General features: G+C 40.2%; 1 protein-coding gene across 1 annotated transcript; it reads left to right on the top strand.

Annotated features, from left to right (window-relative positions):
• The first annotated feature begins 58,367 nt into the window (after positions 1 to 58,367).
• Positions 58,368 to 125,515, top strand: TMC1 (transmembrane channel like 1). Its single transcript, XM_063321167.1, has 20 exons — positions 58,368 to 58,407; positions 65,097 to 65,162; positions 65,291 to 65,663; positions 70,514 to 70,654; positions 82,487 to 82,577; positions 83,839 to 83,920; positions 87,640 to 87,746; positions 88,867 to 88,965; positions 93,192 to 93,334; positions 105,348 to 105,492; positions 107,556 to 107,750; positions 110,807 to 110,986; positions 111,223 to 111,375; positions 112,592 to 112,720; positions 116,565 to 116,632; positions 119,358 to 119,597; positions 122,212 to 122,337; positions 124,003 to 124,081; positions 124,180 to 124,309; positions 125,250 to 125,515. The coding sequence occupies exons 1-20, from the start codon at positions 58,368 to 58,370 to the stop codon at positions 125,513 to 125,515; spliced, it is 2,853 nt and encodes a 950-aa protein (XP_063177237.1).
• Positions 125,516 to 144,179: the final 18,664 nt, after the last annotated feature.

The following is a 144,179-nucleotide window of genomic DNA, read 5'->3' as shown; positions in this document are numbered from 1 at the left end:
AGGAACCATTTGAGATCAAAAGTGCTTTCCTAATGTCAGTGGAAAAGCGCAACCTTTGACAAAAAAAAGGTGAAAGTGCTGCCATGTGGGATGGGCTGTCCATGGGGAAGGGAGATGGGACAGGGAACCTGGGCACCCCTGTGCTACTGAGGCAGTGCAGTGCATGCAGGCAGACTGAGAGCCTGCCAGTTAATCCACTAATTAAACATGTCTACTTGCCTAAACACCAGCCAACAGGTCATATCTGACACTTTCTGTTTTCTTCCCCAGGGCTACTCACCAGGTACAAACTGGAATGATGCACTGAGATCCGGGCTTCAGTTTGGGGGCCCACTTCACTTGAGGCACGAAGTGCATAGCCCAGTTAGTTGAGCTGTATATTCATCAATATTGGAGCTGTAATGAGGAAAGTGGAATTGAAGCCAAGTATTGATAGGATCAAAGCTGGGTGGGTGGTAAGGGGTGCACTTAGGAAATTGGCTGAGTCATTCAAAGAACAAAGAGGAACCTAAATATGATTGCCATCAGTCTCAAAATGATGACCCCAAAGTCATTAAAAGGATGTAACTGAGATTAAGAAATAATTATAAAAGATGACAGCTGATGGAGGAGTACAATTTGGGCTGGTATGTTATCACATATGTAACTTGGCTCCTTTTGTAAATGATGGTGAAACTCTCACTGACTGTAGCGGAGCAAAACATAAACAATACTGAGCATTGCATGCTTCCAATTAGGACAACAGAAAAGGGCCAAAGACTGATAAACGCAGCATTTACTGAGCCTAACCCGAATGCTGTGGAAACACCTGTGGGCAGAAGTTACCAAATACCAGCTGTTCTCTTTCGGGGAGGCTGATTTTGTAGCTAACAGATAATGAAGATAAGTACTTCTTCCAAAGGAAGGTACTGAGGATGCAAAGATGCCAAAGCATAGAAAATTACATTAACAGTCTCAGGGCATCTGAACCAGGAAGAGATTATAATCTGCGTTTTGTCATTCTCTGCTTCTGTTTGCTATACTCTGGGAAAAATACCAGTGTTTTGTTATTAAAGAAAACAGTATGTTTACCCTCTAAACTTGAGGCTGTCTATCCCAGAACATTTTGAAGATTTTTAAAGTGTAGCAAGAATTAAGGTCATTACTGATAAAATTATAAAAGAATATAAACTAATGAAATGAAAATACAAAATCTAAAGAAATTTTACGTACACATTTTCTTAGTGTAACTCTTGCTTGTAGTCTCAGCCTCTCAGAGCAACTCCCATGGGAAAGAACAGATTTCGGTCATAATATCTCACCTTGCCTTTCCAACAGACGCTTAGAAAGTTTTGTGGCTGAGTATTGGGCATCAATCACTCACTTCCCTCTGCACAGCAAAGTTAACCCCAGAGCTGTGTGGAGTTACGTTGGTTTCTTCTGCTATAAAGTCAGGTTCTGGGACTCTGCCCTTTGGCAAAAAGACAGGAGAGAGTGGCCAGACCTTTCCTCCTGTGCAGGTACACCCTGCTGCTAGCCAGGGCACAAGCAGGGGATTGCCCACGGCTGGTTGAGGCCATGAGCGAGTCAATTCAGCAAGATGGTATTATAGGAGCAAGAGGGAAGGTCCTGCCTCAGCAGCTCTTCCTATGTGTTTGCTCAACGACACAACGGGAAAATCCTCCTGGTGTTTGCTTACCCACAGCCTAACCAGTTTAGCTGCCTTTATTTCAGTTTAGGCTTGAGCGGTCTCTCTAAGGTGCTAAAATCTATTATAAATCCTTTCTTAGGTTTCTAGCCTGGGTCTAGATTTGACGAGTCTGGTGCATGGGAAATAGGGATGAGGTAAGTTGAGGCAGGTTTCAGATATGATACCAGTGATATTTCTGTGGAGATCGTGAGAATGGCCCAAGTGACTTGGGACCTCTCTGTTTGGGAGTATACCAGAAGCATTTTGTTGATGCTAAATATGGAGATTTTCTAAGATGTTTCTCCTGTGAACCTCTGCTGAGAATAGGTTCATGGAAAGGCAGTGGCAAGGTGAAGTACGGCTCTGTTTTCTGCCTTCTCCTGTTGGCTGTGGCCTGCCCAGGATTTGTGGCCTGCCCACTTGCATGTGCTGTCCCGAGCGTTACTTCCCCATCTGCTTCTTTCCTCCTCTTCTCACAGTGAAGCAATCCTCCATAGTAGAGGGTCACAATAAATCCGTCCATGTCCCCCTCCTGTGATACAGAAATCACAACAAACATGACAATTAACCCACACATTCAATGGATTTGTTGCCCTTCGTACTAGTAAGAGGGCTCCCTACTTGGGCTTTAGAGTATCCCTGCAGCCATTAGCAGAAATACTGTAAAATTAAAAACCAGCTGCACCAAATGAAAATGTTGTAGCTTATGACTTAGAAACTCAGCATGCTTAATTGATTTACTTTACCATTCCCTTTATAAAGAGGGACCGAGCGCACATTCAAGCCCATCACTGATTTTCAGTTTTCTCTAATTGCCTGGGTGCTGCTATTAAATAGCCAGGAATTAGCGAGTGCTTCTGCCCTGACTCCTGCCCGGGCAGATGAATGTGAATGCGCTGAGTCCCCTTCCAGCTTGCAGCTGTTTTGTAGCCTCGCTGGTGTGTGCTCTAGGAACAAAAGCAGACAAAGAGTTGGCTTGTCTGCACGCTGCCGCCTTTTCTTGTGTCCGGATTTGGGCAGGAGGGTGGTGGACGGCTTTCCACACTTCTGGCTCCTGTCTCCCCTTTGTGCAAGGGCTCTGCTCATTCCAACTGTAAAATTAGTCATGCTCATAAGTGCTTGTGCCAAGCCAGTGGGTGAGTGACTTTGGGGAGGTTACAGTCACGAACCATGGCTTTTGTTAAAGGAAATGAACAGGCTGCTGGCTGGTTACAGGCTCGAAACTGCGGAGAAGAGATATGCAGAGCCCACTGCACTGTGTTTGCCTTTGTGTGGCATTTTACCTGGTGCCAGTCTCTGGATACTCTGCTTGCCCCTCTCCCTCTAATCAAAATGTCAGTGTAGGCAGTGGATTTTATATGACATATTGCTTTATTTCTCCTCCCTGCCTTTTATCTGCTGTTATAATTTGGAGAAAAGATACAACTCCTTATTACTCTCACTTCTGAAATGCCTTCTGGGAAGATCATGCTCCCTTCTTTTCCAGCTTTTAGCCCTGGACATCAAGCCCCATCCCTATGCCACTGTATATCTAACTGTTCCTTCCTTTAATTGTGGAGTGTAAAAATGCCTCTCTCTTTGCCTTTTTGTGTTCATAATAGTGTTAAATTGCATCACACTAACAGGGCATCAGAGTGTGTAGGTGGAGCACAGGGGAAGCCAACCTATTGCACGGTAACGCAAAGATGGCAAAAGGGCCCTGCCAATTGAAGGAGTTATCTGGCAGCTCAGAGGGGCTGGTGGCAGAAATAATCTTTCTAGAAACGACAATATTATTAAAATGTGAATTTAACTGAGTCCCAAAGGAGTCAAATGATAAGAACAAGCCAGCTACAAAGTTTTATATTCATCTTTGATGTGCAGCCTATTTGCAAAGTCTCCGTTTCTGTTTACATGTCTGTAATTACTGTGAGTCACTGTATATCTGATATGCAATGCAAATTACTAGGCCAGATTAAATTTTGGAGTATATAAAACTGCAGATTTTAATGTGTTGATTTTCACATACATCACCACAGACGACAACCTTTTTTTTTTTTTTTAATATTCATGATTTTCAGTATACAGTGCTGCTTGTATTACTGAAATGAAAAACTTTGGTGAAGCCCTACAGCATATTATAATTTTGGGGATCACGACACCATTAATCCACACATTGATTCATGTCTGATATAAGATGAAATCGTACTGGATGGGGGAATGGACAGGAGCTGTATGTTACTATTTATCTCCCACTGAAGAGTCTTAGCATCCACTAGTAACAATTTTGATTTTTCTGAAAATTATCTGTGTACCGTCTTCATCAGTTTCTCTTGGCTCAGGAGCCCTAGTGTTTCACTAAAAATTATTTCATCTGCTTTTCCTAAGGTTACACGAACGCTTTCTAATTTTCATGCTTTTTCAGTTCCTGGTGACCCTAATTTTTTTCTAACTGGGAAATTTGGATTTGGGATTGTATTTGAAAGCAAAATAGATACATCCTGGAGTTATTTTTCTGAATTTTGCTGCCATTAAAACAATACAAAATTCAGTCTTCTGTATAAAACTAGCACGTTAGAGGAAAAAGTTGTCACTCATTAGAGAAGCTTGCAGCTTGATCTGGTTATTGAAAGTCTGCTTTTCTGTTTTGTTTTAAGCTGCTTTATACTGCAAGAAATCAAGCTCATGAGATTAAAAGGTTATCCTGAAGAAGTCACATTACGTGCGTGAAATCACCCAGCTGTTACAACAAGCCTTTCCAAACCAGTGACAAGTGACAAAATACTGTAGTTAACACTCAGGCATGCTGACCTTGCAAACTTTGGTCTTGCACTTGTTTTAGAAGCTGTCAAAGTATTTCAGGAAGACCTGTTTTTTTAAGATCCATCAGTGGTGGCAATGTCCAGTTTGTGAGTCATCCAGTTCTCTCTTTTCGCTGAGTAACTTAATGGGAAATATTGTCATTATGTATTAATAGGACCTCTGCATTACCAACAACCAGCCTAGCAAATCTCAAAGATGGGAACAAGGATTGTTAAGCAAACTTCCTGATTTTGGGAGTAGTAGGAACCAAGGAGCTGGAGATTTGCCTGTGAATCTGTGTTAGATGTGCATCCCAGAGAATCACCCGTCTTTAGTTTAGCAGACTCCCTTTGCTGAATTGCTGACCCTCATGCATGCGCACCTCTGCAGAAAGGAGAGCAGTTGCTGGTACATTTGCGAGGAGCTTCTGGTGTTGTTTAGCAATAGTGGTTTCCTTCATCAGCTCAGCAAAATTTTGCTAAATAAGATAAGGGCTTACAGGAGAATTTCTCATGCTGGAAATGCCACGGCTCCCAGGTATCGGCCACCAGACTACGTTTTTAGCATAAGAACTGGCAGTTATGATGTATGTTTTCTGGGAAGAAGGTTTTGTGGTTATTTTATGAAATTAAAAAGTGAGTGCTAATCAGTGTACCTTTTCATGGTTGCTGTAACCACATTACTTTCCTTGACTTTAAGAACATGCAGACTTCATAGAACTTGAAACTTTGCAAATTAATGTAAGTTGCTACTTTCTTTTTTCCATACAAAAAATAATTAGAGTATGTTAAAAATCCATGTTTTTCAAGGTTGTCTTTGAAGTCATGTTTTTAAAAAAATGATGTTTTCCATACAGCCACAAGCAAAGCTGACAGTGGATACATCACAGTCCAGAAACCTCTGAGAGAGAAACATGAACATTGTGAAATCTAGTATTTAAAAATTGGAGTTGCTGGGGCAGCCTTAGTTCAAGCCCTTTGAGGTTATGCATTATGCTACCAACTTTAATTATATTGTTGCATACATTTTTTTCTACCCAAAATTTTGCCTACCATTATGCTAACATTTATGAACCTTTCAGTGTTTGACTTTGCATTGTTAAACTTTTCTCTTGCATCAGGGTTTTCTTATGGTGCAGAGGAAGCTGGAAAGGTGAGGATGTAATTTCCTGGGATTTTTAAAAAGGAAGTAACCTCTTAAGCTGAAGAAGTTGTCTTCTTGAGCTCTACTGACTACCTTTCATATGGATCCTTAGCAGAGAGAAGGAATCCTAATACTTTTCTCATCTATTTGAACTAAAGGAGTGACTGCTAGCAGTAGAAGCCCAAGAGACTTAAGTTTCCTAAAATGCTAAACAGCAAAACCAGAGATGTGTAAAGCAGCCTGGGCTACTGGCCTTTCTTCCTGGATGACATAAAACACTCTCCCTTTTCCTCTCCTTTTCCAATCTGGGAGGCTCAATATAAATGTGAAGATTCTCCAAGAGGAATCAAAGTTCCAGGCCCATAATGCTGGATTAGTTTCAATTAGTTCTGCTAGTGAACACAGCCTTTGTTCTCATGGCAGCTATTCATAAGCTTTTCAGTTGGACGGGAATTGCATTCAGCCTTTTCCCAGTTCCCTCTTAGTGCTCTTCGAGGGATGTTGTCTTGAGCCTCCCCTACGAGGAGCTAAGCACTCCCACTTTTCACGAGCTGCTGAACTTCTCAGCGGACCCAGACCATGTAGTAAATAACAAAGTATTTTTCTAATGGAAAGAATATGTTGGAGGAGAAAATAAATTAATATTTAAACAAAGCCCTTGAGACAGCCTAAAACACTGCTCTTAAAGAATGACAGGCATTTGAAAAGACTCAGAGGAACAATAAGAACATATTTTTAAAATCAAAATCTCATGGAAGAAGATCTTTGGGGTTGAGAGGATGGAATACAGATTTCAGCTCCACCAGCTGTAATTAAAACCGTAAGCTTCTGTTTGGATCCTATTAAAAAATAATTCGGGAATACTTATGGAAATCATTATTCGACCTCTTGGTGCACCACTGAGAGAGGGAAGAAAGCCCCAGTGTCACAAGTTGCTCCACATGGGAAAACTTCTTTACCCACCACTCGCTCTACTGATTCTACTAATTATTAGGTTAATATCTTAAAGGGAGATAACCGGCAGCTTTCGGGAACCTCATTGCTTGGACTTGTCTCTGCTTTATAGTTCTATCAACACAGACTTATGTTGGCTGGGGATGTTTTATGAGGACCATGCTGTGGCATGAAGAGGACTCTGTGCAGCCTGGTGTTTGCACAGTGCCACTGTGGTGCATCTTACTGGGGCATCACTGCACTAAACACATACGCCATGCAACAGGGCCCTGCTGGCCTTCCCACGCGTGCATGGAGGTGAGGAGTGCTGGCTTATCTCCTGAAACCTGTGCTCCACTGTGGCAGGGTCCTGCACCCACATCAGCCCATCCGTGGTCCCCACCATGGGCACAGGCACCTGTCCAGCTGCAGCCCCTTGCAGCGGGGAGACCTCATAGCACACAAGGAGAGACGGTCTCAAACCACGAGTGCCTGTGGAGATCCTCCAGCACTTACAAGTGGGTGCCTGCTTATGATTGATAAGGAACTAGCTCTTTGAATGTTGAAACTGTATAGGTAAGAGATCTGCTATGAAAAGGGTGTCCTCTTGGACTGTTATAACTTTAATAATCTCTTCTTTAGCCTTCCCTTTTTTGAAAATGCGTAGGCAGCCGTTGTCTCAGGAAAATAGAGAGACCAAGAGCAAAAGAGGTCCAGTGAAAGGGTTTTTATTTTCTTTTTCTTGCCATGAAAGGGTTCATTGTTCCACCTCCACAGTCTGTTGCTGGCTGTGGAGAAAGGAGCAAATTACTGAGTGCAGGCAGAGGAGAAGGACGGTATTGAACTGGGTTGAACAGGGGTTTTCATCAGTACAAGAACTGGCCAGATAAGAAATCAGTTGATTTGTGTCAGAAGTCTGTGATTATATTTTAATATTCCAGTAGTGACCATGCTATCTCTGATGCCTTTTGGAATGGTTTGTACTTTGATTCAATCTGAAATTAGAGCTTTCAAACAGATTCAGTAAACCCCTGGGGGGAACAGTTACTTGTCAGCTGTGATTACATTTAATTACATTTTCCCCCCTCAACCGTAGCTCACCAAGCTCTACTGAGTCTTTTTGGAGGTCTGTGTTGCCTTTTGATTCTCTGGGTTCTGAGTTACATTATACTACCATATGCTTGGTATGAAGTTTTATAGCAATTACTGTTGACACAGAAAAAGATATAATGCCAGACAACGTAAAAAATTCTCCCTTCTGCATTATATAGAGAAAAAAATTATTTTCCTTCCTCTATATACAAAAATAGCAGTGAAGAAACGTGGCTGAGCAAATGAAGGCGAAGTGGTATTGTTTCTTCTCGTAATTTTGACAGCACTTTCTAGATGGGAATTTTTACTAGTAGAACTCTATTGATCTAATTATAGTGCTATAGTTATGCTGGAATAAATCCCCACGTGAGCAGTGTTATCCAGGAAAGAGAGTGTTCATGCAAGGATTTATGCTAATATAGCTCTAGTGAGATAATTATACCAACATTGTTTGACCCATAAATTTCTCCATGTAGATAAAATGCTTAGCACAAATGCCTAGCTGAGACACCCACAACAGGACTTGGAGTTATCTGCAACAGGGCTCTGGAGAGTGTCTCAACTACCCACCTTTTTGTTCCACATATCTGTCAGTTCCTGTGCTGAACTATTAAAGCTTCTCATCATCATCTGGGAAGGCTCTTCATCAGTGAAACAATATAGATTCTTTATGGTATGTTGTCCAATACAGTTTATTTTTCCCTCACAATATATGGCATTCACTGAGCAAAAATTAATTGGGGGACATCTGTAGCTAATTTTAGTCTGGAAGAGAGGACTGGAATTTTCAGGGATGTCTGTAGGCCAGGGACATTAACAATGACACGATCAATGTGTATTTGGTGTGAATTGGTTAAAAATCTGTGGGTGGTGCTCTGTGTGCTGGATAGCTACTATGACAGTATGTGCAAATACTGTGATGGCTGATTTATGTGCAAAGTCATGATTAATTTCAAGTGGGTTAGTAGGTCTGCATTTATATTTGACCTCATTTTCTATTTCACAAGAATAGTCTTGTGATAGAATTTCATCTTCATTAGCTCTTAAGAAATACTTTCAGTTGAATTCAGTGTTGCGTGACCAGGTCCTAGCAGCATGGACAGCACAACAAGGAAAGATTAAGTTTGTGGATCAATATTGATGGTACCTGGGGACTTTTGTGCACGTTGAATTTACTTAGTAGCAAATCAGGCTTCATTGATATAAAAAGATTTGCATACAGGCAGCATGGTTGCCTAGTTTAACATAATGCGTGTTGTTATATTGCTGTTTTTTTTGTGTTTGGCTTTGCTATCATAAAATCTGAATGATGACCAGCAGAAAATTTACATTCAAAGTGCACCAGAGCTTTCCTGGAACACTGTTGCTAAACACTGCACATGTGCAAACAAATGTTGGGTAACCTATGTAAGCACAATGAAATGAAGGAGAGAGGATTGCGTTTGGAGGGTTTACATATGGAGGACAATCAAAACGGCAACAGGGAAAGGAGGCAAAAGCTAGGAATTGCTGAAGAAGGAAAACTGCTGTACTCGGGGAACTGGAAAAGCATTGCAGAAGCAGATCTTGTGGATAAATGAGCTAACAAAGCGTGCTTTCTTATTGCTTTTCTACTTCTTCCTCTTTGGTGTCTGACTGCCTTTACACTAGCCTGAAGTCCCATCATCAGCAGGCTCTGAAATCCTGTGTGTAAGGAACAGCTGCCCATAAGAACCCACGACACTCAAACTCCAATAATAGCTGGGAAAAAGAAGAGGCATTGTCAAGCAAAGCACCAGGTTTTTCCTATCTATATTAACAATTTATTACGTGTGAGCACTTTAGGCAGCTGATCCTGCTCCAGAGCATACAAGCTCAGTGGTAAGTGTATTGGATTTCCCATCTAGATGCAAAGACTACGGAGTGGACAGTCTGGGTGGAAGAGGCACCATTCTGAGCTGAGGACACTACACAGGAGACAATGTAATGAAGGTTATGTTTAACCTGCAGAGCAAATGTCCTTTGGGGTGTACCTCCCAGGTTCTGACCCTATGATCATCTAGATCACTGGAGCTCTTGGGCAGCGCTGTGATTTCATTCTGGCCTCCCTTGTGGGGAGGCCTGCAGGAAACCCTGCTTGGGTTTCCCTTGTGTGGAAAGCAGGACACAGGGAATGCTGTGGGCTGTATTTCATCCTGACGTGGCTCCTTCATCCTGGGTGTTCACCTAGGCTCCTGCGAAGGATCCAGAGCCCCATGACAGTCATAACATGTACAAACCCTTCTTCCTGCTGTGACATCTAGGCCTGGCTGACAGATTATAGGCAAAGAGTACTAAAGCAGCTAAAAAATATCCCTGTTGCTAAATACGAATCAGGTTTGCATCTGCATTTTCTTTAATTAGAAATATTTATCTTGTACAATGACATCGTTCCACTAAATGAACTTTCCTTCTTTATAGCAATAAAAGTGAGAAAGTGGAAGCAATGAGAAAGTGGAAAAACAAAGTGAATCAGGGTGAAGCTATATGGTGCAATGCTTCAAAGAAAATAGCAAATCAGAGCTGTATCCAGGTAGTGTTCGTGGACCTGGACACTGGGAATTGTTCAGCAAGCGTGGGGGCTGGCAAGTTATTTCCTACTGCTCTGCAAAGGGTCCATACAAGGGCTGGCGTTGCAGGGCAGTGAATTTTGGTGAGGATTTCCCTTTGACAGGCATGAATGACTCCGCCTCCTGCAAGGAACGTACCTTGAAGTGTCATAATCCTTCAGCTAGCAATTCCTTCTGTAATGAAAACAGTGGCCCATGGAAGCTGAGTTGCTTTCATTCCTCTGGAGGTGAAGCTGGTGCTTCATGAACTCCTTCAGCCTTTGGGGTTCTTGAGGGAGCGCCAAGAGACAACAAGGAACCTTGAATTCTGAGATTAAAGTTTCCAAACTGAGACCTCTCTGATCCTACAGTTCAAACCCCCACTGTTTGCATAGCATGTAAGCAGTTGCAGTTTAAGGAAGACAGAGATATTGTTTGTTCAAATGTGATTTGATTTCCTCTTTTCACCCATTAAACCAAATGCTCCTGTCCAGAGAGACCTCTTCTTCCATTAAGAAAATACCATTTTACAGAGCATTTGAGGAGATATTCCACAGAGAGTAGCCACTGTTTCTTTGAGCCAATAGGACAAAATGCTTAAAAAGATCACACAGGAAAGGTATGCTTATCACCTTCTTGTCAGTAAGTGTATCTCATATCACTGTACCTTCAATAACACATGCTGCAGGTGCAGCAAAAGCATGGGCCCAGGAGACCATGGGCCTTGGACAGTGGTGTCATACCCGATGAGCTAGGACAAGCAACCCAGTATGTTGGTCAAAGCCTCTTTTGCCAAACAAATGTCTACGTGTCTATGTGAGACATCCCTGATACTGTACCCTCGCCAATTCTCCCTTAGGAGGTGGCATCTCCTAGTGCGCTTAGACTGCCTGGAAAAATAGTGTCTTTCTCTCTCTGCAATGCTTCCTATACTTCTCCAGACAATATTGCTGCCAACACATCAGAATTGGATTCTGAAGTTGATATCGCACCCCAGGGATCACTGTTTCCCAAAGGCATGCTCTGTGGTTACCGTGCAGCTGCTTTGGTGACTGTTAGATAGTTCCTGGTGTAAGAAACCTTTGTCAGCTGTGGCAGCTGGAAAAAACAGTAAGACTCAAAAGAAGACAGAAAAACACACAGTAACGTCTGTGCATCTGAACAGTCAGTAGCAATCCAGAGGACTGCTGAGGGCAAGGCAGTGGCAACATCTGTAATTCAAGGGATGCGCCCACCTACATCAACACAACTCCGCCTGTCAGGCTGTCAGCACTCTCCTTGTTAGCACCTGCAGGCAGCAATGGAGCATCACGAACTTCCAGGTCCTCTAGGTGCTTACAGGAGGTCTCCTGTGTCTAAGTTCCTGTTGCAGAAGCACACAGATCTTTGTCTTCTCCAGCCACGGGTAGGTCTGGGTCTGCAGCACCAACTGCTTCTCTCTGACAATGCCTCTTTATTGCTCCCAGGACAACAATGTACTAAAGGAAGCTATTCTGTGTTGTCCTCGCTGAAGCAGCTACCCAGGCTTCTTCTCTTTCCTTGGCCTCATGCTTGTGCTCTTCCCTGGGCAGCTGCAGATGAGACAGAGGAACCTATGATTGTGGCCACTAAAGCCACTGTCACAGTTGTTGGCTAGCACAGTGCGTGGCTTGCAGCCAGCTTGCAGCAGGCAGCATCACGTCAAAGATACACCCACATCAGACTGAAGCACCTGTTGCCTCTGCGGTGGTGGTGGCTCCTCACTGGAGCTGGCTGTTCAAAAGAGTCAGATCACGAGATGGCAGGAGGACTTCCCAGGTTATCTTCTTGTCTGATCCTGAGGTAGGGCACAGCAATTATTAGTTGTTTTATGGCCCATGTCCAGCTGCCAGAAAAATGTGACTGAGAATGGAGGTCAGCACTGTTCTAAGCAAGTGAAGTCGCCAGAGAAAACCTTCCTTGTCTGAAAGCACTAACTCACTGTAAAATGAAAGCTATTAGGATGCTGCCACTGCATGCCCGCTCAGATGATGTGCTTAAAATGAAGTACATCATCTTGATGTAACCCAAAGAAAGCAGACAAACTTTAAGTCTCTTTCCGTATTGGGCTGACTTGGGTTGATACTACTGAAATAAAGGGGCTTGCACAAGTGAGCTGTATTTATTCATTGCAGCTGCGCTAGACTGCTTTTTAGAGAGGTGTTGACTTGTTTGATGTGATCCCAAAGCTAGAATAATTCTGGCCATGACACTAGAATTTAGCTTCTCTTTGGCAAGTAAAATTATATAGGCATTCGACAGTCTGAGGGTACTTCTGCCTTTTTGCACCAAGGCTCCAGCGATAAGCTGGTGAAGTCTAACACCGTTATTTAAATATCTGGGGAAAAGCTACTTAGAATTAGCTACTAATCCCAGACTAATTATGAATTAAAATTGTGTTGTCTTCCCAGTTCTGTTCCAAGTTATGGCCTAACTACAGAATGCCAAATTTTGTGTATTGCCATAAAATGCCACAAACCAGAGTTACAACCATGTCAGGTTACAGAGGCTCCTGATGCCGCTGAATGCCACCACACTACTCAGAGATGCTGCTGGGCCAAGAGACTGCAAATTCCCTTAACACTAATTCAGAAAGCGTGTGAGCAAATGGCTGGAAAATGGAGGACATTTATCTCACTACTTCATTATTGCTGCACAAATGTCACAATTCTTTTTCCTCAGCAGCTCTAGAAGAAAATGATAATTTAAGTGCATGAAAATAAAACCAGGCTGCCGCTCTGAACGCTGGTAGAGCCAGTGCTGAGACGAGAGTAACAACTGGGAACAAACTCCTTTCTTCTGCTCACAATTTTCTTGTCTTCATTTCATTGTCCAGCTTTCTTTGTAATGAAAACCAAAATTTAATAAAGACAAGCCACATTTGCTAAGTTTGACTATTGTGAGATAGAATTACTTTTTGTCTTACAGTTAGCTGCTGCTTACTTATTTGCTACACATTACGTAGGGCCACAATTTCAGTCCACTCCCAAACTGCATGAAAGAAGTCTACATGTGTGTGCATGTGTGTGTTCAAACTGTCTTTTCTCTGTGTGTGGTGAGAGCATACCAAGCACATTGTCATCATTACCAAAACACAAATGAGTAAAAATAACACAATATGCAATAATCTATTTTACATGTGCATGGGGTGTGCATGCAGATTGTATTGGTGCAGCTTAGCAGCCCAAGCTTTAAAGCTTTGTTCTGCAGTGTCTTGACGCAAAGCTTTCTGTAAGCTATGTTGTATTCTGATGCCTTGTTATTTAATTTTGCAAAATATAAAGACACCATATATCTTCCCCATGTATCTCCGTGGGTAAGAGGGAGCACGTATAACAATTAGGATCTTGCAGTAGTGAGTGGCTCCATTGTAGGGGTGGAGATAAATACAGCAATTAGAAACTTGCAGCATCTGCTTAGTATTCAATCTTAGCCCTAGTTCTGAAAATACTTATTAATTTCTTTAAATCTGAACACATTTTCAAAGTTCAGGGCCCTTCACTTGAACTGACAACATGAGAAAAAAAAACCCTGGGCAATTTTCTTTCTTCAAGCCTACTATACCCTCTGTCTGCTCTCTCAGGATCATATGATTTCCTTGGACTTTTTAAAAAATAATATCGTAAGTATAAACAGTTAAAGGCGGAGCCTAACCTACCACATCAGCACGGTTTGTGCTAATGCTGAACTTTTCTTATGGCTGATAGTGCAGTTCTTCTGTGAACCGTAGCAGTTGTCACAGTCCCCTGGGGAATTGTCACTAAAATGTATGCGTTGCTTAATACTTAGAACCGTGATAAGTCTCCGTGGAACTATAAAATTACAGGCAGTTTTGCACAAGTGTCTTTTAAATGGCAGCAGAGCATCTCTCTTTCTTCCATTCAGAATTGATTAGAAACTTCCTCCCACACTTCCTCCCTGCTTTTAAACCGGAACACGATGGGTTTTCTCTATTCTGAATAAAATTTATTTTAAGGAGGTGTGCGCAACAAGTTTATGCATATGCTGAATTTGAAAATATTCATACTTATATTCAGAACATGCTGGAGTTCACTCAGGGGCATACACTATATGTACTTTGGTATACATGAAAGGAACAAAATAGGAATTTATTTAACATATATCTAGACTGGCATTTACTGTGACTGAACAAAACAAAAATAAAATGTGTGAGACTACATTTCTGACAAGCTTTCTGTTTGAAACTGCACAGTAGAAGTATGTAAATATGAAAATTCCGAAGAAATCAAGCCTATTTTGCTGGCTGGAATTTATCTTAAAAAAAGTTTACAGGAAAATGTTTGAGCCATATGAGTATTTCCCAATCAATATTTAAGCTGAAAATCTACAGTGTTTAATAAATGACTTTTCATTTTAAGTATGTGTACAATATACCTCATAATATATATATAATGCAATGTAACAGTTGAAAATTTGACATTAAAACACGATTATTTTAAAATATTTTGACCATTCCAACACTTCCCTTTTCTCCCCAGGTCCTGGAATTTCCTTTCTGACGAATGTTGAAATTTTGTGTTGTTGGCCATACAAAGGGATAAAAAGTTAAAATCCTTCATAAAACTTAATTCCTGGCAGTACTAGGTGATGACTTCTGTATTGACAGAGCTTTGGTGGTGATAATAGACTGGATATAACACCTCAAAGAAAGTGGAAGAAACTGATTTGAGACAGCCACAGCCCAGAAAACATGTTTTAGGGAACAAGCTAACACAAGACTAGATGAACTAAAATGGGTTTCCTATCTTTTACTTCTCTGATTCTTTGACCCTATACTATGTGCTGCTAACCCATTAAAATAAGTTTTGAGAGCTCCCCATCCATTTCCAGCCTCACAGTCAGTAACAGCAAAACGAGGTGTATTGCTCATGCTCAGACTGCTGCCTGGCACTAGTGGGTGTGCTGCGGTCTGACACTGCCAGAAGATGATAAGGCACCATTCTGAGCCTTCCCCCCAAGGCCACCACGTAATTTAGGAGATAACTACTAGAGTAGTAAGATTTTCTTTTTCTCATCTTCCTGTGTGCCAGGTAGGGCAACATTTTCCACGAAGAAAGAGGGTGGAGGCAAGTGAAGATTTCGGGTAAATCAAATGCTGAATCACCTCAGGGCAAATGATAAGCCACACAAGTGCTTCTAATTTCTATGACATTATCACCTTTGTAGTGGGAGGAAAGGAATGCAGGTAGGAAGCTAGTGAATACAAGTACGCTGCCTGGAGTCTGGTCTTTTAAACTGGGCTTCTGCCATACTGAGCAACTGGCATGTTCTGAAATGGGATATTTATTGCAGGACCTGCAACTTCGGTCTGAAGAATATATAGAAATCGTAATAGGAAATACATTATACAGAAAGGCTACATCAGGAAGCTACCCGTGTATTTGTAACCAACATGTACAATTATACGTGGATGAATGTGACATTTTAAGCACGCAGAAAAACTGCCTAGCTAGAGAAATCTGTCAGTTTCCATTACAGGAAGCTTTAAACAGCAAGCAGAAACCTCAAATGTTGACTTGCAGTATTTTCTTTGTAGATTCTTGTTAGTGTTTCATAAACAGACTGCATGAGATGTAGCAACACTCAGGAAAGCCTTTTGTTCCTCCCTAACGGTTCAGTCATGCCTCCACTAGCAGAAGTCTGTCCCTGTACTTCTGTGTAATTCTGCCTTTGCTTTTAATAGCTGCTCACCATCCACCCCAGCAGCCACGCTGTTCTATGTAGAGCTGCTTTGAATATTTTTGAGGATACTAAAAACTGCCACCTTTACGAATCTGCTCCTTTGTTGTGGCATTTGACAGGAATGATGTGGCCGAAGTGGAAACAAGAGGAAGGAGACTTAAACATATAGAGAAGTTGCCAGGGGCATGGCAAGGAGGTAATGCCATGAAATTAGGCAAAAGCTACACATTAAGAAAGGTTTTCTAATTTGGGAGCCCTTAGGCTTGTGCATTGCCAAAGAATTGATACAAGTCCCTGTGCAACTTTTATAAAAGGACTTGCAAGCATTGCGGAATATATAAGAGGGAATAAGACTGGCCTGGCAGTAGAAGGACAGATGAGCTAATAGATCTTTTCTGTCTTTAATTCTCATGATTCATATTCCATGAGTCAGCACATGGTATAAGGAGGGGAAGCTCGGTGCCTGCCAAATTGGTGCAGTTTTACAGATGGAGTTGTTTTCAGCAGTTGGTTCACGTCTGCCAAGAACCACTTGCATAAAGTCCTTAACCCGTCAAACAAGGGGACATCTCAGCATGCAGGGCCTCATTTATCAATGGAGGAAAGAACAATCCACCTTTTCAAGAACTTGTCATTCTCCTTCCTGAAGGGTGGTGCTGCTCTTTGTAAGCAAGGTGATTGTACCAGTCCTGTAGTGTTGACTCCATGCACTGCAAAATCATGGGACCTCTAAGCAGTTGCGCAACTGTAACATACTTTGTCTTTTTGGAATGTTCATTCTAGTTTTAAACTTTCAGTGTTCACAGTAGTATTATTATTTTCTTCTTCAGGAACAACAAAGGCTAAACTCTTTTATCAGTAGCAACGATCCCCATAATAAATGCATACCCCGGGAACCAAATATCCATTGTAAAATCGGACATGGTTCTGGGTGTATGATTCACGTACCTGCATGCACAAAAGTGATACATAGAGACCAAACTAAGCCCTGGTGTAGAATCTTACATGATTTGGAAATGCAGAATAAGAGCTGTACTTTTGAGCATGGACTGCTTGGCAAGCACTTCAGTCCCTGTATTTTAAGCTGTTCTGATGGCAAGGGACAGCGTTATTCTGGGTCGCTGAAACCAATAAGGGGATGGGGAAGAAAAAATTAAGTCATAGGATGGGATGAGAGTCTGTGGGGGTGTGCAGAGTTGGTTGGCATTTGCACATCTGGCACCTACACTTCAAAGAAGAGAAGCGTTGTCACCCTACAGTATGATGCCTTGTGGGACTGGGAGTGTAACCACAACTCACAAACGACCTGTTAGAAAGAGTCCTCAGGGCCAGGGGGTGTGCGGTCCTGTTGTAATAGGCACTGCCCGACATGGCTTGGATAGTGTCTGCCTGGGTGTCTAAATCCTGTCCCGAGCATCAACAGCTTGTTTTTCAGTCTGTTAGCATGAGATGCCAGCCAGCCAGGTAGTGCTGTGTCTTTTGAGACAAAAGAAGACATGCGCAAGTGCGTTATAATAATTTATTGTCTCCTGTGAGATGCTGCTCACTCATGTCCAAAAGTTCCGGTCTTTTAATATTCAGGAAATGTGCATGTTTGAGCAGTGTTGTATGTCCAAAGTTCCACTACTGCAAAATAATCTTGCAATGACAAGGTGTTTAAATTGACAAATAGCAGGCAAGGAAGTAAGCAAAACCATCTGGATCACTAAGGTGGAGATGACTCCTGTCCTACCCTTCTATCGAGCTGCCAGTTTTTCAGGTTTTGAAATAAATTTGTTTACCAATTCTTCTGAAAGCCCCAATGTCCGGGGATTATGTCTTCAATTAATCTTGGAGCAGGTACATGTGTCAAAATTTTCCAGTTTCCTGCGCATACTTACTCCAGGCTGAACTGGTCTGGATGTTAGGTATACCTTCCAGGCATTTAAAATGTAATCTCATCATTAAATAAATCTGGAGAAAGACGTTAATAGGAAATAATCACACAAGGAAACTTTACTACGCAGGGGACAAAACATCTCATTGAATCACTAGCTAAGATCTCTCTTAATTTAGTTCTGTTTTTGCAAGGAAGTGGATTTTTTTTTTCTCCCCCTTATATCCTTCTTCTGTGTAAGGCTGTCCTTCTGCATGTTACAGTCCTGGATATACTTTGTCCACAGAGCGGTAGGCCAAATCTTTAAGCCCAGCTCTCCTTGTGGAACATAGAGGGCACATTATTCATTAATAATTTATTTCTCCCTTGATAGCTATTTCTAACACAAACTCTGAAAACATTTGAGAATATAGATCAACCTAGAAAACAAGTTGTCCCATCGAAATTAATGGGATAACTCGCATGAATAAAGCAGGCTCATGATACTGTCTACAGACCGTGCTGTATGGCATGGGTTTTGCAGAGATGCAGTCTGAAGTCCTGCTCTGAACAGGTTCTGGTTAGAACAAAGCAAAACCCAATTTAATTACAATAAAACTTCAGCTGTATCCCTTTGAGGTTTGAAAATTGGACAGAGGTTTTTTTGATTTTTCCTGACCTTTACTGGGCCCTGACATAATAGCATGTGGAAAAGAAAAACATTAGGTCAGCAATCATTTTTTTTGTAAAATTTTGCCTACATTGAAAAGGATTATAAAATTTGCAAGAAAACCTCTTCTTTGGAACCCTTATTTTGTAATACATCCACAACAAAATCTTGTGTTTTCAGAGGTCATTTTCAAGCAATGTAAGTACACCTTAAAGTCCTAAATATTTTGGAAGTCTGCTCAAATCCAAAGCTTTTCTATTGAAATTAAAAGCAAGGTTGTACCCCTTTAAAACAACTTTGTGAACCATCAACAGAGCTCACTGCTTGGTAGCAACTATTTGCCACCTTCAGGTAGTTAGACCGTCAGTTTTCCTATTTAAATAGATGTAGCGAAAGTGATGAACTAGATTGTAGGCTGACCATGTGTGCAGGTGGTCTAAGGGCTGGGAACCCCAAGGCACCCGACAGCTGTTTCCTGGGATGTGCCTCTGGAGTCAGGACACCTCAGCTTCTTGCCCTGCCTTGCCTCAGCCAAGTGCATGGCATCACTGGCAGGAAGGGAAATACTTTTCCTGAAACCTGATTCTGGCAGCCCTTTGGACTTAGAAACTCTTTGTGGGAGAAGTGGAATCCCTTAGAATGGTGTTTTTAGCTGAGCCCTCAGACTCTTGGCTTGCAGGTATAAATTTGAGGCTCTCAAAACTTTTAGATTCATCCATAGCTACCAGTATTTTTAAAAATCTGGCTCTCAGGGTGTCAGGATTTAGGAAAGGCAAGAGACTCTGGCACCCACAAGTGTGAGGATCCTGAGGGTTGCTACCTTCAATTTGTGCCCAATTCCTCTAAACAAAGTATTCCAGTTGTTTTGAAAGAATATTATAGAAATGTGGATGTTTTCCCTGACACAGGAAATATAAAAACGACCTACCTGCTGTGGTTCCTCACACTGTTAGTAGAAGATGAATGGAAAGCATTTTTAAAATTGTGTTATGGTCTGCATCCAGTTGTAGCTCCTGACTGATAATGGTGCAAGGCAAGGAATTAGATCTGGCCTATCACCAAGGTAGGAATGGGGGGAGCAGGGTGGTGCTGCATGTGAGTCTTAGGTTTAGCTTAGTGACTGCGGCAGAGGATGACACAGGCTACACAATGAGCAAGGGCGAGCACAGCCACATGACATCACTTGACCTCTGTGGGATAAACACCAGCAAGTGTGAATGGAGGAACTATTCTGGGCTCAGAGAGCTGTCAAGGCCATTTGTTCTGTGGACTTTGCACAAAGGGCAGTGGGGAGAAACTCAGCAGTCCTGTGGTATAATGCTGGGCTAGTACTAGCTAAATTGTGGACGTGGTTTTCTAGCTCATGGTCTAGCTTCTTAAGATGGTGACGTTACTGTAACACAAGGGAACAGAAGATGATTAAAAAAACCCAATCAGAATTCATTCACGGAGCTGCAATATTTGAATCACCAGTGCCCTACATGACAATATTCTCCATCTAATCCATTAGGATGCACTGATTAGATTGGTACATACACTTAACAGTAAGTACTTTCAGTCTGTCTGCAAACGGAGATGAGTAATCAGTATTGCAGATATGACACACTCATAACACTTCATAAGAGTATCTCCATCCAACGCACACACAATCAAATTAACCTAGTTAATAATTAGTCAAAACTTGTTTATGCCTTATCATACTCCTCCTGCCCATTGATTTACACATTATGGATATTAACCTGTTATTTCTCTAACGCTCATATCATCCCTTGAAATAACAATAACAAAGTTCCAGTCTTGTGATGAATGTTAATTTGTAATCAATGTTGTTGAAGAACTAGTTCACTGTCCAAACATCTTCTTTTTTCATAGTTGGCTTTATTGCTTTTGCTGTACTGAATCTCCCGTGAGTTGCTATTCGGATATACTCAAATGACATTTGAGTATAAAAATAGTAATATATAATATATATATATATATAAAAATATATAATATATATATGTAATATATATAATAGTAATAGTAATAATATAAAACAAAATAGCAGTTAGAACAGAATAATGTCATTTTGTCATTTCTTCGGGAAAAATCAGGAGTTAATATTTTTATTTAGAAAAAATAGCATTTTAATTTAATTTGCATACTTAATCAGGAAGGTTTTCAGCAGGAAATTTGGACAAGCTGTAAAAATAACAAAATTTTTATTTTTCTCCTTCCCTTCCAGTAAGGAATGGGGATCAGGGAGCATTTATTCCCTTCCAGTGATATATGTACTATGAGAGTAAAGGAAAGAAAGCAGTACGATAGAGATAGGAGCATTTGCATGAAAAGATGGTTTTGCATTGACCTTGCTGTGCACCAAACTAAAAAACTACTCTCACTTCAGCTGGCAATTAGGTACAGCCTTCGTCCTTCTCCTCTTAAAATTTGTGTCGTGATATTGCCTACATGAATAAACATTTCCTCCCTAGTAGTGGAACTGGGATATCTCGAGATGTTCTAGTCTCAGGAAGAGAGATGTGCCTCAGGTAGATGGAATGAAATTCATTGAGCTTTTAACTTGAATTAGCTTCTGAGTTCAGTTGTGAAGTGGGGCAGACATCATCAGACTGATTCTAGGTGACCTGTGCTGCAGCAGGAGCAGACCACGAGGTGGGCTTAGAACACTACAGGGGTTTTAAGTAATTTGACATGTTCATCACAGCTCACCTTCAGTACCGGGAGATGCGGTGTTTATTAATGCTGTGAAATAATTTTCTGCCCGTGCCTACTTCTAGTGTTTCCCTACTTAAAATTCATAATGAAGACATGTTAAAGAGAGATAATATCTCCAGAGGAATGAATCTCATTGGCGAGATGTTTGAATCCCCACTACCCAGCAGTCAACTGACAAAAAAAAAAAGAAAAAAAAAAAATCCTACAGTTTTAGAAACTGTTTAAAGCATTCCTTCCAAGAAGTTTTAACAGGAATTTTTTTTCTGCACTTATGCAGGGCAGTTTCACTGGGCGCAGTGCTAGTTTTTCTGCAGTTTTCACAAAAATACTCTTTTCCAGCAACAAAGACATCAGTGACGAGGTGATAAAGCGACATGGGCAGAGAAGAAAAACGAGGGAGGGAGGAGAGATGCTGAGGGAGATAATCATCCTTCCAATTCCCTTTGTTTCTTTCCCTTTCAGTAACTATCAATTTGCAGGGAATAAGTAAATAAATGAGAAACCCCAAAGTTGCCGGTCTCACCCTCCTGTCCTTGTTTTACTCCTGGGCTGTACCAAATGTCTGGTGCGTAAACGTGACCCGAGGGGGATGTGCAGGCTGTTCTCCAGGACCATTGTCACCTGCCACCCCTGTGTTTCCCGGGGATTAAGGGACTTGTCTCTCTGCTTGACTGTCCCTGTGCTAGCCCCGGGTGGAAAGGTGCGGGACAGCATGTTGTTTGTTGACGGTGGTGACTGGGGAGTAGCCGTTGCCACTTGCATCTGCCTCCAGCTCCAAAACATTTGACCAGTAGAAACCTGTACGGGGTTCGCAGGGTTCAAATAAACAAGTTTCAGCTCATGCACTATATGTTAGTCAGCTGTCTTGAGGGAAGTTATTTACAGCTGGCTATGCCTGCCTCTTGGCCTCTCTAGACTTCTGCCCCTCCTTTCTCAAATTCTTGATTGATTTCCAAGGTATGACTAATGTGTTTCTATAAATGCTTTGGGCTTCACACCCCAATTCTTTTACTTTGATGATTTGTTTCATCATATTCCTGTTTACTAGTGTTTCAGTCAACAAGAGTTGTTTGCTGCCTGGGGGGAACGCAGGAGTAACAATGGCTTAAATTATTCCTAATCAGGTTCTAACTCCTACCTGATGGGAAAGATAAGAGATTTATTATTGTTAATTTAATCCTTGTGAGACATCAGGTGCCTTGGTGATGGGCATCAAGATAGGAGCTCAACTACATAAACAGTGAATGAGATTAAAGAATGGTGGTATTAAGTATTAAAACAGAAGACCCTACCCTTCTGCCAGTGAATGCAAATTGGTTGTCAGAACAGTCACAGACTCTTTCTGTTGTTTCATTTTGACTTGTCTAAGCCAGCATTTATCAAGAGATCTACCACTGTTACAGTTTTGCTACAGTGAGATTCAAGTTTTACAGTGCAGGAGAAATAATGTTATTTAGTCAACCCTAGCCCTGGTTTAAATACCATTAAATCCTGTCTGGTAAACTGGGCAGCAGGCAGTGCAAGAAAGCTACCCTAAAGAGACACAGAAGAGAAGCTGAAAATGGCCAGCTATGTGTCTCCCATCTATGTCCAACAGAAAGGGCAGATGGGGATCTGGCAGGGGTTAATTGCTGGTAGGAGGCATCTGGGGAAATGCAAAGGAGGCCTTGAGCTCCTTCTAATCCTTGGGGAGGTTCCTGTGGGTATGGGGTGATGGGTATGACTTTGAGTGTGATCTAAGCTGGAGTTCAGGATCAGGGTCTGGAAAGGTCACTGGGACACTTTATGTTCTTCTACCTGTACTCCCTTGTACTAGGCTGAAGTGAGAATCTTTCCCCATCCAGTATGTGCATGAATATTTGTATTCTTTCTGCGCTCTGTCACTCCAAAAGACATTCAGATCTTCCTCAGTTGTTCACAGAGACGCAACCATTACCATGATTAATGGTCCACAATGTCATGATCAAACTATTGTGCTGGCAATACAGGCAAACCAAAAACTAGTGGAAAAATTAATTAATTTCAACACAAATGAATAATGTGTTGAAAGCCATCTATCCCACTGAAAAAGCAGGTGGGCATAGTGTACTAACAGGACCTTTGTGTTGCTTCTCTTTAATCTCACAGTATAGGGAGATGCAATACTCTAGGGATGACCCAATGAACACAGGAGAGAAAGCAATTGAGTCTGGAACCTCAGCTGGGAGGAAGGTGTGCCATTGCCCATAGAGCAAGATGGAATAAGAGCCTCACAGCCTAGTGCGTGCGGGCTGGTGATGACAACATGGCAGTTATTTAGGAAGGTACTAAGCCTTTGCTGTATTACCAGGCAAAAATCGGTTTTGTGCAAGAGCTGTTCTCACACAGTTTTCGAAGTTCTAACCTGTTTTAAAAACTACACTAATCTATGTAATTAACAAAAAGCACTTTTTTGCTCCTGCTGAGATCTGGAAAGATCAGAAAGTAGTTACACCAAGAATGTTTACCATTCCACTTCCCTTATTGCAGCTGCTCTTTAATCAATTGTCATTCCCAAATATGAGCAGGTAAATTCCTTCCAGTTTTCACGCTGCAAGCCCTGTTCGGCTAAACTTCTCAGTTGTTGCTTTGCAGACATCACAGAGCTGAGAAGTAAAGAACACTAGTACGAGCAAGCGAAGCTTCAGTTTCTTTCTCGAAAAAAAAAACATATTGAAAGCCAAATAGTGTTTTGCGAAAAAGGAACTATAGTGAAGTCTCTGCCACAGCTAACCTAAATTGTACTTCATATGCTGATAGCAGTGTTATATCCCCTTAAAAAAAAAAAGTAAACTACATACTTTGATTGATATTGATTACGTGACATTTTATATTTGAAAACCTACCCACAGATATTTTCAAACCTGTCCACTGCTTTTGATACTCCTCTGTTTTAGATTAATTTGGAGGTAGCTGTTTTTGTAGCATTTCCTTTGTCAGGGGAAAGAATTTTGCAGCTTGTTTGTGTGTTTCAACTGTCATTTAAAATCTCATCTGTTTTGAAGACTTCCTCCATTAAATTGCACATGCTTAACAGCAAAAGAAGTACATATTCTGCCATGTAATGTGCTAAAGTAAAACTGGTACATGCTGCTGCTGTAGGCCTGTATGGTACTTGGAGAAGGAACAAATTGTTCAGTGAATTTTTGCCTTTTACATTGACAAGCATTGCTTAAAAAAAAAAAAAAAAAGAGGATAAAAAATGACTTAATCAGTCACCTTGGCTTTTTAGGTTCGTGTACCTGCACTGGACTCAGTGTGCTCATCAGTTAGAGCAGGAAATAAATAAATAAATGTGAGACTCCAAAACCCTGTCCCACTCTCCTCTCCTTGTGTTACTCCTGGGCCGTACCAAATGTCCGGTGAGTAAACATGACCTGAGGGGGATGTTCAGGCTGTTCTCCAGGACCGCTGTCACATGCACCCATGTGTTTCTCAGGGGCTAAGGGACAGGTCCTATGGACTTCTCCAGCTCATTCTTCCTCCAATTAGCACACATTTGAACATGGAAAGATGATGTTTTCTTCCTGCAAACAGTTAAAAAATCCCATCAAATATGAGTATGGACAAATTGGAATCATCTGTGAGTAGCCTTTTGCTGAACTCTTGAGTCAATCTTCAGCAGCGTGTGTATGAGGAGTGAGAGACCTCCGGGTAGACAGGGACTTCCCCGTGGGACTCTCGCACAATCCCCTCAGTATTTTCCAACTAAAGTTAAACTATTTGAGCTGCTCAGAAAATAACTCAAAAAATCTAAAAGTCATGATAGGGAGCACAGGGTGGGCATTGTGGTCTGCTCCAGAGCTGCTTTCTGCAAGGAGTCCGGCTTGACCTCTTGCTGAGTACTTGGGGCCATTTCAGTCCAAGAGGTAATAGTTGGGGAACTGGCAGCAGCAGGGGACATGAGCAGTAAAGGGACTCCTATTCTTGTTAGGAGTAAGTTTCTGGGAAGTTGCTCAGCTGGTGAGAAGCACTTACTGGGTTTCTTAAGAAGCTTGATCTGGTTTTAGAGAATGGCAGTGTGTCAGAAGAGAGCATCTGTATTTTGACCAAAGGTTTCTCAAACTGCAGTCCAGTGACCTTTCCCAGAGCTTTACGACATGTTCCTGCGAGGTCACCGCCAGTAGGAGTTTAAGTGAAAAGGGATGAGTGCAGATTTTTTATTGTTTGAGGATTCCCTTTCTCAAAAAGTCTTGTCTTTCCTGGTTAAACTATGTAAGGTATGAGAAGCCAGATGGCTTTCACGGCTGGTTGCAAACGCTCAAAGGGAAAAGCATACTGCACAGATATACCAGGTAAGTGTTAAAGGAGAAGACGCTGCCTGAGCATTCAGACACCATTCAAGCACTGTACTGGCTGCTAGGAAAATTACTAAGAAAATTAGCTCCATTGACATAGCTCAATGACATAGACAGTAGGATCAAGCGCACCTTCAGCAAGTTTGCTGACAACACTAAGCTGAGTGGTGCAGTTGGTGTGCCAGAGGGACAGGATGTCATCCAGAGGGACCTGGATGCTAGGGAGGTGGGCCTGAGCAAACCTCATGAAGTTCAACAAGGCCAAGTGCAAGGTCCTACACTTGGGTTGGGACAATCCTTGTTATCAAAACAGGCTGTGGGACGATGTGATAGGGAGCAGCCCTGCGGAAAAGAGGGGGTACTGGTGGATGAAAAGCTGGACATGAGCCAACAATGTGCATTCAGCCCAGAAGGCTGCATCAAAAGAACTGTGGCCAGCAGATCCAGAGAGGTGATTCTCCCCTTCTGCTCTGCTCTTGTGAGACCGCATCTGGAGTACTGTGTCCAGCTCTGGAGCCCTCAGCACAAGGACATGGACCTGTTGGAGTGGGTCCAGAGGAGGGCCACGAAGATGATCTGAGGGCTGAAGCACCTCTCCTATGAAGACAGGCTGAGAGAGTTGGGGTTGTTCAGCCTGGAGAAGAGAAGGCTCCAGGGAGACCTTATAGCCCCTTCCAGTACCTGAAGGGGGCCTACAGGAAAGCTGGGGAGGGGCTGTTTGCAAGGGCGTGTAGCGATAGGACAAGGGGCAATGGCTTTAAACTAGAGCAGGGTAGGTTTAGATTAGACATTAGGAAGAAGTTCTTTACAATGAGGGTGGTGAGACACTGGAACAGGTTGCCCAGAGAGGTGGTGGAGGCCCCCATCCCTGGAGACATTCAAGGCCAGGCTTGATGAGGCTCTGAGCAACCTGATCTAGTTGAAGAAGTCCCTGCTTACTGCAGGGGGGTTGGACTGGATGACCTTTAAAGGTCTTTTCGAACCCAACACATTCTATGATTCTATGATTGTGGCCTAAAGGCTTCAGCAAATCTAGGTACTCATGCTAAGTAAAGCTAAGCAAACAGCATAAATCACACCATATGATAAGCCTGTGGTGATACTGAAATGCTTATAAATAATCATCTCTTTATAGCTTTTTTCATCAAAGACTTCTGACTCTTAAATGACAGAAGTCATTTATATGCTTATAAATAATCATCTCTTTATAGCTTTTTTCATCAAAGACTTCTGACTCTTAAATGACTGAGTTTCCTTATAAATATACCCTACTCTGGGGAGGACTTTTTCTTTTCTGTAGTGAATTCATTGTTCAGGATTCACAGCCTTGAGGACTGCAACTATTTTATCTCCCACAGAATAACGGATAATGGAAAACAATAGTTGTTAACCCTACCTTCTTGTATTTTTACATTGTTGTATTTTATGGTAGCTCTCTGACCGGATTCGCTTGATAGTGAGTGAGTCTTTGGAGGTGCCTGCGGTAAAATGTCCTCTTAATTTTAAGATGCTTGTTCAAGGACATGGCTAATCTATAAAGATCTGAAAGAAATGGTTTTATATAATTGGGGAGGATCTTTTTTCTCTCAGTGCTTTCTCTTGACATTTGTGGTAGGTAGAGTGCTTTGGCCAACACCTCCTGGGGTCCATCGTCCACAGAAGCTATGGGTCATCTAAAATGGGGACTGACCACTTCTGTATGTTTCTCTGCCAGATGAGGAGGTTTTTGTTACCAGCTTTTGCTATCATCTGCCAAGCAAAGGTTACCATCCAAAGGCTTGTGCCAGTAGAAGGGATCCCATGAACTGTGAGTTATCCACATCAGAAAAAGTCAAGTAGGTCAACTCAAACCACCTGACCGGATAAACCAATTTTGAAATGGACAAGGGAGTGCTCCTGTAATCCCTTTCCCAACACTGGTTACGGCTGGCAGAGGATGGTAACAACCAGTTGTTGACCAGAACACCCATTTTCCAGCTAAGGTCTGTCTAACCGCACAGAATATTTAGTTTATTTGTGTTTTTTTGCTTTCCCTGACAGTTCTGTGAGTCAAGTATACCAAACAAGAGCCTTCCGTATGTGAACTATCCCTATATGCTGTATTTCTGCAGTCTTCATGACAGCTTATTCATACTTAATTGCATTTTCCATATTCAGCCAAGCTGAGAATGAAACCTGAGGTAAAATGCTCAAGTAGCTCATGATGGATTTGGTTACCAACACAATGCATGCATAAATTGAATGCAGGCTAATAATTTGTGTCCTTGAAATCTTAGAAGAATGATGGAAAGAGTGATGTAAGAGCTGAAGTCCACGTGAAGCCAAACATATTTTTATCAAGCACCCACTTACCAAAAGTCCATCATACTCAAGGGTGGGTTTGCTGAGAGTCTGGACATGGCAACAAATAGCAGAAGTGATAGTTTCAGTATGCACCGAAACCAGCCATTCTGAGTTTGACTTGGGGCCTTTTCTATTACCATTGCTTTTCTTGTCAGTGTTAGTAAGCAGATGCGTTGCCCAAGAGCTCTGATAAATAGGCTACCATCAGAAGGAGCGGGTGTCAAAAAGTGAAGACAAGGGAGATAAAGGTGATTCGTCTAGAACAGGAAGGGCAATGTGGCTGGTGACTGTCATGAGTGCACTTCCACTGTACAGCATATTGCTCTGGGCAAAGCATGGCCTTTTGTTACCAATATTAGCCTGTTTCATTCTGCTTCGGCCTGTTGGGATTTTTTTGCTTTGCTGCACATTTTTCTTATGACTTTAAAATATTTCTTAAAACATTGGGAATAAAAAGGTCCCATAATCATAACTGTCACAATCCAGTATGACACAAAGACATTACCTCATGGAGGAGAAAGAGGGATAGTTGTTAGATCTCTCATTGTTCCATGTTAAACTTCTCTCAGAAGTTTGTCTCTCAGAAGCCAATCATGGTTAGAGAGGTTTATCTTGGAAAAACTCTTTATTTGATAACATCTTGGGCAAAAATAGGTGTAAGGCACAAGGACATTTTTAACTGCTGTAGATAATTTCACTGGATGCCAGACAATAGAAATAGAAAAACAATTAATTTACACTGTTACATTTTCTGGGTTATTAGCTATAAGAAGCACCCATTTTCTCTGCCGTATGGCATAAGGTTCAGTTTCTGAACAGTAGATAGACAGTAATTGAGGTCAGACCCTCAATTTCTAGCACCAGTTTGTGTGGCTTTTTTCCTCTTTAAGGTGCTACTCATTGCTTTATTGCTTTTCTGCTGTGATCTTCAACTTTTGTGCTTTAACAGTTCTCTTTCCTGCAGAGTGAATAAATAATAGATCATCTGGAGATTATGTTTTCCCTCTGTGTCCTGTGTGTAATATTTAGAAGAAGCTTAAACATCTCAATAACTTTACAATTTTTTTCAATTTAAAAAATAATCTGGGTTTTCAGAAAGTAGTTTCCTTGAAATCCTTGAGGATATTCATTTTTGACACTTCAAAAAACATGCACAGAAGACATGCAGAACAATTTTCAGTATTGTTGATTGGAATGATTATAATTGCAGCTGTTTTGTGGTATGCAATACATTTCAAGTTTTGTACTGATTTTTTATACTATCAGTTATGGACCCCAGGTAAACAATAGGAAAAATAATGTAGTTCTTCAGCCAGTTGCTCATGACTACATTTGCATAGAAAAAAAACTTTTCATAAATAGTCTTTGGAACGGAAAGAAAAAATATCATTTAATGAAAGGTAATTTTCATAAAGAAATTCAAACTGTGACTTGATGAACATTTCTTTTAGCAGTGGTACTGTTGTTAGAGGCTCTAACCCCCTGCATTTATTCTTATCCTGCTATACTTGAATAACATTAATTCTGACCTTAGTTGTCACAAATGAAATGAATACCCAACCCAAATTCACCTTTATGAATGGGATTAGTTCAAGATAGTTACATACAGTTTCAGTTGTAAAGATACAAACTATTTGTGAGGCCATACAGTGGGTTGGATTAGAGAGCTCATGTGGGACAAAAACTTGAAGAAAGAAAAAAAATATTTTACAGGCAAATCAGCTCTATGAGCTGTAAAAACTGAAGAACTGAAGCAAGGGTGCTTCAAAAGAAATTGTTAAGTTCTTTCAGCAGGTTAATTTCTCTGTGGCTGAATTTTGCCTCCTTAATATTTAGTAAGGGGGTTTAAGTGCATTACTAACGCATTTCATACAATGCTTGGGATAATTTCTGCTTCCCCGTTGAAGTATGGTAAGATTACCCAATGGGTATCACACACCACCTGGAGGATCAACATGCTTCCGTTGGAATAGTAATTGCCAAAGTTTTGACATACATGGCCATGTAATTTCCTTGCCAGCGTTTTGTTTGTCTACCCAGTGAAGGTAGTAGACAACACACACTTAGCAAGATTTCAGCAAACCATTCTGGTGTTAGCAGGAGTGAATGGGACCTTGTCCAAATTCTGTCCCAGAGTGTTCCACTGGCTCCATGCTGTCTTTGAAAGCGATCCTTTGCAGGAGCCCCAGTACTTCTGTGTCCATGAGAACAGGACAGGGAGAGCACAGAGCCCTGCCTGCACAGGAAGCCCCTATTCTTTCCTTTCTCGCAGGTTCGCTTGTGATTTGTGTCCTCCTGAAGCTGATTTAGGCAAAGAAAAATGGCGTTACTCCTCGTTGCCATAAGCATAGGCAAATAGTGTGCCAAACTAGCGTGATGGAGACAGGGATATTATACTGATGTACTTCAATCATTGTAATTTTTTATATATATATCTATATATCCATATCTATCTCAATATACTAATTTTATTTTTTTTTGTGATCCTTGGTTGTAAGATACTAAAGAAATATGGAGAAAATGTATCTATTCTCCATCTATTAATGCAGACTATTGTTGCCAGTTAAATGTTAGCATTCTGCAATGTGTGTCCACAACTCGCTTTTCCCTTTCCAAGGGAAAAAAAAAGCCTAAAAAAGTTGCATCCACTGTAATATATGCTCAGCAAGCTACAAAATGGGACCTGTTCTGACAAAAGTCCTGTAGCACATTCATTCTACCCCGTCCTCTTTGCTGTTTCGGTCTGCAATGTAACATACTAAAAGAACGATTAACATAGCTGAGTAGTGCTGTTGTTGTCTCTGACTTTTTCCCCTTTCCATGACTTAATGCCTCGTTCTAATAAACTTCCGAAGTACCTTTGAAAGTCTGCCAGGAATTCTTCTGTTCCATGATTAGTAAGTCTATTTTGGCAGGCATACGATGTCATGCAGCATTGCATTTAAACTGGGTTTATTCAGATTTGATTGTGAGATCATTGCACATCACAGACACAGTGTACAACTCCTTGAGAAAACCTTTTGCTCATTTTCCTGCATGCTGAGAGAGACACACAAATCTGTATCCATGTTTTTAATCACTGGGATTGCTAAGTGATTCCAGCCATTATAACCAGAAATCATTCTGAGGTCCAGAGAAAGTCTTCAGGGGGTCTACTGAGGGAAGTTGCCTTAAACTGCCATCTGAGAGTCACACCGCATTGGCAGATGGTGAAACCTCCAAACACAGCAGGAACTAAGGATTTACTGAGTAAGACCTCCTAGGTTGAAATGAAAAGCTTCGTACTCTGCTTCCCGTCTGCCTATGCTCTACCCACCATGGCAACACGGCTTTGGACATCAGTTAGCATCTCTGCATCTGCTCAGCACAGGTTTTGAAGGCATTAATTGAGCTCAGAGTCATATTGATTTTCACCTTGACTACTGTACAGAAATTACAGGGAGGAGGATGTGGGGATGAAGTGTTGAACCAGTTTGTAGCTCTGCCTTCAATCTTATAGGAATAACAGAGTCCAGAAAGTTGCGTTCCTACAAGTGGACAGCAATCCCTCCTTTCTGAGCAGGCACTTCAGCGCTGGTGCCCACCTCTTCCCTCAGGTTGCAAATCAGAGTATGGAGTTTCTGTTAGCTAAAAGAGAGACACATAACACATAACTGTTTGCAACTCAGCATGCAAAGTTATTAGAGACAGATTTCCGCCTGGGTTGCAAAGGCATCTCTTCTGTCCCTGGCTTGACTACTCTAGATTTTGGGCAGCATTCACGAAATGTGGGAACTGCCTATACTAAAACCCCCAACCAGATGTCTAGGGGTGAGAAAGGAGTGGTGGGAATCACCAGTGTTTTTGTGGATAAACCCAAACGAACAGGCTTTTGAGAGGATTTGTGGGTTTTTTTGGTAGCTAATATCCAGTCAATATTTAATATTCAGAAGTTGCAACTCTGTCTTGTAATAGTTCACTTGCTTCTGTGGTTTTCTTTCCATGACCTGCTTGGACAATATTTATCAAATATTTCTGTCTACTTTAAATGAGTTTTCCTTCACCTCTCATCAGATGTTCCTTTTTGATGAAAAGAAAATCATCCAGAAATGTGAGGTCCAGTGTTTCCAAACATATAAGTGAGAAAACCTTTTGTAAGATGAAGGTTTGTAAACATCTAGCAATACAAGGGGTACAAGGAGTCTGAATCACAGTCTGTCTCCTCGTTCGGGGAACTGTGAACAGATTCTTAGCCTTACAATTGTGTAGCAATTCTAAAGCCCTCAGAGTAGTTGAAAACCAGTTTGCTGACTGAGTTGATCCCATTCTTGAAACGAAAGCTTTCCAAAGGTGTTATTTCTGTAAGCTATATTCATATATTCATAAAATGGTGTTTCAGATGGCTCTTGGAAGATGGCAAATCTCATCTTCCAATTCACTAGCATACCTTTTTGTTTCTAGCTATTCTCCTCTGCTGGCTTGAAAGAATAGCTGGGTGTATAATCTTCATCCAGCACTGGTTATAATCTGTTCCTTTTTTATTCTGTACAAGTTTCATTTTCTAAGTGCCGTTAAGTGAAATGCATAGTTTTGTGTCCCATCTGATTTGACTGCTTTGGCAATGGGACTATGATACCAATGAGATGAGGTGCTTTGATACTACCTAATCATACTGTGAGGGTGTGAAAGGCTTCCTTGCTTGTGTTGTGCATTTGTTGCACAGTGAGTTGGAATTGTCATGCAGTATTCCTTAAGTGCCCTGTATAGTCAGCTGCGCACCACTTCTCTACTCTGCTAGTGTCCTCACAAAGTGCACCTTCTGTGGATGGCATTATCAAATAGACAAAGCTTTAATGATTACTGTGATTTCAGTGAAATCCACTTTGGGGAAATTTGACAAGTTGTTTGTATGAATATTTTCACACACTGGAGGTTTATGTGAGCTGCAGCTATAACCAGTTTTAAATTAGGCTTACAATTTGGGGATAATTTCTCCTGCATTAACTCAGACTTGGTAAAAACAAGAAAACAAAGAAACAGCTTTTGCCTGTGATATCTCAATTAATGGATGAAGCAATTAAATGGCTTCCAAATCAAAATTGCTAGTCTAAAAAGGTCACACTGAACAGGACACAAGAACGAAAAAATGCATCGTATGACCACAGATGTATTAGCCATATTCAGTGTGAATATTTAAAAAGGAGGGAACCGAAAACAGGATTTTTGCAGTGCAGACTTTTCAGGTACAGCTGTATTGAGACAGACAGCTAGTGCCTGAGCCCTGGTTGCCTGTGGTGTCCTGTCCTGTAGGACAAGGCTTGGTGGAATAAGTGACATATAACTGTACACACAGCATCTTCAGCTCCGGGAAAATGGCACAGTTTTGCTGAATTCAGCCGGACTCATTTTTCAGCTCATCTAAATCTCTCCAAGATTATTGACTTCAGCAGAGCCCTCTACATGTCCATGTCGTGTACAGTGTCTCAGCCTTTCCTCTTATTTCAGCTACTAACCAATTAGCTGTTTTGGAGGGAGCTCTGCATGCGTCATTTAGCTTTTCTTCCCTCTCGTCCCCTGATACAAAGTGGGGAGATCCGGCTGGTGCCTTTGCCTTTCCCTGCCCGGCAGCACTGCCTCCTTTCAATGCTCCCAGAGCGCCGGCAGCAAGCACGAAGTGGTGTAGAGCGGAGAGAATGAAGGATGACAGCGGTCGCCACGCTTTTTCTCAGGTTAATACTGAGCTCAGCTTTTGTGATTTAGAACATGAGAAGACCTATTTTGCTAGCTAAGGCTTAACAGGTAACAAAATAATGCAAATGGCTCATGATTTTAGCACTGTTCATCCCAACCGCAGAGCTGATTTTCTTGTTGAAATGGAGAATCCTTGCATTGCCTCAACTGAAATCAGCAAAAACTACATGGTTGTAAAGCAGGTGTAATGGAAAGGAGAATCAGGCCCACTCTTTAAATAGGTATATAGCTGCTTTTGTGGGGAGCGCTGGCATGTTGCTTTTGCAGTCCTTCATAAATAGGAATACTTTGGCTGTTAGGCAATATATTTAAAGCCAGAGCAGCAGCATGGAAAGTAGACACTTTGAGTGCGCCCTGCCCCGCCATGTTTCCTTAATGTGCAAACTAATTGGGAGCATCATCTGCTACCAGCTCCGGGGAAAGATATTTCCCTTGTTTGAAAATAGGTCAGGAGGAAAACTGAGTTTTCCTTGACTACCCGATTGCTATGCTTGCCAGATCAGGCAGCCTGACTCAAGATATCTTCTAGGAATGAGAAATAAAAAAAAAGTGTCAAAGGGGCTGGGAGTCTTTATTTGGCCAAATTCATTTACCAGTTTCAGCTTTCTGCTCTTTTTTCCCCCAAGAACAAGTGACTCTCAGGCTTTGCATATGCAGTGTTGTAAACATCTGATTAATTTCTTGGGTAATCCAGAGCAGAGAGGGGAAGTCTCTGGTTGGAGAGGACCGTTTGTTACTGGCTGGTGAGATACAGAGAGGTGTGGCTTTGATGACAGCTTCAGGGGTGACTCAGCAGACGCTCCTATTGTTGTTGGGTTGAAAAAGTTGTTCAAAAGCAGCTGGTGCTTCTCTTTCTATTTTTGTTCACTTCATCCAGCTGCACCAGTGAAACACCCTGTAATAACACGAATGAGTCATTTCTTACATTGCTCAATATTTGTTTTGCAATGATGATGCAGATTTGAGCAGCAGGCTGCTCCTTCTTCCATGATGACTTGTTTTTAAAAATAAATGCAGAGTTGTTGAACATTTGGTTTAAGGAGTTACAACAGGCAACAGCTCTGATCAAACAGGAAGACGCTTCTGTGTATTTGAGAGTAGGGTTAGTCTCTGGGACGGCTCAAGGATTTTTTGCGTGTGGTGCAGCATACACTGGAGTGATGCTCTGGCTGGAGTCTCAAAAAGAAGAGTTTTGTGGCCTCCAGGCACACTGAGCTACAGTATTCAGGCATACAAAAGTGCTTTCTTAAAATACTTAGGCATCAGCAAGTGATTTTGGAAGGCTTGCAAAGTTTCAAAACCCAAGTCCCCTGGGCTACCCACCTATCTTCTACATGGCAGAAAAAGGAGCAGAGTTCAACTGACTGTGTGCAAAGGTCATAATGAAAATGGAGCTGCACCCACCTAAAGATGGTTTGAAAGTCCACAGATTAGGGCCAGCCTTTTTCTCTCTCTCTTCTGAGCTTTCTCTGAGCTGACTGCTCCATCTCAGATCATTCCCCTCTCTCTCCCCGCTGCCTGCACTACAAGCAGGTAATACGAGATGACGGATGTGAAAGTCACAGGATGCTAGCAGCTGACTTGTCCAGCTCCGGACAACTCTTGCAGCTGTTTGGCGTCTGTGACATGCTGCCCTGTGAGGACCTGAGGAGTAGGGATCGGGGACAGCTGCCACCAACCTCTTTTCAGTGCTCTGTAGCAAGTCCTGGCAGCCTGAGGGAAGGGGATTAGAGGGAAGGCAGGTGTCCGTGACCATTAATAACACAATAGGGTTTGTTGTGTTGTTAAACTTGCTGGGCCTATTTCTTCCTGCTGGAGGGTGGCTGTTCAGGACAGCTGAGGCAAAGTCTGTGGTTTCCTAAAACTGCCCCTGAAGGGCATGGAGGCTCATGTGGTAATACAGTTTCTACCCTGTCAGCAAAATCTGTCTGATCCCACAAGGAAAAAGTAGTCACCAGTGTGGTTTCACTTGTATTTGAATTGGTACTTTCTAATTACCCCAATCAGTAGCTATAGCTTCCTTTAGGAAGGCAAACCAATCTGGTGCATGCTGCAGCATCGTGAATCATGGGCTTTACTGCTCCAAGCTACACTTATCATGGATGGGTGCATGTGCTTAAAGGACATAGGAACCCTGTTTAAAACTGAGCCATTCTGCTCTCTGCTTGTAGGACTGTGTCTTGAAAGGTTTCATGATCTGCAAACAGAGAGTGATTAAATTTTGTGGAATACAGCCCTGGACTGAAGAATCAAGCCGTCCCATAAGGGCTGCCTAACATGAGTGATTGCAGATGTTCCCTGAGTGCACCGAGCAACTCCAGTGTCTCCTGCCTCTTTCCCCGAGTGGACCTGTGCCTGTTACACAAAAATTGCTGGCCAGGTGAACACAAAAGAGTGACAAAGACTTGCTGGACTTGGAGGAGAGACATGTGCAGATCAGAGCTCTGTGACAGAGGAATCGCTTACTACAACGTAAGAAAAGTACTGAAGAGGGTGTGGTGACCAGGAAAAGGGTAGGTAAAGATTTAGCCGAGTGTACAGGGTAGTTGAAGAAGGGACACAGCCAAGACCAAGTGGAGATACAGAGTGAGGCCATGTTTCAGTGAAAGCACTTGTGTAAGGACATTAATTTCCATCCCCATGCTGCAGCATGCATGGCGTGAGCACTGTTACACCATACTCAGGAGTGTTGGGATACGGCCTGGCAGGGCTGGGACATGCTCGGCCCCATCCCCATCCAACGAGTCTCAGCTGAGGACACCTGTCCAACTCCTTGGAGTCAATGAGACTTCACAAAAGGCCCTTAGCCTTACCCCTGAGCCCTAAAGGCCGTAACAGAGTCTCAGCCAGGGAGACCGCCCAGGGCTGAGAGAGAGGGACAGGAGTGGGACAGGGAGAAACTGCGTGGGACTGCAGACAGAGGGCCCGGCAGCAGCAGCTTTTCCAGCATGCACGCTCCGACTCAGGGTGTTAGATGTGAGCTTTGAAAGATCACATTGCCAGCACACAGGGACGTCACAGTGTGAAGCAGATTGCTTTATTCATTTTTTTGGCATGTAAAAAGCCAAACTCCCCCTCGCCCCTTGCAGAAGAAAAGAACATTGTTCATTAGGCTCAGTAGAAGTTGGGAATTTTTCCTTCTCTTTTTAGTAATCAGTGAAAGAAAATGGCAGCAAGAATGACTACATAAACAAACAAATAAACAAGAGCCAGCCTCTTAATTCCCAGTGGCAACGTGTGGCTTTTACTCTGGGAATCATGCTTGCTTCCGTGCAGAGATCCCAAGGGTCCAAATCGCCCTTGCTCCACTTTTCATTAGGCATTTCTGACTGTAACTCGTGGTGACTTATCCTAGTGAGATCCACAGGATCTCACTGTTACTGCCTCAGGAAAACTAGCAGTAGCTCCTTTCTCCTCATACCATGCCACTATGTTAGTGGTATCAGACCCATCAAAGATCTGTATTCAGAATATTTCTTCTATGGGTATGAAATGATTTTGTTGATCAGTGAATCCAGGACACAAAATTAGCTGAAATTTGATCTTCCAAAAATAAAGTGTTTAATATTTTTTCACATCTATGCTGACAGCTATTATCTATCTCTTACCAGTTCTACATGAAAATTAAATAAGCTGCTTAGAAAATAAAAGACTTTTGGAAAGCTAATGTTTGTGAAGAGGACAGAAAACCACCCTGCCATACCGGTGCTGCTGCTGAACTCCAGGGCAACTTGATGGCAAACCGTCAGCTGGCCCATGCATAGCACGGCACATGGCAGGACTTGGCCACGTCTGAGATACCAGGCCTGCGTGGCTTGTCCTTGGGGATCTGTCAAATCGTGAGTGCAATGCATCAGGCAGGGTCATTCGTTTGCGGCCTCTTCCAGTGTGAGTGCTGAGGAGGGGCCAAAGCAGGGCTGGATTTGGAACGAGCTGAGGCGCTGGCTCATCGGGCTGACAGGGGTCAGGGAGTGGAAGGGAGCAAAAATAACGAAGGGGCTGAGGGGCAGATTCATGGAAGAGAAGTCCCCTGAGAACTAGTTCATGCACAGGAAACACAGCAGGCTTGGGCGGGTCTGTGGACTGAAGAGGGTTAGAGGTTGCGAGGAGGGCACTAGGGGGAAGAGTCAGAGATGCCTGTCTTCCACAGCTTGTGCTTATGGCCACTGTTGCAGGCAGGATGGACCTTTGGTCTGGTCCAGAAAAGCATGACCTTATTTATAAATACACAAAAATGACATAACAAGCCACTAAAAGATGGGAGAGATACTTTGAAATAGGAATATTTTTGAAGCTGACAAAAAAGACAGAAGATCTTGATTTTCCTTATGATACTTAAAAATAATTTTTTCTTCCTCACTCTTCTTAAATATTTCTAAAATGTTCATATGTAGAGGAGGAATAATGACATTGCTGGCAGTGATCTCTCATGAATAAGGATTGACCTTTGTGATGGGGGAATATTTTAACTCAGAATTTTTGTATAGGCTTTTAGCTTAACTCATAAACGTAAAGTCATACATTTTTTAGGAATTCCATGAGTTAGAAGGAAATTACAATACAAAACGTAGGCGGAATGGTTTCCGGAGGCAGTCTTTGTCTTTGCAACAAGCGTTCCCACACACATTTTAGTACCTGTGACTCATCACGGAGGCTGATATTAATTGTTAGTGCCAGTGCTTTCATGAGAACCCACTGATTTAGCGTGGCTCAGTGTTTGGGTGCTCACATGAAGATGTCATCGGGAACTGCCTCTGACTAATTCCCACTAGCTTCAGCCTGTGTTAAGTGCCCAACTACGTTAACATCCTTTGTGAATCTCACTGGCTATTCTGCATTTTAGTGAATATCTTCCTTTGTGCTTTGTGTCCTGTCCCAGGGACAAAGAAAGGTGTCTAGAGGAATTTAGTTGCCCTCTCGCCTGCCTCTGCTGTGGAAGCTGTCCTTAGAAGACCCCCATGACCTTTGCTCACCAAAAATTGATTTAGCTGAGGTCTTTGGGAGGGCATTGATAGTCCAGCACAATGTTTTCTTAGCTCATGAGGCAATGAGTAAGTCATCATCTACAAGAGTGGCACAATTCTCACATGACAGATCAGTGTGATGAAAACCAGGAAGAACTACTTCCATTTTTAAATCATGGGGTACTGTATAAACAGTAGCACACAAGAGCTTTTTATAGCTAGCACTGATCAGTGCAGTTAATTAATATAACTGGCATAATGTCACAAGCTGGTAATTAGCCTGAAACATGTTTTACCACGCTTGTGCTCTTTACATTGACTCATAATAAATCAGCACAAATAATGAGAGATCCATGGCATAAAATTCATATTTTTTGTTGCAACAAAACAAAACTCACTTGCTCGATTGTTTGCTGTCTAAATCATAAGAAACTGGAGGTGGAGCACAAATGATAACTCCTGGTTACACTTTTGTTCGGGGGCTTTCTGCCAATTAGGAAAACATTGCTTTTTCTTAAGCATGCCCGGTATAAAAGCAATGGAGAGTTGGTATAATGTCATCACTGGCAATATTACACTATCTGTGTGCCCTGCACTGTTTTGACTGAGAATAGTGAGTTAGGTGCTCCGAGGTGCACAAAATCCAGGTGCAAACCCTTGCAAACAGTGTGTGTATATGAACAAGTTCTTTTTTAACAGTGTGGTGGTTTGACCATGGCTGGACGCCAGGTGCCCACCAAAGCCACTCTAACACTCCCCTCCTCAGCTGGATGGGGAGAGAAAACATAACAAAAGACTAGTGGGTCAAGATGAGGACAAGGAGATCACTCAGCAGTTACCATCATAGGCAAAACAGACTCGACTTGAGCAAAATTAATTTAATTTATTACCAATCAAATCAGAGTAGAATAACAAGAAATAAAACCAACTCTTAAAAACACCTTCCCCCCACCCCTCCCTTCTTCCTGGGCTCAACTTCACTCTTGATTTCTCTACCTCCTCCCCTCAGGCAGTGCAGGGTGACAGGGAATGGGGGTTGTGGTCAGTTCATCACATGTTGTCTCTGCTGCCCCTTCCTCCTCAGGGGGAGGACTCCTCACACTCTTCCCCTGCTCCAGTGTGGGGTCCTTCCCATGGCAGAGTCCTCCATGAACTTCTCCAACATGGGTCCTTCCCACAGGTTGCAGTTCTTCACAAACTGCATAAGTGCCTTCCATGGGCTGCAGTCGAGAAACAGACTGCTCCAATGTGGGTCCACAGTTAACCTCCATGGGCTGCAGGGGGACAGCCTGCCTCTCAGTGGTCTTCACCACAGGCTACAGGGGAATGTCTGCTCTGGCACTTGGAGCACCTCCTCCCCCTCCTTCAGTGACCTTGGTGTCTGCAGAGTTGTTCCTCTCACATATTCTTACTCTTCTCCTCTGGCTGCTGTTGCAGTTTTTCCCCCTTCTTAAATATGTTATCCCAGAAGTGCTACCACCATCACTGATGGGCTCGGCCTTGGCCAGTGGCGGGTCTGTCTTGGAGCCATCTGGCATTGGCTCTAACAGACATGGGGGAAGCTTCTAGCAGCCTCTCACAGAACCCACCCCTGTAGCCCACCCTGCTACCAAAACCTTCCCATGCAAACCCAATACAAATGATTAGTGTAAAACAAACTAATAGAGAAACCATGACCAATAGTTATACTAAATCTGACCAATTCACAGCACACCAATTAAGTTTCTGCTTATGGAGGACCTTCTCTGTTCTATCTCCTTCAGTAAGAATTTAGGGACATAAACTGATCATGTCAATTCATTAATATGGATACTGAAATTTGAATGAAGTATATACCCATAGTATATAAACAGTGTCATCCACAAAAATGGGATTTTGTATGATTTTTTTTTCTTCTGCATTATAGAGTTATGTCAATGAAATTTTCACTTAAAAATGACATCCAATGAAAAAGTAGCATATTAGTACAAGAGTATCTTTTGTATCAGTCTGGCTCAGTTTAAAATTTTAGCTGTGTAAATAATCTGATATACTGATATTCTTTTTTAGTTATTTGCCTGTCCATGTCCATTGTCCTGGTTGAGCAATTGCAGTAGGCCTTATACATAAAACACAGGACTAAAAATCTGCAAGATTCCCCTATTGCATTTTATGATTGAACAAGTTCTACTGTGCAGCTTCTTCAGATTTTTCAATAACAAAATCTATTCATATTTCATCTTATCAAAAATCAATCTTTTTGGTTGAAAACACAGGATCTGTGTAGTATTGTTTTAAATTAAATCATCTATCTAGATTTTCAAAAAGCATTTGACACTGCTCCCCATAGAATTCTCATGGAAAAACTGGCTGCTCATGGCCTGGATGAGCATACGATCTGCTGGATCAAGCACTGGCTGGCTGGCTGGTCCCAAAGAGTGGTGGTCAATGGAGTTAAATCCAGTTGGCAGCCAGTCACAAGTGGTGTCCCTCAGGGCTCGGTGTTGGGACCATTTCTGTTTAACATCTTTATTAATGATCTTAATAAGGACATAGAGTGTATCATCAGTAAGTTTGCAGATGACATGAAGCTAAGTGGGAGTGTAGATCTACATGAGGATAGGGAGGCTCTACAGAGAGACTTGGATAGATTGGATCGATGGGACAATGCTAATGGTATGACCTTCAACAAGGCCAAGTGCGAGGTCCTGCACTGTGGCTACAACAACCCCATGCATCGCTACAGGCTTGGGGAAGTGTGGCTGGAGAGCTGCCTGGCAGAAAAGGACCTGGGGGTTCTAATTGACAAGCGGCTGAACATGAGCCAGCAGTGTGCCCAGGTGGCCAAGAGGGCCAATGGCATCCTGGCTTGTATTAGAAATACTGTGACCAGCAGAAGTAGGGAGGTGATTGTCCCCCTGGACTCAGCACTGGTGAAGCCACACCTTGAGTATTGTGTCCAGTTCTGGGCACCTCAATACGAGAGAGATATCGAGGTCCTGGAGCGAGTGCAGAGGAGGGCAACGAAGCTGGTGAAGGGCCTGGAGAATAAATCTTATGAGGAGCGATTGAAGGAGCTGGGACTGTTTAGTTTGAGGAGGAGGAGGCTGAGGGGAGACCTCATCAGTCTCTACAACTACTTGAAAGGACATTGTAGAGAGGTTGGTGCTGGTCTCTTCTCACAGGTAATTAGCAATAGAACAAGAGGGAATGGCTTCAAGCTGCAGCAGGGTAGGTTTAGACTGGACATTGGGAAAAAATTCCTCACAGAAAGAGTGGTCAGACACTGGGATGGCTGCCCGGGGAGGTGGTGGAGTCACCATCCCTGAATGTGTTTAAGAGTCGCTTAGATGTGGTGTTGGGGGATATGGTGTAGGGGAGAGCTCTGTAGAGTGGGGTTGATGGTTGGACTCGATGATCCCAAGGGTCTTTTCCAACCTGAATACTTCTATGATTCTATAAAAAGGAGTGAAAACAAAGGGAGCAAAAGAGAGACTGCTCTCTTATAAGAGAATAAGCTGGAAAGAAGGTAAGAGAGAAATTTATATTAGGTTCATCACTAATTCTGAATAAAATGTTAAGATAAGGAAAAAATAATTCCAACAAAAGAGTTGAGATTTTCTCGCTGCTGAATTACATCATTTTTATGGATTTGAAACCAGTTTTCAATGGAATTACATGACTAAAACCAGAATAATGAAATGGTGAATTGCAACAATGCCCTTCCATCTGTGGGAAGACTCCCACAGACCTCCACAGTCTGATTTGGGCACTCTTTGGAGCTTGTTGTTTTGGGCTGATCCCTAGCCACTGACCTTGGAATGACCTGTTCTTCACAAGGGGTCTGCCATTGGCTGCACTGAGAATCAAACACTTAATGCTTATGCCATTTGATAAGTAGGAACAAGATTAGTCACTTAAACATCTAATGGCTAATTGTTTTCCTGTATGAGACTGCTCACGCACTTCAGGATGAGCATGTGCTTCGACGTTCACCTGAACCAGGGTTTCCACTAGCCGTTTGGGCAACCTCTACTGCAGTCTGCTGGCTCTGGATGACAATGGCTCTTTGTAGCCCATGAGAAGGTGGCTACACTTTCTGAAGGTTTGATTTCCTGCTTACAGACTCTCAGGAAAAAAAAAATCACATTACTGTACACTTCAGTTAATTCCTAAAAAAACACTGTGAAATATAAATAGAAGATGCAGAAGCAGAAATAAAAGAAAAAACAAAAGGGTCGCAGTATTTTCTTCCTCACCCTGCACCAGTGTAGCCAGGCTGCAAATACTCTGGAGGAGGAATGCTGACTATAGCTTGTGTACTACAACCTAGTTTGAACAGATGCAGTTTTCTATTGCTAGGTCTCAAGGGGGTGATATCCCCTTTAGCAGATGAGGAAGCAAGAGCACAGAGAGGTGAGATGTTCTGCCTAAAGTCACCCAGCATTTCAATATTAGATTCAAGTTTTCCAAACAGTAGCAGTCCCTTCTCCATGCAGCAGGCTAGAGTGACTCCCAAATACATTCAGGGGTCTGAAGAGACAAATAGATAATCTAGCAGGATTTCTGTCTCGGTAAGAAAAAGAATAAGAACGGTGAAAAGAATTGAATGGTAGGAAGTTTAAAAAAAAGCAGAAGTGATAATTTAGACACACCTAGAATTCTTGGAATCTCAGAGTCTGATGCGATCTTGTCCTGGCTTCAGCTGGGATAGTTAATTTTCTTTCTAGTACCTTATGTGCTTTGCATTTAGTATGAGAATAATGCTGATAACATATTGTTTAGTTGCTGTTAAGTGATGTTTATATTAGTCAAGGACTGTTTCAGCTTCCCATAAAAACTGAGAGGGAGCATAGACAGGACAAGCTGGCCAAAGGAATATTCCATACCATAGATGTCATGCTCAGTATATAAATGGATGTTGGCCAGGAGGCAAGAATGCACAATCACTGCTCGGGATGGGATGGGCAACTGGTCATTGGGTGGTGAGAGAGACTTGTGTTGTACCACTTTATTTTGTATATTCTTTTACCATAATTATTATTATTACTATTATTATTATTAACTCTCTTCCGCTACTGTTCTATTAAACTGTCTTTATCTCAATGCACGAGCTTTCGTTCATTTGTTTCTTTGTCCTCCTTTTTCCCCTCCCCCCTCCCCCATTTTCTCCCTCCCCTCCCTACCTTACTTGGGGTGGGGGGCAGTGAGCTGGCGGCTATGTGGTCCTAGCTGCTGGCTAGGGTTAAGCCACAACACTTCTCAATTAAAAAAAAGCATCATAATCTCATTAATGCATGCCAGCCACAACCATTCTGAAATCATGAGTCTAAATAACAGCATACAGAATGTTTACATATACCTTCTAGCACTTGCAGTTTTAAGAACATATTTGTAAGCTTATGAGGGCTATTCTTTTGAAAGAGAGCCTGTTTTCAGATGACTGAAGATCAATGACTTTTAAGAAGAAACACTGAATATTGTGAAACTTCAAAATATCTTGCCAGTGTAGTAATTTTATTGTTCACTACTAGTTAAAAAACAGGGATGGAAGAAAGAAGAGGAATAAAATACAAAATAATTTGTGTCTGTGATGAAGTTGAATCAAACATACATATCTTCGGAGTTCCAAAATGTATAATTGCTCTTCAGTTTTATTTGCATTGCCAATTTGGCATGATCAGGATAAAGAAATGCTAATATAGTACAAGTAAAAAACACAATTTTTCTGGCCTAGCTTGAAGATTTCGAGATCTTACAAATTTATCTAGTCTTATAATATTTATGGTTTCTGTGATGATGCAAGGGGCTTGTTTAGTTAAAAAAAGGCAGTAGTTCAGGAATTTTGTCCTTCACTATAACTTGAAGTTTGAATTTGAATAGTGAACCTAAGTGACTTAAAAGTTTACAGATATTATGTCAGCTTATGGAGGATGTACAATTTGAAATGCAACTGCTCCACAGAGCTAGACATATGAAACTGACCCCTTTTTCTACATCAGTTGTACAAGTCAGTTCCACCACATGCAGGGATAGGTGTAATACATTAATTCTGTGGGCAAAATTCATTTTTTCTGGCAATTGCACTTTTTCATAGTGTTATGAGTCTTTAGGTTTGTGTGCAATGAGGAACATGTAACCCCATTTACAGTAGCAATTAAAATATGGCAAGGGAAAGACTCTGGGACATCATAAAACATGAGACAGAGCCTTTTGGTTGTCTCCCTTCGGTCTGCATTTCTGTTTTGCAGAAGGGGCAAGTGAAACCCACATTTTTTTAAATTTTCAAAACAACTTTTAAAGAACTTGGCCATGATCTGTTTGAAACAGAAATGTGCTGAAATCCCGCAATGAAAAGGTTCTTTGTGTTTTAGAAGGATAATATCCTTAAATAGTAATCACTAAGTGAATTGGAAGCACCTGCAACTGACCATGACTGTTGCCAACATGGCTGTGAAAAAGGTTGTGTTTGGCAGATTGACTTGAATCAGCTGTGTTTTGTGGTTACTGGTTGCTGTTAGGGTCTATATTAAAGGATCTATGAGAGCATCATCTGGGTTAAGTGTGCTTTCATTTACAGTACTGAAATTGTACATGGATGATATTGCAGAGGGCAGAACGTGGCCCACAAATATACATGCATATCCCCGAGACAGACTTAAATAAAAATCCTGAATTTGAACATCATAAAAATTTTAGTGATGCTCCAATGTGGTAATGAACTTCATGTCTTTCCTTCTTGTGACAAAAGTCTGATCTCATTTACACGGTTTACTAGGTGTGTTGTTTAGGGTATGTAGGTTTTACACCAGTGAAAATGAAATTAAGTTCCCTAGATCTAATACCTTGAATCTCTGAAAGATTTCAACCCTGTTTCAAACACAGAGTCATTTAAATGACTTATATTCTGCTCTGAGACAGCAGAGAGGAGAGAGGACAATTTAAGTCTGCTGTACTTGCAGAACCTTTCCAGAAAGCTCCAGAAAAAAGCTTTGTCTCCACACCACTGCTCAGCTTCTCTATCTTAAATTCATGTATTGTGTTTACATGAAGAGAGTGAAAAATATTCTTCACAATTTGAACAAGATGAAAATTTAAAGGAAATTTAAGCCTTCAGCAAGACCTCGTTGCTTAAAAAAAATAAAAATGACAAGACATGAAATGTTTTATAAAGGAGCATGATACTTGCTCCTTTATAAAGAAGAAACATGATACTTGACAGGAAAACTGATCCTCTTCCCATTTTTTATATTTAGTTGCTACGAAGCACAAAATTGAAGAAATACTTGGATTTTCAAGCATTTTAGTGTCAGGTTCTTTATTGAAGGTTTCAGAGCTCATTGGAAGGATTCAGTGAAGCCTGCGGCTGCTCCAGTGCTACCTCTCCACATCCAGGTAGGTATGTGGCCCGACACTGCAGGTTGCATCCTCAGTGCCTCACTTCTGCCCATTGAGCTATTTTGGTACAGCCTGACCACAGCTGCTCCAAGGGAAAAAAAAAACCCACGGTCAGCTGTAATTCTGAACTCATTGCCGTTGGTAAAAAAGCACCCTATAAAGAAGCGCAAGAAAAACTTGGATCCTGTCAGAAGACAAGTGTCTGTGCATTCAAAGCACAGCTATCTTCTGCTGGTTATTTTTTCTAGAACAATTTCTTCTGTTAACACCTACTCTGATTTGCACGTTGACTTTGACTAACTGACTTTTGCGGCTTGCCCAGTTGAGTGGCAGAACTTTGGTAATTCAGGGTATAGGACACAAGGTCCTTCCAGCACCTTGGTGACTGGGGAGGCCTCCAGGAAAAGACTCATATGGACTATATTGAGATGCCTCGTTCTTGTGCCTGCATTGTAACATCCGTAAGAGATTCAGATTTCACCCTGCATATTAAAAGCAGCGCACAGCAACCCGTAGGCACGTGTAATAGCAAGTTTTATCTGTCCTGGAGAATCCCAGCAAGAGTGCCATGTATACTTGAGTGCCAGCTACTGGCACTTTTCCTACATCATAGGTATAGTCTTTTCTTACAAGCACTTTTATATTAGTTCCTTCATAATAGCTTTTGTTGCCAGCTTCAGTGGTGGGGGTTACTTTACCCAGGACTGTAGGGCAAGTTCTTCACCACGCATCATAAGGAGGACCCTCACATCTCCCACTGCATCCAGGACCCAACGCCCAGAGATACTGCACCCAGCTCCTAGATATATAAAGTCTTCATGCTGGTCCTCAGACAAACACCGTACATATCTCAGCATCGCTGGTCCTCAGACAAACACTGTACATATCTCAGCATCCTAGTTCTTAATTCGTAATGTTTTTTCCCTCTCCTTATCCTTTCTGCTGACTTTGAAGGTATCTTGGGACAGAAGCTTAAGTACCTCCATTGAGGCATATAAACAATGTACAGATAGCTAATGGTAAAACAGCTAAACAAAGAATCCTAGAATAGCTAAAGTTGGAAGGTATCCATAAGGATCATTGAGTCTAACTCCCTGCTCCTTGTAAAAGTACCTAAAATTAAACTGTATGACTGAAAGCATTGTCCAGACTCTTCTTGAACTCTGGCAAGCTTGGTGCCATGATCACTTCCCTGGGAAGCCTGTTCCAGTGATCGACTACCTTCTCAGTGAAGAACATTTTCCCAATGTCCAATCTGAACTTCTGACGCAGTTTCATTACATTTCCTGGTGTCCTATTGCTGGTCACCAGAGAGAGGAGATCAGCATCTCTCCCTCCACTGCCCGCCTTGAGGAAGCTTAGACTGTGATGAGGTCACCCCTCAGCCTTCTCTTCTCCAAGCTGAACAAACCAGGTGATCTCAGCTGCTCCTTGGAAGTCTTGCCCTTGAGGCCTTTCACCATCCTGGTCGCCCTCTTCTGGACACTCTCGAATAATCTGATATCCTTCTTATATTGAGGCACCCAAAACTGCACACAGTACCTGAGGCAGTGCCTCACCAGTGCAGCACAGAGTGGGACAATCACCTCCCTTGACCAGCCAGCCATGCTGTACTTGATGCATCCCAGGACACCGTTGGCCTTTTTGGCTGCCAGGGCACACTGTTGACTAATATTCAACTTGCCATCAACCCAAACCCCCAGATCTCTTTCTGCGGGGCTGCTTTCATTTCCCAGTTTGTATGTATAACCGGGATTGCTGTGTCCCAGGTGGAGAATCTGGCACTTGCTCTTGTTAAATTTCATATCGTTAGTGATTTCCCAGCTCTCTAGTCTGTCTCAGATCTCTCTGTAAGGCCTCTCTACCCTGAAGGAGTCCACAGCTCCTCCTAACTTAGTATCATCAGCAAACTTAATGTATATTTGATTCCTGTGTCCAGAAAATTTATAAAACCCTGAAGAGAACTGTCCCTAAGATCAAGTCCTGAAGAACCCCGAAGTTGTTCACCCAACATATTATGGACTTGTCTAGCTGTGTGCTGGGCATTTTGCCCAGAAGGATACTGTGGGAGATAGTATCAAAAGCTTAGCTAAAATCAAAAAAGCCTCACATCTACTGGCTTCCCTTGGTCAACTAAATGGGTGAATTTATCATAAAGGGAAATTAAGTTGGTTAAGCAGGACTTTCCCATCATGAACCCATGCTGGCTATGACCAATGACTGTGTTGTCTCTCAAGTATTTTTCAATAACTCCCAGAATAACCTTCTCCATAACTTTACCAGGCACTGAAGTGAGACTGATGATCCTGTAATTACCAGTGTTTTTCTTCCTTCCCTTCTTGGAAACTGGGACAACATTTCCAGCTTCCAGTCCATTGAGACCTCTCCAGACTCCCAAGATGATTGAAAAATAATGGAGAGAGGTCTCACAATGACATCGGCCAACACTTTCCATACCCTGGGATGAATCCCATTGAGCCCCATAGATTTATGTGCATTCACCTGGAGCAGCCAGTCATGAACAAGTTCAGGGTCGCCTTGATCACAGTCTTCCTACACAGAGCTCCAGCAGTCCTGGGGCCCATCATTGGTGTTGAAGACAGAGGCAAAGAAGGCATTAGATGTCTCTGCTTTGTCTATGTCCCTACTTGTGAGGTGACCGACCTTGTCAAGCAATGGATAAATGTTATCTCTGATTCAACTTTTGCTATTAACATATTTAAATAGCCCTTTTTGTTGTCCTTCACAGTGCTGACCAGCTTGAACTGTAACTGAGCTTTGTCCACAGGCATTTTCTCTCTACAGCTCTGAACAGCATCTCTGTAGTCCTCCCATGTTACCTGTCCTTGCTTCCAATGTCCGTACATCTTCCTTTTCTGCCTAAGTTCTAGAATAAGATCCCTGTTCAGCCAAGCTTGCTGACTGCCCAGCTTGCTTGACTTCTGACACTTTGGAATTGCCTTCTCCTGCACTTTTATGTTATAGCTTTAAAAAAGTGACCAGCATTTATGGACCCCAATACCTTCAAAACCGTATTCCCAGGGGACAATACTAATTAGCTCCTTCAGCAGCCCAAAGTCTTCTCTCCCCATATACAGGGTCAAAGTTTTGCTTGCGGCTTTTCTCCTATCACCAATGATTTGAAACACAACTATTTTGTGGTCGCTGTGATCAAGACAGCCACCAATCACCACTTTACCCATGAGTCCCTCTCTGTTTACAAAAAATAAATCTAGGAGGGCACCTTTCCTAGTTAGGTCCCTTAGTACCTGCACAAAGAAGTTATCTTCAACATGCTTCAGAAATTTCCTGGACCTATTTATGTCCACTGTATGATATTCCCAGTTGATGTCTGGGAAGTTAAAATCACCCATAAGGACAAGGGCAGTTGATCTAGAGATATCCCTTAATTCCTTGTAGAAGAATTAATTGGTGCCGTCGTCCTGGCTGGATAGACAATAGTAAATCCCACAACAACGTTCATCATATTTGCTTTCCCCTTCATCCTTACCCAGGGGCTCTCAACCGTGTTGTCGGCAGCTGCAAGTGCCATACAATCCAGCCCCTCCCTTACATACAGTGCCACCCCCCCCACCTTGCCTGCCCTGCCTATCCCTCCTGCAGAGCCTATAGCCGTCCATCATGGCACCCCAGTCACAGGACTCATCCCACTAGGTTTCTCTTCTGACAATAATGTCCTAACTCTGGGACTGAGGCAAAGCTTCCAGCTCCTCTTGGTTATTCCTTAAGTATCTGTATCTACTTGAGTAGAAATCTTCAAATGTGATGATAAGGGTGGAAGTAATAGTCATAGATTTGGAGGAATGGCACAGGTAGGTAAATTTCTGTGACTGGTTATTAGAGGAAAATTGGACTTTATTTAAGACGGGGGGGCAGGGGAATGGCAAGGTCACTATACTTGAAAATACTTATTTACTCCTGTCCACGTGTCTGTATCTGTATTTATGTCTGTCTTCTCTGCATCAGATTGTTGGTACATATTGTTCCCGTAAGGATAGATTCACAAAATTATTTGTTGATGCTTGAGTCTTACGGCCACATTTAGGTTTTTGATTCATGTGCCTTCTGAATATGCGGAGACAGAATTATGTTTCTGAACGTGCTTTTTCTCCCAGATGGAAGAAGAGATGGTATAAAACATATATATCTTCTCGCTTTTCTTTCTAGTTCACATTGCCAAGGGATGCATTTTGTGCACGTCAGCATCCCTTTACTGTTAGAAACAACAGTGAAAGAAATGAGGTTTGTGTATAAATCCAAAAGTGGATTGTCTTCAGAGCCTTTATCTACTGTAGTTAGTTGCAGTCTGGGTGTCATTCTCAACTTCTTTTGCTTAAGCCATAGACACACACTGAAAAAGAAGAAACATTGTTTATGTCACTGACAAATTGACCAAGAATCTTATTTTATCTTTGCCATCCAAATGGTTGATCAATTTAAATCTAACAGGTCATGGAAAGTAGGAATATAACTGATATGGTGCAAGATTAATGTGGTTTAATTTTGTGCACTGTCTTTTGCTGCTTCCAAGTAAAACATCTGTTGGATGGGCCTCTGCTTTTTCAGGAATGAGACCGTGATTTTTCTTTGACTGCAGGTTTTGTTGTGAATGGAGCCCTTGCTTTAAGGTGAGACTGACTCACATGCATTGCCATCTGCTGATAGCAGCTGAAACTGCAGCTTCTCTGAGAGGTCTTCGTGGCCTGGACTTTCTCACAGCAAATTGTAATCCAAATAGTTTAACAAAACATCCATCCATCCATCCATCCATCCATCCATCCATCCATCTATCTATCTATCTATCTATCTATCTATCTATCTATCTATCTATCTATCTATATATCTATCTATCTATCTGTCTATCTGTCTATCTATCTATCTATGTCTATCAATCTAGAAGCTAGAGATATGATATCTCATTCATCGACACTGCCTATGTTTCTAGCTTTGCATATTTTTACAAACTGTGATATGTTTTGAAGATGTATGAAGGCTCTTTCCTGACACTTTTCATTATTGTGATAGTCAAAGAATGATAGAAATAATAAACTAATAATCTTTCTCTGTATCTGTAGAAGTTAGGAGTAATAATTAAGTCAATTAATATAATTTGACAGACTTGTGCGTGTGTGTATTTAGAGAGCTGAAATTAATGGGTGAGTGTTGCATCACATAATAAGAACAAGTATGTGCTAATAAAACTGTTGTATTCTTTCCCAGAATTTGTCACAGTGGCCTTGGCCAGGACTGTGCGACACAGCATGTTAGGCACACTAAGTGGATGCTGAAACGTCCAAGGCATTAAGAAACACTAGGAGGAAAAGAAAAGAAAGCCCTTTCCATGCCACGTGCTCAGCTGCCTCATGTCCTCTTGGGGATGGCTGGAAAGCTGACCCAGCGTTTGGAGTACCGGGACCATCACCAGTGTTAAACCTTTGATTGTGACATCACAATGGTGATGTAGTCGTGTCTGCTTAGGAATGCAAGACTGTGCTTTTCCCAAGGGTCTTCCCTCAAAAAATCATGACACAATGCTGCCGTGTTCAGGAATAAGGACAAGGGTATGCTGAAAAAGCCCTTGCAAAATTGCCTTTGTCTTTCAGCAACTACCAAATCTTATATGAAAAAAAACCTCACTTGGAAACCATAATGGTGTAGTTTGCTGAAATTTCTGTAGATGATGATCTGCATTTTACCAAAATCATAGCAATTTTAAGACAAGCTTTAGTCTCTGCTACATTTACTGATATTTTTTCAAAGGATGTTTGAGGTTTCAAATCATTCTTTCAAGGGTGCTTAACTTTACAGCTTTGGTTTTAATGAAAATGTGATTTTATGGTTTCAAGCCTATATTTCAAGCCTCAGTTTGTGGTCCAAGGTTGGAACATACTATTATTTTTCCAGCCATTGTTGCTTGGACATATGTGTGTATTTTTTCAGGCCTTCATGTTTTGCTTTCAAAACATTTTATCTTATTTTATCCTTGTTTTGTTCTGTATTCACTTGATACAAGCACATTTATTTCCCTCATCAGTTGAATTGCTGGATTTGTGTCTCAAGAGATCATTAACAGTCTAGGAAACACTTAGCCTGCAGTAAACTTTTTAAAACTTTAACCAATTGTGTGAGTTTGTTCAGGGTTGCCAAATAATAAAACTTATCACTGTTCAGCAGCCGTTCAAGAGGTTAGTAGAAATTGAGTTAAGTTTCAAAATGTTTCCTAATGAAGGCATGTCCACATATCAAAGACTGATATTTTCACATGACACTGATTGGCACCCATTGTGGCACATCAGCTCACAAAACTAAGGTTGAATGTGTATGGAAGTTAAAAAATAACTTTTCACTCATATGTTCACATTCTTATAATAACACTGAGGCAAATGGGTTTAGTGGGAAGTTTGACGTAGTTGAAAAGGCTCTAAGTAGTAGGTTTTTTTTTTCCCCCCTTCATGAAATCAATTTTCTTTCTATTCTACTAGTTCTAGGCTTTTCCCAGTACAACAATAAAGACTGCTGATGGGCTTAGCTTGTTTGACCTTGTCCTCTCAGGATACTTGCTATCTCCTAGGAGCAGGCACTGATTGAGTGCATTGGAGGACTATGGGCAGTGTTATTAATAATTTTCATTCAGTGGCTGAAGAATTTGTCATTGAATCAACTACCTGTTGCACTGTTCTTCCCTGGACTCCTGTCTTTCATTTGTATTGTATTCACTTGATTTTACAGGCAATGTGAAACATAGAGGTATGAATAGACTGACTCCTCTATCTAAAGGCACCATGCCCTTGGTCATTCTACACAATTTGTTTTTTTACCTCAGGGTTTTGTTATTTTGCTGAAACTTCACATTCAAGATTTTACTTTCTAACTCCTAACCATGATGGAACATGGTTCTGCTGCTCTTTGGCCTACGATTTCCCTGAAAAAAATAAGAAAAAAAAAGAGGGGTAATTGGTTTTACAGCATTTGCCACTTGCCATGACAGCAGAGGAATAAGAGTTGGGTACAAATGCTAGCTAGAGAATATGTGGAGCTTGTTATGATCCTAGTGCCTTCATGAGATATAGACAGGTCTACCTCAAGAACATGCAATGGTCTAAGTCCAAAGAGAGGATTACAACCTTTCTACTTCCTCTGGCATACGCAGTGGTAAGGAGAGTTTTGAGCTGTGCCACGCATGCCTGCTAAGTCTTTTGCAGACAGGCTGCCTGAAAAATACAATGAAATCTTGGAGTGGAAAGTTATCACTGTTGAATATGTTCTTTGGGTGATAATGGCTTGTGCAACTGTTATCTGGTGTAGTAGAGTACACTAAAGTGGACGTGGTATTTAGGAGGACCTGATCTGTGGTTTACGTGAGGCATTGATGGCTGTGAAGCCCTAAAGTCTCAGGATTTTAGTGCTCCCGAGTACACCCTGCCTCAACCAGTCTGTGCAGGCTAAGACTTCTGTTCATTGTTTTTTGGCTACTCCAGCTGCACTTGCTATACAAATAAGTTCTTCAAGACATTTAACAATTAGTGTTGTTTTTTTTTTTTATCTCATTTTTTAACACATAAGCAATAAAGGATTGCACCGAGAAGTAAATCTGGAGTCCCTCCATTGAGTGCAATCACAGCTAAGCAGCAGATGCAATTATCTGAGCCGTGTGCCCATTCGTCAGCAAAGCAGGCGCTGAAGCAGTCAGGCATAGGCGGCAGCGTGCGTTATTGGGTGTTGTTAAAAAAGGAGATGTATGAACAACCATTCTGTCAGCCATTCATTTTGGCTAGGATAAAGACAAGAATATGACACTAAGTAGAATTATCTAATTCATAAGTAGCATTATTGTTAGAGGAAATATATATATATGTATCTTCAGACGCACTTCCCAAATGCTTGTGGCTACAAATATTCAGAAGCGGTCTAAAGAACACAGCATATGGATATGTAGAAACACAGCCAAACGTTTTGCTTTCTAATAAAAAATTCATTTTGGAGAATTTTAATGAATATTTAGGAATTTAAAGCTGGTTTTGGGCTTTTAATAAAACATTCTGATTAACGATGGAGCAAGATATATTCAGTGATCAAGAGAAATTTGGATAAATTTCTCTAAATCTTATATATCACCCTCATTTCTTGTGATCCACATTGATTGACTAGAAAATTTAAAAAAAAAAAAGGATTCTTCATAAGACTTTTGATGTTTTAACTCTGAACCTGGTGATCATGTCTACCAGGAGAGCGTAAAGCACTGAAGTATAACAAAAAATACATCACACTGTACTTTTGGCTTAACTTCCAGTTTTTCAGAGAAACTTGAAATACAGTATTTCAGAAATGTCAGAAAAGCTACAAATGTCTTCAGAAACAATAATGGCAGAAGTCTGTTGGAGTTTAACGTAGTTTTTTGACTTAGCTGTTAGTTTTCCTTTTCATGAGCTGCTCAGAGACCTTGACCCAAATAAGGTTTTGCCTGCAAGTAGATTTAGGCTGTAGCTCTTTTCTCTGTGAATACCAGCGTGGCATCAGAGCAAGGTTACTTGTGTTTCTCTTGAACGGAATTCCCTAATCAGTGTTCAAGAGCTGAACATGTCGATTTGGGAGTTAGTATTTGAAAAGGAAGCGAGTTGGCTTTTGAAAGTTTCTTGCATTAAATTAATCAACCTGATTTGTTATCTGACTGTGCCTGCCCATCCTTGCCAGGGTCCCTCCAGTGTCACTGTCACCGTCCTGCTCTGTTTGCACTGCTGCGGTATGGTGCCTCTCAGGGAGGTTTTGACCCCCGTCCCTCCTCGTCCCCCTCCTGATGCAGCCTCCTGCTGCTACCAGACATGATCAGCATCGTCATCCACTCAGCTGTGGAAAGATGTGGGATAATGAGGATGGTAGGCATAGACTGACCAGTTAATGCTGTTCAGGCTCATCTGACTCATTTGGATGCAGCAGGTTAGGGAAAGATCGACTTAAGTATTACATTACATAGAAAAAGGAGTTTTCACTGGCACAGCTACAGTGCCATGACTTCAGCTTGTTTTCATATCTGCTTCCAGAACCGTCTGATTTTACCACGTGCTTCAACAGGGCAGAATATACATTTTGTGTCCCTCAAAAATATCCCATCCTAAAAAGAGTCACCTTTAGCAACAAATGCTGTCAGAAAATCATTTATTGCCCTAAGTTTTGCACTATGTTTAGAAACTTGTAGAAAATGCACCTTGAACATGGAAAAACCAACATTGAGGGCATTTCATTGTGGTAGAAAGGGTTCACAGCTGAAACTTCCTGCAGAAGTGGCAGGAAAGAAATTAGAGCGGTTATTTTTTCATGAATAGGTTGTGGCACTGTAACTTAAATGCCGATTATAAGCAAAATTGATGCTTGCAGATTTACTGAGGCACTGATGTTTGTACCAAACGTAGTTATGTTATTGTTCTTTGGTGTCATCTTTATTTCTCTTGGATGGATTCATCTGGTTGGGTGGTGGCTATCAAACAGGTTACCAGTTTAGCAATATGAGGAAGGGTATGTGGACCAATGCTTTCCACTTCTTCATTACAGGCTTTTCCACGAGTTTCAGCTGTGGTGAAGGAATAATTGTGTATTTCCATCCTCAACTTTTGTGTACCACTCATGATTCAGCACCTTTAATATATAGTAAGCGTCTCTGACAAGGAGATACAGATTTGAACACAGAAACAAAAGTGTGGCATATTTGCTGATAACAGAAATATTTGCAGTGTTCAACAAACTCATTTATGAATGAGTCCAGTTCTCCAAACCTGTCTGTACTGGGGCAATCTTCATAATTTATTATATACTAAAACCGCTTTGTCTTGTTCTGATTTTATTGCTATTAAATAGAGCTAAATTACTGAAAGGCTTTTTTTTTTTTCTTCTTTTTTCCCCCCCAAGACTGTTGTGCTATAAAGAGAACCTTGTGTGAATGAAAACTGTTCATGGTCTCTATGCAGTCATTTACTTATATTTGTGCTGGAGAAGCTGTAGGATACTACGAAGTTAAATTGGTTTGTCCTCAATCTGTGCTTAGTATTTGATCTCCAAGGGCAAATAGAAACATAGGATGTAGCTCCGTGCTATGTTATCTCCAGTGGCAGGTCTGTCTTCAAAGGTTTGCATCCTCTTTTTGCCTCCTGACCCTGGTTGCCCTTTCCCACATCATGTCACAATTTGAGTCCCTCTTCTGTGCTAATACGATTGTTTGTGGGACCATGCTGTGGATGGGATCACTGCACTAAGCTGACTTAAGAAAATGATTATTTGCTTTGATTAGTGACCCAGTTTACAGGGCAGCCCCATGGACAGTTTTAGTGGTACACTGGCAAGAGCAGCAGGTGGTGGAACTCATGGAGACAGTTAATTCCTGCAGCCACAAAAATAAACCACAAACCAGACAGGATCTGGCTTGTCTACGTTAAAATGTTGCACCGTGGTAAAAGCATTTAACTAAATCTGATCATTGTCTGAGTCATCAGACCCTGAGAACAGAAATAATAAAATGGAGTGTGCAATTCAGATATATCATAGCAAATGTTCACCCAGAGACCACATTCAGACTGCATATATGATCTTAATTCTTTTATTTATCTATAATATTTAATATTGCCCTTGCATCTCTGATAGTCATATGATGTCATTTTTGGTGGTAAGATTAATAAATCTCCCCTCAATGTAGGTGCCTTTCCTTTTCATATATCCAGTCAAATCTTTTCCAATGTGGCTAATAAATGAAAGTGATTATTAACTTAAATTTTTGATGAAGATTTATACAGTTCTATCAAGACTATGGTTCTGATCTGCCTGCAACTGCAAAACACCTCATTACAATGCTTTCACTGCTTCTTTTTGTGAGTACTTGCAGAATCATTAACTTGAATGCCAGGCTAATTATTCCTCCCAAGACATTCTTCTTTCTGTTATTGAAGAAATACCGAAGCCTACCAACTGAATTTTTAGAACATGATTATTCTTTTTTCTGAGTTCTTAAAACCATGGCTTATTAGATATGGTCTAACTATGAACTTTCAAAGATGACTTGAATGTTGGTTTTTTGTTTGGTTGTGGTTTTATTTATTTATTTATTTTTAATTATTAGAAGTCTTTCCCAAGTATATAAAAGCACAGGAGCTAGGCTGTTATATAATGACTAATATGAGAATGCAGTAAAAGAAATTATAATAGTTCACAAAACATGTTTTATTGACAAAGGCATAGGGCCTTTTATAATTGTGTATGTAATCCCTTCGTTAATATTTGAAATATAGAATGTTAATGTTCTAACAGAAATAGGACTAAATACCTGGATGCGTTTTGTCTGTAAACTGAATTTCAAGTGAGTCCAAACAACACCCACAAACAATTTCAGCATTTCCAAAAAAAACTCAATGCTAAAATTTCAAAATGAAAAGGTAAGGTAGCCAGCATCACTGGATAAACTTCCAGATAAACTTCCTTCAGACATCTGACTGACCACTCCAGAGAAAAACAAACGGCTTTCATAGTCATGAGGGTAAGAGGATCCAGAAACTACTCAGAAGCGTCTGAGAATGTGGAGTATTCTGCAGATGCTTACTCCTTTTTTCAAACTGCATCACACTGAAAGAATTCCATATAAGGAATACTGGGGAAGCTGCGAAGGAATTACCTAGTTAAATACAGATTGAGAATTGTGTTTTATGCTGTTCTATTTGGAACATGTTATTTTATTTGTAACAAGTTGTTTCAAACTTTTAACTTCCAAGTCTGACCCATCTTGTTAATTAATTTTTTCCTTTGTTTGACCATTAAGCTTGTCTGGTGTTGCAGATACAAGGTGAATCAGGGTAAAACTGGTAAACTTAGGATGTAATATCTGCATAAAGGCAGAAGCAAGGAGTCTTAATGGAACTGCAAGGAGATGCAAATATAAACCCGTAGATATACCAGCATCCAGCTCCTTTTGCTAAGTTGTTTTAAGTTATTGTCAGGATGTTAAAGCCTTGCAATTTAAATATCTCTAAGGTAAAAGCTGTCTTTTATGAGAAAAAAATATATCCATGTAACATCCTCCACATGCTGAAGTGTAGATCTGTGTATGGCATCAGAGTGTGCCTATTTGGATAACGTGCAACCTCTTTGCTCAGCAAGGCACTTAAGCATTTAAACATTACCGTTAGTCGTAAGTAAGTACATTGCAGGAGAATTTTTCTTTTTTCAGTAATAATAATAAAGAAGATGAACAACTTCTTCCATTCCTTTGACCCTAGCATGCCAACCCTAAATAGTAAACTAAACATTCATGAAAGATTAATCACTTGGGAAATTAGTATCTTCTTATATTTCAGTCAGTGAAACTTCACCAGCGCCATCCATTCAGTGACAGACAGGACGACGTTGATGTGGTACTCTTCATCTTGAACCACGCAACCTTCAGACGATCTCTTATATAGGTAGCAGCTGGAGCAGCCCTGTGAAATACAGTCACAATGCCTAAACATGAAAAGCCAACCACCATTGAAGGAGACGGTAACTACAACTATAATGATGCATTTTAAGCACTTATTCATTTTCTGCATGTAGCTCAACTGTGCGAGTTTTGTTTTCTTCTTGTTATTTCTAATAGAATTTCTTCTTTGTCACAGTTCTTTGTCTTTTTTTTTTTTCAGAAATGTATTTTACTTGGCTTTTGAAGGCAGCTTTGCTGTGCAAGTTGGCTAGTTGTAGCATGGTAGTTTGGCTTTCCACTGGTTAGTAAACCAAAAGAGTGCAACCACAGCCCAGTCACTTTTCTTACATTTATACGTATTTTATAGGGAAGATTAAGAAAACAAGGGTATTTTGTGGCTTCTGTAAAGTGCACAAAAGCAATGCCTCCTTTTCTTATTGCTTTCAGTATTTGGAATGAAATGGCAAACATTATTCATAGTAAGATTAACAATATTTCTATGCTGATACTGCACTGTTTAGGATGCAAGAAATATTTTTGTAGGATGATAATGACTAATGGCTTACTCTGGCAAAGTGCAAGGCAATTATTTGATATGGGAAATGCTTTCAGTAGTTATGGGCAATACTGCTCTTTCCAAAATATGGATCTTTTCATATGGAACAGGGATGATATTTCTGATCTTCAGCATGGAAGAAAATTGCCAGGGACCTAATTATGACTAGTTTCTGAATGAATTTATTAGGTCTTGCTAAGTACCAGGGCTGGTGCTACTAAACAGTGCTTTTTATGTTTTTAATCCACACTTGTAACCTACAATACTGATAAAATGGTTTCTGCTTCCATAGAAAACATCAGAAGGGACAGCTTAGCATTTCAGCGGAATATAACATGTAGTTCATTTTAAGAGTCCATCCTGTTTTCTTTCCTTTTGTTGTCTGAGCACCTTAATTCATTTTTTTCCTCCATTTTTTTTCCTTTACTGATCAATTTAATTTCCAAGCATTACATGCTAATAGAGCTCATTTTAACATGAGAGAAATACAGAATTTAAAGTAGCGTAGGCATAATACTTACCAGTTGCAGCAGAATTTTTATCTGAATAAGAAACAAAATGCGCATAACCATAGAACATGCACATTTTATAAGCATTTCTAATGAATAAATTATTAGAATATCAAGGTTCTAAGTTTACCATAAAACCTGCCTTCTACTTGCAGATATCTAACTGAATTGACTTATCTTCTGATTCAGTGACTTTATTGTTCACTCAAAGTACAGACGTTAGCATTTGGGCAGTGAACAAAAAGGACACATATTTTAAGTGGAGAAGGTTGAGATCTTTTGGTCACAGAATCATGATCACTCTTTGACACGCTGTGCATGAAAATTTATCCTGTACATAATTCACAATAAAATCTAACAGCCTTAATGACAGTTATGAGTATATTTGGAGATGAAGTCGTGTGAGTGAATTCAAGACTCAGTCTTGATTTAAGAAGACCTAAAAAGCTGGAGCTCCACCATAAGTAACTACAAGACACTTTTAGAATGTTGTTCTGAGTCCGCTTTTGACTGAAAATGTTCCAAGGGCTGGAGTTAGTCAGCACAGAGCTCAGATGCTAATCTAGTTGCAGTTTCTTCAGAGGAGGTTTTGCTTTATCATTGGTGACTGTCCTGAGGAATATTCTTGCAAAGAATGGACCACCTCAACAGTTTCAAAAATGCAGTCTAGGGCCTTATATTTTTGCTTTTTGATATCTTCAGCTGTATCGAAGCCCCGGTTTGCACATTCTTCTTGTTTCATAATGTCTTCTGCAAAATCTATGGTAGTAGGAGACGCATGGTTCATTACGCTAACTTCATGAATGTGAATTCGTTGCTCTAGGCTTCTCATACCTAAGTGCCCTAAGTCTCATGCCCAAGACTTAGGGCACAAATGTTCAGAGTGAATGTTTAAAAGAGATCAGATGGAAAGTGCCTATTATCCTCTAAAAATAATGGAGAGAATCTGTGGTGAGCTGTAGGTATCAACCTTAAAAGAGCTGTCTTCTCACAAGGTAGTGAAAAATACAATTGCCTTCAGATCCACTAAGAATACTACATTTGGAACTTGAGCATAAACTGTTTTTTCCACATTAACATCTTAACAGTACTATGAATAAATGACAATAAGCTAAGTAAATCACATTTCAGACCCTTAAAAGGTCAGATGATTTACTTCGCGGAATGCATCGGACACTTAATTGGACACATTGAGACTTTCTGTGACATCTTGGTATATTATTTCTGGTGTGTTTCACAGCTGTTATTTCTAGTGATATTTATCCTTACGAAAGTGTTTTGAGACACTCTCATATTTCTATGATTAGAAAGAATAGAACTGAAACATATGTAAATAGCTAGAATTGCATATTATACAACTCTTCCTATTATTTTTGACTAATATTACACATACATTTGTTGTCTACTATGATCTTGTACTACTGACAGTTCTACGTGTTGGGCACTCAGTTTATTAGCTATCTAGGCTGGTGTCTTTCTGGCACTGAAAAAAAGTCCAGCATGGTCCAGTTCAGAGGAAGACATAATAATTGTTTGCAAGGCTCTATCTGCATATGATCCATTTCATTGGCTTGCAAATTAATTAATAAATAAGATTTTTTTTTTTGTAACATATACAAAATGTCTGATAGCCTTTTTTGAATTACGGATTACTTTGCATACCACTGATATTTTATTTTATTTTTTTTTTTTTTTTATGGCAGCAGCACTGCCAGAACTGCTTAGCACCAGTATGTAGTAGTAATGTGATCAGTAATATTACAACAGTGGGCCATATTTTACACAGCAGTTCCAAGAATCATTATCCCACTCACAGTGAAAAAATCTAAGAAACTTTTTCAGTATAAAACAAGTTTAAAACAAGTTTAAACATGGAATCTGAGTAGTATCCTCTGGTAAGTGGTGTACAAACAACTTGGGAGAATAAGATAAAGATACAACAACCCCCACAATCTGCTAAATGGCCACTTCATATAGCAGACTCCTATGTTTTATACATTTTTTTCTGTCCTTATATTCCTTACCAGCAAACATGTCAACATCGTGAGCTCTCTCCTGAGCTGTCTGATGTTCCGTCTTCACTGCAGTCGCAGACTTGCAGGTTAGTCTGTGCTCATATTCAGGATGCCTTCCTTTAGACTTGTTGGCTCATTTGTGGCTACAGTCTAAAACATAAATAAGACTTCAAGTAAAATGATAGCTTACTCACATTTCACCTTCTCTGCCCTTAGTGTAGAAAGATGAGAAAGTTTCCCTTAAACTATGGTGGAAAAAAAAATCAGAAAGTGATTGGGTTTCCTAGAGCCTAAGGAGTTATAGCTCCAAATATACCTAATTATATATGTTTCATTAGGGCAGGATGGTGTATCTGGGAAAATGCAACAGCTGAGCAATAGTTTGCTCTGGGTCAATAAACTCAAGTTAGCTGACTCAAAGCCTATTAACCTGGTATTAGCCCTATGAATATTAATGCCGTCAAGAAATGAGGTCCTATCAACCCTTTTCTGGAACAGTGAGTAATTCTAGACAGTGCTTTAGAGAGACTTAGTTGGATTTTAGTGGAGGATTCCCTGAACTTTTGGTAAGTGGGATCACATGAAGATGTGTTTAAAAAAGCAGAAGTCCAGTATATCGACCTAAAAGTTTCCCACATAGTGATGATTTTGTTCCTACATCAAAGACTATACCTTTCTATTTTAACAAACCAGAGCATCAAAAACAGTCTTCAGTTTTCCTTTAGGATGATAATACAGTGCCTGAGGAACGCACTCTACTGTTTCTCTATGTTGTAGTTCATAGAACATTCAAATTTAGTGCTAAACTGCATTTAGAATTAGTGTCACTGTGAAATGTAATTTGTGTATTGTTGAAATGCTTCTCCAATAATTCAGTAAGACAGGATTTGCCACAAGCAGCTGGAGTGCTGAGTTATGAGCTGCCTAGCCTCTTGCTTTCCTCTTTGAAAAGTAATACAGAGTTAATGACCTGAAATAGCTTTCTAATAACAATAACGTTAAACACAGTAATGACTATTTTTCTCTCTTATTGCTCAAATACCCAATGAACTAACAACATTGGCCTTTTAATGGCATTTGCAAAACCATCAAACACAAAAAGACAATTATTAATACAGATTGTCAGAATTATAAGTCTCCAGGGATAGCTGTAGTGTGGATGCGGTGTAGGGTGACTATGTAGCTTACATGAATGCATGCATATACACTGTTCAGGACAGACCTCAGGGGTGGTAAACCTCCTTCCTCCCCCCTCCTCAGTCCCCTCCTCGGTGATTTTGTTACTCCTAAACAGCACCAACTGCTATCACAGCTGACGCAAGTGAACACCTTTTAGTTCTTCCCTGAGCTTCATCTTTTATGCTAGTGACACAGCTCATGACACGGAGTGTGAGGACACTGGAGGATTGGAAAGTCATCCTTGGCTTTTAGCTTCTTTTAAAAATAAATTATAGTACAATGCTTTTTGTATCATACACCAACATTTTATTTAACCTGAAATGTTGGATTCAGCCTAGCGCATTTGTTACCCTTATGCTATTAGAGTTAATTAAACGCCAATAGCTACATTCCACCCTGCTTAAATCTCTGTGCTGCATAGTCCATTGTCAGTTTTGCTATTATGTCATTATGATGTCAACTCAAGCACAATGCACTTTCACTGCTAATACATGTTTCAGTAAATAGGATAAATTTCCAGCTATTTGCTTCTTGTATGTGCTTATGAGAATCTTAAGTGAGGCCAATCTTGTATCATAAAAATGCTTCCCTGGCAATTTCTGTTTGGCTGGAGGAGATCAGCAAAAGCATTAGTTGCAATAAAAGACTGTGCCCTATTGTTGCATGCAAAGTATCTCTTTAGAAGTGTCTGTCTTCATCTTTGCAAGCTTTCAATAGCAATGCAATGATCTTTGTCAAATGGAGATCCTGTTACCGTCAGCAGCAGAAGGGATATGTCCAAACAGAACAAAGGAGCACTTATTTTCACATTCCACTGATAATACTGAATGATAACATTTTTGCATAGTCTTAAAAAATTACTGTACAGATGCTGTGGAAATGCTAGAAAAAGTAATTACAATGAAATGTTTTGTGGTGGGAACTTAGACTCCCTACATATATTCCAGTTTTAAAATGCCTGCCAAATTTTGGATAATAACCCTTTGCCCATTATTGCACATAGTGAAACAAAACCCTAAATTCCTTCTTGTTTGAACCGTTACATATTGTACTCCTTTTCTTTGATACTGGGTAAAGGTAAGAAATTGTGCCTGATAGCTAGCTACAGTAGTCCCTAGACAAATCAATTTATTTGTATATTTTCGATGAATCACTAGTGACTTAATAAAGTTCATAAAAGGAACTAGGGAGATCGTGAATGGGTGGAGAAAAACAAAATATAAAAAAAAATAAATTCAAAAGTATTACAGATGAGCAAAGAAGGAAGATAACCGTAATTTCTTCTTGCCTGAAAAATACAACTATGACATCATCACGATGACACCACCTGTCCTGTCTGTACAGAGGGGAATTAGACAACATACATCCGGAACATACATGGTATATAGGAGTGGAATGACAGCTGCCTATTTCTACTTATGGTAATATTCTTAGTCTTCTCATTAATCTCCTCCTACTATATATTTCTAGTTATTTCACTGATGTGTCTCAAGTGCTGTCCCACATGTACAATCTCAAAGATACCTCAAGAGAGCCTATTACCTCCTAGCTTCTCAGGTATTAGTTGGATTTCTTCTGAAGAAACATTTCTGGTGAATACCACTAGCAGTTTCAAGAGTTCCTCTTAAATAATATGCTCATACAAATATTTGCAGTGAGGATATAATTAAATATTATGAGGGATATAATGTGTATGAAAGAGTGGCATTTTTCTTTCTCTCAATATGTACATGACCCCAGTTTCAAGGTGTACCAGGCAAATGAGTTGGATACTTTCCTGATTATTGATGGGTAGCAGAGACAGCATTGAACTTATTGAGACTGAAAAACTTAAGCAAGAGATCCACCCAAACCCAAAGATGTTTCTGAGTGGAAATACTACTTGCTTCTGTAAATAGGCTTTCTCTCTAGAGTCTCCAATGTTTTTATCATCTCCTGAGTGATAAGAAGAGGACTGTGGTACAGCATATGAGCGATCTGGGTCAACTTTTGTCACTATGCTTGAAAATTTGTTTGCTGGAACTGAGAGTAAGTCTCCTCTTTCTTCTGGGACCATGTTCTTCTGTTGTGCTGCAGCTAAGAACCTTCGTGCCCTCTAATCAGTCAAATCAGAAAATGATAATCTTTTTTAATCTCAGCCAGTGCTTATCTTTCACATGTTTAAGAAAATCTCTGAGAAGCATTTTCATCTTCCTTGTTCTTTTCCCCAAATTGTAGGATATTGCTATCGTGTTCCTTTTTGAGGGTCCTCCTGTCCTACATATTTGCTCCATGAGAGGGAGCTCTTCATGGCATCACTTTAGGGCTTACTTATTTGAGTGCTGAAAGTGTTAACTTTTTCTGCCTTCGTCTTATTTCTTGAAATCTATTTGCCACGTTCCAAAAAGCTGGGTTTGTGAAATGGTGTAAGGGAGTACAATGCAGTAATTGTCAAGAATTTCTTAAAACCCCTGCATTCCTAATGACTGGTACACACTTCACATGCGCTGACCTTTGTTTTCACTCCACAGAGGGCAGTGATGTTGACAATGAAGAAGGCAGTGCAGCTGAGAATGAAGAAAATGTCAAAGGAACAGGTCAGTAGTGTGGATTACTTTGAGGCCACACTCAAATGTTTTCTGATTACCTGTATGAATGAAGGAGGAGGAAAGGTCTCCCTCTAACATACTGCCTTCTCTCGTGTGCTTTTTTTTCTCCATCACAGATAAAGGTGGGAAGAGAGCAACACCGAGAACTAGAAGGGGACATGCCAGAGGGAGAGCCAGGCATGGTGGTGAGGAGGATGAGGATGATGAAGATGGGACAAGGAGAGCTGGGCATCGCAGGCATAGAAACCGTAGAGGACGGGGACGAGGAGCTGGAAATGAGGGCAGTGATTCTGAGGGAGACCCTTCAAAAGCCAGGAAGAACCAGGCAGATCAGAAGTCCAAGGAAGATGATGAAGAAGAGGAAGATGAGAAAGGGGGTAAAAGTGGGAAAGGCAAAAATGAGAAGAAACAGGACAAAAAGCCTGATAAGAAAGGGAAAAAAGAGAAGGCCAACAAGAAGAAAAAAGACAAAAAGAAATCAGGATCTGGGTAATTAAATTATATTTTTAGTATAGACCCACGGTTATCTTGCATAAAGCCTGCTTTCATTTATAGCTGTGAAATGCTAAAAGTCATTATGACTCCCTTACTCATTACAGCCCAATTAAAACTGCACAGATATTTTTTTCCTGCAGTGAGGAAATGCTGGCTAACTGAAATGGAAACTTTCCACAAAGCGATATCCACTTTGGTGAAACCAAGGCATGAGTTTGTCACAGGTCCAGGGTGGGACATTGGGAAATGACCAGTCCCTTTTGGGACTGCCAATATCCTGAGGATTAGGCCAAATCTGGTCAGGCAGAACAGAAACTCAAGCCACGGTCACCCATATTGTAGTGAAACACCCTAAGTTTCTGGAGAAAGGGAGTGAAAGTGACAGAGAAGGGGAGCAAATGACAGAGAGAGGTGACAACAGGTGAGATCTCTCCTGCTTTTCCTTTCCCCAAAACTGAAATCCTCCAAACCCTGAGCTGATAACCTTCCAAAAACCCAAGATCTAGTTTTATTTCCAGTGCAGAACTAAAATCTTGACACTTTTCACAAGACCGAGTTCTTGTTTCCAATTTATGTTTGAGACAGCTTTTTATAAATGATCAGTGCCAAAGTTTCAAGAACCCAGAACAAGGACTGAGAGGGCATTTTCCATTCTGTTTCTCATTCACTCCCTCTAAAATATTACCATTCACTTTTCCAAAGCATGTAATGCAACCTGGGGTCTTGGAAAGACCCCACTGCCACTGAGCACTTCAGAAAATTATTTTGTATTTTTCTGCCATCCTGCAATTGTCTTGCTCCCTGTCCCTTCTCATGCTATTGAAAGGAAACGACCCCTGGGAATGGTGTATAATAGAGCAAATGGAGCTAGGCGTGCTTATCTCAGTGTATAGGGAGAGACATTCCCCTTCCCCCATTCAGCACTTGCTACAGCTGTTTGTGTTCCCAAATGCATCACTGGAGAGCACAGCAGGAGTCAAAGAAAAGAAAAAAATACAGTGAGACATACTGTTGCATGAATTTGCCCATGATCCCATTTCAATATACTTCTACTTCATTTCCTTTGCCTAGAAGAATGCCTAAAATCTTTCTTTGTGCTGTCTTCATTGTGGTCCCAATTACACCCCTTTGTGCAATTTTCTGTTCTCATATAGCAATAGTCCTGAATGTGTCAATCCATGCTTCTTTATTATTCTCTTCCAATGTAGACATTTATTGAACATTAAATAGAAAAAGACCACTGAAAATATAAAATTGAATGAAGCCACAATGTTTGTCTTCCAAAGTTCTTAGAATTAAAATACATGTGTTTGGGTTAAAGATTTAGAAATTGCTACCTGGAACAAAATTTTATTCTTGAAGTAGTAAGCATAACATTTGAGGAGAAACTGAGGATGCTCTGGAAGATACCTCAAGAGCCTTATATTTTTAGACTTTTAGAGGACCAGCTGACAAGATTAAAGAGTAATAAATATGAGAATATTTTAAAAGACTTTTAAAAGAAAAGCAAAAATAATTTACGAACAAAGGAAAATAGGCTGGTAATCAGTTCAGCTGTGATTCAGATAAAAAGGATTTGCAAACCTTCAGGACAAAAGAGAAGGGTGGCAGCATAGAAATATAGCCTGTCTAGCAAGTCTATGAGTACCTATCACAACAAATGCTACATACTGTTTAAAAGTACATCTTGCTGATGTAGTTTTTTTAATTGCCAAGATATTTCAGCATGAAAAATCACGATAAAGAGTAAAATAAGAAGTTGACAAAGAAAAAAACAAAAAACCCTGAAACAAAAAGAAAAGTAAGATTAAATGTGATACTATTCCACAGGGAGATAATATTGTATTGTCTGCTGTCATTGTGGATTTTGCTAAACTCTACAAACACTGCCCTTTTTGGCTAGGTCACAGTACAAGTCAGTAGAATCTGGTGCTGTTACCCACATCCTCCCCCCTACTTTTCACCTAAATCAGGAAAACCTCTCTATGCCCTTTATGCCCTAATTATTTTTCATAAAGGATGCAAAAGAATGCTAGATGAACTCTGTGTGGATTCTATTTTTTTTTTAACCTGATTATTTTGATCTCTGCTAATTTGTGGCAGTGAGTTTCACAGGGTAATTCCATGGCGAAAGGAGTTATTTCTGTGTGAGTTTTAAATCTTTTGCTCTTAGATGCTATTGCTTGTTGATGTGGCTGACTGCTTCCTCAAATGAGGGTGTGAGGAAGGCCTGCTCTACACTGTTCATAACCATCATCCCCAAAATATTCCTGATAAATTGCTCCTTATAGTTTCACTGTGAAGATCTTTGATATTCCTAGATTGTAATGCTACTTTGTTCTTTACTGGCTTGTCTAATTGTGACTGATTGGTCTTAGATAGTAACCATATGCAGTCACTTCAGCTACAGATCCTCAGAGAACGAGACTTATATTCTGCCTCACCTGTGCAATTTCTGTTTTTACTGTATAGGCTTATATGTAAGCACATCGACTGATTTTCAGTAAGAATACTCAAGAGTATAAAGCTTATGCAAAAGTCCAGTGACACATGCTAGCAGGAAGATTGCTGAAGGGGCCTAAGTGTCAGGGGATATTACGGGAATTATCAATAAACAATAGAATTTTCACAAAAAAGTAGGAAGAAATGTAGTCAAATTTATTCACCAACCACTCTGGACTATTAAAGCACTACCAATATTTCCCTGAAAAGACCCGAGCTCCAAGAAAAGATTTTCATCTTAATTTTAGAGCTCAAGCTCTAAATTTAGCTTAATTTTAGCTCATCTAATTTTGGCAAAAAAAATGAGAAATGTAGATTATGTCCATAAAAACGAGATGATACTAAAACAAAAACACAGATGCCTCATATGGGCATAAACCAAAACACTGATGAACAGCATGAGCAAGTTCATTACGTGTGTGATTTAAGGAAACACCATTGCTTTCAAGAGCTCTATTGGCTTAGGAAAAGATGCTTTGTGTGCACTGAATTGAAGCCAAGGAAGATGATGGCTTGATGTGAAATTATTTAGTGATGCTTTATGCTCTGTGTTAGCCTGAAGGTCGTGGTGAAACCTTCTGGCCTTCAAATATATGAATCACAACCTTTCATGAAAGGCTGAGACTTTCAGTTGCAGAAGACAGAATTCTGATTTCCTGGCTTGAATCTCATAGTGTTCAACCACTTGAGCTAAAGGAAAAACCTGCTGTAACTGCAGAAAGTTTCACTGCACAGTGTAAAAACTCCTGAAAATACTGCTTTCTTAAAGAAGTTTAGAAATTTGGATTTTTTATTATTTTCCTGGTTCCAAAGGAAAGTGAAGAATGAAAGATGAGACGTGTTTGCAAAGACAAATAAAGCAGTAGTGGGCAATGGGCACAAGAGTCAATATTGTCCCTACTTTACCTCTTGTGTTCTGCTGAGATTCCCTTCCTCAGTAAGGTCACTGCATTAGCACCTTCCACACTTTTATTTCCCACTATTCTCACTGCAGTCTCATAAAACCACATGCCTCAATTTTTGCTTAACACAGCAATCTTCTGTCAAAGGAAATCTTCAATATTCTGCACATTGTTGCCCACTTTATAAAATGCAAAACAGCTGATTGTAACAACTAAGGATTTAAAGCTCTCTCAAAACCAGATTCCTTTAATCCTTCTGTTCTTCTTAAAGACATGAATTTTTTGCATTATAATGCCTCAAAATTGTAGGCACAAATCTTTTTATTGACCTTCATCCATTTAACTTAAGTTTTCATATAGTTCTTCACTTGCTCATCACAATTCTGGAACAACAATAAATATGTCTGGTGTTCAGCAGCAATCATTCTTTCTGAAGATTTATATTTTTTGTGGCACTTTTTTTTGACACATAAAGTCTAAAATTTTACGGCTGATGGATTTACCTTTCTAATGTGACAGTCTTTTCAATAAGCAGCATTGAGTCTTTAATAGCAGGGCATCTGATAGCTATGAGAATCTCTTTTTTTCCTTTGCTAAATTAACTCCTCTCTGTATGCAATTTTTAACCTGATCCCCTGTAGCTTTTGTTATAATGATGTATATTTCAAGAAAACTAAAGGTAGATGACCAATGAGAAATTTGTATTGGAAAAAGAATTTTGCTTTTATTGTATCTGTTTGCTTTGAAACTTTTCATAAATATTCTCCTTTTGTCCTTCATAGGAAAGTGGACATTGCCTTAATCAGCAATGCTTTCCAAAATCACTACAAATCAGTGCATGGATAAGAAGTTCAGATTAAAAACACAACACATCTGGAGATGCCATTACTATTGCATCTGCTTATTCTGAGTGCCAGGACACATTACAACCTTGCTGGGTTCCAGCTTTGAATCTTTCCCATCTCTGTCATCTAGGGCTGTCATCTAGTGTTTAAACTGGTCTTTGCTGTGGTTGTGGTGTCTTTTCTCTCTCCTGTGGCACACTGATGTGGGGTGAGCAACTTCATTTTCATGGCTGCAGTTATAGTGTCCTTATTTGCCCATTGTGAGTTTGAGTTGAACTCTTAGGAGGCTGGTGACTCCTGAAGGAACAATCAGTGGCTGTGAGACACTTCCCCAGGAGCCCTGCCCACTCTCCATGGGATGCTCTGGGTGTAGTACTGCTTCAGCTGTGGATCTGCACTTTGTGTGCAGGCTTTGCCTTTCATACTAAAACTAGTAAGAATTCTACGTGAACTGTGTCCTCCCTTCTGTGCAACAGTGAAGGCATTTATCTAGGTTTCAAAGTTAACAAGAAGTGACACCAAGTATGTGCAACAGTGAAAACTTCTGTCCTTTCCGAGTTTTGGTGATGGTTTTTGTTCCTACTTTTGTTTGAAGCTCTGATTCTGACTCTGAGGAGGAGCCCATTACAGAGGAGGAATTGGCCAAGCTGAAAGAAGAGGTAGAAGAAAAAAAGAAACTAATTGCCACGCTACGAAACAAGCCGTGGAAGATGAAAAAGAAGCTGTCTGTCCTCAAGTATGGTTTGATCCATAGTGAATATCTGCCATCCTGCTCTGCACTTTGCACTGTTTTTCTGAACTTTCACTTTATTTTTACACTTACTGACACAATTGACTTGAAGCCATCTCTAATCTCTTTTTCACAGGATGTGCTTTCACAGAAAGTGGAGGTAAATGGTATTGCACATCAGTGCTTTCATGTCTCTGTAGATCTGAAATCAAATATGAAAAACTCAGATCTTTTTCTTTTTAAAGTTTTCATTACACCCCCCTGAAAAATCTTTCATTTTCTTCAGTTAGGTTAATGTTGGTAAATTCTTCCTTTGGTAAGTTTAATATCTCATTCAAGAAAAATGATGGAATTTCAGGAATACCTCAAGATTGCCGGGGTAGGAAAACAAGATTTATCTTTCCATTCTAAACGTTTGGGAAGAAAAGCAGATTTTTTTTTTTTTAACTTATGAGAAAAGCAAACTGCTTGGAAACTGAGCCCACGTTTTCATGCATTTTTAGGTATGCCACACATAAAGCTGTATTTTGCCCTAGAAAACCTATCACTACATTTTCAATAAGGCTAAAAATTAAGTTTCCATTTTCAGTTAAATTTCCACCAAGCACAGGAAACTGGGTAAACTCATAGAATTTTATTCTTTCTCCAAAAACTGTTATGCTCCTCGGTTTTGAATAATTCATTCACTGCAGTATTGCTCAAACACCAACAAAATTGTGTTTTGTTAGACACATCTAACAGAGAAAAGATGGTCTCTCCTGCAGAAAGTTTTTGATATGGATAGAAAACACAGACATAATGGTGGGAGAGAGCATATGAAATATGATGCGGAAGGTCTAAAAGTTTTTCCTTCTAGAAGGTAAGGTCATTTTGGGAAGGATACAGTTACAAAGAGGAAATGGAATATACGTTGTGAAAGAAGGCGACATGGAAGGGAATAAAAGAGAACAGAGTACCTAGGAGATGTAAAGTGTAAGAAGCACTGTGAAGCTGGGAGAAATTTCATAAAAAACAGATGAGCAGATTAGATAATCAGATAACAATTACTTTATTTTCCATAGTCTATAACAGAAGGATCCCCATGTACATAAAGTTAAAATTTGTTGTATTCTTACTATGAATGGAGCTTCTATTTTTATAGCAAATTTTCTGTCCCAGCATTCCAAGAAATTCCTAGTTCCTAGAAAACTTCCTAGCCTGATATGGCCCTCGCACTATTACCCATTATTGCTCTTCCATGTGGGTGGCAAAGAAGCTACAACACATAGTCCAAGGGCAATCAAAAGAGATTTCAAGGCCTTGGGACAGTTGGTAAGGGAAGCTGGAGCAGAGGTAATTTTTTCCTCTGTCCTTCTAGTTGTGGGCAGTGACATTGGAAGAAACAGACAGATCCAGTCTATTAATACATGGCTCCACAGCTGGTGTCACTGCCAGAATTTTGGATTTTTCAATAATGGGATGGTCTACACAGCATCAGGCCTGCTAGTGTTGGATGGGATTCTTCTCTCTCAAAGAAGGAAGACGGTCTTTGCCCACGAGCTATCAGGACTGATTGTCAGAGCTTTAAACTATGCTTGAAGGGGGAAAGGGATAACATCAGGCGTGCCTGTAACAGGCTGTGGGATGACATGCCAAGATTAGAGGGATGGGGTGCCAGTGAGGGCCCTCAGCCCGTAGCTCTGAGACGTGCTGGCTACACTGCAGCACACTTGAAGTCTTAGGGAGAAGAGCAAGGGGCTCCTGAAGTAATAGGAGCCAAGAGGGAAACACCAGCAAAATACCTCAAAGGAAATGTGTGTTCCTCTAAAAAGATGACATTTTAGGACAGCAAACTTGCAGCTGTTCAAGGAATCAGAGAACGGAACACCTTGGGAAACTGCCCCTCAGAACAAGGGAACAGAACAGGCCTGGCAGGTCTTTAAGGATGCTTTCCATAGAGCACAAGTGCGCTAAATCTCCAGGTGTAAGAAATCAGGAAAGGATAGCAAGAGATCAGCATGGATGTGTCGAGACCTGCTGGTCAAACTAAAGGACAAGAAGGAAATTCACAGGCAGTGGAAGCAGGGAGAGATATCCTGGGAAGGGTATGGAGATGTTAGCTGATTGTGTAATAGCATGAGGAAGGCCAAGGCGCAGCTGGAGTTAAACTTGGCAAGGGATGCAAAGAATAACAGGAACGGCTTCTACAGGTATGTCAGCAAGAAAAGGAAGGTCAAAGAAAGTGTACTCCCCCTGATGAACAAGAGTTGCAAACTGGTAACAACGGATGAGGAGAAGGCTGAGGTACCCAACAATTTTTTGCCTCAGTCTTCACTCGCAACCCCTCTTGCCACACCACTTGAGTTGAGGGACCTCAGGGCAGGGATAGGGGGAGCAAAGTCCCTCTCACTGCAAGAGAAGATCAGGTTCACCTTAGGAAAATGAACATACATAAGTCTATGTGCCCTGGTGAAATACATCCTAGAGTCCTGAGGGGACTGGCTGATGTAGTTGCCAAGCCACTCTCCATGCTATTTGAAAAGCCATGGCAGTCAAGGGAAGTCCCCAGTGACTGGAAAAAGGGAAATGTTGCACCCATTTTTTAGAAGGGTAGAAAGGAGGACCCTAGGAACTACTGACGTGTCAGCCTCACATCTGTGCGTCGAAAGATTATGGAACAGATCTTCCTAGAAGCTACAATAAGAGACATGGAGGATAGGGAGGTGATTTGAGACAGCCAGCATGGCTGCACCAAAGGCAAGTCCTGCCTGACCAACCTAGTGACCTTCTACGATAGATTGACTACATCAATGGACAAGGGAAGAACTATGGATGTCATCTACCTGGATTTCTCTAAGGCCTTTGACATGGTCCCCCTCAATATTCCTGTCTCTAAATTAGAGAGATATGTATTTGGTGGGTGGACTATTCAGTGGATAAGGAATTGGCTGTATGGTCACATCCAGAAAGTTAGTGGTCATTTGCTCAATGTCCAGAAGGAGATTGGTAACAAGTGGTGTCCCTCATGGGTCCATTCTGTGGTTGGTACTGTTCAATATCTTCATCAGTGATGTAGACAATGGGATTGGGAGCATGCTCAGCAATTTTGCAGATGGCACTAAGCTGAGTGGTGCGGTTGACATGTCTGGGGGACAGGATGCCATCCAGAAGGACCTGGACAAGCTCAAAAAGTGGGCCCATGTGAACCTTGTGAGATTCACCAAGGCCAAGTACAAGCACTTGGGTGTATTGTTGGATGAAAAACTGGACATGAGCCAGCAATGTGCACTTGCAGCCTGGAAAGCCAACTGCATTCTGGGCTGCATCAAAAAAATCATGGCCAGCAGGTTGAGGAAGGTGATTCTCCCCCTCTGCTCCACTCTGGTGAGACTAGTCTCCAACTCTGGAGACCTCAGCAAAGGAAAGACATGGACCTCTTGGAGAAGGTCCAGAAGAGGGCCACAAAAACGACCAGAGGGATGGAACACCTCTCCTGTGGGAAGAGGCTGAGAGTTGGGGTTGTTCGTCTTGGAGAAACGAAGGCTCCAGGGAGACCTTATTGCAGTCTTTCAGTACTTAAAAGGGGCTTTAATACTTTTCAGTACTTTAAAGGGGGTTATTATATGATGTGTGGGAAAAAAAGAAAAGAAGCCTACCTTCTTAGAAGTAGAAGAAGAAATTTCTCTTTTCTTTGTCTTCTGGCTTCCACAACAGAGAGATACTTCATTGGACATTTTTTCTCAGCATTATGAGAAATGTTCTTACTGTGATCCAAACACAACTTCCATGTTTGTTCTATATTAGCACCTATTTTTTTCCAAGACTGGAAAAAAGTGCTCTGCAGGAACACTCAAGGATTTTTTACATATTCATGAAAAGATAAAACCAAAAAATTACATTTTTTTCATATTATTTTGAAAAGTGAATATTAGGGCCGATTAGAACTTTTCATTCTAAATATTTAAAAGAAGTGTTTATTTGTCAGAAAAAAATATTTTTGGGGAAAGATTTATTTTCCACTAAAATTTGTGTTTTAAAAAAGTGATAAGAAATTTTAAATTGTTGAAACATTTTGTTTAAGCATTTTCAAGACTACACAACCCCCTCGCTTTGATGATTTAAAACCAATTTCTCCTAAGGGAGTGTTTTTTTCACAGCTTAAAAAATACAGGTTGGGAAAGATGATTTTCACTTAGCTCTAATGACTACTTCGTGAATTTGTAGCTTTGTAAATTAGTTAATCTTTCTCTCGATTCCTTTTTTTCTGAAAATTCTTGAATGAAGAATAACTTTAGAACACAGGTGCAGAACTAGGTGCTCTGTAGAAAATGCCTTCTGTCAAAACCTGGCTGAGATACTCATGGCTGAAATGTCATTCCTAATAGAGCTGCACTGGTAAATTAGATCAGCTGTAATTTCTAATTTACATCCCTGTGTCTAGAAAGATGCATTTCAAACAGCCCCTGATTATTCTCCAAGGAACCGTGACTGAGAATACTGCTCTGCTGCACAGTGTCCCTCTGGAGTTTGAAATTAAGCTGTACCAGCACTGTCAGACTCTAACCTGACCTTGAGACATCCTGGTCAGAAATTTGCAGGTCTGGAGATGTGAAAAAAGTGAGGAGGAAGAAACCACGGAAAGGAATGAAAAGATGTTATGCAGGAAACACCATCACCACTCTCCCAGGCCCTAATCAATGGACACGTTAGGCTGTGGGCTGGGGACATAGTGCTCTGTGCTGCTGAGACTGTGAGTGTGGCTGGAGTCCAGACTTTTTCTTATTTTCAATATATTCTGCTTCAGAAGAGTTTTCTTGTTCTTTTCATATTTCTGCCACTGGTTTACATGTTTTGTGATTAGTGTTGTTGGGCTTTTTCTGTGGGAGATGGTAATTCGTGCACATTTCCTTTGACACTGCCTACTCAGGCCAACACAAAATTACCTGAAGACCCATCAGATGATAATGACCATCAATCATTATTTACAAGACTGAGATTTAGAGAGGGTGGTAAACTATTGAAGATATTTTTGGATTAGAAAAAGCTACAAAAAAATAAAACTCACAGACCGCAGCTTCAGATGTTGCAAATTGGAAAAACTCAAGGGAAAGCTATCCCAATTTACCTCTGAGAGTCTGATTTTGGGCACTACATCCCTGTCTGTGCATTCTCCTGTCTGGGTTTTGCACAGATATGAAGGGAAGGGGAAGGTTTAAAAGCTGTGCTACTGTGTTTGGCTCTGGTATAGTAGTTCTGTGTTATAAAACAGTAAAGACTATTAACAACTATGTTGTTTGTATCCACCAACAAAGTCTATTATAGTATGTATAATCAGAGAATCGAGCACAAGAATCCAGAAATGTGCCAATAATAGTCTCACTTTAAAGCTGTACAACAAACCAGTTAGGAAACTATCAAAACGAGTGAAATGAAAATATAAAGAAAAAGGCAGTCAAATGTCAAGCTCAGGCTTTCTAAAGGACTTCCAATTAAATATGCACCACAAAGAGAGCCGTGAGAACTTCTTGGTTTTTCTAAGCAAAACAGAGCAGAGCAGAGCTGTCCCCCCTTCATCTGCCAGGGATAGAATATAATGTGATGATTTTTCAGTATTTTTTTTGCATCATTTATTTTATTACAGGACTTAGATTGCCCATTAAGACAGATGAATTGGAACCAGAATATTTTATAAGTATACAAAACCCAAAGATACATAAGGTGCACATGTGGGATGGTGGAAATACCTCATCTGTGGATGCGCTCTTTGTACTCCAATGAATCAGTATTTCATCTCTCTTACTGTGAATATACTGGCAGTCCTGGAGGCCAGCCTGGATGTCCTGGAGGCCGGCAGGGTATTAAATAACACTATAATTTGCTCATTATTACTGCCGAACTGCTTTTCAAGTGAGCTGTGCCTGACAACAGTTGTTTTGCGGTCAGTTTTTAGCCAATCTTTTTAAGACTTGGAGAAGTCCTGGGTGATCAATATTGATGTGACATTTCTTTTTAATGAGTTTTTACATCTTGGAGACTGAAACCTTCCTGAACTGTTACTGAAAAATGTGAGCAATCCACTTGAATCCTCTTCATTAGCAGCAGCCTCTGAGAGCTGTAATTCATCCTCTCTGTAACACTGAAGTGCCCAAAGTACCGTACACCTACCACTTTGGAAGCTGTAACTCCACACCTAGTATTAATAATTAACTTGGTCTTCTCTGGGACAATAATGCCCAGCCCCATGCAACATTTATTAGTTCCTTGTGTCTGTAATTCAATTAATAAGGTTTCTCTGAAGCTTCTTTAAATTCACAGTTAGCTAACGGGGCACACTTTGGCGTATCTTGTGATATAGGTAATTTACCTATAACACATGATACCAGTGATTACAAAGCTCAGTTTTGTCGCTCTGCGTTGTTTTTGACACGTCCTCATGTTAATGAAGTTGCATTACTTCCAAGTAGGTGTGTATACATATATATGTGGTTTTGGTTCTTGTTGTGGTTTCTGAAAGAGTTTTATGGGTTTATGAATACTTTTTATTGCTTGATCTTCTTTCTGTCCTCACATTTTATAATTAGCACAAAAGAAATGGAGGAAAGGAGAAAGTCTGCAGGACGGTACGGGCAGAGATCTGTCAGTGAGAAAGTGTAGACATCAAGGTAGAAACATGAATTAAGTAACATATTGGATTATGTTTAATAAAAAAGATCATTTGTCACAGACATGGAAAGGACATTGCAAGCCTGTTCTTTGACTGACTGCTACCAAGTCACTGCTGAACTTTGAAATCCAGGAAGCTTAAGTAGAAGTCAGGGAAAGGTCTCCTTAAACTACAAATCACAGAGGTCAACAGGACTAATCTGCTGCAGAGCTGCTAAGGGAAGAAAAGGTGAGGGGGAGAAGGAAAATAAGTTCTGTTTGATGGCCCCAGCATTGTCTGGTAGTTAGAGTTTCTGTATACATAACTGCACACAGTTCTCCCTCATTACCCAGAGGCCCTCTTTCAAGCTCTGTTTCCGCACTGAATTTGCTTTTCAGATATTTCATTAAAACTCTGGTGGGAATTTTTCATAGGATCAAGTCGTTGTTGAGATTTGCATTTATATTCATGGATGCAGCAGATAGGCTGCTGTGAGGCACTTAATAATTCCTTTGTATATTTGCATGTAGTGGCGTTCCCTTGGAATACTTAGAGTCTCTAAGTGAGCAGTATGAAAATGCTATTTAGAATGTGATTGGTAAAATTCACCACACACCAAAAGGTAAGAGATGCTTGTAGAACATCAAAGGTAACTTGATTTCTTTTATTCCAAAAATGAAAGAAGAATCTCATTCTTTTCTTTCACAAAATAATTTCTTTCTTTTTTTTTTTAAAAAAGGGATATTTCATTTCTTTCAACTGCATAATAATCATAGAATCATTGAATAATAGAATCACTTTGGTTGGAAAAGACCCTTAAGATCATTGAGTCTACAAGTTAACCTAACACTGCCAAGTCCACCATTAAACCGTGTCTCTAGCACTACATCTACACCTCTTTTAAATACCTCCAGGGAGCTGACTCCAGGTGAGTCAACCACTTCACTGGGCAGCCTGTTCCAATGCTTGACAACCCTTTCAGTGAAGAAATTTTTCCTAATACCTAGTCTAAATCTCTCCTAGTGCAACTTGATGCTGTTTCCTGTCATCCTCTCACTTCTCACTTGGGAGAAGAGACAGACACCCACCTTGTTATAACCTTCTTTTAGGTAGTTGTAGAAAATTATAAGGTCTCCCCTCAGCCTCCTTTTCTTCAGGCTAAACAACCCCAGTTCCCTCAGCCACTTCTTATAAGACTTGTTCTCTAGACCCTTTACCAGCTTCATTGCCCTTCTTTGGACCTACTCCAGGACCTCATTGTCTTTCTTGTAGTTAGGGGACCAAAACTGAACACTGTATTTGAGGTGCGGCCTCACCAGTGCTGAGTACAGAGGTACAATCGCTTTCCTGGTCCTGCTGGCCACACTGTTTCTGATACAAGCCAGGACACTATTGGTCTTCTTGGCCATCTGAACACACTGTTGGCTCGCATTCAGCTGGCAGTTGACCAACACCACCATGTCCATTTCCATTGGGCAGCTTTCCAGCCACTCTTCCCCAGGCCTGTAGAGCTGCATGGGGTTGTTGTGACCGAAGTGCAGGACCAGGAAACTTGGCCTTGTTGAACCTGGTACCATTGGCCTTGGCCCACCAACCCCCGCAGCCTGTCCAGATCCCTCTGCAATGCCCTTCTACCCTCAAGGAGGTCAACGCTCCCACCTAACTTGGTGTCATCTGAAAATTTACTGATGGTGCACTCGATCCCCTCGTCTAGACCATTGATAAAGATATTAAAGAGAACTGGCCCCAGTATCGAGCCCTGGGGAAGACCACTTGTGACCAGCCGCCAACTGGATTTAACTCCATCCACCACAACTCTAGTGGACCATAGCTTTGGACCATATAGCTTTTGCTACTTTTCTATTAACTATGCGATGAGTATTAACTATGGGCCAATTTTGGCTATTACTTCACAAGAAAGGGAAATATTAATAGCCACAGTTTTTAATGCATATTTGATATATGTTCTTGTCATAGTTAGTCTGAAAGATGCATTAATGCCCAAAGTCCTCTTAATTCCAAAAGTCAGTGTATCGTAACTAGACTACAATGCAAATACAGTGTAAATGGAAAACTAAAATAATACTCTAAGCCTACCAATTGGAGTTAGTTGATTTTTTTCAAGATTTATACAACAAATTTTTAAGTACAGGAAAGCAATATATAAAAAATGAAAGGGGTTGCTTCATATTTCTTTCATGAAACACTAAAGTAGCTTCACAGATATTGTGCATGCATCAATCCAACTGGTCTTGCATGTGTGACTTAGTTGACATGTGTGGGGAAGAAGGGGTGCAGGAAGAAATGAAACCTCAGCCACTGGCAAAGTAAAACCCAGGGAAGCATTCAGAAGGGTCAGCAGCATTGCACCTGGAGATGCCGATCACCACCTTCAAAAAGCAATGTTTTGGTTTGTCCTGGAAAAAAGCACAAATACTGCTAACACTAACTTGAAAGATTGCTTGATGGAGAGACCAGGAAGCATACAGGGATAGAAAATACTATTTTTTTTTTGTAGAAAACCTAGTAAAAAGACATTTCAAACAAGTGAACAGAAGGGTTGGATTAAGAGTTTAAAATAAACCTTTTTATGACTTTCATTGTGGAAAATTCCTTATTGTTTTGACTTAGTTTAATTTTATAGCAGAACACGTTGTGGAGAACTTTTGTGTTCAGCTACAGATGCAAAATATGTTCATATCTGTTATGTAGGACTTTTTATGTGTTAATGGTTGTTTTCATATTATCCCCTTAAATTTCTAACTTACTGCTTCACTGTAAAAAAACCAACTTAATATTTCAAGTCTTCATATTCTGCAACATAACTGCACATAATTAGTGACTGAAAACACAGGTTTTCTACAGCTCTGTAGGTTTTGATTTCGGTAATTTTTCATGAACACGCTCCATTGCATGAAGTACCTGGGGATGGAAGTGGCTGTAGAAAGTTTTTCTCTTAAGTCCAGAATATGACATCCTGAGTTGTGAGATTGGTACATGTCCAGTTTATTGATTCTGGCTGCTTTTATGGTACTGCTCCAGCACTGACTGCTGAGTTTATGAGGAAGCTGCCATCTGCTGTTAAGACTGCCTTATATCTCCTGACAGCAATGAGATTCTAAATCCTGAGGGCATGGATTTAAAAGGTACTCTCAGATACTACTTTCCTGAAGGTGAAAGATTCTGTTTTCTCTGACTTATTTGAGAGTACAAAATTCAAGAGTAGAGTTTTTTGAAAATCAAAATGAAAGAATGAGATGTAAGTGCTGAGCTAGAAAATCTTTGAGACTCAAAGTGGCTTGGAAAATAAAGAAGGCTCAATCAGTGTCAAAGTTAATTAAAGTACAGAAAGATCAGACTCCAAAATCCAGAATATAAATGTGATCCAGAAGAGCTGAATTGAAAATAAGGGATCTGGAGCCTTAAAAAGACACTGACTTGATCCCCAAGGAACACTTTGAAGTGGTGAATAGGTGGGATGTATGGCTGGGGTGGTGGCTCGGTATTTTATCTTTTTTTAATCTGAACCTGTGCATGCCTTGTGCTGGGGCTGGGGCAGGGGGAGAATAGGGATTGGATTGAGATTCATGTCATTGTGTGTAGCTTTTTGCTTCTGGCAACCCGCATCTTTGAAGGAGAAAACAGGATCTCAGATGGTAGGAAAAAAGGCATGCTGAACTCTTGGGCTGTCAGGTGAACTAGCACTGGTCCTGATCCTTCACCAGCTGGGTTTAGGTGTCAGCTCTCGGAAGGTGCCCTCAGAGGGCTCTTGAAGAGGGAAAGCTCTCAAAGAGTGAAAGCTAAACTCAGTAGCTCAACTTTGCGCCCTTTTGGGAAGTGTAGAAACAAAAGGTTGTTCACAGCCTTGGTACTGCGAGCTAAAGAGGCTGGTGTGGTGGGTGTCTAGTGGGAAAGGTTTTGAAAGGTCTTCAAATGATAGTAAAACTAAGGATTTGCAGTTACTACAAATGCACAGTATTTTTAAAGATATTGAGATTTTTAACCATGAGTTAAGATAAATTATGATACAGCTAATAGCCGCCTTCTCACATAATATTAATTCTCCTTTATCACAGCTACACCACCATTCTGCCAATGCTATCATCAGATTTTGCAGTTTAACACAACCTTTTTGCTTGCTTACATAAAATATGTGAGTGAAAGATATAAGCATGATAATTAATTTCACTCAGTGAACTTACCTGTAGTCCTTCTGGAGAGACATGTATCACAATTAACATTTTCCCAAAAGTCTACCTTTTCCCAAGTGCTTAGTGTAATACCTAATAGAATATACTATGCTTTGCAGTCCTCTAGTGTGATGATAAAATAGTTATACAGTCTTGTGCATACACTGACAGCTAGGAATTCTTACTCTATTTTCCAGTGGTTTAGATCAGGACATTTAGCCTTTAGGGTACATTTTCTTAATAGAGACACACATGAAAGTCATACTTATAAATGAAAATGAGATGAAATGGAAGAAATATTAATATGCTTTTGATCTCATCTATTTATTCTTTTAATCCATGTTCATTATGCCTTTTTAAAGAAATTTAAAAATCTTTCTTTCATATTTGTATCACCAGGTTGTTGTTTAACTTCCATATGTTTATAAGCAAAATTTTAGTGTTTTGGGGACCGCTGAAGCTATACTTCTAAGAAATGTTTCCAAGAATGGTACGGTTAGAAATGTTTCTGAGAATGGTTACAGATACATGCAGAAATTGCAAAGAGTTGAATTAAATCTAGTCTTGAGAAGGGTAGACAGAGGGGAACCAAGGCTCTAGAGTAGACATATCTCTCTAAAAAAAAAAAATAATAAAAATTCCCTTAGGTATCTGGACAAAAATTTTTATTAGGTAGAACCAGAAGAAATAACAGTTTGTAAGTGGCACAAATGGGCAGCAGCTGAACTGCAAAAGAAAGTCACTGTGACTGAAAATATTTGATGACATCAACTAGATGCAGGCAGGTTGCAGAGCTCCAAATGCATTTGGATTAGAACAGATGACTGAAGTTGCCTGTTCTGTTTGCAGTACATATGACTAGTCTTCTGTGAAATACAAAATCTCAGAGCTTTTCTTTCTAAACATTACTAAGGGAACAAGATTATACAAAACTCTATGAGGAGTTAGAACACATAAAAAATTACATTGCTATGGTAGAGACAATATAATGTTTACCGTAGCATCATCTACATCTCTCTTTTCCAGGGAAGCCCAGCTTTTTGTGGAGAAGTTTGAAGGTGCTCTTGGAAAAGGAAAAGGAAAAAAATTCTATGCATACAAAGTGATGATGACCAAGGTAAATGTATTATTTCACTAATTTCATGTAATGTAAATGGGGAGCTTTTTGAAGATTGTTGTCATACGTATCCATCTTCCAAAATAGAATTCCTTGTCTTTCTTTGCATTTTAACACTTTTATTTCCACTGCTTTTGCATGAAAAGATTTTTAATGCAAGCTCACAGTTTGTTTGAGGGTTGTCGTCAAGGCAAAAATCTTTACGAGTTTGCCAGAGTTTAATATCTTGTGAAAGTTGTTTTCTCTTGGTGTAGATTAGGCTTTTCTGTGGACTGAGTCAAAAGCTCAGTCCTTCCTTTGAGACAGCCCTCTGTGAAGGATCAAAAAGTGCCTTTTTGCCCCACAGCAAAAAATACTGTAGGCATCTCCAGTAAGCCAAGGCTCTAGGGCCACATATATCCTAGGAAGCAGGATGGCTCTGTAGGATTGTGACCAAAAGGCTGAACAGTGGTTGCTGAGGACCCAGGGTCCACACAGTATGTGTTCTGGCAGGTCTTCCTCTGGGCTAAATCGTGTGTGGTCCCAAGGACTAAATACCCAGTACCTGTGGATGTGGATTAGCATACTGCTCAAGTACACTCCTCAAGTACATTTTTGGACTTAGTTTTATGCTGATATTCCTTTACAATGCAAATCTAAGTGTGGTAAATGGGGATGGTTTGGGAGTTTTACTTCAAAAGCACACTTGCCCCAAACTAAAATGCCAATGAAGAATGATGCTAAGGATATTTCACAGGACTACTTGCTGTGGTGAGATTTACCCTAAGTTAGACTGGATTTTCTGTGAGCAGTTGTGTAGTCACACCTCATAAGCATTAATACTCACAAAAGATTATTAGGATTTCAAACTCAGCTGGTCACAGGAAGCTCAATTACAGAAGTTATTTTTATGCAGTAGAAAAACTGCTGGGTAAAGTAATTGCAATTAAATGACACAGCTTGAGCTCCAGATCTGAATTTTGTATAGCAAAGAAAATAACAAATTAGATTCTCAGAAACAATTCTAAAAAAATGAATGGCATGAAAGGAAGGGATTATTTAATCATTCTTCTTGTGGAAGAAATAGGGACTTCACACAAAGCCAGTAGGAGACATTCAGAACAAACAAAATGAGATGGTTCTTCCTAAGCTAGTGCTTCTATTGCAGTGGTCTCTGCCAAAGGATACTGTGGGTGATTAAGGGGTTACATTACCTCAAGGGGAAACTGAGCATCGGAGCACTAAGATGATGGTGTTTTTTTCTGTCTGTGACCCTTTTCAGAAATGGATGAAATTTCAAAGGGATTTTGAGAATTTTAAGACAGCCTGCATACCCTGGGAAATGAAAATTAAGGAGATTGAAAGTAAGTATTTATGGAAGGTAATGAAGTATAGTATCTAGTATCATATCCCTGATGTGTACCAAAATGGTAAATTGCTTTTTTGATACTTTAGAAATACATGTCTCTATTCAATGTTTAGTATAAAATCAATGAGTATTTATTTTTCATTAATATTTATTGAGTTTGATAGTATAGCTAGTTGAAAATTTCCTTGTGAGAGTGTTAGTCACCTTACAGATAAAAATCCTTAATCTACAGGTAACAGTTTAGGAGCCAGTGTTGAAGTTAATCCTGAAAAAGTGGAGCTGGCATTTAGCTATTGCCTTCCTTCACTTTATTTTGTCTTTATTTATACTATAATTATTTCTGTGATGTTTTTTCATCATCTGGAGCCTTACGTAAGAGGTATTTTGGTGTTATTTCTCCCATATTCAACCATATAATACAATATAGAAAAAACAATAGTGGTCCTAGATATCCCTGTATATTAGGCATAAGCAACACAACGTAGTTAGTCCTATGGGTATGTTTGAAAGTAGGTTTTTAGAACAAGTCAGTTTTGTGCTTTAGTTCCAGCGATGAATTTAAACTGCACCCCTCTCTTTGAAGGAAATTTAGCTTAACTGCATGGGTACCCGAGTAAGGCTCTGCCACTGATGCAATGCAGATGAAAGTGCAATCAAAACTGATTTTAGAGAAGTTGCCTTTGGAAGAAGCTGTGGGTTGCATCAAAAGGCAATAACCAGAACAGCAGCAGAACAGAAAAATGAAAAACGGAAAAATTGTGAATTCTGTGGAGTTTTGTGCAGCAAAATAGCCCTTGAGGAGAATTTATGTAAAGTCCTTAAACATACGGTCTACAGACTGCTGAACAGATTATCTACTCATTTGTGGTGGGGTTTAGAAAGAAGTTGCTGCATATGTGTAGTTAAAATCAAACTCAGCAGCAAGATGCACTCTCTTGCTGGTCTGGACACATGATAGACATCTTGAGGACTTGTGAGAGCAATGTTTCTGCAAATTTCTGTAAAGGACTAGTGCTCGTACAAGCTGTTCCACTAGTAATAGCTTCAATAGACACATTTCTTTCCTTGTAAAATCAGAATGCAAAAATAGAACAGGGTCATTTTTCCAGTCCTGCTTTTTATATCTATGTATTTTTTCTTTTGAAATGAGTAACATTTTTGCTGTCACCTGGAAGGCCCCAAAATCACATTGGGATAGTACCTTTTCATAACCTCAAGGGGTAATACTGTGAAGTTTCTCTTTTTCTATTAATTTTTGTTCAGTGTATTGCTAAGGCAAGCTGCAATTGCTTTTACGTGCACAAACAATCCTCTATCTGAATATTAGTAATTTAAGAAGTAGAGTTAAACCACAGTTTGGTCCAAAACTCTATAGCGTAGAATAAATCTTGATTTCAAGGGAACAGCTCTGAAATATTGCTGAGGAAAAGAATTTTAAGTCACAATTTATTTGATTCTGGTTAATCCAAGCAGTAGCTCTCAGTGTGTACCCCATATCAGCAAATTTGTAGTACTAACATCAAGGTCCTCTTAGTGATGACACTGATAAAGCTGCCACATTCCAGGAAAAAAGGGGGGTTTAGATATTAAAAAAGGAAAAGTGAGGGAAACTGAAATGGAAAAAAGCTATTTTTTGTATAAGGGAAGAGTAGAGATTAAGATACACTGAGTCACTGAGACCAAAAAACTGCCACTTCAACTTTTTTCTAAAAACTTAGTTGTCTTCTGAATTTATATGTATGTAGGACATGTACTACACTGGTCATATTGTATCAAATTTAGTAAAAGGGTAAGAGTTCTCCTCTATCTCTTGGCATTAAACAAACTGTCATGAAATCCACGGAATGAAATGCTCTTAACAATTGCTGTCTTCAGACGTACAGTTGTGTTAAAGAAACAGCAGAAGCAACTCTGCAAGGGGAGGGAGGCATGTTTCTACATGGCTCTAAACTGAGCAAGGACCTGAGTCCCCTTTGACTTCTAGCACCAATGGCTTTGTCTTTTGGGGCTCAGTTCAGCCCCTTGTAAAATGACAGTAACACTACTGACTTAAACACATGACATCAGACAAGGAACTGGATGTGCCTGATACTGCTTATAAAGAATTTGGCAGAAAAAATATCTTTGGTTGCTTAAGACTTTACATAAGACTTGTTAAATGCAGCACACTGAACCCTTTAGAAAATCTTGTTGACATCTGCAACACCTTGCATGTAACCACTGGATTCTTCAGTCCATCCAAAACACTGGGGAGTGGTTGAAGAAAATGGTTAAACACTAGACTTGGACACCAGGATCAATAGTTAAAAAGATACTATTGTTGGACAGTATTGTTTGTGGCAAGTCCTTAGTCATTTTAGTTCCTATGGGCTGCAGTCTCGTGGGGCAAAATATGCTTGCACAAAGGAAATCAGAAGGAGCATTGTCTACATAGCAGCTCATTTTTGGAGGAGACAGTACAGTGAAACAAGCAGCAAATGACATCAGATTGTCACAGATGAAGTAGGCTGTTAGGATCACTCTTGGAAATCTAATGATGTAAAATGCATTGGCTCAGTTCACCACCACAGAGTTCGGCCTGTACAACTGCTTTACCTGTCACTATGCATTTTAGGATTTTTAAACTAGTGTTTCTTTTGTGGTAATTTTTCTACTGATTGTGTTGTTATAGCAAAATGTGCCTATATATGCCCCAAATTATACCAGTCATGTTAACTTCATTTTACAGAATGGAAGGATCTGTTACAAGGCTTGTGAAATGGTGTGGAAGTATCAATGTAAACTCCTCTTTGTTTGCGATCATTGTTTGTCGTCAGCGTGTAAAAGGGTCCTTAACTAGACTATGTGTGAAACAAACCTGTTGAAAGGTCACTTTTTTTCCTGTGGAGCACTGGTAATAGAACTGTAATCTGGTATTTTGCTAAATCTGACAGATGGATGAACCCAACTGCCAGCTGTCCTATACTCAGCAGAGTGGTGCTGCAGCAAGCTGGGGTTGAATATGAAGCGTTATTTCTGTTTGGCCTGACTTGCAGAGTGTCAGTCAAATCAGGCACTTAGCGGTCACTCCTTCTCCTACAGCCTCTTCTTTGCACAGGTCTGGTCGGGGGTCCAGAGCAGGTGGACCCCAGGCTTCATCTGTCCACCTGGTGGTGGAACTGCCTCCACACCTGGGTGCAGGTGGAACACAGAAACAGGAAAGTAAGGGAAAGAAAGGGTACAAACACTTGCAGATCTTTTTGGTCTTCCCTGGTGAACAGCTCTGGTAAGCACTCCAATAGCAGCACTTGCAAGTACTTTGTGCCCTTGGAAAGACTATCCCCACTGGCTAATTCTGTGCTGCTTCCTGTTAAAACTGGGCTGGTGCTGGTTTAACATGTCAAGAATGCTTATAACCCACATCAGACAAAAATTAAAAGAAAAAAAGTGTGATTTGCTTTGAATCAATCCTGCTGCTAGAGGATTTAATATTAGTAAATATCACAGCTTTTACATGACCTTAAATACTCTGTATTATATTTTTTGCTTCTGTTTTCTCTGTCAGGTCAGTGAATGCTAGTGTGCAATCTGGAAAAAAAAAGTTATTAGAATTACAGTAATAGAGAAAATGAAAAACCTCCCTTGATTTTTAAATTTTGAACAACTTTATCTTAAGGTAAAATAACATGAGAACTAACTTATCTGCCCTTTTTTTCACGTCTCATGTTTTTACAGGTCACTTTGGCTCATCAGTGGCATCTTATTTCATATTTTTGCGCTGGATGTATGGGATAAACATGATTCTCTTTGGACTGACCTTTGGACTTGTAATGGTGCCTGAGGTGGGAATATTTTAAATTATCATTGAGAATTGTTACGTGATTTTCTGTCTTTGCAGTAAGATTTCATAAGAATGGATCTTTAAATAAATTTGTAAACTCTTTGTGCTCCATTTAAAATTATTAAGGTGTTCTTTTTTTTTTTTTTTTTTTGCTGTGGGGAACTAAGGAGAGGAACTGGGACTAAGAAACAGCCAAGTGCAGTATCTTGACTCTAAGGCACTATTGATGCTTTTCAGTTGCCTTAAAACTCACGTGCTGATAAGGCCCAACAGGGCTGTAGAGTCACAAGAGAGACCTCTCATGTTTTGTGCTGTGTGCCGCACCACTCTTAATAGTGCAGCTCAGAGCAAATATAATTCAGGCAGAAATCAATTATGGAAAATGTAATATTTTTCTAGTTCCTTTGAGCCACCAGAAGTTCTTCCTAAAAATGGACTTATATGGAATTAAAACTATTGTACCATCTCCCTGCTTTCGCTGTTTGACATTCTCTCCTCTCCTCTCGTCTCCTCTCCAGCAGATGAGAAAGAGTTGGGAATTTCAAACAGTTTCCTAGTAAAACATTTCAATATCATGATCCATCTTCCACTGAAGCCAAAACAGAAAAAATGCCCAACAGTTTTGAGGGTAAAGGACCCTGGAAAGGACTCTGTGAGGACATATACTGTGGTTCAGCAAGCATCTCGCCAGCGAGAGTGGGACTATCAGAATCCAAAAACTGAATCCCTAGCATCTTCCCATACATTTCAGTTAGAAAAACAACAAAATCCATAATGCAAGAAAAAGGAATCTTCTGGTCTTGTCTGTGAGACAAACACCATTCATCAGAGGAATCTGGACTTCTGTGATGCATTTGAACGTAAGAGGCACAACTTGACAATCCATTGATACTATTGGAACGTCCCTTTAAATTTAGAAAACACCATTAATACTTTAACTTTAAACATAGTTTCAATCACTAGTGTGAGAAGCAATGAAAGGAACTGGAGAAGTAGGTCATCCTCACTAAGCAGTTTAGGAGCATAAAACAAGTCTTCCTAAGAAATGACAGATCAGTGTTCATTCCCATTGTTGGTATTTTGCTTTAAAATGTAAATTGCTCTCATTTTTTTCATTCCAGGCTTTGATGGGTAAGCCATATGGCTCTTTGCCTAGAAAAACTGTCCCAAGAGCTGAAGAAGCAAGTGCTATGAACTTTGCTACTCTATGGGATTTTAGTGTAAGTGCATAAACTTGCAATACTGTAAATTCACATGACTCTGATTATTATGGGCTTTTCCTTCATTATTTAATATTCAGAGATATAATCTGAAATATTTCAGGAGAAAATGGCAATAGAATTAATTTACATGTGGGGTTTTTTCTCATGAGTTCTGAATATAACTGTTTCCTTCAGACAAAACATATAATGAATCTCAACGTCCACACACACATTTTGGTGTATGCAGCAATACAAAGACACATGGGAAAAAGTCTCAAAGCTGGATTCGCATCCCTGGGTACTGAATTTCCATTTCTTATGAGTGAATTTGGTCCTCTGTTTTCATATGATTAAGCTTCCGAATTTGAGGATGGAGTGTGAATTAGAAAAAAGAAATTCCAATAATATGCTCTGTAGGTTTTTCTAAACCAAAGAATGCTATTTTTACTTTTTCTTAGTTTTACAGAATATGCAGATTAGCTGAATTGAGAAGCATGTCTTAGTTCTTTACTGTTGATGTGATGCCTAGTCTAGCCTGAGGAGCTATTCCTCCTCTACTGACAAGAGTCAGTATATTCCTAAGTATGTCATACCACTTTTTCTTCCTGAAAACAACAGTTTTATCTAATTTTGCACATGGCATGTATCTATAGCTGGCCTCTTTATATAAAGATGATACAACTTTGCATAAAGTCAGCTGATGATAAATTTGGTATTACAACATGTTGCTTAGAATGTTGTCAGGTTTCTCTATGGCATACAGTTAATGTCATCAAAAGGTACTCTTCACCTGTGAAAGGGTGCAAACACCTAGATAAGGTTTTCCTTCAGATTAATGGACGCACCATCCATTAACTAAGTGTGATTTCTCCCTCAATCTGCTGCAGTCTTTCCCTTCTGTAAGAAGTACCAAGACTTTTAAAGTTATGCATATACATATCTTTTAACACTTGAGTTGCTTTAGCAACAGTAAGCATGAGTATGATGTTGGAAGCAGACCCATTTCTTGGAAAAATGAACTCAGGCACAGGTTCCTCCAGTTTACAGCTCAGTCTCTCCAGCTGTCTACACAAGGACTCATATAAAAGTGGCCTCTCCATGTAGGTTTTGTCCATGTGAGGTCCCATTCCACACGTGCTGGTGGGGAGGACTGTGGAGGCCGTGGAGGTCTACACAGGTAATCCCGGGAGGGGCACAGGCAGATTTTTCATACTTGTCCCCTTTCCAACAGGAGATCAGCTCTGATATCTCCTGGAAAAACATAAAAACGGTATGGTGCCTATGCTTCTCATTAATATTGTCATTTTTTAGTATGGTTGAGGTGTGGAGAGATCCCTAATCTTGTGACACGCATATCTCAGACAGGATCCCTTGGTTTGTGGCTCAATACCTTCATGTGGAGACTCAGATGATGCCAGATTTTGGGCTTTCATTTAGCTTCCTTGGCTCTATTTTCAATCTTCAGCTATCAGTAAAGGCAGAATCAGGTTGTAAGATAACAGAACTTCAGAAAAATCTTAACTGGATATAGCCATTTTCTCATTTACAAACAAATCTTTCAGGGTTATTAACTGTAGAAAACTGAATTTATAGAAAATAATATACTAGCAGGTAGAAATTACAGTGTTTGTCTGTCTTTTGACTATAAAGGCATGTAAAGTGAACAGATTACTTCTGTTTTATTTTGCCACATAAAGTGGTGGACCCTTTTAGGATAGAAAAGGATAGAAAGAACTTTCTAAAAGCCACTTGTAACATTTTGCCATGATTGCTGCATAAAATCGCATTGCATCTGGTTCATCAGCAGTCGTATATTTGAGCGATGGGAAGAACATATCTAGACATGTGGCTGGGAAGTTAAATAATAATGATGACATTATAAAATGAGAAAACATCAGGGAGATACTGGAGAAAAAGGAATCATAGTAACTTGGAGATTTTGTAAAGAGAATAGAGACTAGAAGAGCTTTATTCAGCAAATGGGAACAAAGTTTTTAAAAGAAAAGTATTTGAGAAAAGATGGATGCAGACAGATGGTGGAAAGAGTGAGAAAGTTTATAATGACTGACAGAAACAGGATCTGACAGCTCTGAAGAAGAAAATATAGTAAATAACAGAGTAGCAGTTAACACAAGGAGCAAATGCAAAGGTAATAAACACAGAATAGGGCAGGGAAAGAGGCGGATCTCCTGAAATAATGAGAGGCAAAAGGAATTTTCTTGAGGCATGTCAGATCAACAAATACTCCCCAAAGACAATGACATCTTTAATTAAACAGCAAAGGAAATAGCACCTTTCATCTTCTAGCAGTACTTGTATGCTACAAAGAAAGTTACAAAGAAATGAACGCGCATCAGCACCTAAAAAAAACCCCAAGCCCCACCAATCTTTAAGATAGTAAAGAAAAGATGAGCTTAACATACCTTTTGCTTTTTTTTGCACTTGAAATTGTACTCATTTTACTGACATGGCAAAGAGAAACAGTTCTTGATTTTGATATATTTTACTTGGAATTCAGTTTTAACATTGTATATTTTACATTTCAGATAATAATCCAAACCTTAAAAAAATAGACTCTCAAGGCTCATTTCAATAAATCATTTGATCAATATTCTTATCTCACCTCTGCTTTATGTTAGGCTCAGAAAGGAGTGAAAGAGATCTTCCACGCATGCCTACCTTTACACAGCTAAAGATATTCCAAGTCCCATGGTGAAATGCAGTAGGCAAAGCCCAGGAAACAAGATACTGAATGGCATGCAGTGCAGGAATTATCTCTGACTTTGCAAAACACAGTGGCTTAAAAAGCATTTTAATACTCTGAGGGATCCAAAAGGCTCTCCAAGCCACATTAGGTTGTATTGAAATCTGGGCTAAAATGGAATTATAGGATGTTTTAATGAGCAAAAAGATGCAAAGGCATACTATTGAATTTGAATGTGTCCTGTCTAGTGCGGACGTTTTACTAGTAATTAGTAATAAATGTGTTCTATAACATCATTTCCCTCATCAAGCAACATACTATTTATCTGTTATGTGCAGGTACATCTCTCAAAGCTAGTTTGATATGAAGAAAAATTAGATATGTTGATTACCAAATCAGGGCATTTTGAATTATATTTCTATTTACCATATATTAATATTTCATTCTCATCTTATAATTGCAAACTATGTTTTCCAGATAGCACTGTGACTCATTTCATATATATTAAGAGCTACCATAAATTAAATGCTTGTTTTGCAATAACATAAAAGCGAAAGATGTTATTTAAGTTAAATGAGCAACTGAAAATCAGAAGGGAAGCAAATGGCTTTTTTAATTCACAAAACCCTCAGCTTACTGTGTAAGTGTCAAAATAATGTAAGGCTTATCCACCAATTACATGGTCAAATACTCAATCATTACATCCAGCTGGAGCTTTGCTGCTGCTGTGTATGTGCTGAGCTGTCCTTGTAAAGGCTCTGGATACAGTCGTCTTCTAGGAGGCAAGTTCTTGCTCTAACCTGAGGATTATCAGGAAGCTTTGGCTATTTGGATCATTTTAGATACCAGCGATTGCTTACAGTTATCATGTACTGGTAAATTATTTTGAGAAATCAGCAATCTGACCCGTAGAAGAGAGTGTAATCCTCACGGAGATTTTTAGAAAAGGAGATACACTTTGAATGCTGAGAAAGAATGTACACTTACATTGCACTTTTTACAGCTTTGGAGTCTACGTGTTAAAACCCCTGCATACTGAATAATCATCTATAAAATACAGCTAACTATTGGTTAATATATATTGAATGATCACCCGATGAACAGCAGACAGCATTGCTAGACAGAGAAGGCATATAAGAATTTTATATCAAATAGGACATACAAGTAAATTCTAGAAATGTAAAAATTAAGTTCAAAATCTTGTATTTTATCTGCAAGTAATTTTTAAGCCAAATTTTGTAAACCAAAATGTTTTTGTCTTTACAACAAGAAGTATGCAAACCAAAAAGTTTTGAGTCCTTACATCGTAGATGGAGTCTCCATGAAGAGTTTTAAAGATAAAAGACTTGAAAGTTGACATGGAATATTCTGTCTTTCTAAATGAAAGGAGAGATTTTCATCCTGTGAAATTTATTATAGTGATGCTTATAACTGTTTTGTATGCATTGAAATGAATGTTTCAGTACTTTGCTATTGGTACGACTTCTGACTATGTGCATATACAACAGATATGACATTACAATTTTTGCTGACTTTTCAGGGCTTTGCACAGTATTCTGTACTCTTTTATGGTTATTACAATAACCAGAGGACAATTGGATGGCTCAAATTCAGGATGCCGCTTTCGTATTTCCTTGTTGGAGTTGGGACTATTGGCTACAGCTTTATGATTGTCATTCGAACGTAAGTTCTCCTTGGTTCTTGAATAAAATACATTCAAAAAGACACATAACTTGACTGTTGACCACCGAGACTATCTTTTAAAAAATATGATAACTGTAGAGGCAGGACAGTGCAAGTTCAAGTGCAAGGTCAAAGTCATTTAAGATTTCTTCAGCCTGTACTTGTTTCTCTATTGTTCTGCACTAGCAGCTGTGTTGCAGTATTGTGGAAGTGGGAAAAATCTTTACTGAAACAAAATTATGTCGGAGGACGTCGGAGTGGGAGACGGACCCGGAGTAACGATGGAATCTCCATATGAGTATGATCGTTCTCCCTTTATTTATGTTTCACAGAGAATATATAGACAGACAATAAGAACAAGCGATAGCAACAGATATGTGATTGGTTACAACTTATTTTTAGGTGATTAAGGCAATTATTCCATTGGTACACGTCCTGTGTCCACCCCTGGCTACGAAGCACAACTTTCTTTCTCTATTCACAGATGTGGTTCCCCTTATCTTGTTTGCTGACTTGTTACTTCTGCTCCTTGAGGAATTTCAAGGATAGTTCATGGTCACATTCCTGCTTATAGTTAAACAGGCTTCTCCTCAAGGCTCATGTGAGAGGCTGGATTGTTCATCGCAATCAGATCATGTCCCTTCGAACTCAGCCATTCCTCCACAAATCCCCCTTCTTGTTTTTGAACAATCCAGGCTTGGTTTACTACCTTTACAATAGCTCTCTTAACACACGAAAGGAGTACACATAAACACAAACCTATAACTACAAGAACTAGTACAATACGCAAACCTTCAACAAGCAATCCTAACAGCCATGGTGGCATCCTTCCAAACAAATTAGTTAGCCAGTCATCTAGAAAGTTATGACTTTGATGAATCTTGTTTGCATGTTCTTTTAGCCACTGCAACTGTTTGTGAATTGATTCGCTATTATCGGACAGATTCATACAGCACATACCTTCAAAATCTTCACAACCATGCCCTTGGGCTAATAACAAAAAATCAATCGCTGCTCTATTTTGCAAAATTGCATGGCGCATGCTATTTTGATCTTCCAGCAACTTTTCGATAATCTCCGTGGTGACATTTGCCTGTTTTACAGCCCAACAAGCCAATCGTCCTACGGCCTTTAAAGCCCTGCCTGCCGCTGCTCCAGGCACGAACAATGATAAAAACACTCTTTCAGTGGCACTAAGTAAGGTTATTTCATCATTGCAATTTGGTGTGAGACCCATAACATTGCGCTTTAGGCGTCTGGAATGGGAATCCTTGGTTACTTTCTTCCACCAAATCATATTTGGGGCTAATAATGTTAGTTTACCAAAATAGCATGGACCACCCACCACGTTTTTCGGAATTCCCTGCCATGCTCGGTCACCACATATTAAGAACACATTTGGTGGCAGAGCTTTTGGGGTGCCATTATTCCAGAGAGGCATTGGTTGTTTCATTTCAGCCCCATAGGCTCCCAGGCCATCTCTGCTTGTGTCATTTGTGCCGCAGAAGGAATTTCGATTTTGATAGTCATAATAAGGTGTCTTAGACGTAACATTTGTCCATCCTGTCCAATCTAATGTTCGAAAGGCATTCAAACCCTTGATGCCAGGTCCTCCAAAAAATATACAAGTTTGGGTCCAATTTTTTGAGGTGTTGCCAATTCTCATAGACCCTAACAGATCCAACTCTTGGGGGTCCCAGGGCAACGTAACATTCAAGCCATCAATGAGCTTGGCGCTACACTGACTAACGCTTGAGGAGGTACTACATTTATTGATACTATAGGAGCGAAATTCCTCTACCTTAAAGCCGGGTATTCCTACCAAGCATGTTCTAAAAGGCTCTGTAGCAGAAGCAAGTGATAAGCAAAAGGCTTGCTGCCCTGTTCTGTTCGCCCAGGTAACCCACATGTTTTCCCTGGGTTCAATCTGGTAGAGAGCTAATACCGTCGGGGTCATCATCCCTAGGATCAGGATCTTGAGCATCTTGGTTGTCAGGTGGATCCTGTTGAGTCAGAGCAGGTTTTACGGACCGACTGGGCACCCACACTAGACCGTGATCTGTGGAAACACACATATAACCTCGACCATTAAAGATAACTGGGACAGGTCCCATCCAGACTCCAGAAACTGGATCTTTATACATTACTTTAAGTTGCGGGATTATTGTTGCACTGTTAAATTTAAGATTCTGGTGATGGACTACCACTGGGGGCTCTTCCCTATCACCCATGAGACAGAGAAAGTTCAATGTAAAGAGCACTCGATGTAACCTTTGTTGGGCATCCGTTTCTATTCCCTTTTGTCTATCTAGATAGTCTTTCAATACCTGGTGCGTGCGTTCCACTAACCCTTGTCCTGTAGGTGAGTGTGGGATTCCCGTTGTATGCTCGACCCCCCATCTCTGCAAAAATGCCCTAACCTTTTGGCTAACATAAGCAGGTCCACTGTCGGTTTTGATGCGCTCAGGTACACCCAGTACTGCAAAGCCGGCAAGCAAATGTTTACATATGTGATGCGCTTTTTCCCCGGGTAATGCAGTTGCCCAAACCATTTTTGAAAAAGTATCAATGGTTACGTGCACATACCTCAAACGACCAAATTCTGAGATATGCGTAACATCCGTCCGCCATAACTCTAAGGCTTTCAGCCCTTTTGGGTTCACTCCTACCCCTATCCCTGGACCATGGTTCCCGCACTTTGGACAAGCTTGAATGATGCCTCGAGCCTCACTGTTGGTTAAATTAAACTGTCTTTTTAACCCTTTGGCATTCTGGTGAAAATTCTCATGACTCTGCCTAGCCTGCTGGAATTTATCCGTTGGGGGCACATGGCAAGCAGAACTAACCAGGCTATCAGCAAGTTGGTTGCCCTGACCTAATCCTAAATTCAACTGATGGCTACGAATGTGTACAACACAACAGGCAGCTGTTCGTTGGTCAAGAACAGATCTCATCTGGATAAATAAACTCCCCAGTCGATGATTAACGGTTTCTCGGAGTAGAGCGTCTTCCAAGCGTGGCACTACTCCAGCCACGTATAAGGAGTCTGTTACCACATTCAAGGGAATGTTCAACCAGTTATTTAAGGCCCAAACTACCGTGGTTAGTTCCAATGTCTGAAGGGAATCTTGGGTGTCTCCGTTAATGATATGCTGACACCATTGACCTTTTTCCTGCCAAACACAGGCTGCACGCCGCAAGCGTCTACCTGCATCTGTATATACAGTGATACCATCGGACAGTGGGTCTCTCTGTACTTTAGGTTTTTCTATCCACTGATTTCTTTTTAAAACTTGCCATAGCTTTCCCTGGGGCTGTTGTGAATGAACTCTCCCGCTATATCCTAGCAAGGCCTCTTGTATGGCAATGTCATTGCGCAGCCACCATTCTAAGTGTCCGGTGTTGACAGGTATGCTAATGTCCTCTGGTTCTTTACCACTGATTTCTATAATTCGGGATCGACCCTTCCGTATCAGTTCCCCTATTGCTTCAGTTCTCGTTTGAATACTCGTTTTTGGTTGTACCCCTAAAAATATCCATTCCAAAATATGGAACATATCCTCTTTTGTTCTCTTTCCCTAACATTTGTCAGTGGCATCACCCACAGGGGCGGCGGGAGGATTCATATCCTCCTTTCTGTTTTGCCACTGACAAATGATAGCATATGGTGACTCTTTGGTATTACATATGAGTAAGGATATAGCCAACAGCAAAAGGCGCCGAGACGACCATGTTGATTGCAGCTTTTGCGCAATACGTTGTAGCGCTGCTTGTTGCACCGGTGTTAAAATGACGCTATCCGCTGGATGATTGCCTCTTAGCAACTCTGTCAAGGGGGCAATATCGGTGTTTGAGATGCCTACGCAACTCCGCACCCATTGAACGTCTCCTAGCAGTGTCTGGACATCAGTTAAGGTGCGCAACTGGGTAGCTATTTCCGTCTTCTGAGGTCGAATTTTAGAGTCTATGATAGACCAGCCAAGATATCTCCAAGGAGCCGTACGCTGCACCTTTTCAGAAGCAATAACAAGTCCTTTCTTCGATAATATGTCGGTGAGCTGCCATAATGACTCATCAGTAAAGGGCTCTTTTTGGCAACAGAGAATGTCATCCATATAATGATAGATGATTGTCTCTGGCCACTGGCTCCGCAGTGGCTGCAACGCCCATGCCACATAAAGTTGACATAGGGTAGGTGAATTCTTCATCCCTTGTGGCAACACAACCCATTCATAACGGTCTACAGGTGAAGCTTTGTTAACTGCTGGTACTGAGAAGGCAAATCGCTGCGTGTCTTGAGGATGCAAAGGAATGGTGAAGAAACAGTCTTTTAAATCTACTATCAAAATGCGCCAGCCACTTGGCAGCATGCTTGGGGATGGCATCCCAAGCTGTAATGCACCCATAGTCTGCATTTGCGCATTAACTTTGCGCAGGTCATGTAGAAGTCTCCATTTTCCACTCTTCTTTGGGATTACAAAAATGGGAGTATTCCAAGGACTAACCGAGGGTTTAATATGACCAGCTGCAAGCTGCTCAGCAATTAATTGTCTGGCTATTTGCAGTCGCTCTTCTGTCATGGGCCACTGGTCAACCCACACAGGTGCATCGGAAATCCAAGTCAGCGGTGGGCTGGGCGACTGCTCACCAGTGCCCGTGATGGAAAATGGTTCGTTGTCAATACTGCTCCGATCTGACTTAACACATCACGACCGATCAAGGCATTCAGTGTTCCTGGCAACGGTAGCACAGAAACTTTCAGGCTTACTTGTTGGCCTTCTGGGAATTTCAACTTTATTGGCTGTTTGCTGATCCAAGGCGTGGAATGCCCTCCAATGCCATTAATAGATGATGTTGGCGGTTCTACAGACCAACCTACTGGCCATATATCTCGACTTATGATTGTAACATCGGCTCCGGTATCTAACATGGCAAGAATCTTCTTAGCTTGGCCATTTTGTGAGATGGTTATCTCTATCTCGGGACGTTGGTTCATCTGTGTGGTAAAGCAAACGGCAGGTCCCGTAGATCCAAAACCTCGATCACCACGATACGGTTCTGATTCTGAAGTATAGCCTAATGGATTATCAATGGCAATTATTTGAGCAATTCGGCTACCTTTAGGAATGAACAAGGGAGGACAAACAGTGTAAACCATAACATAAATGCGACCTGTATAGTCAGCGTCGATTACGCCAGGCAATACAATCAGTCCTTTTATTCCTGCTGATGATCGACCCAGTAATAGCCCCCCAATAGCACTGGTCTGGTGAAATAAGGGCCCCATTGCGTTACTGGGAACTTTTTGAACTTTAGAGTCGATAAGAGTAACATCTACTGTAGTTTCCACGTCGATCCCCATACTCCCTCGGGTTGCTGGTTGGTGTTGTTGAAGAAAACCTTTTTTTCGCTCTGAGGGTTTATTTGTGTCTGCACGCGGCCACTCTCCGCGCTCGCTTTCCAGTTTCCCGTACAAGCTCTTGTGGCATGAGTGGTCTTTTGACACTTATCGCACCATACGACTTTGCGGCAATGACGTTTAACGTGGCCGGACTCCCCACAACGGTAACAGTTCCCGCGGAAGGGCCCACCAGATGATTTCAATGATTTCTTTTGTACAACTGCGGCCAAAGGCTGCACAATTTCTCGGACAGCTCCTTGCACAGCGGCGGCGACTGTAGAACTCTGCCGCTGAGCTTCAGCTCTTTCTACTCTCATCAACATTTCTTCAACGCCTGCTCCTTTAGGCAGACTGGCTAAAATCTGCCTGGTCATTTTATTGGCATTGTCAAAGGCCAATATTTTAAACATTTGTTGTTTATTATTATCATCTAAATCGGGATGATTCATGACAGCGTCCCACAGCCGGTCAACAAAATGACTATATTTTTCAGTAGCTCCTTGCATCATCATACTGAATGATGGACTGGCAGATCCGGGTAGGCCGAGAAAGGCTTCCAGAGCTAGTTGCGCAGATCGCTGCAACAGGTTTGCCGGGAATGTCAATTGTACATCCAAATTACCATATGGTCCAGCTCCTGTAAACATATCGGCTGTTACTCCTCTCAGAGGATCACCTTCTCCCTGCCGACGAGCAGCTTCATTCATAGCTCGCTGTTGCCAGGATGACTCCCACAGCAGGAATTGTGTTGGAGTAAGTAACAGTCTCATCAGATTACGACAATCATATGGACACATCAGGTCAGCCGAAAAAATCCAGCTAACGATCTGTCGGGTAGCTTCAGATTTTACTCCATAGGTTGAAATGGTGGTACGTGCTTGCTGCAGGATTTTCCAATCATGTGGTTCCCACTTTCCCGTACCATTAGCATGCACAACAGGACAGGCAAGCGGTGGAGCACCGCCCAAGCTAGCAGCTGCTCCCCATTGTCCCTCTAGTATAGCGTCTCTAATGATACCACTCCATCGCATGGTTCTTGGAGGCACCGTAGGGTTCATTAACCAGGAAGGTCTATTATCTGTTGGTTTAATAGTTGTTTCTAACTTCTCAAGCCGCTGTAGCACGGACTGTAACAGTCCATCCGTGGCATCGGGTGCTGATGTCTTACTCCTGCCAGCAGGTGGAGATGGCGGCCTAGACGATTCAGTGGACGAGGGCAACGGTGGATACAAGGGGGCCGGAGTCGCCGGGGGGGGCGACCGGAGAGGCGGTGCCGCAGGCGGAGTTGTTGAAATTGACAGGGGCGGTGCTGCAGGCGGAGGTCTGCACGTCGCTCCTCCCAGATCGATGAGGTCAGACGTAGCTTTTGCCTCCTCCCCTACTGGAATTTTTGCTGGCGGCACTTCCGCATGATGGTTATTGTCTGATTCTGGCTGCGCCGCGGCCACTTCCTCTTTCCCCGCACTTTGCAAAGGTTCAGGCAACAAGTCCCTCCCTCTCTCAGTCGGGCCCGGAATTTCTCTCGCTCGAATCTCCGCCACAGATTGACAGACTGTCCCAGTCATTCCTTTAACAGCGGGCAGACTGAGAAGCCGCGCAATAGGTCCCGGCTTACTTGTAGGTGGTGTGACAGCGGCTCCGGTACTTAACATTTGAGCCGCTGCACAAGCTACTTCTCGCTCCGCTTTCATGGCTTTCAAAGTCTCTAACACTGTATTCCATAGCCCACGGACGGCTTTTATTTCTTTTTCATCTTTTTCATCTCCCTCAATTATTTTATACCACATTGTCCCTCCAAATTCCTGCCATTCCAAGACCGAAAACAACATATGTGTGTCAGAGAAGTGACCCCATCTTTGTCCCAATTTAATCAGTTTGAGCAACAGTTTCGCTGGTGTTTCAATCCCTCTCTTAAAGAGGATCCCAGTGAGTAGCGTGGCCGCAGCTTCTGTTTCCATAGCTGCGCCTGGGAGGTGAGGAGCGACCTCACGCCGTTGTCTGCTCCCGCTGATGCGCCCAAGCAGCACGTCTCCCAGCCGAAGTTTCCCACTCCCCTCCTCTAGCTGCTTACCGCAGTCTCGGAGAACTCAGTCGCGCTGAACCATCCTCTGCTACCAGATGTCGGAGGACGTCGGAGTGGGAGACGGACCCAGAGTAACGATGGAATCTCCATATGAGTATGATCGTTCTCCCTTTATTTATGTTTCACAGAGAATATATAGACAGACAATAAGAACAAGCGATAGCAACAGATATGTGATTGGTTACAACTTATGTTTAGGTGATTAAGGCAATTATTCCATTGGTACACGTCCTGTGTCCACCCCTGGCTACGAAGCACAACTTTCTTTCTCTATTCACAGATGTGGTTCCCCTTATCTTGTTTGCTGACTTGTTACTTCTGCTCCTTGAGGAATTTCAAGGATAGTTCATGGTCACATTCCTGCTTATAGTTAAACAGGCTTCTCCTCAAGGCTCATGTGAGAGGCTGGATTGTTCATCGCAATCAGATCATGTCCCTTCGAACTCAGCCATTCCTCCACAAAATTACACTTCCCTCTTGCAATTTCAAAGTGAAAAATGAACATATAAAGTAAGGAAAAGAGCTGCCAGCCCATCTTTTCATAATACTGTCTAGTAGAATGTCAGTTGATATCCAAAAAATTCAATTGTTCTACCTTTAATCATACCTTATGTGAGTTAAATTCTTTTAAGAAGGAAGAAGACAAGAAAGAAAGAAACATATGGCAAATAATTCTGTTTGTAACTCACAGTCAGTAGTAAATGATTCTCAGCAAGACTACAGTAGTTAAGTCATATTTGCACAGTGGTGTAGAATAATTAATGCTAATGCCATAGTAAGGGTTTAATGTCCTGTGGAACACAAAATAATATCCAGCAGTGTTAAAACTATCCTTAATATAATGTTAATATCATGATGTTAAAACGGTAGGAAGCACAGCTGTAAGTGAAACAGGGCTTAGGCAGTATAACTGGTGATACAGTAGCCTTTTGGTTCTCAAATTCTGGACTTGAATTTTGTCTTAGGATAAAAATTTAAATGAAATAAAATTATTGTTTATAGCCAACTTCACTATTAGAATAAACTCTGATAATTCTGATAGTTTCTAAAGAGTAGGCTGTTAATTAATATAATGTTTAATATTCCTAATTCAAGCAAGGTGATTAGCTACCGCAATAACACAGTTAGCTACAGTGGTGGCTTCAGAAGATCCCAAGGGTGAAAAAAATCAGAGCATTGCAGGTCAAGATTCAAGGACACTTGTGAATATAGAGAAAACTGCAATTAATCTATTTCCACTGTTCTGTGCTGAAGCCAGTATTTTTCTCTTGCATGAGCACTAGATTAATTCATGTTCTGCTTTTCAAATATTACATGGTTTCCTGCATAGGGCAAGAAGCATTTCAGAAGAAAAGAAAAACATTTCTTCAGTTATATATACATATTTTTGGAGGAGGAAGAAACTACTATGATAAAAAAATAATTGGTTTAGCTCTAAAAGATATTTTAAAATATTTTTTGATAATGTAGCTAGGAAGATTAGGAAAATCGTAGTGTCAGACAACTGTATTTCAATGATTGTCACCCAGAGCATAAAAAAAATCCTTCTAGCAGGAGATCCCCGTGTCCTAAACAAAGGAATATCTTTGAAGAAAAAAATACATTGTACATGCTAACTTCCCATCTGGTCACTTGTCACTAATGCTGATCACTATTCAAGTAATTTTATCAGCACTTCTTGCAGTCTTCTGCTCTTTGCTGTTTCTTCAGAATACAATACAGTGGGCACAGTAACTAAAAGCAGTGTAATGGGAGGTGCTACCATTTTTCTGCTATTGACTGAGATCTGGGAAAGGGAATGTCTAGGTGAAAGCGGTAGTGAGGATTGTAACTACTATTATTCTATTTAGGGGAAAAAATTAGATTTAGGGCTTCTCTCTGCAGCTCTTCCAGTGCATAACATAAAACGGAAACATTTCTGATCTCCAAGAAATGATATCCCAACCAGAAGACTGTTCACTATTTCATTAGGAACTCTTGAGAAGGAATTATCTTAGTCTAGAAACAAGCAGCGAGACAGACCCTACCAAGAACCTTTCATGATCTCTGTCCCTTCTGTATATGACCAGTAAAACAAAAACCCAACCCTATTATTGGTTTATGACAGCTCAGAAGAATTTTCTGTATTATTTACTTACTATTCTCTTCTAGATTTGAGAGTATGTGTTTTACTGGACTGTTAAAAGACTGTATTGACATTAATAACATAACTCTGCTGCATTACTGAGCTTTAAAATAGCTTTTCCTGACCAAGAAATCAATACAATATTGAAGGCTAAATGGTTTGTACCCTACTAATATACTCCATCCTTGTGCTTAATGGTTTGAATTAAGGGATAATCTTAGGGATAAACAAGACCACTATTATTACATGAATGACAACACTTTGAAATAGAGAAGTTAGTAGTGAAGATTAAGTCAAATCACCGAAGAAATAATATGATGTTTGTGGATACTGTTATAAATCTTGTTTATAAGGGCATCAAAGATGAAAGGAAAAATAGAAAGCTGTATTAGGGATACTTTTCATGGAATCACGGAATTTTTCAGACTTGGAAGGGACCTCTAGAGATCATCTAGTCCAACTCCCCTGCAAAAGCAGGATTGCCTAGAGCACATTACTCAGGACTGCATCCAGACAGGTCTTGAAAGTCTCCAAAGAAGGAGACTCTACAACCTTCCTGGTCAGCCTGCTCCAGTGCTCTGGCACCCTCACTGTAAGGAATTTTTTTCTCATATTTGATCAGAACTTCCTATGTTCCAGCTTGTGCCCATTACCCCTCGTCCTGTTACTGGGAACCATTGAAAAGAGTCTGGCTCCATCCTCCTTCAACCCCACCCTTTAGATACTTGTAAACATTAATAAGGTCTCCCCTCAGTCTTCTCTTCTCCAGGCTAAAGAGTCCCAGCTCTCTCAGCCTTTCCTCATAAGAGAGATGCTCCAATCCCTCAATCATCTTAGTTGCCCTTCGCTGGTCTCCCTCCAGTAGTTCCCTGTCCCTCTTGAACTGGGGAGCCCAAAACTGGATGCAATATTCCAGTTGTGGCCTCACCAGTGCAGAGTAGAGGGGGAGAATGACCTCCCTTGACCTACTGGCCACACTCTTCCCTGTGCAGCCCAGAATTCTGTTGGCCTTCTTGGCAACAAGGGCACATTGCTGGCTCATGGATAATTTACTGTCTACCAAGACCCCCAGATCTTTTTCTTCAGAGCTGCTTTCCAGCAGGTCCATCTCTAACCTATACTGGTGCCTGACATTCTTCCTCCCCAGGTGCAGGACCCTACACTTGTCCTTGTTGAACCTCATTAGGTTCTTCTCTGCCCAGCTCTCCAGCATGTCTGTGTCACGCTGGATGGCAGCACGGCCCTCTGGGGTGTCAGCCACCCCTCCCAGTTTTGTATCATCAGTGAACTTGCTGAACATACACTCTGTCCCCTCATCCGGGTCATTGATGAATACGTTAAACAATACTGGTCCAAGTATTGACCCCTGGGGGTCTGGTTACAGGCCTCCAACTCAACCCTGCTCCATTAATCACAACCCTCTGAGTCCTGTCACACAGCCAGCTCTCAATCCACCTCACTGTCCCCTCGTCTAGTCCACACTTCCTCAGTTTCCTAAGGAGGATGTTATGAGAGACAGTGTCAAAAGCCTTGCAGAAGTCAAGGTAGATGACATCTGCTGCTCTGCTGTCATCTAGCCAACCTGTAACACCACAGAAGGCTATGATATTGGTCAAGCATGATTTACCCTTGGTAAATCCATGTTGACCACTTCCAATAACCTTCTGCTCTTGAACATGCTTGGATATGACATCCAGAACGAGTCGCTTCATTACCTTCCCAGGGATGGAGGTGAGACTAACCGGTCTGTAGTTCCCTGGGTCCTCCTTCCTGCCCTTTTTGAAGACTGGAGTGATATTGGCCTTCCTCCAGTCCTCAGGCACCTCTCCTGTTCTCCATGACCTTTCAAAGATGATGAAGAGTGGTCTAGCAATAACATCTGTGATCTCTCTCAGCACTCGTGGGTGCATGTTGTCAGGGCCCATGGGCTTATGGATGTCCAGTTTGGCCAAGTGGTCTCTCTGTCTCTCTTTTGTATGGTATAACCAGGTTTTGTTCTGGGTTGTTATTTTAGAATTCCTTTTTTTCTCTTTATGAAGTCTCTAATCAAATCTATTGCAGTTCAGAATGCTCTTCAGCTTTCTATTTCAGAGATTTTCTTGATATTGTTTTCCTATTGAGTTTCTTATCCAGCGGAGTTTCTCTGAGTTGTTAATGAAATAAACTCATTCTTTCTCATCAAAATGTGTGTTATGAGCTCATAAATTTATATATCAAAATCTCCATCCAACTCTCTCAGTTCTCAAACTGAACTTTCCAGATTTAGTATAACATGATTGACTGCAATAATATAGCTTTTTTCAGAACAATGTTAGAATTTAAATTTAGGAGCAATTTAAAAATCATGCTCACATAGCAGAACTACTTCTAACAAGGTCTTCCTCTGTCTTTCTTGCTTTTGTAGAATGGCAAGGAATGCAAATGAAGAAGGTGGTGGGGATGACACTAGTTTTAATTTCAGCTGGAAGATGTTTACAAGCTGGGACTACCTGATTGGCAATCCTGAGACAGCGGATAATAAGTTTGCCTCCATCACAACAAGCTTTAAGGTAAAATAGAGCTCACTAAAGAGAGGTAACTTGATTTGTTCTTCGCACTGATGTGAATCACATGGAACTAAGGTCAAGTATTAGCTGTACTTGGGGCCTAGAAGCTTAAACTAGAATTGGGCAGCTCTATACTGCCCTTCTGAGCCTGGGTCTTTGTGTTTTACCATCCTGATTTTTTCCTTTTGATTGTGGAAAAAAAAGCATTAATGGCAACTTTTGTGTTCTCTGAGACTGCAGTACCAGTTTTAGAAAAATGATTCTACTATAAAAATAATCTTTTCTTTTTGTCATTTTTTGTTTCTATGGTGCTTGTCTGAAAAACTTTTTTTTAAAATGCTGGTGACATTTTGCCAGCGTCACGTTATCATCTTCTCTTGCTACACTGAAAAGATATCATACGATAAAGCAATAGGATCATCTGTTAAGGGAGATTAATCTTGTCAGAAGAATTGGCCTCAGAATTTTGAGTCTATGCTTGCTTTTCAGTAAGAAAAAAAAGGTTACTTTCCTTGCATAATGTAAAGTTTTTATTTTCAAATTAATTATGAAATATAGCTCAGTTTGCAAGGCAATACAAGGTGTTCTTAGGCCTCTTTTCAGTGTATAGGGTATGTTGATTTCAAGAGTCACTGTGTGAGGAATCCACAGGATGTAAAATGCACCGCTGTGAAAACAGTGAAGGGGACATATTCTGTCTGTTGAATGCTAAAGAATGTGTTTGTACACTGGGGTCACTGGGACACACCAGTGCAGCATGTAAAGGAAAATTTAATTTTCAATTAAATAATGTACAGGGAATACCTCAGCAAGGCGTTGCCAGGTTATGAACAAGACGCTAGGCTTGCAGTCACACTGACAACATACAGGATGGGAGATGGAGGACCAAGCATTAGCTGCACAGTCCAATCACACTCAGGGATTCCTCTCTGCATGGGTGATATTGCCAATATACCACCTCAACCCACCCACCCTACCAACTGCAGGCACAAAAGATAACTGCACTCAAAGTCAGTTGAAAGAAAAGGTCCCAGGAAAACAAATATTGAAGAAATAACGACTGAAACCACTGAAAATGTGTGAGCTTTCCCTGCCCACACACTAAGGGCAGTTGCTGAAAGCTATTTGGAGAAGAATACACACCAGTGGAGACAGAGAAATAAACTTATGAAGCTTTTGAGAAATAAAATTATGAAGCTTTACTGCGCTCTTTGCAAATGAGCAAGGAACCTCAGAGAAAATGGGTGAAGTCTTGGCGTGGGTGAGGTCATGGGAGTTTTGGTCAAGAGCTGCTTCAATCTCCTTTCGTTATGTAATAAACACAAGATGTAAGAAAAAGCAGAGCCATGCAGAGTAATTATTACAATGCAGGAGTTCAGCTTCCCCTCTGGGCAACTGATCTCTATACCAAAGTGACAAGCTCTAATCAAAATCCCTTTTCATGAGGACACTTCAGCGCAAAAGCTCTTTCTTCTGGCAAACGCAGGAGCTGGAGATTAGAGTTACACCGGAGTCTTAACATTTATCAGACCTAGCCAAGGGTAAATGTGGGGCAAACAATTTATTCTGAGGTCTGAAACCGTGCACTGTTTGTTTTTGAGATTCCTAAATACTAGCTGTCTTTTCATTCCTTCTGAATTGCTGACTTGCGGAATAAAACCTTTTGCTCTTTTCTCACAAATGCACATTTTTAAAGTGTGACAGTTCCTTTTCTGGCAACTAGTCACACATTTATCTTGCTGGGTCGCTCAGCCTCATAGCACCTTGCAAGCTGAGAAGACATGCTGGTTTCTTTTTGGCACACCAGAGCAGGTGTAACAAGACCCAGTGGGGACACACTCAATGGAAGCAAAGCGAACGCTGCAGAACTAAAACCCCAGGGTCTGCCAGGGTCCAAAACAGATTTTATGAGACAATATAAGCTCTTCTCAAACGGTGTGCATGATGTCCAGGTGTGCATTCACATTTTTGTAATTTATTTAACTGATTTCTAACAGCTGGGGAAGCAACATGGGATCTTGACCATTAAAGAACTCATAATATTCCTTTCTTTCTAACAAGTGCAGGAAGCTATCGTGGAGGAGCAGGAGAGCCGAAAAGAGGAAAATATTCACTTGACTCGATTCCTGAGGGTTCTTGCTAACTTCTTAGCCTTATGCACGCTTGCTGGGAGTGGCTACCTCATCTTTTTTGTTGTCAGAAGATCCCAGAAATTTGCCCTGGAAGGTCTGGAGAACTACGGGTGGTGGGAAAGAAATGAAGTTCGTGCTAGCACATTTTAAAATAGATGTGGTTTGAAACTGTGTTCCTTTACTCTGCATGTTGCCTTTTATTTTCCTGAGAATTTAAATACTCTGAGTGCGGGTGGTAAATATCTAACAAAAGAATTGTTCTTGTCTCTCTGCTTCCTGCTTAATTAAAATGATTATTCCTTGGTTGGTTCTTTCAAATGCCCCTTTGTATTTAGTTTTTATTTGAGGCCTTTACCTTTACTCCTCTGTGCTATCAACATTGTTTTCCAGCCACTCTATGGACTCACAAGATCTCTTCAAGGAACCTACTCTCCTCTTGCGTTCCTCCTGAGACTGGCCCAAGCAAAGTGACTGGAGTGTAGGCATATCCAAAGTTATTTGGGGCTTCAGTTGGATACAACTCCACAGTGTAGCAACAGGATGAAACTCATGCCTTCCAGTTGCAGCTGCCCATTCCAAGAGTCCAACATGATTTTTGTGCTTTACCTGCTTTCTTCTAGAGCAGATGCAGCCCTGCCTCATAGAGGTGTATAGTGAAAGTCGTTATTTTTTGCTATCCCAGTGTACAGTAAGCACTTGAAGTCAGTGTTGCTATATGAAAACCTGGACAGGCCTTACTTTATTAGCAAACACACTGTTGTGGATGTCATAAAACTAGCTGTTTGTTACCTAGAGCTCATCTAGAGTGCAAAGTAGATATCTGATTTAAGGTAGGGCAAAAAAATGCCAGCCTCACAAAGCTGCTGGAATGGGTGACGATGGAATGAGGAAAGTCAATTCCTAATTTCCAACACCAAAACCTGACGAAGAAAGTAATATAAAAAACTCCAGCAATCCACCTCTGGAATCCCAAGAAAGGGGGCTGTTGATATTGGGTTAAGTTACTTGATAAAAGTTATTAGATTTGGATCTGATGGGAAAGAAAGGTCGTGTACAAAACTGCTTGGCTTCAAGCAACATGAGCTGTAAGTGTGACAACAGACTAGCAGATGAAGACAGTTCAGAAGGAGTTCAACTTTCTCTCAGTTGAAAGGAGCGGTAACAGATTTGTAATAACAAGGACTGCACTACCAAAAGCTGTTATATTAGCTTATGCTGCAAACTGGAAAGTAGTTAAACATATGCATGTTTACAGTCATTGTTTTACTTTTGCTTTAAAAAAAAATACTGCTAGGAAGACTGTATCTCAGAACTAAGATCTGGAGTAGGTGTATCTCTAAAGGAGAGTGGATAAGGCAACATTGCCATTATTTGGCTAAAGAATTTTTCCTATTGACGAATAAAGAACTTGTTTGAAGGCTACAAAATATTGCCCTTGATTGGATATTAATATTTAATTACATAAATATATTTGGCTTTTATGTAACAGCCATTTAAATTTTTTCTTATTTTCTAGAAGTACCAAAAGAAGTACCACAATTCTCATAAGAGAACATTTATTCAAAGCATGAATGTATGAAACCCAATATAGCTGTTAATATAATAACAGTTATAAATCCAAGTGCTGTAACAGATGGTAGATACAAGTTTTTAGTTGTTTTTTTCTTTTTAACAAAGTAATATCAGTTATAGATAATGCTATCTAAATATATAGGAAACATCAGTGAATTCCTGCAATAATTAAAAAAATCCCACATACTTCTTACAGGGTGCTACAAGCCATACACAGAATGCACTACTGATTGCTTACAAATGCAAAAATCCAGTAATTAGATCTAGAACTCATTAAAAACCAAGAATAGAAAAAAAGCAAAGGGAGAGACATTTATTTCTTTTCATTAAGAACACCAGTCTCATGGATGAAACTTTTTAAGAGTGGGAATGTATATATTTGTAAGTGAATGAATTTATTCATTGACATAGCACCTTTCTGCTGCCATATTATTTCTGAGATGCATGAGCAGCTCTCATTCTCTTGGCAGCAGGAATTTAAATTGTATTAAATTTTATAATACTTCTAGCAAAACAGATTCCAGCATGGCTGAGAAATGCTAGTTTCAAAGCAATCAGTAGATTAGAGTTCTGGGAACAATTATGCTTTTTGTGACTAAATAAATTATTTTTGCTTAATTGTTTTAATATGACTCATCTCAAATAAACACTTTTGTGTTTTCCAACAGTCTTTGTGACTTAGATTAAGACAATGTTTTTTGTTTCTTGTTTGTTGTTTTTATTCCCTTAAAGACACACTTTTTGTAATGAAATTTATTTTAAATTGAAATTGAATAACTGCACTCTTAAACTTTTTCAATTATTTTCATTTTTAGCTGACACAGTGAATTAGAACCAAAAAGTTCAAGCAGGCTTAAAATAATTTCCAGCAATCACTTGATTTGTGAGAAGGCTGAGGAGTGACCTCATCACAGTCTACAGCTTCCTCAAGGGGGGCAGCAGAAGGGGGAGGTGCTGATCTCTCTCTAGCGACCAGCAATAGGACATGAAGAAATGGAATGAAGCTGCACCAGAGGAAGTTCAGATTGGACGTTAGGAAAGGTTCTTCACTGAGTGGGTGGTTGGTCACTGAAACAGGCTTTCCAGGGAAGTGGTCACAGCACCAAGCCTGTCAGAGTTCAAGGAGGATCTGGACGATGTTCTTAGTCATATGGTTTAGTTTTAGGTAGTCCTATGAGTAGCAGGGAGTTAGACTCAATGATCCTTATGGGACCCTTCCAACTTGATACATTCTGTAATTCTGTGATTCTGTGACATCTATAATTAACTTTGAGTGAGATCAGATAATTTCAGATAATCAGAAATTAAATCTAAATTTCAGATAATCAGAAATTCAGATAATCAGAAATTCAGATAATCAGATAATTCAGATAATAATCAGATAATTTCTCATATGTCCATGGGCACTAGATTACAACTGACTTTTCAGCCCTTTCTTCTTTTGTGAAAACATCTTGTGACTGTCAGAGTGGATTTTGGTTTTCATTAAATCAAAAACCCAATAAAAGGTAGTAATGTAAATACACCCTCCCCCCAAATTAATAATAATAAAAGAACTTGCTTCTGAGATTTCAATGTAAATATCTTTTTTTTTTCCTTTTTCCCCCTCTCAGGTGAACATGGTTATGTCACTTTTAGGAATGTTCTGTCCAACTTTATTTGATGTAATTAGTTCTCTGGAAAACTACCACCCTCGAATAGCTCTAAGATGGCAGCTGGGACGAATCTTTGCTCTTTTTCTTGGCAATCTCTACACTTTCATTATCGCCCTAATGGATGAAATCAATCTCAAGGCAAGCTATTTACTTCCCTTCATCATTTTTAACATGCATGTGGGCCAGGATGAGGATTTCCGTCCAGTCACAGACATGTCAGTGAAAGATGTTCTTTCCTTTCTGTACTGTAAATCACATCCATGCCTAAGCTGGTAATGGGAGTCTCGGAGTAGAAAAGGTTGAGAGTTGGTAGTTGGTAATAAGCTCGTGTTGTTTCCTCCCCCTCCTCCCCCCCCATTTATTTCTTTATTTAGTTGGAAGAAGAAAAGATAGTCAAGTATAACATGACAATATGGGAAGCCAGTCTGTACAATGGTACTATTCCAGAAAATTCGACTGCTCCTCCAATACAGGTGGATCCTGCAGATGTCCCCAGAGGGCCATGCTGGGAAACAATGGTAGGACAGGTAATGTAACTGTTTTGAGCTCATACTTGAAAATAGATCATAGTCTGTTGCAGGATATCATACCTAAACCCTCTTTATTTCTACTAAGTGGCATTAAGGTGTGAAAATGTGAGGAAAAGCAGATGTGGGCCTTTTTTTAGAGCTAAAAATTTGAGAAAAAATTATTTGAGTTTCTTGGACCCTGTCTAATAGGGAATTCTTTCTTCCAGTAGTTGACAGCACTGAAAGCATTTATTCCAGCCCAGCCCACCCACCCACCCCCCCCGGGCTCCTTTTCACTATTCTTTTAATTTACCTTCCTCTTCATCATCCCATCTTTGTCTTGCAACACCTGTTTAGAAACTTGGAAAAGCTGGATTTCTCACAACCCCTAACAAATGTGGTAATTCTGATTAGAATTTTGATCAGGTAAAATCAGTTTCTGACTACAACAGACCTATAGAAAAGATAAAAAAAATGTGCAGCTCAATAAAGAATTACCTGTAAGATAGCTCTTTCAGCAGTGTGCTTTTGAGAAGGTATCTCTATCTTTAGCTAAGTAACATAACGCAAAAGAACAATAGTGGTTTAATGCTAAATCTGCTCAGTCATCTTATTTGATTCAGGTGAAAATTTATTCTTACTGACCTATTAATATAAAATGTAATTTCCAAAAAAATTTTAATGCCCCCCTTTCCTCTATTTGATCCTATCTCATTGCTATTGTTCTGTGCATGAGAATGAATTCACCACTGAATCACAACTTTTGCTGTTGCTCCGTCACTCTGACAATCTCACCATCTGGTTATCTCCACTCCTGACCGAATAAATCACCAGCAGGGAGCAGACAGGCAGGAAAAACATCACCTCTGTTCTTTTCACTGAACCTAAGAACACCAAGAGCTCATCACTGCACTAATTTTCTCCTCAATTTGAGCTCAGGGAGAGTAATAGGCTTTTGGGATATTGGGGTAAGGCCTGTTACAGTAAGGTTTAGTGGGACTTATGAAAACAAAAGTAGAGGAATGAGGATTTCCATTAGGATTTTCTTCTTTCCTCTCCATATTCACTGGGAGTTGGTGCTCCTTGAGAAAACAAGCCATACAACTTCTTTTTTTTTTTTTTTTAATGTTCCCAAAGTCATTAAACAACAACAACAACTAGGGTTCTAGTCCAGTATTTCATTGTATTGTTTTTTGCTTAAATATATTCTTAAGAGAAAATTTTGCTCTAACAGGAATTTGTGCGGCTAACAGTCTCTGACACAATGACAACTTACATCACGATTCTAATTGGTGATTTCTTGAGAGCTGTCTTTGTTAGGTTTTTCAATTACTGCTGGTGCTGGGACTTGGAGTATGGATTTGTAAGTATCTGGTTTGTTATTTTTTTATTTTAAAATAAAGACATTATTTTAAATGTCTTTGTCAGATTATCACTTCACGTTTTTGTAGTAAATTACATTTTGCTTTCTATCCTACACAGTTAACAGTTGGCTAGAATCATCACCTTAAGGATCCCTGAACAGCATTGTGTTATTTTTCCTCAGAATTTGCTTATGCCTTGATATTTGTCTTATTCTTTAGACTTTTGTAACTTTAGGAAATGTTTGGTTTTGTTCTTTTTTTTTTTTTTTTCCTTTTCATTTGATTGTGTAAGAAAACTAGGTACACATTTTTCACACATTTCTAATTTGAAGACCCATTCCCTGTTCCACAGCACACAATCTCCCTGGATTTCCATGGGATTTCAGATAGGGTCTTCTAACATACTGAGACATCCAGTGTTTGTGGAGAAAAATATGAAAGAACTTATTCTAGAAATCTTATAATATATATTTTTGGTAGAATTAATTTAGCTGAAATGAAGTTAGCAAGTCCCACAACACAGGTGGGTGTAGAGCTCTTCACTTGGGAGTTGGGATTTTACTATTTTACATAGATCTGAGAGAGGGTAAATTAGCTAACTCAGATACCTACACTGTAAATTCTGATGTTGCTGTTTCACTGGCAAAGACTGTGAAGCTCTTGAAGCTTCTTTTGTACTTACTGAGACGTATGGAAAAAAGCTAAGTCATTTAAAGCTATCTTGGGTGCATCTGCATGGACAGCCATCATAGCTGTTCTGGCATCCTCTTGTCCTCCTTTCCTCAAAATTTTACCTTCAAACGTGTACAAATTTCTTGTTTTACTAAAAGCAGCCTTTTGGGAAATGGTAATTTTCCAGATGAAGAAAAGGTTTTTGTGTTTTCTATAGAAGAAAGATTTCTCTGGCATAGCAATCTCATTGCTGTTGTCTGGTTCCTATGAAATTCTGTACTTTATTACAAGGACCAGGTTTCTTCCTGTTAATTCTACAGCATGTCTCAAACAGGAGTGGCATAGGGCTGGAGACAAAGACTATCAGCCAGCCAGGCTGTGAACAAACAAGTTATAACCCTTGCAATATCAATATCAAATGCAGGAATTTGAATACATCATGGGTGGAGAGCCAGCACTACTTGTGGAACCATGTATTTTCATATACTTAAATTGCATCTGGAGCTTCCTCATATTTTCAGATGTTCCACAGCTATCACAATAGCAAAGGCTGGATGTGGGGAACACATGAATCATTGTAGTCAGTCCCACATCTGACAGGAAATAGCTCAGACATCATATTTTCCAAAGATGTTGAAGTGATAGTCCAGACCTTTTCCTATCAGGATACCCATGATCAATGAAAGAGACTGAATGAACACAAGCCTGAAAGCCATTCTGAAGACTGTTGGACAGACTCTTTAGCTAGGATGATCTGGCTTCCATTTGGGCTTCCTGAAGCCTCTTCTGTCTTGCTATTTACTCTGAATCAGCTGCTTTTATGCAGGGACTTTTTGTTGCATGACCTGCCCAACCCCAGGAGCCTAGTGTTATTTGAGATGACACCGGCTATCCAGAACAAGTGGATAAGCCTACTAGATATATTTTTTGTGGGATGCCTGCAGTCTCCCAGTGTGGAAAGCCACACAGTGAACAGTAGGACAGCTTGGCTTGAACTGGGAGTGCCAGTTGTCAAGTGAAGATGCATACGTTGGTCCATTTACAGTTCAGACAATTTTTGCTCTTTGTTTTTGTTACCATTCAGGATGGTAATAGAATATAATACAGTAATTCAATCAATACAACAAAGCCTATAAAAGAAAGAGCTTTAATTAAGGGTCTGAACTAAAGTGCTGCACAGATTGCACCCGTTTTTCTGGCTATTCATGCATATACAATGTAAAGAACATAAAGACACGAAATCAGCAGTGAGAATGAACGTCACAGCCCCCACACAAGGGCTTCAATGCTGTTAATGAAAGCTGTGACATGTTTATCCAGCAATGAGGAGACATCTTATTTCCATGATATAGTATTGTTCTCAAAGTGTCAACAACACATCTGCTGGTAGGGATGTGGAAGCCAATTTATTATTGAAATTTTTATTTGGCAGTAGGTAAGAATGGCTATAATGGTCTGGTCCATTATGGTCCTCACATCCAGTAAACTGCCTGAAACAACATCCATCAGTAGAAGTGCAAAGTGAAAATCACTGAATTTCTGGTAATATCTGAGCTTAAAATATTTCCTACGAAGTAGCTATTCCTGTGTCTTTGTGGTTAGTGGCCACGGTGTACCTGTCATCCATTAATTTTTAGACTTTTTTTAGATCCTAAATATTTTTGACAACCAAAATGTCCTTTGGCAAAGAATTCCAGAAACTAACTTGCATGTTGTGTGAAAAAACACTTCCTTTTGTTTGTTTAAAAATTAAATTTAAAATTATTTTATTTGTTAATGCTAGCCCTTATGTTATGAAGAACACTCACACGTTATTTGGTCTTGTATGATTCTATTCATCTCTCTGTGTAACTTACGATATTCTATCCCTCTATACAGCTCTCCTTGGTCAACGGCTCTCCACGTTGAACAGTACTAGTCTATTTAATCTTTCCTCATATGGAAGCAGATTCACAAATGCACGCAACATAAATATAGCAGTTTGCTGTAAACATACACGTATATATGCATATGTATACAGAAAAAATACACGGAAAGAGTGCAGGGACTCCAAATATTCCAACAATATAATACAGTACAATTAAAAATTTTGACTTTAATTGGTGATTTTAATAGCATAATAGTCTTGATATCTCATGCCCCTTCCTCTGTCTATCAGTCATCTGTGTAATTAACACCTGATCTTTTTATCCACCCACGATGGTGAATTGTGCAAGTCACCAGCTATGGTGTAGCAATTTTTTTTTATGAGAAAGCTGATTAAACGAAATGTGACAGTGCAAAATCTTATGAATAATACGCTTGAATGAGACATTTAGGTGTAAGCAAAAAGTTCACAGCCACAATTTCTTACCAGAAAATTTTTTTCTGGTGCATATGCAGACAAACTAATATGCATGTGCGTATTCCAATCATTGCTGAAATGCAGTGTATTCAATGTTTGCAGATGAGCATTCATTAATTACAGACTAGTAAATAGGGTTAAAGAAGAGATGTGGAAATGATTGAAGATTTGGAAAAACAATGAAAGAGTCAGATGAATAGTTTAGAAATATGACTAAAGAATTTTTTTTTTTTACAGGATTTATGTGTCTCTACTGGAGAAAAAAAAATTTCTTCAGCAGACAAAGTGATAATGAGAATCTATGGCTGAATCAAACACACTCAAATTAGAAATATGATATTCACATTAAGCAGGGAAGACAAGGATTGGCAACATCTATCAATGCTTACAAAGAATTCTTCAACAGTGTAACTGTTAAAATACGAAAGATAGAGTTATAGTTCACACAGGAATTAAATCACAGCAGCTTCATGGCTGGTGCTATATTGGAGGACACATTAGATGACCACCACTAGCCACTCCAATGGAAAATTTATGAATTATTGTTTTAAAATTTACCCAATATCCAGAACTATTTTTAATTCTCCTTCCTATGAACAAATCTCAAAAACATTTCCAGTAAAATATCACAAGCTGTATTAAAGTCTGCCTCTTGGCCTTGAGTCATATTAATTTGTTTCATGATTCACTGATAAGTTGTAACAAGAGGCCTTACAACACAATACCAGTGTGCTGCTGCTGTTGGAAGTGACAGTTTTAATCTACTATAAGTCATCTTAAAACCCTTTGTGCAAGCCTAATGAAAGCATCTGTATTATTTCTTTCAGCCATCATATTCTGAGTTCGATATAAGTGGAAATGTGCTGGGACTGATCTTTAACCAAGGCATGATCTGGTAGGTGTGGCAAAGCATGTTGCATCTGCAGGATTGGAGGATTCAGCTGTATCTGTGAAAGATTATGCTGAAATGCTGATCCTGTCCCATGGCTTTAGTTCGCGGAAGCATAATGCAATATATACCAAACTCTGGTACACTGCTATTAGTGGCACCACTTCAAAACTAGTTCTGGGCTAAGATTATGGAACCAGACACATCAGGATGCTGCAATGACCTGGTGAGATCAACCAGCAAAAAGCTGTGTAGATGAATCATATCTTTTGTTTGTTTTTTTTTTCTGACTGACTGCTTGCTAGAGCAAGCACCTTGTGTGTACTGTTCTGCTTTGAATTTCATCTTTTCAAAATACCTTACCACTTTTTTAAGTCCTGTGAAAAAAGGACTTAAACCAAATGTATGTACACTTATGTGTGCAGGCATGTGAAAGTGCCTAAAATGCTACTGCTTCAGTATTATTCCTTAGCTCTAGAGGAGAAGAAGTCTATGGTTCATCCCCTTTTTGGACTTTACATGGGTGGTAAAGTATACCGGCGTGTAGAGTCCTCATGCAAGATGCCCAGCCTTCCTGACAGAGGAGGGCCAGGAAGATGATCAGAGGACTGGAGCACATCTCTTAAGAAGACAGGGTGAGAGAGTTGGTGTTGTTCAGCCTGGAGAAGAGAAGGCTCCAGGGAGACCTTATAACGGCCTTCTAGTACCTGAAGGGGGCCTACAGGAAAAATGGGAAGGGAGTCTGTATCGGGAAGTGTAATGATAGGACGAGTGGTAACGATTTTAAACTGAAAGAGGGGAAATTTAGGTTAGATATTAGTAAGAAATTTTTCACTATGAGGGTGGTGAGGCACTGGAACAGGTTGCCCAGAGAAGTGTTCAAGACCAGGCTGGATGGGGCTTTGAGCAACCTGGTCTAGTGGGAGGTGTCCCTGCTCCATGGCAGGGGGGTTGGAACAATATGATCTTTAAGATCCCTTACAACCCAAACCATTCTATGATTCTATGATTCCTCAGGAACTGTCCTCCATAAGCACTGTTGAATTCTCAAAGTTAATTCTTGCTAAGGCCTAATTTTTTACCTTTAATATGACTTTGATGATCAGTCTTTTTTCTTCGTGAAAGCCCTCACTTCTGTAAAGCCCAAAGGTTGTGCATTGTGTGCATGTCAAATAAATGCTGCAGAAATACGACAACAAAAGAGGCTGCAAATATCTTGCAGCCCCTACAACCAAACCCTGTTGGGGTGATGCACCGAGGGCCCCGACAGCAGCACCGTGGGCTTACTCAGAAGGAGGGTATATTGCTGGATATGAGCACAGCACCGCCTTGTAGTGATGGCATGCCATAACAGTATGGCTGGAGGGAGCCCAACCTTGCTGCTGGCATGTGAGACACCTATATTGTGTCCCGCAACTTAGAAAAGCAACTTACGTTTGCAATCAGTATGTTGCTATCTGCCTAATTTCTGATAGGAAACATTTCTAAGGCTGCTGTTTGTCAAAATTATAAGGCTGCAACATAAACTCTGCTTGCAATTTTATACACAATTGGTGGCATTAATACTTTCTACTGCTGTAATTAACACTTTGGAAGGTAGGTTGGAAATCATTCTCTACCTGAGAGACATTGAGGACTGGGTGAGGGAGTCAATTCCTGATTATTCTCTAACAAAACTTCTATACGTGCCTATCACTTTTCTACTTCATTGCATGTACAGACTCTGTGCCTTGTAAACCTGCCATGTCCCAATATACACATTCTGGCACAGAAACTGTGACCTGTATTTTTGTGATGCTGTTCAGATACAGCATCCTTCTGCTTATTGCTTATCACAGAGTTGTGACCACATTTACATGATAATTGATATTTGCAGGGCCAAGTAAAGCACTAGAGCTGTAGTGTTTTTCAAAGTGTTTTCTGACTATTTAAACTGAACCGAATACATTAGAAAAGTAAAAAAAGTTGACTAAATTATAATAAACATACACTGCCAAAACCATGTTTAATACATACATAGGATAAATTTCTTTCTGTTCTATCTGAGCTTTTCAAATTCTACTGCATGTGGTTGTGCTCACCTGAAGCAGAGTGAAAAAAGAGTTTCAGCTCTGTGAGCTGGTGCTATCACAGAGCTAGGAAGGATAGAAGAGGCATGTATGTGTGCACCTATTTTTGTGTATGAGAGAGAGCCCATGCAGTTAGGAAAACTCTCTTCTTTTTCTCTGTGTTTTCACAAAGCAGGTGGGATGCAAATAATTTGCAAGTCTTCTCCATATTAATAAGATTTGGCAAGAGTTTTTCTGTCATTTAAAATAGGTGTTATACTGAAATACTACGACAAAGTCTGTAAGTTACCCAGATCTTGAACACGTTGAAATGGAGGAGTATTTTGCAACTGATTTCCATGAGGGTAAGGAACAGGGCCATGAAGTGCTCTCTCCCTTCAACTATAGACTAGCAAACCCCTTATATTTTCATTGAAGAGTAATGAAAAGAGGAAGGAGAGATATTAATGTAATAGAATCTGTCATAAGATTTGTGTAGTGTGCATCCAGATCTTAGAGCAAGACTAAAGAGACAAGACAACAAAAATGAATACAGAGATGGTTTTATGAACTTGATTTCTCAGTGCACAGTGTATATGGCTGCAAAGAACATTGACATAGGGGATAGGTGGCACATCTAGGATGACAATGAAGTGGTTATTTTTTCTTTGCTTCTTTTCTAGGATGGGATCTTTTTATGCTCCTTGTCTCCCAGCAATCAATGTATTCCGCCTCCACACTTCTATGTACCTGCAGTGCTGGGCAGTGATGTGTTGCAATGTCCCCCAAGAGAGGGTCTTCAAGGCTTCCAGATCCAATAACTTCTACATGGCCATGCTGCTTTTCATCCTCTTTCTCTCCACACTGCCTGCTGTGTACACCATTGTTTCCATCCCACCATCTTTTGACTGTGGTCCTTTCAGGTGTTTTGCATTTTACATCCATCTTTTGTTATTAATGTAATGAACCGTCTCATCACATCACAGTGAATGATCCAGTAATGAAAAAGAGCTTCTATAATACGCGTTAGCACCTGATAGGCTGAGTGTTTAGTTGCGTCATATTTCTCATTGTGGACAATTCCTGAAATTGGAATACTAGAAAACTGAGTAATTCTTTAGAAAGTTTTACGTGAAGTGTAGAAGAGAAATCCTTTTCTTTTAGTTAGTTGTAATGTAAAAAAAATGTCATTACTGCTGGAATTAAGCCAGAAATTATTCTTAAGGAGTACAGCAGTGACCTGTTAGGCATCTCTGGTCTGCTGTCTTGAGAGTGATGGCTTTCAGGAAATATCTACATATGCCTTGTAGAAGAGGCAGATCAGAATGTATGGTTGTGTGCCAAACACGTGGTGGTACAGTCTTTGACTGCTGTGACTCTCCTAAACTGACACAGTGTTTCATGCATCTGTATTGCCACTGTGAAGCTGAATCTCTTTCTGAAACCTTCAAGACCTCCACGTTCATTAATTCCCTCTAAAAACTTAGGCCTGCCTTGCCTGTGCAAACATGTGCCTTGCATTCAAGCTAACTTAGGTGTTGCCACCCTTTCTCCTTCTGTACACACTACCTGAGGAGTTCAGGACCATTTTCATCATCTTTACTTGCCAGATAGCATGACATACAACTGTAATGAGTACACAACTGCAATCAATATATGAAATGAAAATTTTTAAAATACTTTAGTCTTTGGTTTTGAACAAAGCATTAGCAAAGCAAGAGCAGGAGAATAGTAAAAGAGACACCCTGATTGCAATGACAGGTTTGAATAATACATTACTGTTGCGCGTAAAATGATATCTGCATAATCCCCAGTGCACTTTGTAAAGGAGCAGAAGTCTTGCCACAGTAACTTTGGTCAAAGGCAAAATATATGGGAGATTGTTCCCAGCCACCTGCAATAGTCACAGTCACCCGAGAGGGAGAATTGCATGACATGCCAAAAATTCTGATGAGACAGACAATTGCTTGAATTTTCAGAAGTAATGGTAACAAAGCAAGTCATGCAAAGTAAGATTTTTTATTTGCCATAGCAAAGAAAGTACAGAGGGAGACATCTGGAGTCAGATCTGAGTAGCTGCAGTTATTGAATTGGATATTACAGAAAATGGTAAGATTACTGTTCAAAGTGAGAAAGATAATAGTGCCTGCAAATTTTTCTATCGAATACAGAGATATTTTGTTCTTTGTAAAAAAAGTGAAACCTTCAATGTAAATTTTAATGGGAGAGGACTTGAAACTAATTAACATTCATAAAACCTGGGTATGGGTAATCTACTATTGAGCAGCCAGTGGATAAATACTGATAGTGCATCTCTATATTAAAAAAAAGAAAATATTTTCCTGTTAGTAACTCAGTGTCTCATCTATTATGAAACTTCTGATTCTTTGGTTGTTTTATTTATTTATTTATTTAGCTTTGGTTTAGTTTGGTTTTTTTAATCCATCATTAAAAGCAACATATACAACTCAACAGAGAGTTGCCAGGAGCAGGAAAGCCATAACAGAATTAGCAAAGTTGCAACAGAAGAAGCATTGTACATGCTGGGAAAAGATAAGAGCACAGAGCGGAATTTCTCATTTATCATGGATGAGTGGGGGAAGTGGAGAGAAAGAGCTGGCCTGAAGAAGAATTCTATCCACAACCTTTTTACATTACTGGGAAGAGGGTAAAGGTTGAGAGCAATGAGTTAAGAAACAGACCTGTTAGTTAGAAATGCTTCACAAGAACTGAAAAAGGGTGACAGGAGACCCATATGACTGGAATATCAGGTGGCAATTTGGTGGCAATTCCTTTAACCAGATAAAGCTAGAAATTAGTTTCAATACACATAAAGACCAATTTTGCTGGTTTTGTTCAGATAAAAAAAATTCAAACACTACATTGTGAGGCACAGACAAAAGCAAAATAAGCAGGAAGGGACTTTTAGAATATCTATTAAAATGCTTCTGCAAGAATAAACTTAGTGATCTAGGGAAAAAACACTTTCTAGATAAGCTGCCATGGAACATGTGCATGAAGATTATTAGACTGCTGTAACAAAACCAAAAAACTCCTAAAACACAGACACTGACTTCTATAGCACTGGTACACAGCAAAGACAGAGGAGAATTAGGCTGAAGAGTAGTGAACAGGAACCGATTGCAAGCAGACCATTTTATCAAACATATAAAAGTGCGATTTGAATTTTTCACCAGGACTTTATAGAGCACAAATTGCATTTCACTCTTTGGTTAGTGGCGTGGAGTTCACAACTTGGTACGCTGATTCTTTGAGAAGTAGTCTTGGTGGTAACTGCAGGCAAAATCTATTACCGTACAATAAAAATATTGGGGTTTATTTTGCCCCTTAAAAAACATATATAGTATTTTAAATAATATTCCTTTCAGAGTGTCAGGTTTTAAATAATGTTAACATGTAGTTTATTGTCATTTTCCCAGGTTTGATTTGATGTGATTAAGCTATATATTCATACTACTGCACTGATGTTGCCATAATATTTGCATGTAATATATTGTCAACTTTTCTGTTTAATAGTGGGAAGACTAGAATGTTTGAAGTCATATCAGAAACTCTGGAGCATGACTTCCCTTCCTGGTTTGGGAAGGTATTTGGTTATGCCTCTAACCCTGGACTCATCCTACCTTTTATATTGCTGATGGTGTATGTATGGAATATTAACTCAAAACTTGCTTAATCTAAGGTCTGTTAAGTTTCCTTCACTCTGAATCTTCACTGCCTGAGTATCTAATTAAACACAGTGATGATTGCCCTATGGTGAGGGACCTGAAGAATTCATGAGCCTTTTATTTGATCATAATTAATGTGCCTTCGCACAAAGGATAATATCTCTGTTTTGTTCAATGGCTTTCTTTTTGTTTTTGTTATTGCTTTTCAAAAATGTTGTTGTTGCCATGATAATGGCAAAGCAATTAAAACACGGAAGTCTATAAGGGATACGAAGTGCTGTGATTTTGATCAGGTTATCCAACAGGCAGAACAGCACATCACAAATCCTTAGCAAGTTCAATAGAAACATGAGCACAATGAAGCAGAGTTATTTCTCAGTAACTTTCAGCGAGTCAGATCAGCGCCTTTGGCCTGTCCTTGATAAGCAATGTACTCTATGCTCTTGGTACAGGAGTGTGTACCATACACTTTATGCAATAGGGCTAGTAGAGAATTTTTGTAAGTCAGTACCTGGTAAAGAATAATGACTGTAGAATAGTTTTTCTCAGAGACTGTATTGAATCCTTCTTTATAAAGGCATTTTAAACTGCTGTATACGTATATCGGATTATTTAGCATACTGCTGAACTAAAAGTTAATTCTAAGTAGAGATGAGCTGGGATATAACCCTGCACTGTAGCACTGCCAATAAATACAGAGAAGATTACATAATGCAATAGTAATTGTGAAGGATTTTACATGAACAAAATGAAATTCTGAGATTAAATTTTGCCAAGATTCACTTAACATCATATTCCATTTTAATCCCTGGATAGAAAAACAAAGAATCCAGACTGTCCGCCGAAATACCTGGTCGACTCCTGCTGAATTTTTTTGAGCTATATTGTTTTCTCAAAATGGTGCAAGGAAATATATTATAAATAAGAAATAAATAAATAAATAAATAAATAAAATGAAAATACAAGACAGAATCAGGCAAAGCAGAGAAAACAGCATATACAGATTAATTATTTACTGCTTATATCAATAACAGACTTCATATCGGAATTTCTCTAATTAAATTGGGATGGTGAAAAATACTAATTTCTTAGTTATCACTCAATTTCCACAATACACTGAAAAATGAAATGGTATTATGCAGTTATGTTTTTGTTTAGTAGAAGAAGGAGGTCATAGTTTAAAAAAAAAATGAAAACCTATGCTTTTGGCTGTTTTTGTGGCACTGCTTGAGTTTGCCTATTGTATTAGTTCAAAAGCTTTGAAAAAAACATGATTTTCTAATTTTTAAGATATGTCATACAAATTAACTTATATAAGTTATTCTTTAGAACACACTTCATAGCGAGGCATAGCTTTATGGAATGTCTTCCTTAACCACTACAAGATTCAATGTGGAGTATTAATGGACAGAATAATTTATTTCAGCCGCTATTTTCCCTGAAATAACAGTACCTTCTTTATACTGTAAGGAAGCACGTTGTTATTTGTCAAAACACTACTACTGATTAGGCACAATAAATGAGGAAAAGATACAGATTTTATATTAGCAAAACTGCAGTTGTTGCTATAGGAATGTTGTAAGAGTCTTTATATTTTAATCATTACCTAACAAGGACTATTATTTTTCTTTAAATTTAGCCTCAGTATTTATTATCTCAACGCTACATCCAAATCCTACAAGGAAGCTAACTTGGAACTTAAAAAGAAGCTACAGAGTGTAAGAGATAGCTAATTATTAATTTTTGGTTTTATTAAATACTAAAGAAGCCACTCAGGTCACTGAAAGATGCCCTCTCTCTCCCCCCCCATTATTAGCAAGCAGAAGAAAATAAAAGAAGAAATAAACAAAAGGCACAAAAATCAAATGAGGAAAATCCATTTGAGACAGAACCACCACAGCCAAAGCAAAAAGAAGGCAAGCAAGAGGAATCCACTCCAAACCAAGGTAAGCAGTGTTTTGAACTCCTCAAGATGAGGAATTCATGTATGCCAGACCGTAGTCTTCCTCGCTGCCTTGACTACTTCTTTCGCCATAATCTCATGAAAAATATTCACAATACTGATTCACAAGTATCAGCGTAATCTCCAATCCATTTTTCTTTCTTCGGTTTGTGTAAGAAATACTGTAATGTTATTCCATACCAGGCAACACCAAAGTAAATAGAGCTATAATGACTCGCAAGACCCCAGGCCTGCAAAAAAAAACTCACTTAAAGCCTGGTATGAACATCAATGAACAGACACCTATCACAAACCAATCAGGTCCAAGTCTTGCACCCTCCTATCATATTTCATTGACTGAGGACTGCTCAGGACAGCTTTTGTCAGGTTCGCTGGGAGAAGGTATAGTGAGAACACAGAACGGTAGTAAACCTTACCAGAAAGCCTAGCTTGGTCAGGCAGGTTTCAGTCTGTCCTGAAGGATTGCGCAGGCTGTTTCCTTTCCCCTGGACACTGCTAGACTTTCCCCATCAGGCATACATGCCACACAGCCCACAGCTAGGTTCAAGCCTAGCAGAGAAACCGAAGTTAGAGATGACGGCCTTTGGAAGAACCATGTGCAAGCATGTCTGCAGCCTCAAAATCTGCCCTCCTAAGTTTGAAATTACTTCCTTCATTGTCATTTATGGATGATATTTAAGTGCATCTAGTTACTTGGGAAAAGCCTCCACTTTGTTCCACTGGTGCCTTGCCGACAAGACTGGAGGGAAAATACAGTGCAAAGATGGTGAAGGTGCATTATCACAGATTTCAGGCTATCGGCAGGGGAGGCCCCAGACTTTCCACCACACCCTGGAGTGGACAGGCAGCTGCAGGATATTCTTCTCAGGGAATTTCTGGTTTGCATGTTCATTTTTTAATTCTGTTCTCCAAACACTTTTCAGACAAGAAAGGGCAGGATGGCAATGAAGGGAAGAAGACAGGCCAGCCACAAGAAGCCAGCTCCTCTCAGGCACTCCAACATCCAGGTCCTGCCCCAAATGGCCACTATCCCCCACAGGGTAGAGGAGGAAGCCTTCCTCCCCCATCCATAGCTGTGACGAGGCCACCAGGGCCCAGGGGCTATGGAATGCCGGGCTATCCGCCTGGAAATCCACACTTCCCAGGGGCGCAGCCAGGAATGCCCAGGGGCCCTCCCAACTACAGATAAGGAGCCTCAAGCACATTGAGATACGATGAAGAATGCTGAGGGACAGAAGAGTGGTCCTGACCCCAAACACGCTCCTGCAAGTGCAGAATCCCACTGTGTTCGTTGTAAATCTTCATGTGCATAGAAGTTACCCACGCGCTTCAGTTTTTGCAGGATGGGAGGCTTCAGAAGAAAACATTGCATATGTCTTCTTGTACTTGAAGGCATTACACAAATGCATTATCTGTGTCAATAGGCTACTAAACTTAGCGATATTTATCGCAAGATATTTATTAGAAGAATGAAAAATATTTTGTATTCAGTTATTTTCTTAGAAGCCTGAAAGCATGTCCCTAACATCTTTTCCTTTTTCTCAGAAGTACAGTTCACCGAAAACATAACTTCATACAGAGTGTATGAGAATCAGTTGTATTTAAACACTGCATATAGTTTGTTTTCTGCAGGTTAGATTTGCGTACCCAAAGATTTCAGTTTGTACATGAGAAAATGCGTACCTTTTCAAAAGCTGGATTATTACCTCTAACGTCTTTGGGAAAGTATTAAAAAGGTAAAAGAAAAGCAGTATCCTGCCTGCTGCTATGAGGAACATTTATCTGCTACTACAGTACCATTTTTAGATAATAATATTTTTGTCACATTTTGAAAGACTAAAAATAATTCTAAAAAATTATAGTGGTGAAGAAATATCTCCTGTGCAGAAAAACATATTTGAGGAATAGAGGTAAGACAGTTATGTAATCATTTCTCCCAAATACTCACCAGGGTTGCATTATGGCACAGAGATACTTATTATTGCATAAGAATATGTGCTGTACAATCTGCTCTGTGGATTTATCATTGTATAATTGTATATTGAACTCTATAGGGGGTTGAGCAGGTCCTTAGTGTGATAGGTCTTGTGGAAACACAGGACAGACGCAAGCCCATGGACAAGCTGTTGTTACTTAATCTAATGAGACAGCCTTATTTTTATGTTCTGATTTTATTTCCTTGTCCAGAATTTGGGCTTTGATAATTATTTTAATACTCACAAGATTAATAACAACAAAATTAGTCAACTTACTGTCTTCTAAAAAATAAATGGAATTCCATTGGGGGCCTTCTATACAATACAGGCCCTTTCTGTACAGGAGAAAATCTTTTACCATATCTCAGTATAAAACAAGTCTGTGGCATCACGAAACAACATTCATGTAATTAAATTGTGGAACTTACTGAAAAAGGCTTACAAAAAGCCCAGTATAGGCTATGTATCCTCATAAAGCACAATGATCCAGATACAATTTCCAGCTCAAGCACTCTTTAAATCAATTGCCAGAACCTGGGAGGAAAAACCAAGGGAAAGTTCACTTTTTACTTGACTTGACTGTTGTACTGCTTCCATAAGCATCTGCTATCAGCTGGAGGTAAGATGTTACATCAATCAGACCTTTAGTGAGCACCAGCATGGCTGTTCTGCGTGTAAACGCTAAGCACTGGTAATCCAATCAAGAGATAAGTGTACTGCAATAACTACAGTCTTTTTCTAGGAGAAGACTGGAAATGCACTGTTACTAAGGGAGAGGACAAATGAGTTAAGACTGGATCCCAAGATGTGTCTGCATCTGGAGTTCAGTAAGACTAGTATTTTAAATTAGAGAAAGTACAGCTGAGTGCAATGTAAGTTGTTTCATCTTTCTCAGATAAGATTTCTAATCTATGGACTTCAGGCATGTGGGAAAAGTACAGTAATTCAAACTGTCTTTTAATTTTGAGATCTTTTTCTAATGTCATTAATTTTTAAACTACTTGTGTTTTTAGACCAGAAGCTTTAAGATTGTCAGGAATCATATTGAAGTTCAGCATGGGCCACAGTGCTCTAGGGCTTTCATGCTTTCTTTTAAGACAAACTTTTTCCTACAAGTTGGGATTGATCTGTCATGAGACACTGATTTGCACAGAGGTTTCATCTCACTGTTTGTTAACATTTCGTAATAAGCAAACACTAGATATTCCTTAGAAAAAGGAAGATTGTATATAGAAGTGAAGAAACTGATTTTAAAGATGCTTCGTGATCCGTCGGAGATTTTCAAAGGGTGTTGGAATAAATTGGAGTTTTAAACTGGTTTTGATGGAGTCTTGTTCCCTGAAATGTAGAGGGATGTTTATGCTACATACACAGATCTTAATAAGGATTTCTTGTTCCTTTAGGAGTGATTTTTTTTCTGTGTGTATTAAGGGCTTTTTCATCGTTAGCAAGCTTAGTATTTAATTCTGTGGGATTACTTTACATCATGAATGGGAGAGAGACACAGGAAGGAATCCACCAGCTGAAATTATTCTGAGGAACTTTCTGTTAGCTCCGTATGCTGTATTGACTTTCAACAATAAATGTGTTCTCAGAGTGCACCTGTATGGTGCAGGGAGGAACAGGTAATAGCCAACATGAATAACAGTAACTAAGTAGATGTTGCTCATGCCCTGTGATCAGCATCAGACTGCTGTGACTGAAAATTAAATATTTATTCTTATTCTTTGGTACTTCTAAGTAAAGGTCTTTCATCAACGTGTTTCATGAAGCTGTGTTTTCAATGCTTCCTAGCTTGCCATCTCATTCATAACATAACATTGACTTAGCAGACAAGTTATACCTTCAAATGTTCTATATTACATCCACCTTTAAGAAGACATGCTGCTTACTTGGAAAAAGTAATTTTGAAATGGTTACAATAATTTTGCATGGTCAGATTTCAAGTCACATTTCCTTTCTGTAAAACCTTTCTCTCTCTCTTCTATATTTTGAGTTAAAATTCGTTGTCTCTGCTTTTTTTGAAAAAGCACCTCAAGCAACTTTCATCCACTTAACCACACAGGTACTGTTGAGTTTTGTACTGTGCTGAACAGGTAAAAAAGGCTCAAATCATGGTGAATAATCTTGCTTATAGAAACAGAATATATTTTGTATTCATTTGTGACACATATACCGTTTTCTTTTTTCTATGTTAGACTTGCAAATTGTGCTACTGATACCTCAGAGCTCTATTATCTAATTACTTTTAGTGAAAATAAGAGCTCAGCACATCTTAGCATGTCCTACATTGTCCTATGCACAATTTACGTGCTGTCTTCCTAGCATTTGGCTGAGCATTTCATATAATTTTATGCATAATAAAGGTGCATTTCACTATATTAGTGTTCTGGTACAGAGGGATCTTCAAAATATTTTGAAGTCCCTGCCAAAGGTTTAATTTCTCACTGATCTGTGAAAATTATAATTACTGTAAAATTATGGTTATTGAATAAATCTCCCTCCTCCTATTTGTCTTTTTTTTTTTTTCTGCTGTTGAGTTAAATATTTTTACTCAATGACAAAGTCCTATCCTGGGACTGTGCAATGCTCTCAGATGAGCAGGAAGCAAAAGGATGAAAATAAAGTCCAGACTTGACTGAATTCACAGCAAGTGAAAGACATAACTTTTTATAACATATTCTTTTCAACACTAGATTTGTGGTAGCTGGGACCTGAAAATAACAAGTCTGATACCTGCAACAATAATATCCACAAATTTAGAGGTGTTGTAAAGCTGATAGAAGTTTAAATCCAAGGAATCATTTTATTACCCTACGTTGATTAAAAAAACCCCCACAAAATGCTCACTGGAAAATTAAATGCAGTTTTTATCTGTTCTGAATCTTTTGCTTCACTTTCCCATTCTCGGTGGAAAATCAGTCTGTTAAACTCATTATGGCTAGAGATAAACGTTAAAAGCAGGTAACATCTGCTCTGTTTGTCCTTTGTTGAGAAATGAGGCTGTTAGAGTTCACAATGAGCTTTATGCCGCCCATGTCGTATAACCAATCTGTATTAATTCCTTAAAAACATTGAATGGACAAAAAATAATTAATCAATTATAATGATATGGTGACACAAACAATATTCCCCTTCCTCCTGTAGAAAAGGTCATTATTATCTGAGGAGCACCTATGCTCAGTGGTTATAAACAAGCTGTGAAGAACTGTATTTTCCTGAACTAAAGAACGTCCTGGGGGTCATGACAGAAAAATCTGTATGGATGCGGCAAACTCTGCTTTACCTGCTGTTTGTAAAGACTGTACTATAAAAATGCCTGTGTGTGATTGTGCTGTATAATTCATGTTACCTATCTGTTTATAAGCATGCTCAGTGGTAGCTGTGCTTCCAAGTTATTAAAGTCAGAATCATAATTGAACACACACTTTTCTGTGAGTTCTCTGTTTTCTCCATCTATTTCTGGTCAGCTAGCGTCTCTAATGCATTCATGAGCCTAGTTATCACCCAGAAACTGGGAAGCAGCGTTCACCATTAAGGTCTTTCGCATTGCAGATGTGGGACCTAACTATAGCATAGTTTGGAGACACAAAGCACATAAGCACCCACTGCCTACCCTGTAAGTGGGAGGGAAAGGCTGCAGTTCTCATCCGGGGGGAGGGCTGTGGTAGCCCCTGGAGGCACTGCTACTCCCCTTTGGTGCCTCAGCTACCACTGGGAGAAACTTTTTCAGTTTTTATTGCTCTGCCTGCTGGGTGCAAATAAAGATGTTTCCAGGGGGTTGTGTCAGAGGAAACGGTGAGGCGGAAGGGCGCAGCTCCCTGGTAGCCCAGCTGTGGCTCAGCCTTCTGGCTCAAGACAGCATGGAGGTGATTTCAGCATCAGGCTTTTTCCAGAGGAGCATAGCGCAGAGGAGACTCAGAGAGCTTCCTCCGACAGCTCAGCGACGCTGCCCTGCAGTACTGGGGTGGGAGATCTGGCTCCTTGGGCCGCAGCTGCTTGCGGATGAGCTCTGTCTCACACGGCTGATTCACGCAGTGATGCGAAGGCTGAGCGCAAGGGAAAGGAGACCAGGTTGGAATCACTAGGATGCTGTGGTAATGGTTTGTGAGACTCAAATGCCAGCATGGTTGCTTGTCAGATGCTCACTGAAATATTTCCCCAGGTGAAACTGGACTGTGTGAAACTGCAGGGCTTTGGCTGCTGCACTAACTGCTTTGAAAAGCAGCAAGGGCTCTGAATGAGGTCTGCTACTTCTTGGTCCCAGCCAGCTGTTCTCCCTTGGTCTCAGCAAAGGAAACGAGTCACAGCCTTGCCCGCCTTTTTCCTGTCCCCTTTTAGTTTAGCTTCTTTCACTCAGTACCGCAAGCAGGAAGCTGGCTCTCCATGTTGGTACGGCACCACATGCAGCCACCACTATTAGAAGATTTTAGTTTAGTGTAAAGGGATGAAAGGTGTTTGGCCTTAATAATAGTTCAAAGTAGGAATATATTTTACCTCCCTTCATGTCTTGGGAACACCTGAATATACTGACCTGCGGTTCAGGGGTCTGATTCTTTTATTCTGCTTGGCATGAAGATCTAAAGAAAGAAGCTTGTATTCCACATCAGAATTCTTTTCTTTACTTTGAGACATAACATTTCAGCTGCGGTGCATAGTCATAGAAAGCTGTGAACCACATCTGCTGAGGTTTGCTAACAGCAAAATAATTTTGGAAAAAAGATTATTGCACACTTTATTCGATAATTTTTTTCTCTTTGAATTTTTGTTGGAAGACGTTTTGTGTGTTTGTATATTGTACTCTGTGCAGTTAATGTCACAGTTATATACATTTTGGAAAATATTGGTTATTTAATTTAATAACTGTGCATAAAGCACAGTTTTAGAAAACCTGCAAGATAAATTCATTTGTTTAAAGGAATAATATTTAAAACATTGAGGACATTTTTCCAAACACCTTGTAAACCTTGTTATTGCTTGTAAACAACTAAGGCTGAAAGCCTTCAAAAGCCATTCTAAAGGCATATTCTTGTCCCTAGTGTATAGCACCAGTCTGGCACCTTCAAGTATCTCTGACGACCACACATAGCAATAATGCCGATGGACCATAAATCAGTTTATGTTCCAGCTACAACCAGATTAAAATATGGAAGGATGTTTTTTTTTTTTTTAAATAACCATTTCCTTTATGTCAAGATCAGCCTCAGTCCCACCTAGCATGCAAAAGCAGACTGGTGACTCTGTCTGTGGCACTGCTGCTCTCATGTGCTGGATTAGTGTCGTGCAGATGGCTGTTCTTAGATCATAAACTGTGGTCTCATTAATTTTGTCTGCTAAAACAAGCTCCTTGGCACTTGGCATTTCCTCTCCACAAATGAACTTTGCTGCACAGTGGAAAGCTAATATTCTGTCATTTCCACACAAAAAGGAAAGTGGCATAACACGGATTGGAAGCAAGATACTTCGGGGCATCGTGACAAATTACTATAAACAGCATTTCTCAGAGAAACTGATTGCCTGTATAATATGAAGTTACTTTCATCACCAGGCGAGACTAAGAATAAATCTATCTACCTATTTATCTATCTACCTACCTATAAACAGTCTGTATTCTAGGTTCTGTGACAGCTTAGAAAATAGCACATGAGCTATAATAAAGAACACAAAGCACAATACATGTTAATATCAGATTTCCTCTCCTGCTCCCCTATTATCTCCTAGGGGTTTTCCAAATCACCTGTGATTAAGGCAGGTTCTAAAGGCAGTTGCTCCCTACCCCAGGCATACCTTCCACTTCAGGGTGCTGATGGCGCTGGGAATCCTGGTCATCACCTTGTGGGGCCCCCTTCTTCTAAATATTGCCTTAAATCAGAGAGGGAGCCTGATCTGATTCAGCAAACTTAGTGTCAAGATAGGAAAGCCCTCTCTCTCCTGCTTTGTGCAGTAATCTGTGGAAGAATGATGAGTTAAATTAAAACACACTACGCCACAAGAAACTTTCTTTTGTTTATTGCTGGACTGTCACCTGGCAGATTTTTTTCAGTGAAATCACTGTCAGTACAGAGCTGCCTCTAACCTTTGCATGGTCACCGGTTTGGTTTCACGTTCCGCCGGGCTTTTAACAACAATTTAGTGGAAGAACGCAGCAGGCATAACAAAGAGCAGACAGATACTAGCAAGGCCAGGGAAGTAACTTCCTTTCCCTTCTCTGTGCAGCATTGCGTTGTTGCAGCTTTAGCAACAGCCCTGGTTGTAGTCCCACCGCCCGAGTGATGAGGTTGTCCGTCCATGCACTATGGGGACCGCCCTGACCCAGCAGAAGCAGGATATGTTTTTTCTGAGATTGGGACACCATCTACTTGCAGCATGGAGAGAGGGTTCCCAGCCCCTCCCAGCCCTGTAGCTGCTACTCCCTTATGCCACAAGTCAGCCCCATCCCTGGGACAGGGAAAGCACATTCATGTTTCCCTTCTCTTCATGCTGCGTACCCATCTGCTCTCTGTCACGAGACTGGCGATCCCTGTGTTTTAGGCAGTGCATACTGCACTAGCGGCACTGGGCTGGGGTGGTCACCCTGCAGCTGAGGCAAGAGGGGAGGTGTCCTGCGTTTAACCCATGGTGTTGGAAGGGCAGCCCTCCCAGACAGACTGTTTCTGACATCAGAAGTCCTCCTTCTTTTACACATGGGATCAGCTCTCAGGGCTCAGTGTCTTGTTTACATAATTTCTCGTAGGTCTCTCTTTTTTTTTAATTTCCTTTTTCTGTATGCAATGTGTATGATTTAATCAATAAAGGAAGTTTCTTTTGGACTGCATTTTAATGAAGAATCCCTGACAATTCCAATTACTTTTTTCTTTTTTTCCCCCACATCTAGGCAGTGGTTTCTTTGCCTGAGATCTTCTCTAAGTCATTCCCACATGGGACAATCGAACGTTTCATTCCCGTTTTGATGAACAGCAGAGAGAAGCCCCAGCGCTCTTGTTCTTGCTCTTTTTCTACTGTTTCACTTTACAGTTCAAAGCAGAATTTAATTGAGTCAGAGGCTAACATTATATTTGCACACTTAACGTAGGAGTTTACCTTGCTGCCTTATACTTTCTGTACTCGCTTGCATGCTGTAATTTTGCAGAATTAAAAGTCACGGGTTACGCACAGAGTTATTTAGGCCTTTATCTGAGCAAGCTCAGGCTGCATAGATTTACTTTTAAAGATTATATGATATCTCTGACGTGACTTTTATGTTTTCTGAAAGGCACTCGTTAACTCTTTGAATCCCACCTTTAGCCTGTTTCTTTATTAGAAGGTACCCCTAAGACTAAATTAGGTTGGTAAAATCCCTTGTGTGTTTTTATATTCCAGAGTGTTTGAACTAGGGGATAGTTTATCTCAGTAATTCATCAGTTTTAACTGATGAAAGACCAGTCACATTTTTCTTGTCAGTATCTGAACTTAATGAAATTTTGTCCCTGAATTCCTCGTCTTTGTCTCAACCTTCAACCCCTTCCTGAAATCCTGCTCTTTGCCTTTCCTTCTTGCTAACTATGAACCTCGCTTGTAGTTTAGCTCCTACCCTATTCACTCTTTCACTAGAACATATATCTATAGATGTCATAATCCAGCATTTAAGTGTGAATTTAGTAAATAGTTCGCTGATTGGAAAAGGATGCCTTGTATAATCACTTTAATAACTGCTGAGTTTAAGTTAACTTACGAAAAAAAAAATATTGCCTTCATCTGCCTAGCCACTTCCTTTTCAGATATTTTTATTTGTCGAACTTACTGACTACATCATGTCTAAGCTATATGTAAACTCTTTGGGGTAGCTTAGCCTTTTAGCCTTTTCATCTGTTTGTGAGGCTCCCACTGCAGATCTGCCCCAAATCTGATCAGGATCTTTGAGTGCTACTACTAAAGTGAACATCTAGGTGTGTGAGTACTTAACCATTAGTTTCACACTGATATGTGCCATCAAATATGAATTAATCTATTACCTGACTATAAAATAATAAATGGTTTTAAAGCTTACAGGGAAGTAAAAAGTGCCCTTTTTTCCTTCCTTTCCACTTGCCCCCTCCAAAAAAAAAAAAAAAAGAAAAAGAATATTACATGTTCCTTGGTCTTTTCTCCAGCAGAGGTCACAACAACATAAGATATTGCCCTACATTCATGTGACAATTGCCTTAGGAAAGGATAAACTCTTACTATTTGATCCCATAAAATCTGACAGAACTAAGACTGCTAGTAGAGTTTCAGATCATCTGGGAATTCATAGGAATTCCAGAAGTTTGCTGATGCAATGTTTGGACTAATGCCAGTAGTGCAAAGCAAGCTTTTCTGTGCTGTTGCTATCGAAAAGGAACAGACACAAAAAATTTAATAGGCTGTGCAATTTCAAAAGCTGAAAGCTGCAATGTCCATTGCAGGAAGTTACAGGTACCTATCCCTTCTTTTACACATGGATGAACAAGATCAAGATTGCCATAGACTACACTTTTTGCTTCCCTAACACAAAACAGGAATGAAGGTCAACAAAGGATCTTATTTCCAATGCACTGTAAAGCAGAGAGGCAGCTAGGTTGTATGCACAGCAGTGATATATCCAGTCTCCACTTCGCAGTTCAACAACAGCGTAGTGTTAACTACAACAAATAAATGTACAGCAACAAACAGTACTCACCCTAGACAACCTCGGGTGTTGCACTAGAAAGGACAAGTATCACCTTAACTCCAGCTACCACTCTGCAATGGGGAGTAAGTTCTTTCTGCCTCCTAAGAGTCACAGGCAAACTAAAATAGTACAGGAATCTCTCATAAAGAAACAAGGAAAGCTAACTTCATGAAAGTATGAATACAAAACCCAGCATCATGAGGATAATTTTCTTCACTGTATGCATTTCTAGCAATATTTTACTACTTATGTAGGGTTATTTTTCTGTGGTGTTTTATGATGTGCCAAGGATAAATAACAGAATCACTCATGCTACATTTCAAATGATGGCACCGTCTCTGCACATGTGGTGGACTTTGGTTATATCCCAGCAAGGCTGCAGGAGAGCTTGCTGCTTGAAACTGCTCTTTTAGCTTGTATTCTCTTTCTAGGGTTAGTCTAGAAACAAATTCATGGCCATCCAAGGTGGCTCATTTAAGACCTTTCTGCTGGATGATCAAGGAATTAGTGGATACTTTTCCCATGTCAGCTGCATCTGTCTGAGAATACAAAGTAAGGAGCAGTAGCAGAATGCACAATCTAGGCATTTAGCTTCCACTTCCGTTGTGCGTATTCAGAATCACAGAATAAAAATTTTCCCTTTTTTGCTTCCTTGCTTGAAGTTATCTGAAATTTCTGTGAAAACATCTTTCCATTAGCAAAATTACCCTGGTACCCAAATGTCTACTAGGGCATGCATAGACCTGATTGAGACTTGATTGTTACAAGTGCCAAAAGCCAGGTCACCTAGTATATGCCTAAATTACACTGAGTGTAACAAACTCGGATCCAGGCTTAAACCCTAGAAGCTTCAAGCATGTAAGTGTTGCAGAGCATGGCTAACACTAACACTGTGTGAACAGTCAGGCCAGTGCTCCCCTTTTTCTGTCCTGGGATCCTGCTAGTTAATGGATTTTGTTGTGCGGGACTCCAGTTTGAAATCTCTGGTACCAAACTTTTCCCAGTGTCTTTTGTCTCTCCAGAAAATGCCGATACAGCAGTCTGCTCTGGAGATGGCACTTTCTCCTTTTCTACTGATCCACTTGCAACAAAGCATCCTTGTGCCAGAGGCTGAGCCAGAGTAACTCCAGAGCCTAGTGATTACAGGGGCTATTTCCTGCAAATGTAGGAAGCTGTCCCCTAGTCCGTGCTATGTTTCATTGCCCCATTACTCTTGACTATTTTGAAATTGTTAGCTCAGTGCTTATCATACGAGATTTTGCAGACCTAATTTCAATGTTCTTCATCTGCCAAGCGGATACTGAGAGCTCAGGGCACCTCCTGGAAATGTTCATGTACAGCAGGGGGCCTTACAGCTAGACTGCAGCCCCAAGCAGGGTAACTTTTATGCTATTTTTAAAGTCTCCTAGGAGTTCACAGGTGTGTTCTAGGAGGCTTTTTTTTTTTTAATCAATTAAAAGATTAACTTTTTTTATTATTATTCAGCTCAATTGTACTGTAGGTCTACACATAATTTATATGGGATTGTGGCATAAAAAGTGTGATTTCTTTGCCCAGGCATATAATGAAATAAAGAATATTTCAGTCCTAGGTTAAAATAGGATCCTTCCTTGTTCTGCAGAACTACATCATTGTTCATTCACGTGTTTCTTATTTCACTGACAGACGAGGCGAGTTAAAGTAATCTTGTGCCATCACCTCCTTGAGGCTAGGAACATTTCCTTTATATAAATCCTTCTGCAGGTATTCTTTTGACAGATGATTTTTCTTCATATATAGATATATTTTTTTTTATTGAGGAAGTGTTTGTATTGCATTATGGCAAAGGAAAAATGTATTTACTGTGAAAAGAAAACAAGACCCATCTGTCAAAACTGTCATAGAGTAGAATCAGATTTCACAGATAAGCCATTGTTCAAAGCCTTTTTGAAATCCACATTAATAACTACATCAAAGATTGAGCTGAATGGCAACATACCCATTAACAGGTTATCTGTGGATGACTCCACTCTTTTACACAGCTATTTCTTAAGTATTGACAAGAAAGGAGAAAATATAAAAAGCTGAAACATAAATTAAGTTGTAGAAATTAATTGTTCTAACCTGGCTACATAGGCTACATTCTTCTCCTGCGCTAACTACAGAGTTTCGCTATAAATATTATTGATGTCTGAGGGCCACATTGTGTTTTTTTCTGCCTTGTGTACTTGCATTTCTTTTAAGTCTAATCTTGACTATGAAGTCTCTGAGTCTGCCCATTGTGTCGAGTTTGTTGTATGTAGTTTTTTTTCTCAATTCTCAATTCTTCATATATGTGCTGATCTCTGGCCTTCTGGGATACCTATTACTTAAGGAAATATATAAGGAAGAGCAATAAGGCTTAGGAGCTGGAATTTTCAGAAGATGACCAAAAAATGCCATGGGGTGGAATGTTTAATTTATTATCACTTTCAAATGTTGTAAACAAAAGTTCATTCTTAGAAATGCTAAAATATCCTAATTGCCTGAATCTTCCAGTCTATTATGTAATATGAGACATTTTCTTTCTGTCTCTATAAAAGGTACAGTGTGCTTTTCTACATCAAATCCCTATTGACTTTTCTGCTAGCATATCTCTTCTGTGGGTATATATGTCTTCTCCCTTCTCAGTAAAGATTCTTAATTTACTGATTGTTTTTTCGAGCTTTACTTTTTAAGTGCATAAAGGTTTGGGGAGATAAAATCTTGCCCACTTTATTCACTGGAGTCCCTCTGCCTTCATTTGATTACTATGAACAAGATTTGACCTTGGCATTATGGATTTAGCTAGGTGGTTGTAGTGCATGTGCAAGCATACACTGCCACTCTCTCAGACTTGCGCATCAGTACTTTACAGAAGCAAGTTTTCTCACAGACACCACAATGAGTAAAAAGTAAACAGATATTTTCTGTTTAATCGTGTAATGTCTTATTTATACAATACGAATTTTAGTTTTAAATATTTAACTCGTTTCTGGATTCTGTCAACTGGTGTGCTCTTTTTTCTGTCCTCGCATTTGTTATACATTGCCCTGGTTGAATACCATTATTAAAGTCTCACCTTCAAAATAATTTATTTTATTCAGCATTCAAGAGAAATATTAGTTTTAAAGATGTCCATTTGGTTTGTTTAAAAATTAAAGAACTAAAATGCATCTTTCAGATAAAACAGGCTTTTGGAAGTTGAAGCAGTAACATCATGCAAGCAGCCCTGAGGCAGTAAAGCACGAGACCACGGTGAATAACTGGTTCTTCTATTCAGAGCATAGCAATGCTCACAGGAGATGTTTACCTGAATAACATGAATATCTGGAGCTGTCAAAACTAATGCTAGTGACAGCTGACATCCCTAGAAATCTTCAGTTTAAGAAGTCTCTTCATGGTTGAAACTGAAATTTTTGTATAGGCTATGGAGTGTTCACGCTGGTCTCTGTTGTTGACAAGTCAGTGCCAGCATGGACAGTGCTAAATGCTTGATTTAAAGTCAAAAATGATTTCACTCTATGCTAGATTTGGTGGTTATGGAAAGTTTCAGTCTGTTAGGAACCGATCACTTCAATACACAGCTAGCTTCTCCCATACTATTCTTCATATGACATGAAGGAGCTCCTAACGAGCTGTGAATCTCTTCTTTCCAGCTGCAATAGTAACATAAAACCACACAAAAATCTGAGTCAAACTGACTCACTCCACTCTCCTACCAGGCAGCTGCTTCTGTGCTAGGGTAGTAGGCGTGGAAGGAGATGGTGAAACTGCTATGACCTTGATCTCGACAGGTATGTTTGGTGTGAAGGAGAAGGCATAAGCATTTTTCTTCCTATATGTCCAATATGTCAAAATGTTTATTTTTCATAGTCTCCTTTTATGAAATAAAATCCTGCCATGTTCTGTTCTTGTAATAATACATATTGTCCACAATACATCTTGTCCATAATACAATGACATACATATAAGCTCATATTTGTATATCAATTGCACAGGATCAGTATTTAAATGTAGTTTTTTATAAGCAAAATATTTACAGAAAGAAATAAGAATAAAGAAAATAGGCAGTAAACATGTGCAACAAATACATCTCATTAAAAAATAATCATTTGGCTAAATAAAGTTTAAAACGTGTCTTCCAGTGTCCATAAAGACACCTACTTAAGTAGCCCTATTTCTAGCAGTGATAAGCCAGTGGAAGTTCAGCCTACACATTCATGGAGGCAGGGAAAAGTAAGAAGTAGTAGAAACCTTACTGCTTTTCCCATTGCACATTAGATGTCATAAGGGGAGACTAACAAAAAAAGCTATACAGGATTTTTTTTGCTGAGATGAAATCTGAGTATGTGAGCTGGAAGCACTCCCCTCCTCTACCTCCTTAGAGTTACTTTGGCTGAAGCAGCTCAGAAAGCCAACCGTATCCTGGGCTGCATAAAAAGAAGCGTGGCCAGCAGGTCGAGGGAGGTGATTCTGCCCCTCTACTCTGCTCTCATGAGACCCCACCTGGAGTACTGCGTCCAGCTCTAGAGTCCTCAGCACAAAAAGGACGTGGCAGGTGCAGCGGAGGACCATGAAGATGATCCGAGGGCTGGAGCGCCTGTGCTGTGAGGACAGGCTGAGAGAGTTGGGGTTGTTCAGCCTGGAGAAGAGAAGGCTCTGGGGAGACTTTACAGCAGCCTTCCAGTATCTAAAGGGGGCCTGCAAGAAAGCTGGAGAGGGACTATTTACAAGGACATGTAATGATAGGATGAGAGGTAATGCCTTCAAACTGGAAGAGGGTAGATTTGGATTACATATCAAGAAGAAAGTTTTCACTCTGAGGGTGGTGAGGCACTGGAACAGGTTGCCCAGAGAAGTTGTTGAGGCCCCATCCCTGGAAGTGTTCAAGGCCAGGCTGGATGGGGCTTTGAGCAGCCTCGTCTAGTGGGAGGTGTCCCTGCCCATGGCAGGGGGGTTGGAACTAGGATGATTTTTAAGGTACCTTCCAACATAAACCATTCTACGTTTCTGTGATTGTTCCCCCTCAAGCCTGAGAACAGGCAGCCAGCACGTGGTATGGAGAAAGCACTTTGTACCCAAGAGCTTCCTTGTTGTTCTGCTGTTTAACTTGGTCACGTATAAGATTTCACCTCTTTCTAATCATGTTGTTTTGCCTTTAGACTCCTACAGCCACAACAGCATTAATGGTGAGTGCTTGGATCTCATTCCTCCTTCAGACTGAATCTCCCTCATGACAGGTGGATATGTGGAGCTGGTTTCAGGTTCCTTCTGCTAGCTTTAGTTAACCTGTGCCCACGGCCTCCCATATTCAACAAACAGAATCCCTTTATTGCTCAGGACATTCAAAATTAAATACTTACATTTATTTTATTTTATAGAAATTTGACTTAGTACACATAGAAGAAACAGAAGACCGAAATTCCCCACTGGGAGAAAATGATAGGTTAAGAATATTGAATACTAATTAGTACATTAATTTTGAATGAGTAATTTGCACTGAGTGTTTACTGAATATATATGCATCATGCTCCTCATCCAGATAAATGTCTGTAGACAGATTATGATTTTCTTGTGTTCATACATCACCCAAATATATGCGTTGGCATTTTTCCCTCTAATTTGAACTTGACCAATGTGCTGTATGATGGCCCATGGATTGTGCTGAAAATAAGTGCTCCATTGATTGGTGATGAGGGTTTGTAGGACATAACTTGCATAGATTCTTTTCCTTGAGGATTTCTGGAGATGGAGAAGACCACAGAATCTCCTGTCTTTTAAAGATTGCCATCAACACAGTGGATAAGCAGGGTCAAAGATTCTTTATATAAGAGTAATCTTTCTAATAGGCACTGTTCTTAGCAATATATGCTGTTTGTCCATAATAAGAGTTCTAAAATATGTGTTGCTGTATCTGTGCATGGGATATATTTATAGTCCAAATACAATGTTCACATGACACATTTCTTCCTTCACACATACAAAATCTTTCTTGGTTCTTGAATATAGCTAACTGTGGACAGTGGTGTTTGCTCTCACTTGGTTCACTTGTTTTCCTGTCAGACATTCTTCTCTTCCAAAGGCAATAAATCTCTAACCTTGCTCAAATTTTGCCAGTTTCACTCCTGCTGTCACCACACGGTGTGCTCCTCAGTCCTGCACGTTCCTATGTGTAATACAGAGCTTTATTCAGAACGACTGTAGAATCCATATTACTGGACTCACCAACCTGCAAGGAGTCCATAGAGAATGCCTTGACAGCTTGTGCTATTTGGCAAGGTATGATGATACAAGGGCATTATTCTGTTTACCATGGCTGGATTTGTGCTGTATGGTTCACACCATATTATCAAAGCTTCTTAATAGTCCTTGAAAGGCTATTAAAAAGTCCATCTAGGCCAGGCTTGATGAGGCTCTGAGCAGTGTGATCTAGTTAAAGGTGTCCCTGCTTACTGCAGGGGGGTTGGAATAGATGTCCCTTAAAGGTCGCTTCCAACCCAGCACATTCTATGATTCTGTGATTCTATGATTCTATGAAAGAGGAACGGTGGCTAAGGGGTTTTTTCTGTGCTGACAATGACAGGATGGTGCTCAGTTGCAGTGGTTTGTTTAATAACTTGAAATGCTTGTCAGAGTACACCAAATTCCTCTTTATGTCCAGAGCTGTCTTGGATTGGGGTGTTCTGATCATTTGTAATTTTCAAGTTATTATTTAGTCATAATCTTATGCTCCACATAGAACTATAAGCAATATGTGGATATAAACTAAAATAATAAAACAAACCCTCTTCTTGCCGCTGTATCTTCTATTTTGCTTGCTTTTAAATAACCGTCAGTACTAATAATTTTTCTTGGAAGACTTAGCTAGTTCTATTCCCCTCCCATCAAGGACAACTGTATTGTGTTTTGGTTAATTCTTCTCCCAAATCTCTCTGCAACACCTGCTAGTAATGTGTAAAGAGACCTGTGGTCTCTTCCTCTTGCATGGCCCATTTATTATACTGTGTATGAATCATCTTTGTTGCTGCCCTTTGAGGACTGTTTCACAAGTTGGATTTTCAACAGTGAAACCACACGATAGTCAGTTCTGTTTATTGGATCTTTATGCCTGTCCAATTTTTCATGCAACAAGTGATTTATGTCCTTCTTACAAGACTATGCAGCATTTTATTTAACTGAGTCAGTTTATGTTGTGCTTCCAGATCTTTAACTTTTGTTTCCAGAGCAGTATATTCATCAAGCCACTGTTTTTCTCTCAGCATAACAAAGGTTATAATTCAGTCCTTAGGGCCTCCCACTAAGTTCACAGGGAACTATTATTCCCAAATTTGCAGAGACTCTTTTTTAGCTACTTTATTTTAAGGTGGACTTTTCCTAATAAGGATTTATTTAAATCTCACTTTTCAGTAGGGGAATAGATGGAAGAAAACAACACCAAGAGAACTGAAGCATGACTTCAATGAGAAGAGGGAGAGCAGAACAATCAGGCAGGGCAAATATGATCTGATAGCAAACGTTATGGAAAGGCTGGGGAAGGACACTTCATCTATTAAAGCCCTTCATGTTAACTCTTACAGAATTATGAGATCTTACAGTGAGATCTTACAGAACCTCAAAGTGATCCTCAGCTTTGCTTTCATTCCTTGTCACACTCCTAATACTTCTGCTATTACTCCCTTCCTTTCTCCCTTTTTTCCTTGCACTTGTCTTTTCTGCATTTATCTTTTGTGTCCCAGAAGGAATATCCCACTCTCCTCCCCACAAACCCTTTTGCCTGCCAAGATCTTTCAAATTCCTCCCTAAAACCTACTTCATCAGGGAATTTTCACTCCTTATCCAAGCCAGATGCCTTTCTTGCTCTGAATATTTTTTCCATATCTTCTCTTGTCTGTCTTAAGACCTGGATAACTGGCAGTTGAGGATTATCAGTAATTTTCTTTCTTGAGAAAGAATAAGAATTCCTTACAGCTTCACTATTTTGACTGAAATAGCCTGAGGGTCCCTCTGTCCTGCTGTTGCCATTCAGCAGCTTCCCTCCTCTTAAAAAAAATAGTGTGTCAGGGGCAGGGGAGGGGCACGGATGGCCTCCGTGATGGCAAGACAATGTATTTAAGGTCGCCAAGTTTCTAGGACTTTCTTTTCTACATGGTATAAAATTGCCCGAAACAGATAACTTTCAAAGAAGACTGCGAAAACATCTCCTTGATCGTACTTTCAAGAAAATTAAAGGTATGGTTTAAAAAATGTGAAGTGGGTAGAAAGGTAGTTCACTGGAAAAAGAAATAGTACCATTCAAATCTGCAGGGATTTTGCTGTAGGTTATTTACCCAGGCACCCACTGTCCTGGAGAGTTATATGAGAAAGAGCACCATTTGAAACCAAACACAAAATATAAATTTAGTAATTGCTCCTGACTACGGCAGTCAGTTTTCAGGAGCTTTGAAAGGAAGTGCAACAAGCTCACTTCTCTCATTAATTTTTATTCTCTGTGAAATGCTGTTTACAACTTCACTAACATTATAAGCAATATTTGCATAGAGATCAACTATTGCTCTTCTTGTGTTTCATCCCAGTATATTTCAATGGTGCTGCTTTGGCATGTAGCAGGAGTAACATGGTAGTGATTCAAGCCCAGAAAGAAAGCACCTACTTAATTACCTGTGTAATATTTGCGGAGTTTAAGTCCTCATTTGTTCCTGCGCAGACTGAGTGATCACAAGCCACTGTACAGATATACAACCATGTGCAGATATAAAGTAAAGACATAGCAAAGATATTTCTACATCAGAGGGAGTCTTTAATGCTATGAACACAGTTACAAACACTCTTAATTGTGAAAGGACATTTCTTGTACACTCAGAGAGATTGTATTAATATTAATACTGTATGCATTGTGGAGAGAAATCCACTCCTGACCTTGACTCTGAGTTAGTAACCTGACAGTTGAGGAACAATGGGACTAGATTCTGAAATTTTTATGGTTTGGACACTTTTACTATGCACTATGAACTGGCGTGCTCTTGTAAGGTAAACTGTAAGGTAAACCAACTATGCAATTTATTGAGACCTTGTTTGCCTCCTTCAAACACATCTCAAGTGCTTTAGGCAAACACACACGTGTTGAATTCCTTGAGCTTACTGGATGCCAAAAGGTGTATCTCTTTACATTGGCATCTCTTGGGAACAACTTCAGTGTGTCATCAGATTAA

The sequence above is a fragment of the Chroicocephalus ridibundus genome, chromosome Z, assembly GCF_963924245.1.
Source record: "Chroicocephalus ridibundus chromosome Z, bChrRid1.1, whole genome shotgun sequence".
Taxonomy (NCBI): domain Eukaryota; kingdom Metazoa; phylum Chordata; class Aves; order Charadriiformes; family Laridae; genus Chroicocephalus; species Chroicocephalus ridibundus.
Note: the sequence above shows the minus strand (reverse complement) of the source record. Positions and strands in the feature narration are given on the sequence as shown.

Excerpts from the sequence above, each read along its gene's own strand:
- TMC1 (XM_063321167.1), top strand. The coding sequence starts at position 58,368 with ATGCCTAAACATGAAAAGCCAACCACCATTGAAGGAGACG. Across the intron at positions 88,966-93,191 it reads CTACTCTATGGGATTTTAGT|GGCTTTGCACAGTATTCTGT; the intron begins GTAAGTGCATAA and ends CTGACTTTTCAG. Across the intron at positions 110,987-111,222 it reads TGGATGAAATCAATCTCAAG|TTGGAAGAAGAAAAGATAGT; the intron begins GCAAGCTATTTA and ends TTCTTTATTTAG.